The 110000-nt window shown below is 46.5% G+C and overlaps 1 protein-coding gene across 3 annotated transcripts; it reads left to right on the forward strand.

Moving 5' to 3' along the window:
* Positions 1–5843: 5843 nt before the first annotated feature.
* On the forward strand, positions 5844–71820 carry HNF1B (HNF1 homeobox B). 3 transcript variants are annotated; one of them, XM_056127766.1, is made up of 9 exons: positions 5844–6187; positions 10780–10979; positions 17163–17427; positions 19005–19240; positions 47147–47307; positions 53727–53859; positions 58034–58228; positions 61119–61237; positions 71745–71820. In XM_056127766.1, the coding sequence occupies exons 1-9, from the start codon at positions 5844–5846 to the stop codon at positions 71763–71765; spliced, it is 1674 nt and encodes a 557-aa protein (XP_055983741.1). In that variant the 3' UTR covers positions 71766–71820. The 3 variants fall into 3 exon arrangements, with proteins under 3 accessions (XP_055983741.1, XP_055983742.1, XP_055983743.1); XM_056127767.1 differs by lacking the exon at positions 61119–61237 and having other exon boundaries at positions 71745–71782; XM_056127768.1 differs by lacking the exons at positions 58034–58228; positions 61119–61237 and having other exon boundaries at positions 17241–17427; positions 71745–71782.
* The last annotated feature ends 38180 nt before the right edge of the window (positions 71821–110000 follow it).

The raw sequence follows: 110000 nt of genomic DNA on the forward strand, positions 1-110000 counted from the left end.
GAGGGACAGACATAGAAAGATTGTGTTCATCTGAGGAACATAAAGTAACAAAATAGGAGATTAACACCCAAGAATAGCTGAGATAAGTACCAGGAGGTTTACTCCATGGCTTGGAGGGCAGCAGCACACACTAGGAGTAAAGGCAGCTCAGATAGAGAAGGGAGCACCAAATAAAGGGTGTTGGGAAGATCCGCCCAGGATGGGAGATGCATGCTGAAAGTAGACTATAGATTGAACATGATTGCCACTCAATGCCTCTTTTGCAAACCACAGCACCCAAAAGGAGAGAGATAAAAAAAGGGAATGCCCTGCCACAGAGGTAGGGTAGGATGGGGGGATGGGTGTTGGGAGGGATACTGGGACCCGTGGTGGTGGAGAATGGGTACTGGTGGAGGGATGGGTACTCGATCATTGTATAACTGAAACCCAAGCACAAAAATTTGTAAGTCTACAACTATGCCTCATGGTGTTTCTCTAATAAAATTTTTTTTAAAAAAATGATCCTTCGGGGACAGAGAGGGTGGTAGGGTGCTTGCCTTGCATATTGCTGACTTGGATTCAATCCCCGGCACCCCATCTGGTCTCCTGGATCCTGAGCACAGAGTCAGGAGTAAGTTGTGAACACTTTTGAATATGTAGCCCCCAAAAAATATCCTTCAGGAGATCAGTCAGAGATGATCACATGGTCATTAATTGAACACATAAGTTGCTGTGTATCTGCTCTGGATCAGGCCTGTTTCCAGGCAATGAAGAGTAACAAGGGTGCATGCCCTTGCAGAGCTTAAAAAAACCCTAACTGCACTACACAAGGTGTGCTCTGAGCTCTTGGACCACATGCCCAAAGATCTGAGAATGGACATCTTGGTAAATTAGGGTTATTTAGAAATCTCAGGGCACAGAAAACTTAACAATCTTAGAGTCATTTAGAACAACTATTTTTCAAATGACGGATCAGATGGTATTGGTGGTTTAGTGGTAAGTACAGCTGCCTTCCAGAAATGGAATCACAGGTTCAAAGAACAGTCTTCTTCAGGTGCTGGTGAGAGGGCTCAAAGGGTTGGAGTACATGCTTTACCCCCAGGAGACCTGGGTTCAATCACTGGCACTGGATGTTCCCCTGAACACTGATGGGAATGACCTCTAGCCTGAGCTCAGGAGTTGTCCCTGAGCGCCATAAGGTGTGACCCAAACATGGATACAAAAAGAGAGGCTCTTCTAAGCTTTTGAAGAAGTGAAGTGTCATCCAGAAAGAAGTTCTATAGCCAGAAACCAGAATCTTGGGCTCATCACCCTCAGTCTAGACTGTTCTCCAGGTTGTGAGGCTGCTCTCTAACCATAAGCTCCTCCACCAACCTCCTTCAGACCGAGGTAGAGCAATACCTGGTTTTACTTTAGAGATGATTTTGTTTTTGGAGTCTTCCAGAGATTCTACCAGTCACTGGGAAAGCCTTGGAGAATGGTCTAGCAGAGGATAGAGAACTCTAGGCTCTCACTGCTATAAGCAAGGCAGGTGACCATTGGAAATAAGAGGAAGACTGTTCACAATAGCAGGAAAGAAGTAGCATCTATGTTCCAAGTAACAAGAGAAGTTCAAGTCCACAGTAACCCAATTTGACATTCTGTGAAATTTCTAAGATCCTAAAATTAAAAACCAAAACCAAAATACAACAACAGCAAAAACCCTCAGGTACAGCTTTGAGCCATCTGGTTTTTATTGATGATAGTTTTTCTTGGGAGGGGGCAGGGTCGGGTCCAGCAGTGCTCAGGAATTATTCCTGGAGGTATCCAGGGTCCCATATGCAGTGCTGGAAATATAATTGTGTTGGTCACAGGCAAGGCAAGTATCTTACTTCCTGTACTATCTCTCCAGACCAAAACAGTTGGATTTTAATTATCTTACACCAAGGACTGATTGCATTTCCCATTAAAAAAATCCTAGGTTTTGAGCTATAGAAGAACTTTATCTGGTCTCTTCCTATTCAGTAACTCTCAACAAACTGGGAATAAATAAGCCAAAGTGACCAGCTGTCTCACTTTTTTGCATGTTTTCTTGGTGTGCTTCTTATAAATATGTGTGATCTTGTCATACTTCATGAATCTGTAGTTACCAACTCACTAACTCATGTCATCCTCACAGAAACACAATAAAGAGGCGAGAGAAATAGTTTAATGGACTGAGCACATGCTTCACATGCAGGAGGCCAGGGTTCGATCCTTGGTACCTCTTGGTTTCCCTAGTGATTAAAGGAATTACCTCTGACCCTAACACAGAGCCCAGAGTAGCCCCCCAAGCACTGCCTGGTATGTCCTTTTCATCAAGGACGTACAATTCTGTTCATTTCCCAAGTAAAGAAACTGAGTCTCAGAAAGATTATGCATCACATGCTCAAAATTTCACAGCTGGTTAAGCAGGTTTTAGACCTAAATCTAAGTTTAATTCCAATGCCTATCCTTTATTCTCTGCTAAGTGTCTACCTGTCTCCCTCATTGACACCCCCCCAGTTTCCCATACCCCAAAGTAGTAAAATTTGAAGACCTTCCTCATTTATCCTAAACCTGGCCTTTCAAGTCCTGAGCCTCAGTCTCAACCTTAACTTAGCTCCAGTGGCTTCAAACTATCTCCTTAGGATGTCCTGTTCTTTTCTTTCTATTTTTTTTTTTGTGTGTATGCCTTTTAAGGGGCTGCTTTATCAGTCAGCCCATCACGACTTTATCCTAGGTAAACCATAAAGTAGCTAAGCTCTTTTCAACTGTAGTCTTGATACCTCTATTTAGGGGTAAATTTCACCAAAGGGTTTTTATAAGCTTTTGCTCATTTGGTTTTTGTCATTCACTTCTGGAAGGACTATGCTGGGATACTTACACTTATAAATTTTCCATTTGAACCTGTTCACAGCTCTCTATATAGTTAAAGATAGTCAGTGAGTGCTCCTATTTCATCTGGTGGCATAGAGAGGTGGATTTGAACAGGAGGAAGTTGGCTGATATGAATAGCCAGATTTAGCTGGAAGATACACAGAACGCTCATAGGAAGTTTCCCGTATTCTATGAATCTTTCCTATGCTTGCATAATTGACTGGGGTTGGGAAAAAGAATGGGCTTGCTGATACTTGGATTTTGAGAGCTTGAGAGCTAACTGGACACACAAGAATTGAAGCTACAAATCAAAGCTTTGTTATTGCAAGAGAAGTCGTTACTGGTGTTTTAATGGGTTTGCCTCAGCTAGACACAGAAACTGATGTTCATCAAACTGCATTCATAGAAGACTGCTTCTATCCTGATAGCAAGTGGGGGACAGAGAAAATGAGGTTGATCTTCCAGGGATATTTACTCTGAACACTTCATTACCTGGGTGAAGGGGAGCTGGGCAAGCAGAGAATGCTCTCCCACTGGGCTGAATGGTGGAGCCCAAGGAACCCTCATATGTCCCAACAAACTAGAAGTGAAAAGCAGGACCTTGTCTTCCATGCCCCTGGTACTCAGAGAAGAGGAGGCATGGGAGGTGTCTCCTTCCCCTGGGACTCCCTGCATACGCACATGGCCACCCCTTTTTTTCCGTTTTGGGTCACACCTGGTGATGCACAGGGGTTACTCCTGGACTTGTACTCAGGAATTACTCCTGGCGGTGCTCAGGGGACTATATGAGGTGCTGGGAATCGAACTCAGGTTGCCCGTGTACAAGGCAAATGTCCTACCCACTGTACTATCGCTCCAGGCCCCACCTACCCCTTCTGACTGACTCCTTAGCAGACCCTAACTTTATCCAGTATCCCATATGGTCTCCTGAGCTCCGCCAGGAGTAATTCCTGAGTGCAGAGCCAGGAGTAACCCATGTGCATCATCAGGTGTGACCCAAAAAGAAAAAGAAAAAAAGACCCTAACTTTAGAAGAGGCAGCCTGGCCCCTCCCTAGTCTCAGTTAGATGGAACAAATTTGGGGTTTCAGCGTCGGCCACCTAGACTGGACGCGGTCCCAGGCAGATGAGAACAGCTTCCCTGTGCTGACATTTCTCTTCAGGAACCTAAGGCGAACTTACTCCTACTTACACTTTCAGAGGCAGGAGCAGCAACAGAATTTGGTTATGAGTTCCTCTACAAATACCTTGCTGACCCCAAAATGTTGTCCTTAAATCTACCAGTCCCTCTACCTCATTCTAAGAATCCTAAACCTGCAGGGGCATGAGAGTTTTACTTGTGGGAACCGGGTTGGGGTTTTCCAGGGGTGAACAGCCCCAACACTGATTAGAACTCTGGGTTTTTCCTGGTGGTGTCAGTGGAGACAAACCCCTCCACTGGAGAACCCACCATGGCTAGGTGGGTATCAGTACTTCTTTTAACGCTTAGGAAACAGGTTTGGATCCCAACAGGAGAGGCCTCGTCTACTCCTGGACCTATGGTCTGGAAAGTCTGAATCCTAAAAAAATCCCCGATGCCCAATTCTCCTGCAGGCCCCTTGGTATCTGGTGTGAGGGTCCAGGGGGGCCTTCCTGGGGAAGATGCGAGGTGAGAATCCTATAGCGCTGAAAGGTTTTTCCGGCTTTCTTCCTGGCCCAGGCCAGCCCGGGTGGAAAGAAATTTTCCTTGGGCTCCACAGCTAAAGCCGCGGTGACCTCGGGTGTGCAGAGAACGAAGACCCTCGCTCCGGAGGGAACCGCTGGGTCCTGGAGCTGCAAATAAACCAGAGATCAGCTGGCGCAGGGGACACGCGGCTGCAACCGTCCACCCAGCTTCAGGCCGAACTCCGCTCTTCGGGCCGGGAAGGGCGCGGGGCAGTTCTGGGCAGGCCCGCAAGGCCAGCCGAGGCCGGGGACGTTCGGGATTGAAGCGGGAGCGAGCGCGCGGCCCTGGCGCCGTGGGGCGGCTGAGGGAGCTGGAATGGAAGGGCTGGCTGCTCCCTCGGCTGTAAATTAGTCGGCGCCTCCTGCCCTGGGCGCTCCCGGCCTCCGGATCGCTTGCCGGGGCCGGCCGTTCTGCAAATCCAAAGCGCCAGTGAGGGTTGGTGAGACTGGAAAGGCGGTGAGTGGGGTGTGCGGGGGTCTGCAGAGCCTAGGTCCGTCACCCAGGTATTACTGAATGAGGGGAGGGGAGGTCCCAGTCATCCGCACTCTCTTGTGGGGGGGGGGCAGCCTACCCCACTTCCTCCGCGCAACTTTCTCCTCGGCCCCCACTGACTCTCCACCTGCGTGATCTGGGATGCCCAAGAGAGACCCCGCTCATCGCAACCTCCTCTGTCCCCTTCTTCCCAGATGGTCCAGGCAGCCCCCCCCCCCCCGCTCTCACCTGAACCCGGCGGCGCAGTTTCTCCTTCCTCAAGACCGAAAGCCGGGCCGCGGCCGGTGCAAAAGCCCCCGGAGCCTCCGAAGCCGGCCGCAAGGTGCTTGTTTAACGAGTCCAAAGGTCGGCTCAGGTCTGGCGGATCAACTGAACCCCCTCAAGGAGGGCTACAGCTGCCCCCGCGCCACGCTGCGCTGAGCGACACGGGCCCCCGCGGCCCCGCGGCCCGCGCGGGTCGCCTGCTCCGCCGTCTGCCCCTTGGGCTCACCCTCGCCCTCGGTTTTCCCCCCTCCCCAGCCTCATTTGCATCCCGCCGAGCACCGGGCCCTCCCCGCTCATTTGCATATCTTATATGGCCTAATGGAGGCGATCATGGCAAGTTAGAAGTTTTCTGACTCCTCTCGGAGGAGGCTCCGGGACCCCTGGGAGGTAGCAGGTGTCCGGAGGCCGCAGGGTGGAGGGGCTCCTGGACTCGGGGGTGTTTGCTCGTGAAACCCCCTCCACCCTCCTCTCGCACCCACCCACCCCCACACCCCCTTCTTTTCCTTTTTCCCCCCCTGTCCTTGGAAAATGGTGTCCAAGCTCACGTCGCTGCAACAAGAACTCCTGAGCGCCCTGCTGAGCTCTGGGGTCACCAAGGAGGTGCTGGTCCAGGCCTTGGAGGAGTTACTGCCATCCCCGAATTTCGGGGTGAAGCTGGAGACGCTGCCGCTGTCCCCCGGGAACGGGGCCGAACGGGACACCAAGCCGGTCTTCCATACTCTCACCAACGGCCACGCCAAGGGCCGCTTGTCCGGGGACGAGGACTCGGAGGAAGGGGACGACTATGACACCCCTCCCATCCTCAAGGAGCTGCAGGCGCTCAACACTGAGGAGGCTGCGGAGCAGCGCGCGGAGGTGGACCGGATGCTCAGGTAGGCAGGCGCGCGGGGCCAGGTGCGGGCTGGGGTCCCCGGCCTACTGCCGCGGCGATGTTAGCTCAGACCACTCACACCGAGCCTGTTTCCCACCAGACAACTCCCCCGGGGGGCGCTCGGCTTCTCTTTCCGGGCTCCTGGACCCCTCCCGACCTGTCCGCCCGCGGAACAACGAGCGGTGGAAGTGGGTGCTGGGCAACAGGGTGGTTTCCAGGGGCTGAGGCTCGGCCCGGGTCAGCGCGCAGCGCGCAGGCCACGCATGTGTTCTCCCTGGCGCTGCCTCTCCCCTCGCTGGAACCGAGGCCGACCTGGAGCTCAGCGACTTGCTGCTCTTTGCAGAGGGACGTGCAGCCCTGGGGGTGCCCGGGTAGGCTCCCATCTGGCAGCACCCAGATCCATGCCCGGCACTCCCCCACCGCACCGCTCCAGGGTTATGCACAGTCCCTCAGGCAGGGTGAGATTTGAAAGGCGAAGATGTTGCACTTTGTGGGATTAGAGACCCGCACCGGGCAAAAGAAACCACAGAACCAAGCGGGCGAGGGGCAGAAGCTGCCAAGACCCGGTTCGTGATGAACGGAATCTCATGCTGAGAAAAGAAGGTTTTGGGGGGGCTGGCTGTGTCCCCACAGGTGCAGACAAGCTGGCTTGTCGTGCATCTCTGGTCCGCAGTCGTTTGGTGGGCCTCGGAGGCCGGCCTATGGCTTTGACAGCTGGTTACTAATTATCCAAGGAACCCAGAGGTTCCCTAAGACAGCACGTCCCTCGCGGCCACTCTGCTTTGGGATCTATCCCTGGCATGGCCTCAGACACTGATTCCAACGCCTCGGCGACTGCGTTCGTTAATTTGCCTCGGTCCCCTCGGTGAACTGCTTGTTACAGCGCCCACTGCTTGGAAGGGGCTATGACCTTGCATTTGAATTTGCTCTCTGGGAACCCGTAGCTTAGCCTCCAGCAAAGGCGATCAAGAGGGTTTCTAAACTTTCTCCCCCAAAGTATTTCACTGCAATTCGTAGGTTTGAGGTTCTTGCCCCAGTCACTGCCCAGAGCGACAGCGGTGTTTTCCCCTACCGGGGTGGGGCGTTCAGGACGGCGAGAGGGGTCGGCAGCGGAGCGGCCGGGGCGCCCGCGCGGCCTGGAGGTTGACCAGGGCCTGGCCTCTGGACTAGCCGAGCTGGCTCCTACCTCCCGCCAGGCCGGCCCGCGGGGCCTACGCCCGATCCATTGGGTCGCCGCCGCCAGCGTTTCTACTCGCGCTCAGGGAGGACTCGGGGAGCTGCAGACAATCTGGGGGCGCCCCTTCGCAGGCAGCTCCGCGCGGGGCCCGACGCCGCAGAGATGTAACATAAACTGCAGCACGTGGAGTCGGGGCGTTATTAATTTATTTCTATAAATCATCAACAGAAAGATACACAAAGGGCCGTGATTAGGTGGAAGAGAGGCGGGTTATTCATTGGTGAAGTTGTAAACGAGACTTAAGAGAGGAAAAGACCTCAAACCGCGAAGCGGGCAGCTCGCGCGCACCGTCCTGGGGGGCGCTGCTGCCGCGCCCCCGCCGCTGCCCCAGCGCCCCTGATCCCGGGACCCTCTTCCCTCCGCACAAACCACAAACCCTCCGGACTCCAACGGGACAGGAAGGGCCTCTGGGGGAGGGGGGAGACCCTCCGCGGCGTGGGGGGCACAGACGCGGTCGCCAGGTTTCTCTCCCTTTGCCTGGAGGGTGCTGCCTCTCCTCCCCTCCCCCACCCCGCCTTTAGGAGTCCTGCGATTTGATTAAAGTCATTTTTCAAGAAATTGTTAGCAGCGCCCAGGGCATTGCACAGTGGGCACTTGACTGCCCAAGACACGCAGGCACATCCCCCCTTTTTTTCCTCCCCCCACACCTCCACCTTGTTCTCCCGCTAAGGAAGGAAGCGCAGAACAAGAAAGTCGTTCCCTTTTCGGAACGACTGGACGCGCTTTCCACCCACTAGAAGGGACGCGCGGGTGGGGACCGCGCGCTCGGGGCCGGCGCCCGGGGTCTTTGCGGAAGGTTGAGCGGGTCCCGCCCGGTGGGCCCGCTCCGAGTGGGGCGTGTGGGTGTTTGCGGCGGCGCTGACGGCTCCGGGAACTCGCCGTGGAGGTTTCCGCGCGCCGTGCGTGGCGGGTTCTCTGCTCCGGGGCAGCCCGGGCGTTGTTGCGGGGACGGCGAGCCCCGGAGCCCGGGTCGGGTGTTGGCACCTGCGCACCCCGCGGCCCCGCGTCGCCTCCCGGAGCCCCGGAACCCCAGCTGTGTTTCGGAATTGGAAAAACGTCCTCGAGTCCTGCTCGCCCGCCTCTTCCCCTTAAATGCCAGTGAATTCTGGGGTCAGAGCTGTAAAGGTTTAACTACGCCATCTTACCCCCAACTCCAGTCCTTTTATGTGGGCTAAAAGGTTTCTCGTTTATAGGGGGTTCCTGGGTTTTTAAAAAACTTTCCCAATTGTTGGGTTAGTTCACTTTTTCCACGGGATCCTTGGCCCTAAGCAAATGACACCCTTTCGCACAAAATGGACACAGGTAAAGAAATTTAGAAAGAAAAGAGGGGGGAAAGTTCGTCTGCTCAAATAGTTGACTTGAATTAATTTGAATTCGAATACTTTCTTTAACTTTCAAAAACTATTGCCCATTGCTGTTGAAAATGTTTTTCCACCCTATGGAAATAGTCGCCAGAAATGTGCTTTAAAACTATCTCTGTTGTTTATAGAGAGTATATCCAAAACGTTACCTGGGTTGTTTGGTTTTTTTCTTGACTGATTCAAGGTGAAAGCCTTTGTTTGAAACAGGAAAGTATTTTTCATTTTTGGTCTTGTTACAAAGTACCAACTTGTATTATTTGGAAGTACCTGTATTGAGAAGAGCTTGAATTTAGGAATAATTTATCTGGAAAATTTGCCTTTCTCAAAAATGTCTCTGTGGAAAAATCTTAAAAATCGTCTTCTTAAGAATTTGATATTGAGGACTTGCTAAAATACTGCTACTCCGATGTTTCCAAAATATTTCCGATTCGTTGCTGAAATGTTGAATTCGTTAAAGAATTAATTTTGATTGACATACAGACACGTTTTTGAAATGCCAGGAATCAATTAGTTGTTTTATGGCAGCATTGTAGCTTAACACCTTTTCTGTTTTCTTTCACGTGTTGCTCACTTTCCCTATAGAATATTTTTATGTAGTAGGCTCATATACAGATCAACATATGGGGAAGGGATTTCTTTTACCTGAAATAGATTACTGCATTAAACAACTAGCATATGTGACTACATTGCTTCATGAGTACTTCGTTCTGCTCTGTGCAGGGTTTCCTTGATTTCTTATTTTAAATAATATCACTCACTTTAAGTTACTTGTTCAATAACAGAAATACTTTGCCAGTTAAAAAACATTTCAAATAAATAAAACTCAAAGACACTAATACATTGCTCCAAAGGAGTTTTTTGCATACCTGAGTTAATTAGAAAAATGAAAAGTGGAGCCATACTTTTATCCCCAGCTTGAAATTTAGGCAAGATTGCTTTCCAGATACTCTTACCCAATCAAAGAAGAAAGGTAAGAGAGAGGAAAACAAGGTGTTTAGCATTGTTAATATCTTACTCTGAAACCGAAAATACTCTTCTCCATTAGGTTTTATCTGGGAGGCGGAGCTGTAGAGCTTTTCCTTTGTGACTTTACTTGCCTTTCCTTAATGGAGAGAGACTTCATGACAGGGAGGAATTTCTTTGTATTTCTTTAAACTTTTCTAACGCTTTAAAATCATGTAGAGTTTGGCTTAAAGTCTTTTGAGCTTCTCAGCAGGTAGATACACCTGTTTTACCCCTATTTATAATACCAGAAGTTCAGACACCCCTTTATAACTATCATAATGAGGGGAAGGATCTGGGTGAATTCAGGAGCGGATGCCACCCCCTGCCATTGTGGGATCAGTCAATCCGGCAGCATGCCACTGGTACCCCTAACTTTCCCATGGGCCCCTTGCCCTGTATTGGACTCACATGCTAGAAAAATGAAAGAAAGCGAAGTAAAACAATAAGTCTTTCCTGTTTTCTTAAGAAGGAAAGATGCAGGGTCCAGAGAGACATGCTGGGGTTAAAGTATTTGTCTTGCATGCAGTCTGTCCATGAACCTAGTCCAAATCCCTGGTTCCATATATGGACCTAAGAATCACCAGGAATAATCCTTGAGCACAGAATCAGGAGTGACCACATGTGCACAGATCCAAGAGTAAATAAACCCTGAGCACTGCCAAGTATGACACCCACACACACACACACACCACCACCACCACCACCACCACCACCACCACCACCAGAAAAGAAAGGAAGAATGCTGGTAGTATTTTGTCTTTCCTGAACATGGGGAGTTCTCTTCATCATGGTTCTCTCGATAGAGTGTGATTCCATCTTCTCTTTTATTGAAGTGCTATGCGAGTCACCTCTCTCTAAGGCTTGGACATGGAGAGAGAGAAAGAAAGAGAAAAGATTAACGTTAAACTCAGAGTTTGGGTCAAACCTCTTGAAAGAAAATCCTTACGGACCATTCCCACCAGCATCCTAACCGCCTGCTTCTCTGTCCAGTGAGGACCCGTGGAGAGCTGCCAAAATGATCAAGGGCTACATGCAGCAACACAACATCCCCCAGAGGGAGGTGGTTGACGTCACAGGTCTGAACCAGTCCCACCTCTCCCAGCATCTCAACAAGGGCACCCCCATGAAGACCCAGAAGCGTGCCGCCCTGTACACCTGGTACGTCCGCAAGCAGCGAGAGATCCTCCGACGTAAGTGTTTCATCCCTTCTTTGCTTCAGGTTTTAATAGATGACTGTACCCTAGCACTGCCCCCTGGGGGTGCCTGTGTCCCCTTCTTTAAGAAGACCTGCCTAGCAGTGGTGATTCTAAGGAAGTTGACAGGTGTAGCTTAGAGCTGCTGCAGGATGGATTAGCTGGTACCCTGTCTTCCTTCTGGGTCCCTTGTTACCTGGCCAATGGATCTGACAAGTCCTGCAGTGTGAGCCATGCTCTGACTCTTCCATCCACACTTCCAGTGCCCTTTCCTTTTGAAAACCATACTGGGAACCTTGGCATAGCTTCTCAAATAACCCCTAAGTAGCTCACCTGAACAGATGAGCACAGAGCAGAGTTTTCAAGGAAGGCATTTCATAGCTGTCAGTAATTTTCCTCCCTCTGTCATGAGTACAAAATCAGAGGAAGTTTGGAGAGAGAAAGAGACTCAAATCTAATCCTGTTATTTGGGAGAATGGGAGGTAGAACTTAGGTCGGGAGCAATTTAAAGGACTCACATTGACCCAAATCAGATGCCTGTCTAATGAACATGCTGCTTCTGGGGGCTGGAGTGATAATACAGCAGGTAGAGTATTTGCCTTGCATGCAGCCGGTCTTGGGTTCAGTCCCTGGCACACAATATGGCCCCCTGAGCCCACCAGGAGTATCCTGGCACAAAGCCAGGAGTAAGCCCTTAGCACAGCTGGGTGTGGCCCTGAAACAAAACAAAAACAAAAAAAGAAAGAAAGAAGAAAAAAATGCTACTTCTGATGAGGGTGAGACACAAAGGTGTGTCTGCCTTCAGAACTCTGAGTCTCATCATTCCCATCCACAAACTTTGCTCTGTCCAGGATTTCTTCCCTCAGTAAGATTGAGAAGGTTGTTGGGGTTTTTTGTTTGTTTGTTTTTTGTTTGTTTTTGTTTTTGTTTTGTTTTGGTTTGGTTTATTTGTTTGCTTGTTTGTCAGCTTAGGAACTTGAGCAGTATGAATGACAGGAGCAGAAATGACATTATAATTGCTTTGCTCTGTTTTGTTTTGTTTGGGATACAAAAAGTACATTGTTACATTATACTTGAATTATTTTGCTCTGGACCTTTTCCAAGAAAGACTGGTGTTTATTCGCATTCACGGTCCTCACACACTTTTTCTGGGCCAAGGGTTTCTGTCCTTGTTAAGATGCTGAGCCAGAGCAATAGTATAGCAAATAAGGCAATTGCTTTGGACAAGGCCAACCTGGATTCAATCCCCCATGCCCCATGTAGTCCCCAAGTCTTGCCAGTGGTGAGCCCTGAATGCAGCACCAGGAGTAAGCCCTGAGTTCAGCCCGGTGTAGCCCAGCATAAAATATAACAAGATGCTGAATGTCATCAGTTAGAGTCCCAGATCCAGTTGGGTTTCCCCTTTCTCACGATGGTCTCTTTAAAAATCACTCTTGTGCACTGTCACACACTACTCTGAAGTGAGTATTTTGGTATTTATCATCTCAGAAGCTGGGAAGGCAAAAGTTTTAGGTGTTTGTAAGAAGTGAACAGAGTTTTAGGTGTTTGTCTCACTGTATGGCTCTTTGTTCTTGGTTGGAAGCATTAGGTGGCTCGAGCAGAAGCAGCAAAGCAAGAGGTTTTGCTGTTTAGGGGAAGCAGCCTCACTTAGACCGAGTTGATTCACCATTCCTAGCCGCAAAGTCATTTAGAATTTGTGTTTCTGGGGTCCTGAGATATAGTGCAGTGGGTAGAAATCTTGCCTTGCATGCTGTCAGACCTGGGTTTGATCCCCAAACCTGCCTGGAGTAATTCCTGAGTCAGAACAAAGAGTAGCCCTGAGTATTGCTGGATGTGGCCCTAAAAACAAAACAAAACAAAACAAATAAAAATAAGGAATTTGTGTTTCTAGGACAGAGTGATAGTCCAGTAGGTAGGGCATTTGCCTCACATGTGGCCAACCTGGATTCAATCCCCGATATCACATATGGTCCCTGGAGCACTGCCAGGAGTGATCCCTGTGCACAGAGCCAGGAGTAAGTTTGTAAGTCCTGAGCACTGCAAGGTGTGGCCCCCAAACCAAATAATAATAATAATAATCGATTTTTTTGCTTGAGCGGGCCCAGTTACGTCTCCATCATGAGACTTGTTGTTACTGTGTTTTGGCATATTGAATACGTCATGGGTAGCTTGCCAGGCTCTGCCGTGTGGGCGAGATACTCTCAGTAGCTTGCCGGGCTCTCCTAGAGGGGCGGAGTAATTGAACTCGGGTTGGCCATGTTGGCCGCTTGTAAGGCAAACACCCTACCACTGTGCTATCACTCCAGCCCAATAATAATAATAATAATAATAATAATAATAATAATAATAATAATATTTTAAAATGTGTTCTGACATGAAACAATTCTATAATTCCCAGAAAGTGCAATAAATTTCTAAGGAAATACAGTTTCCAAAGGCCAGACAACTTTTGGGACTTCCCCTTACCCCCATTCAAGCCTCATAAACCACCTCCAGGTAGACCCACCTCCCCATGCTCAGTGGGAATTCCCTGAGAAGGGAGAGGGAACCAGGAGCCAAACTGAAGCTTTACAAAAAATAGTCCTGGAGCCCAAGCAATGATACAGCAAGTAGGGCACTTGCCCTGCACAAGGCTGATGCAGTTTCAATCCCCGGCTTCCGTAGAATTCCTGAAGCCTGCCAGGAATGATCCCTGAGTGCAGAGCCAGGAGAAAGCCCTGAAGATTGCCGGATATAGCTTACAGCTCAAAAATCAACCTCCCTACACACACACACACACACACACACACACACACACACACACACACACAGAGTCCTTCAAAATGTCTTAGGATGTATGAGAACACACATTTCACCAAAAAATGCATGATAATTTCTGTAATAGCTTTTAAAAACAGTTGTAATTTTAAAGGCAAATAAGATAGAGCACCCCCTTCTTTCTGTAAGGATATGAATACCTATGAGATGTCTTAAATTTTGATGCTGAGCAATGGGATACACAAATTCCTTCCTCTAGGAACTTGCAATCTAAATAGGAAGATAAAAATCTTAGAGTAACTAATGGCAGGTGCTATATAAAACCTGTCATAAAGGTATACACAGGGGCCAGCTAAGGAATTGCTAGATTGCCTGGAGACATTCTGGTAGCCTTCCTAGTAGAGATGACATTTGACAGACCTCTTAAAGAATGGATATGACACACAAACATGAAGTTTTAAAATAATTAGTAAATAAGATAAATTTAAGAGGGCTACAAGTAACCTGGGTGGGTGGAAGGAACAAGAAAGGGGGAGAAATTTTAAAGACAGCTTCAAATGTTCTTGAAAATGAAGAATAATCAACAAGAATGTTCGTGGGCCCACATTTGGAATCTCTTGTCTGGGCTTTCTCCTAAGCTTGTATAGAGGCTGCTGTAGCTAACTCTTCAGGCTACTTTTTAGGGACAGTAAGTGTTTTCTGTCCCCTACCTGCAGTTCATTCATTTGAAAGGAGGTGGAAGGAAGTAGGTAGGGCTGGAGGGTGTCGGGGAGCCAGGTCTTCACTTGCTGAGAGCAGATCAGGCCATGGCCGGAAGCATGATCAAGCAGGGTGGAGGGGGTGTTACTGAACCCTCAATGCCTGTGGGCCCAGGCCTGTGCCAGGTCTGAATCCTGCCTCCTGGGAAGGCATCTGACAACAGACAGTCCCACGTTTAGTGGCTATGTGCCTGGCTCAACCCCACCAATCAAAGTTCACAGGTGGGGCTTGTGGTTCCCACCTATGTCAGATTTACAGGTTTTGTGGGTGTATTGTTGGAGTTTTGATTTTAGCAAGAGGCGATACTAAAACTGCTGGGGAAGTACCTTTGTGTCTCCAGCCTGGGTTCACATCCTGGCTTTTGCCCCAAGTCTCAGCTGTTATGGGCAAGTCACTGAACCAGTAGGAGCCTCTGTCTCTTCCTCTATAAAAAGAAGGTCACAAATCTCTCTTGGAGTATGAGAATTGGATGAAGGAATTCATTTTGAGGGTTTTGAACAACACTGTCCCATAGACATGATTCCATAAATATTTCATCTGTTCACATCCGCTGAAGAGTTAGACATTGATTCCAGGTCTTGGGATTATTCATCCTGGCTTGGTCTATTACTTATGGTGACCTCACAGAGCCAGAGGGAAGTGGGAGGACACTGAGGCAGACCCTCCTACCCCCATTAAGTGTATAGCTTCTTTCTTCCCCTCTGATCATTCCTAGAGTAACTGCTTTTTGATCACTGCAGCAGGGAACAGATAATATTGGAGGTACAGAGGTATTTTGGAATGTATAACCCCCATGGGACTTTGGCTCATCATCATCTTAACTATGGCTTGTTAAGTTCTCAAAGGTTATTTCATGCCCCATTGGGCTGGACTCAGGTCTGCAGTGGGAAATCAGAGAGAATTTGGCTGGAACCCCACATTTATCCCCTTATCTGTTCATGAGGAAGTCACTCCCCTAGACATCTAAAGGAATGACTGAGAACCCGTGTTCTCAGAGCTCTAAGTGGCCTGAGAAGCATCCAAAGTAGGTGGAGCCCTAAGCAAACATCCCAGTGACAAGTTCAGTCCTTCAAAAGTGCTCATTAGCTTGGCCAGTCAGCAATGGGTTAAAGCCCAATACACCTGCAGCTGGAGTCCAAAGTCCAGGATAGTTAGAAACCCTAGTCCCTGGGATGGACCAATGTAAATGGGAGTTTAGGATCTCCCCCAGAGATATACTTACAGATGGGAGAACCACAGGGCATTGGGATTCCAGCTGCCAGCAGCGACTTGACTTTGAACCTTGAGAATGTGGGATCCAGTTCTCTGAGATCTGTGGTAGTGACTCTAGGAGCCAAAGAAGGAACACCTCCAGGGCCAGAACCAAGGGATAAGAAGTAAGGAAATGAATCTGTTATTAGTCTTTGCTCAATTGAGTCTTTGACCTCTATGCTTAGGCACCTGTGAAAATGGAATTACTCACCTCCAGGAGCCTTGCCCTATGCAAGGGGGAGGATGAGAGCAACCCAGCTCTATTCTTCCATACGTAAATATCAAATCCCATTGAAATCACAAAAGCTAAATGTTCACCCCTGGGCCCAGCTGCCATCTTCCTTTCAATCATCCAATAAAAATATTTGGAGGAGAGTCCAGGTAAATAGCTCAAGCAGTGGAAAGACCCTGGATTTGATTTCTGGTACCACATGGCCCCCAAATATCATTGGGTGTAGCCCTGGTGACCCTAGAATCTGACAAGCCCATAATGCTGAAGGAATACTACTGGATGGGGCCCCAGTAAAAATGTTTTGAGGGTCATAATATTTTTGGATCCTGGGGACAGAACTAATAAGGAACATTTTCCCATCAATATTTATTTGGCTCCAACTTATTAAAAGCCATCACTAGAAAGGTTTCATGTTTTCAGTCTTCTGCATTTGCTATCTGTCAAATGTGTGGACAAGTTAATGAGACCTTTCCATCTTGGGCTAGTTCCACCTATAAATGAACCTCCAGCAAGTGTTCCCCTACAAACATGTGCACGCATGCACACACACACACACACACACACACACACACACACACCCCTCATCACCATCACTGTCACCTTGAAATTCCCCACTATCTGAAGATTCTTCTCATTCAATGTAAAGCTCCAGTTCTGTTTATTTCAAGGCTGTAGTGAGAAGGTTTTTGACTGGGGCTTTTCTAAGAGCATAATACAATGTGGATAGAGAGTTGGTGTATGCAGAGAAAGCTGTTTTCAGTCTCAGACTATTTCGCTTCCATATAAATCCTACATTTGAGCAGCCTCCCCCTAGACCTGAGACTTGACTGAACATACCCCCTTAAGTCATAAAACAAGACTTCAGAACTCAGAGAGTTGCTTCACGTCTGAGGCCCAGTGAGCCAGTGGAAAAATGAACTAACTGCTCTGTAAACAATGGGGAGCCACGTCTGAGCTTCTTCAAAGAAAAGAAAGGGGTGGTTTGGGTGGAGTGGATAGTGAGGCTCCTGCCAGCAGGCATTCCCTCTGGGACCCCCACCCCTTAAAAATAATAGCTGATAGTAAAGCTTAGGGGAGAGGAGCGAGGTTGTTATTGTCAGTCAGTCAGTCTGTCTGTCTGTCTGTCTGTCGGTGGAGGGATGGCTACAGACCCTATCAAATCTACTCCTTTCTCTTTTCAGAATTCAACCAGACAGTCCAGAGTTCTGGGAATATGACAGACAAAAGCAGTCAGGATCAGCTGCTGTTTCTCTTTCCAGAGTTCAGTCAACAGAGCCAGGGGCCTGGGCAGTCCGAGGATGCCTGCTCTGAGCCCACCAACAAGAAGATGCGTCGTAACCGCTTCAAATGGGGGCCCGCATCCCAGCAAATCTTGTACCAGGCCTACGACCGGCAAAAGAATCCCAGCAAGGAAGAGAGGGAGGCATTAGTGGAGGAGTGCAACAGGTAACACTGCCAGAAACCCACTCAAGCAGGAAGGCAAGCACATGAACCCCAAACCCAGCTCCTCGGTCCTTGACTAGAAAGACACTAGTGACCCAGATAAGTGTGGCTGAGCCAGGGATTCCCAAAGTGGGTTCCACAGAACCCTACCTTCTAGTTGTTCCTACATAGGTTTGAGAACTGTGATAGGCAAATAATATCTTCTGTTTAAACTTTCTTTTAGAGTTAAGGGTCTGAAAAGTCATACCAGCAAGTAATCCACTTAACTTGATTGAATTGATTGTGGGCCAGGATATCTTTTAATCCCTGGACTGCTAACTAACACCCCCATCATTCCAGAAGATACCCTGATGCATGCTGGCCTAAAGTCTGATGCCAGTGATGGGAGAATCCATGTCTTTGGCCTCTATATACATCGGAAAGAGCTGTTCCTTAGCTACAGTTGGACTCAGCCTTGGGCATTAGTTGTCTACTCTTTTGTCCAAACGGAAATGTAGCAAAGTAAGATTGTTTAGTTCTCTTGGTCCACAACTATTAGTTATTTGTGTACCTTAGTACGGCAAGTAATTGAAAAGAAAATGATAGGTATCCTTGAGATAGCTTTCTTGCTTCACTCCCACTCTCCTTGATTTCCAACACTGCCTTTCCCTTCCATTCCCTTCCATTCCATTCCATTCCATTCCATGCCGTTCCATTCCATTCCCTTCCTTTCCCTTTCCTTCCCTGTAATTCCGTCATTCCCTTTCCCTTTCTTTTCCCCCTTTCCCTTTCTATGTTCTTTTTCTAGAGGATTACTTCCAGCAGTATTGGGAGAAACATACCGTGCCAGGCTCAACCCTGGGTCCTGCATGCACTACAACTCTTGAGCTACCTCTCCAACCAACTCTGCCTTTTTTTAAATCATGCTCTGCATTGACCCAAATCTGTGGGCTCATGGTCTGGGCAGGCTAGGAGGAGGGAAGGCAGGATGACCAGCCTGCCTGCATATACCCCAGCATTCTCAGGCTGTGCTCTGGCACTGGCTATTGAGAATCCCTCCCCCACCCCCACCGCCTCCCAGTGCAGAGCTTAGGGTGGGGTTTCAAAATGAGCCAGCATCTCTGTGTCCTCCCTGGGGCCTCGGTCAGCCTGCCCTTTGGGGGTGATTCCTGCAGTGTGAATGAGAATTCTGGCTTCCCTAGCTGCTTTTCAGGGTATCCAAACCCCAAAAGACCAAAGGTTCTTTTCCTAGGAACCTCCAAAAGACCAAAAGTTCTTTCAGAGGGCCTTGAAGAGACTGACAGAGCCAGAAAAAGACTTTGCCTCTTGTAGGGTGGGAAAAACAGTTACATAGGAGGGTCTGAAGGAGTTGTCTGGACCTTCCTACCAAGTACCTCCCACCACAACCACCACACACACATTTCCCATTCTCATCAGGAGCCACACCAGAGGGCCTAAGCACCTGCGCGGTCCTTGGGTTTGCCCAAGACTCACATTGCCTGCCAGAGGAGGCGGCCTTCCCTCACACAGGCCCTCACCAGGCCTCTACCCAGACCAGCGCCGCTGCCCTCACTCTTCATCTCCCCTCCTCCCATCTCCAGGGCTGAATGTCTGCAGCGAGGCGTTTCTCCATCTAAAGCCCACGGCCTGGGCTCCAACCTGGTCACTGAAGTCCGCGTCTACAACTGGTTTGCAAACCGCAGGAAGGAGGAGGCCTTCCGGCAGAAGCTGGCCATGGATGCCTATAGCTCCAACCAGACTCACAGCCTGAACCCCCTACTTTCCCACGGCTCCCCCCACCACCAGCCCAGTGCCTCTCCTCCGAACAAGCTGTCAGGTAAGAGAGTCCCGCCTCTCAGCAGCACCCTGTCTTCTTGCTGGGGGGTCTTGTCTGGCTGTGGAAGTTTCAGAGGTAGAAACGCTTTGGAATAACCTGTGGGCTGGTAACCTGCCGCGGCTAGCAGATGCTCATGAAGAAAGTGTGTGACTAAGGTTCACCTACTCTAAGTGCCTGTCCTGCATCCAGGGATGCTTGGCCTTCCCCAGTCCTCTCTTCTCCCTGAGAGACAGTTTACTCCCTGGGGCAGTTGGGCCATGGGGATTAGACAGCTGAGACAGAAAGAGACTGAGGAAGCCCCGGGCCTCTGGGGAAGGACAGAGCTGAGACCGTGATTTTGCATCTTGGCGTCAGTTGGGTACCTGGCGTGGGCAATCGCGTGTGGCCGAGGCTGCCTTGTAGGTGGGGTGTAACTCATCAGGGCAGTTCTTTGTGTGCGATGTCAGGCAGAGCTGGGGGTGAGCGCCTCTCCTCCAGGATTGCTGAGCAACCTGCAGTGGCTTCAGTGCCCGTGCAGACGCCCACCCCTCCCCACCTCCCTCACCCTGGGTAGATCATGCCAAAGGACAGCCACAAGGACGGGCACAGAGCTGGGGGCAGGGTGCATGCTTTATGGGCACAGGGACCTGGATTCCATCCCAGGCACTCCCTGCCCCACCCCACCCTAGGTCCACTGAGTGTGGTCCCAGTGTCCCCTCCTTCCAACACTGCCAAGATAGCCCCCAGAACCACTGGATCTTAGCAACACAGCATCATCAGTCCTGAGCATCGAACCATTTGGCTCAGTTGACTGAGTGTCACAGGGCATAGCCTCCCTGAGCACTGTTTGGGAGCCCTCCCAAAATAAGTCAATTCAAAACCCTTTTTTAAATTCTGAAAGGTGAACTAAGTGTCATTGCCAAGTCAGGAGTGATTCTGAGGCCTCTCAGCAGCTGACAGCCCCCTGTGATGGGCGAGACTGAGGTCGGGGACACTGGTGTGAGAGAGACTCAGAGTTCCCCATCTCCAAGCTTTGGTTCCTCACTCTGTGCTCCCCTAGGGTTTGGGGGAGCATAGTCCTGCCAGGCATGAAATCTGGACAGAGACTGGGAGCCCATGTGGATCTCCTCCCCTGCAACCACCACACACACACAGAGCAAGTGCTCGCCATGGGGGAGAAAGTTGGGGCAGAGAAGTAGCCGGTGAATCACAGAGCTGATTGCAGAATAACCTTGTCACTTTCTGGATATTGGAAGTGGGATTCAGAGGGCAGCGGCCCAAGCCTGTGGCCTGTGCCGAGCTGGCCAGGTCCTTGCCACCCGCCAGCAGTGACCCGTGGAGAGGGAGGGGAGCCGTGGGGGCGTGGCTGTGGTGAGAGGCATTATGGAGGAGACAATGGCCATTGTGTGGGGACCTGTGATCTCCACACCAAAGTCAGGGAGCCTGCAAGCCAAACAAAGGCCCAGCAGCTTTCTGACAAGCTGGGGTTGTGGTGAGGTCACCACGGGGTCGGTGGCTGAGGCCAGTCTGTGTGCTGAGGATACCCAGGGTCGGCAGCAGGTACTGGAGAGTGGGTGGGCCCTGCAGCCCGGAGCCCCTCACTCTGTTCAGTCTGCAGGGTGGTTTCTCACCAGCACCCTGGGAATCTTGACCTTAACAACAACAAAAAAATATATAGAGAGTGTGGTTAGAAATGGGAGGGACTTTGAAGAAGAAGGAGGAGGAGGTCAGGGGGAGGGGGGAAGCCCAGAAAGAAGTCTTGAAGGGTTCAAGTTACTCAGAGGCATAGGAACAGAAGAGGAAGCAGCTTCAGAACTGGGATCCCCTCCATTTCCCTGTAGCAGAGACACATTCCTCCACATCCTCCCTGTTCCTCCAGCATAAGCTAGTGAGAGGCAAGATATACCTCTGCCCTCTGGGCCATCAACAAGCTGGGGAACCTGGGGACCAGGTTGTCTTTGGGAGCTATGTGCACCTTTCTAGGGGGAGACTACTACTTAGGAAGCGTTAATACAGACCACTGTAACATTTTGGTGACTGACTTGCCTTGCTCTTTGCCTTAATTTGTACCTCGAACTTCATCAGAATATTCTTTGCCTGGATTTTATTTCAGGCCTCGGTTTTATTTGCTTGTTTGTTTTTGGTTTGGGAGTCATTCCTGGTAGTGCTCAGGAGCTACTACCAGATCTGTGCTCAGGGATTGCTCCTGATGGTGCTCAGGAAAGCATGCAGTGCCAGGAATCAAACCTACACTTCCCACAGTCACTGTGTCCACTCCAGACACCCCTGTACTATTTCTCCAGCCCCAGAGCTGAGTTTTGAATCTCAGTTCTCATGCCCACAGCGAGGCTGATTCATTTACCTGGTCTGAGTCTGTAGTTCCTGTTTGTAAGATGAAGAAATAGTATCTGCCTCATTGGGTACACATGAGGACGAAATAATAGAATGTGTCACACTATCTTTCCCAATGAATGGAAGCTATCCCCATCATCCCATTCTTTATTACAGGGCGATAAACAAGTAGCAGTGGAATGAATGACGGGCAACAGATTTTATTTCCTTTTATATGTCACACTTAGGGGCCTTGTTCCTAAGAGCTAGTGAAATGTGTCCTGGCTCTGTAAACAGAGGCAGCTGGTGCCTGGGTGTGAATGAGGACCCTCAAAGGAGATCAGAGTGGGCAGCTACTAAGTTATGAGGTGTTCTGGAAAGACTCCTGAATCTCATCACACAGCAGACTGGAGCCCCTTCAAGGAAGGCTACTGTCTACAGAGCCTTCATGATCCCCTCCCCAACCATTATCTCTAGCCAAGCCCCAAATATCCCTGGGCTCAGGAAGAGAAAAAAGTCCACGGGAGCTGAGAAGAATGCAGCCTTGAGAATCAACCTCTGTAACCTCCAGGGATGAATTGGAAAAAAGAGCCCCCTTCCCCACAAATCCTCAGACCCCAGCATGGGAACCAGGAGGACAGCTGTACTTAGAACCAGGTTGTTCTACTGACTCACTCCTGCAGATCAGTGAGATGGGAGATGGGCCACTGAGGCAGAAATAAAAGCCATCTTTTTTTTTTTATGTAGGAGTAAACTGCTATTTATTCAGCCACTGATTAAGCTGATTGAATTGTGCATGAACTCAACCTTACTTTTTTTTTCATTTTTTATAATTTTAGTTATTGAATCACTGTTAGAGCAGTTACAAAGCTTTCGGGTTTAAGTCTCAGTCATACAATGAAACACCCGTACCCATTCACCAGTGCCCATTCTCCACCACCAAAATTTGATGAGAACTTTTTTTTTTTTTGGTGAGACACCATGAGGTACAGTAAAGGTACAGTTGTAGACCTACTGTGCTTGGGTTTCAATTATACAATGATCAATACCCATCCCTCCACCAGTGCCCATTTCCCACCATCACGGATCCCAGTATCCCTCCCACCCCCATCCCCCCATCCCACCCTGCCTCTGTGGCAGGGCATTCCCTTTTGTTCTCTCTCTCCTTTTGGGTGTTGTGGTTTGCAAAAGAGGCATTGAGTGGCAATCACTTTCAGCATGTTTCTCCCATCCTGGGAGGAGGATCCTCCCAACACCCTTTATTTGGTGCTCCTTTCTCTATCTAACTCCCTTTTCCCCTAGCATGTGTGGCTGGCCTCCAAGTCATGGAGCAAAATTCCTGGTACTGATGAGAACATTTTTATAGGAGCTAGAGAAATAGTACAGAAGGTGAGGTGCTTGCCTTGTATGCAGTCAACACTGGTTTGATCCCTGCACTGCATGTGGTTCTTCCCATTAACCACCAGTATGTGACACCGGAGCACAGAACCAGGAGTAGCCCCAGAGTAGAACCAGGTATGGCCCACCCCCACATACGCACACACAAAACCACCCGCTGCCCTTCAGGACTCCTATGGCAATCTGATAAGGTTAGAGGTGAGAAAGAAGAAAAGAATGGAGGGGGATAAAAGAAATAAAAAGAAAGAATAAAAGAAGGAAGGAAGGAATGAAGAAAGGAAGGAAGGAAGGATGGAAGGAAGGAAGGAAGGAAGGAAGGAAGGAAGGAAGGAAGGAAATTTCTCAGTAATATTTATTTTGAACTTAGTCCTATACTAAGCTCCTCCCTGACTGAAGAGTTTCTTTCCTTTCTTTTCTACTTTTCAGTAAATTTTTCTATTACACACATGCACACACACACGCACACGCACACACACATACACACACATTTATTGTAGTACCACAGTGGGAAGGAGGAAGGAAAGAAGGAAGGGAGGAAGGAGGGAAGGAAGGGAAAGGAAGGCTGGCAGGCAATCCCTAAGCACTATTTGTCGTCGTATTTGTCGTCGTCCTGCAGCAGGATCTGCTGTGTGTTAGTATGGCAACCCCCACGGGCTGGCGCACCTGCACAGGACTGTCTTCCACACAAACCTGTTCCTTGATGGCCCTTGTCTTCCTGGAGAGGAGAGCACCCCTTCACTCCCAACCACGCTCAGTGTGCTGTGGCCCACTTGCCTGTGATGACCACAGGGTGACCCTGTGCCTGGAATGTTGGGTACAATAGGAGGGGCAGGAGGAACGCTTTGCCTGTGTCAGCGGCTGATTGGTTACAAGATGCCCGACAAACCCACTGTCAGCAGAATCAGCTGTTTGCTGCGTGGCCCCTCCTGGCTTTACAATCATACGCCAGCATGCAGCCTCGGGTTGTCATGGCTTTGTCCCCCTTATGCATGCTTAATTGACAATTAAGTTGGGGCTTTGAACCAGCCTGGCTGCGGCTGATAGGCCTTCATCTTTCCAGGGAGGATCACAGGGGCACCCTTTGTGTGCTCTTCTTGGGGGCCTGGAGTTACTGTAGCAGGCTGCGGGCAGCCATTTATCTTCTTCCTGGAAGGCCTTTATCTGCACCCCCACCCCCACCCCATTCCTCCTCTCAGGCCCTGTGACAGCCCTTTCTGAGGCCATTGAGCAGGCCCGGAGTGATGGCCCCTACCTCTATTCTGGAGCAGAATCAACAGAAAGGCCCCCCGAAGGTCAGAGAGCAGGGTTGTGGCAAGGCAAGAAGCAGCCTGGAGACGGGCACTGGTACTGATTCGTGTCAGGAAGGAGGAGCAGGAAGTTGGCGCGGAAGCTGGGCGAGGCTCAGACCAAGCTGGAGGGCTCGACTGCAGGGTCTGTTGTGGCCTTGCTCACCCTGTTGTGGTCAGTACCTGCCTCCTGCCAACTCACCTGGCTGCTGCGTCACAGTCTGGGGGTGCCCTGGCCCCATCAGTCTTTAGTCACCTTCTGTCATTCCCCATTCTTGTATCACGGTTGGAGATGGAAGTGGGGACTCCTGGGGAGAAAGCCAAACCTTGAGTATCTTTCCCAAGGAGACATTTCTAGTTTGTTTTTATTTGTCTGGGGGCTGTGCCTAGTGATGCTCAGGGCTTACTTCTGGCTCTGCACTCAGGACACACTTCTGGCGATGCTCAGGGATGCCGGAGATCATATCTGGCTTGGCTGTACTATCTGCCTGCTGTACTATCTCTATATCTGTACACCCGGCCTGTTGTACTATCTCTCTGGCCCCTAAAGGACATTTCTTTTTGTAGCTGCTGACTTCTCCTTCTCTTCGAGCCCCATTCCTGCTCCTAACCCTCCAGGAGTCTTGATTATCCTAAAGGTCTCATCAGAGCTTAAAATTCAGAGTCCCCTGCCTCCTGCTGCTCCCCGTCCCCTCTCACATCTGTCTCCTCCCCTGCAGGATTCTGACTTGGGGTTTTAGACAAAGGAAACTCAGAGTCAGGAGATGTGGGCGACTGCCCCTGTCTGCCTGATGCTCAACTCCTGAGGGCCTGAGGAAAGTGGCCTGGGACAAGGTAGTGCCTAAGGGGGGAACAATCCTAACATCTCCGGTTGATACAGGGTTTCTGGGCTGGGGCTGAGTCCCTCCTGCACCCACCAGCTCCTTTCATCCTCAGCCCGCCTTGCAGAGTAAAGCCCCGCTGGAATAGCAGGCAGCCTTTATGGTCAAGAGAAGCTTGACATTTCCAATGCGGGGCATTAATTTGCTCAAGTTCATATAGTTAGTGGCAGAACCATCTATATCTCTTTGTTTTATGCAAATGGCTAAGAATTTTTCAGACTTGAGAACACACACACACATATACCCCCCCACACAGATACACACACACACACACACACACACACACACACACACACACATGCCCCTCAAGGCTCTTTGATCCTGCATCCTTTCTGCTCCCCTCTGAATGACAAAGAGACTTTGAGAGAGTGTGGCCAAGGGGGTGGGCAAAGGGTGGGGGTCTCCCAGTTTAGCTAGTTTACTGCTCCCCACAGCTGTTGCTCCCAACCTCTGGGAATCTCTGGCTGCCCAGAAGAGAAATGAAAAGCCCCCTCTTTCACGACTCCACCTCCATCTGGGTGGGATTTGAACTGCCCTTGCAGCCGGCTCTGTCTGGGGCACTAAATGCCTTAACAACTTAATGGAACTTGGGGGACTGTGCGGGCACCTCAGTCCCATCCCACCCCACCCGTGCAGCAGCAAGAGGGCACTTAGGAAAGTATTCGTTACCCCACAGCCAAGCTCCCCATAGTAAAATAAGCCTCACTTCCCCCTAGGTGGCGGATTAGCACAGTTCAGGGAAAAAAAAACAGAGCCTGTCTCAAAACATCTGTATTTTAGGAAGCTCTTTAATACTGACAGTGCTAGATCTGTGGTGGACAGCGCTCCCTGGGCGCCCCTGCTTTATCCCACTGCCATCTTATCTATTGGATTTGAAGGTCATTTTATCTCGAGGGTATCACTCCATCGACTGCCGCCAGATTGGGGAAGACAATCAGGATATTAATGAGATTAAGGGGCAGGTCTTCAAAGCATTCTGCAGCTGACCACCCCCTGATAGTGGAAGGACCCTGGTCTGCATACAAAGAACCCAGCTGGTGGGCTGGTGGGGCCCAAAGTTACTATACAAAGGGTTCCACAGATACTGAGGCCCTATCACTTAGGTAGCCCTATTGGCCAAACCTAATCCTCCTGAAGGATCCTTAGAGGATTCAAGGACTCCAAGCCACCTGGAGTTGAGTCTAAGGAGGAAGGAAGCTGTCAGCAAGCACATAACCCCAACCAGCAAGTTGGGAGCCAAGTGCCCTTGGGACCTATTTGTTGAAGGTAATTTCTTTGGAACTGAAAGGAACTTGGAGAGAATCAAGCACCACAGGAGCAGAAAGAAGCAGATACCTGTGCACCAGTCTTTAATACATATGTCTACCCATGTTCAGATGGGCTGTCTGTCTATCAGTCTGTCTCTCTGACTCTCTGTCTCTGTCTGTCTCTGTCTGTCTCTGTCTGTCTCTCTGTCTCTCTCTGTCTCTCTGTCTCTCTCTCTCTCTGTCTCTCTCTCTCTCTGTCTCTCTCTCTCTCTCTCTCTCTCACACACACACACACACACATACACACGCAGATATATACATTCACTGATCAGGAATGAGACTATAGCTTCCCAAGGAACGCCCACAGTCATGGTTATCATCCTAGCTGTTTCATGGCACTTTAGTATAGATAGGGTCAGGGATGTGGCTCAAGTGGCAAAGGATACGCCTTGCTGTGTGACGCCCTGGGTGTGGTCCTGGCCTCCACTGCACCATTGGGTGTGGCTCCCCAGAAACAAACATAAAAACTCTCTAGCTTAACCCTAAGGTGCCCGCAATGCCTCTGAAGTTTCCTCCTTTCTGTTAAGACTGAATTAGTGGAGAATTGTGGCTTTTGAGTCATCCTGAAGCAAAAGCAGTATAGACCATATGTTCACCAATGACCCTGGCTGTTTCCCACTGACACTTTATATATGAAGTCTAAATCTTGTAGAATTTCTACCTGTCATCAAATTTCCCTGGGGTGGGTTTTTTTTTCCTTTCCCACCCTCTTAAGGATGGCTGAGGAAATAGAAATCATTCTGAACTTTCCTCAGAGGCCAGACGGAAACAGAATCTACTTTGGTCTGTGTGCCACATTTTGCTCCATCCTGCTGCTTCCCAGCCCTTGTCTCATGCTAGGACAATGATTCTGGGATCTTAAGCTTTGGCACCTTTGGACAATCCACTAGGGAGTTGCTCCAAACCCCAGTGTCCCGACTGCAGCCTTTCTCGGTGTCTCAGCTGGGTGGGGCCCACCAACAGTGGTTTCTAAACTTTACAGGTGAACCCTGTGTTGGCACAAAGTTGGGAAAACAGCTCTAAAATAAACTCTCTTAGGGCTGGAGAGATAGTACAGCAGGTAGGGTGCTTGCCTTGCATGCAGTCGACCTGGGTTTGATCCCCAGCATTCCATGTAGTCCTCTGAATACTACCAGGAGTGATCCCAAAGCACAGAGCCAGGAGTAACTCCCAAACCCCCATCCCCAATAGCATAAGTAAATAAATAAATAAATGAATAGAGCATCTTGGGCTAGAGTAATAATACAGAAGGTGAGGCACTTGCTTTGCACACAGCTAACTTGGGTTCAATCCCTGGTACCCTATATGGTCCCCCAAGCCTTCCAGGTGATCCCTAAGCACAGAGCTAGGAGTAAGCCCTGAGCATTGCTGAGTATGCCCCCAAAGCAAAAAATTAAAGAAATAAAACAAGCATTAATAATGTATATGTGTATATATAAAATAATACATATATTATTGCAGAGCCTGGCAGTATATTATTGCAGAGCCTGGCAAGCTACCAGTGGTGTATTCGATATGCCAAAAACAATAACAATAACGGGTCCCATTCCCCTGATGCTGAAAGAGCCGTCAATACAGCAGTGTTAGGAAAGATGAGTAAGGAGAGGCTGCTAATCTCAGGGCTGAGACAAATGGAGATGTTACTGGTGCCCACTTGAGTAAATCGATGAACAATGGGATGACAGTGATACAGTGATAAATATATATATATATATATATATATATTTATATATCCTCTCAAATGGTTTAAGAAGTGCATTCCTCCTGGGGTTCTAACATGTTTAATAAGTTCCCAGATGCTGCCGAGGATGAGGATGAGCTCTTTTCCTAGAGAATCACCCGATTAGCAATTAATATTTCCTTTTAAACATTTGTATTATAGGCACAGTGATTTACAGTACTGTTAATGGCAGGGCTTCATTCATAACATAATCCCTTCCTACACCCTCCCACATAGCACCCTTTCCCTCTGCCATTGTACTAGTCTCCCTTCTCCTCCTAATGCTCCCATCCCTCCTCTTTTTACAGAAGTTCAGTTCTTTGTCTCTGTTGCTTTTGGGTATTTGTTATACCCTCATGATGTACCTTTAGTAGATGAAAGAGTCGGTGAGAAAGATCATTCTGTGTCTGTTCCCTCCTTCTAACTTCACTCAACACAATGCTCTCCAAATCCATTCATGTAGCAGCAAATTGCATGATTTCTTCTTTTCTTGTAGTTTAGTAGTATTCCATTGCATATTTGTACCATAATTTCTTTATCTGTTCTTGAACACATTGGGTTGTTTTCAGATTTTGGCTATTGTGAACAGTGCAGCAATGAGCATAGGAGTGCAAATGTCTTTTCTGAATAGAATTTTTTGGCTCTTGGGATAGATGCCAAGAAGCAGAAATCAATTAGTATTTCTTTATACCAACCTTCCTTTGCCCTACTATACCTAGGAGGAGACAAGGAATGAGAAAACACAAAATAGTCTTCAACCTCAGCACCAACTCCATTGAAGTTACTCTGGGAAAATGCTCTCAAATCCAGTATAGTATGAAAATTCCAGCATTGGAGACAGTCCTAATTTCCCAGTCGTCTGTTGTCGTTTATTAGCTGTGTGACCCTGGCAAAGTCTTTGGAGTCTATGAGTCCTGGTCTCTCAATATGTGAAGTGGGGATACCCACTCATGCAGTCACTAGAGGGCTTACATGAGAAGATATATGCAAAGCACCCCAGACAGAGCAGACTATTGTAGATGATGGCTAATTATATTCTTGCAGAATCATGGTGTTGTGATTTGTTTTGACTCCTCCTGTAGCTCTTGATTGCTTTCAATCCTGATTTTCTGCGTCTGGTATTTGCAGCAAATTCAGACTAGCTTCTTGTAGTGACTCGGGGGTTGGGAGGTAGAAATTTCTATCTCTTTGCAGAAAGCTTCCCTGTGACATGGACAAGACATTTCCAGTAGCATGCCCATGGCCATAGGGAACTTAGTACCATCTTCACTCAACAAGGAGAAGGGCCCGGAGAGACAGTACAGCACTTGCCTTGCACACAGCCAACCCAGGTTTGGCACCGCAGATGGTCTCCCAAACTGCCTGGAGTTATCCCTAAGCTCAGAGTCAGGAATAAGCCCTGAACACTGCTTGCTGTCCCCTCAGATCCCTCCACCAAAACAATCAAACGAACAAAAACAAATAAAAAAATGAGAGAAGGCTGTTGGAGTGTGATTAGGATGAGGGGCAAGAGATGATCAGGTTTGGATGATTATCCTGAATTCCCTGTTCCTACTAGGTCATTTTTGTCTCTCATGAAAGGATTCAGGAGTTCCCTACTTGTTGGTAATTAGCCAGTCCTTTAGAGGGGGTGGCATGGACCTTTAGAGGGGGTGGCATGCTTTCTTGGCCAAGGTCATATCCAAGAAGATTCATGGTCTTTTTTTAGAAGAGGAAACCCCCATCCCCAAACTTCAAGACTAAGAGTATAAAAAGAGGCAGATGCCTGCAACCTTTAAGAAGAGGCAGGGGGCTAGTGTAATAGTACAGCAGGTAGGGCATTTGCCTTGCATGCGGCCAAACCAGTTTCGATTCTTAGCATCTCATATGGTCCCCTGAGCATCGCCAGGAGTTATTCCTAAGTGCAAATCCAGGAGTAACCCCTGTGCATCGCTGGATGTGACCCCAAAAATAAAAGCAAGAAAAAAAAGAAGAGGCAGGAGCCCAAGAAACCCTCACAGTGCCTTTGAGCATGCTTCCGCTAAAGATTCCTTCCATTGCCCTGCACAACCTCTGGAGGAGCACACCCAGTCTCCTTTGGCTACATCAGCCAGTGAGGCCCCTGATACCTTCAGGAGTCAAGAGACAAGTTTCTCAAGACATAGGCTCTCCAAGCAGGAGGGTTACCATGAACCAGCCGGTGACCTTTAGGATTTAATGAGTCCTCAAGCAAAAGTCTACATTCTCCAAGACTAGCAGGTTGCAGGTAATCTTTTGTCAGCCCCCACTCAGAAGATGCATCTGGGTAGCTCAAGCTGGCACCCCAAACAAGTGAGGGTTTGAATTATGGTTCTGTTACTATCTGACAATAAGTAAATTCGATTCTTTGACCCTCAGTTTCTTCAATATTGCATAAGGACATAGGGATGGAGAGATAGTACAGCAGGTAGGGCATCTGCTTTGTACACAGCCAACCCTGGTTCAATCCCCGGTAACATGTGTGGTCCCCATGCCTTGTCTCCATGGAAATGATCCCTGATCATCACCATGAGTGGTCCAAATACCAAAAGAAAAATAAGATAAAAATTGATCCTCAGAACTGTTGGATGGTATAGCTATGAAACTACACGCTGTGCCCAGCACACAGCCTTACAAGGAAGATGTCTTGAGTTGATTCATTTAACTTCAGTGCTCTGAGATAGAGGAAGGACTTTGGATCTACCTGTGCTATTGATTAGAGTGTGATGTTGCATGATCTTCCCTTGTCTTTACATGAACTTCCCTTGTCATTTGAGACATCAAAAACAATTGGCAAGATCAATCTGTGCTTCTCAAATCTCTTTCCCAGGCTGCACCTAAGGAATCTGGGGGTGATCACAAGGTTATATGTTATATATTTAATATATCAGCTACTTAAGGTTATCTATAAAGTTGTCATTACTAAATGATAAATCCATGTCTTAACAAGGAAGGAAATATATCTTTGGTTCTTCTACTCACACCTTTTGGAATTAGAATTTGGGGCAGGGCGTTGGAAAAGGAAAGTTTCAACAAACACCCTGAAAGCGTTGGGCTGTCCCAGAGCAGCAGAGTTGATAACCATCCTGATGCCCCCTGGATGAACTAAGTGAGGGAACTAACAGAGGTTAAGCTTCTCCGGAGTCCTTACTCTTAGTTCAGGCTAAGGATTAAGGAGACTTGAACCTCTGTTCACTCAGGAATGACCTTGGGAAAATCACTTCTCTCAGATTCTGGCAAGTGAGGCTGTTGGACCTTTTGGTTCTGGCCTTTTGGATCAGGCAGGTTCTTATCTGGAGATTCTTGAGTTGTCCCATGGAGGGAGCCAGGACTTTGCCACTTATAGAAGGGGGAGCTGATCATTATGATTGTTTATTGTTCAACTCATCATCTGTCTCTCTTCTTCCCTCACTTGCTCCCTCTGTCCCTTGCTCCTTCCTCTCCATGTCAGAAACTGTGTCTGTTAAAAACCTCCACCTTTATGAGGGATCATTAGAGCTTTACAACTACCCACACATTGGGAGAGGCCAGTCACAATAAACAGATTTATAATGGGTATAAACAAGGCACCTAGAACTGCTGGAGGTTAACGCTTTCGGGGTCTTTGAGTGGCAGTCTGTGTGCCCTCTAGCTCCCCCACTGCAGGGTGCCTCTTTCTGACAGGCACCTGTTGAGTGGGACTGGCAATGAAGCCCGATGAGTTTGTGGTTAGTAAAGGTGGAAAACCTCCTACTGGCTTAGCATAGATTTGAAGAGTGTGCACAAAATAGGCACCTCGTTTGTTTTTGGGCGAGGGGGAATAGTGGGAAATATGCAGTGGTACTCTGGGCTTCTCTGACTCTGTGCTCTGAGAGGTGTTCCGGGGACAGTTTGTTGTGGTGGTGGGTCAACCATGTTGGCCATGTGCAAGGAAAGTACCTTAACTTCTGTGCTATCTCTCGAACCCTGCTTATCTTGCAATATTTCCCCAGAAATACAAATGAGCCATCACCTTCTTATTGAGCTTGCTTCTGCCAGATGAAGTATGGGATTTGCAGTCTCTGCTTAGGTCTCACCATGAAGAAAGAGGGCACTGTGGTCTCCAAAAATTTGACAGTTCACGTATTCTGAGTGGTAGGATTGTGAGCTGTTTTGATGCCTGGACCCTAACAAACTTTCTTTCACCACTTTGTCTCCTGACCTGGCTCGTGGAAAACATCCCATATATTTGTCCGTGAAAGATAATAGAGAGGGTTGGAGAGATAGTACAGTGGGTAAGGCTTGCTTGCAGCTGAGCTAGGTTCAATCCTTGGCATTCCACATTGGTCCTCCAAACACTGCCAGGAGTAATTCCTGAGCATTCCTGAGTATGACCCAGAAACCAGAACAAAAAAAAAAAAAAAGAGGACTTCTTGTCTAAAATCTCAATATCTAAGTCCTCTGCTGCTGTTTTAGATACTGAGCATTGAACTAGCTTCACTTTACTGAGCATTGAACTATCTTCACTTTACATCACATATAATTATTTACAGCATCTTCCCCTTTTCTAGAAATAATATCAGTAGCTTCTCCATTTATATTGCTTAACTAAAATCTACAGTTCACAACTCAACAATAGATGCTACCAGGAAGTTTTCAAAGAAAATATGATCGTTATTTCTTCCTAAAGCTCTACTAGTTGGTTTAATAGTTTACTGAATTCATTCCTTTTCTGATTTCTTACCAGCATCCCTTAGGCAAGAAAAGAACAAGATCTACAACTCCGGCTTAGATTCTAGTAAGCAAGCTCAGATCTGGAAAGGGGACCAGGTTCAGTGTACCTGGGAAGTCTGGTTCTTGGGTAGCTCCCTGAATATTTTGCTGCTTCTTTCAGTCAGTAGAGGCCAGCAATCACCCATCTTGCAAGGTCTCGGCACCCGCCACATGCTACTACCTGGAACTGGCATTCAGGAGCCAGCTGGGTGACCGGTGACTGTCCGTCATGATGCTGGTGATGCTATGGCGATGACAATGGTGATGATGATAGTGGTGTGGTGGTGATGGTGATGGCATGGTGATGGTGATGATGGAGCCTCATGGGGGTGATAGAGAGGCTGCAGTCTGGCCTCTGACACTTGCCTGGCCTCAAAGCACCTTCTCCCTGGATCTCACTTCCCAGTAGGGCCAGCTTGTGAATAGGTCACCATGGAAAGTCTCTCTTTCTAAGGCAGTTTTATTAGGCCTTTGGTGACAATGCAGATGTCTGTTTATAGGCCCCTCCTTTTGTGGGGACACCCAGTGGCTCAGTTGCCTGATGACTTTATAGCTCATCTCTGTTAAGAGCATCACTTTTCTCCTCCCATTCCTCCCATTCTCCCAGTCTGCCAAGCCCTAGGGCCTTTGTCGAGGCCATATCCCCCTTAGCCGCAAAGGCAGCCTCTCAGAAAAAAGAGACCCCAGGAGTCAGACTGCAGTGGGGCTCTGTCTGTCCCAGATCTATGGACCTAATGACAGCCACCATTAAATCTTCTAGGCTTTTTCTAGATTCTTTTGGAGGAAAAGTCACTTAAGTCACTCAGGTTGCCAAAGTAAGTCCCATTCACAGTCCTCTTTATCCCAAAACCAACCCAGTTGTCCTCAAACCAGGTTCAACTATGTTGAGTCTAAACTCAGAGTTCCTATCTGTAGCCCAAAACCTTTAGAAATGAGCAGCCTATTAAAATCTAATGGCATTTCCATTAAAGTGCTATTCTATTCCTGCTTAGAGCACCCCAGACCATGCTTAGGCCTCAGAAGTGGAGAATAGGAGCCCCACAAAGTCATCTACTGGCTATTTCTACACTCAAGAGTGTCTCCAAGATCTCATTACCCTTACTCCCTAGCTCAGACATCTCTTGTCTCAAGCATGGAATTTCCTGCATGGGTCAAGATTGCGTCCTCATTTTGATGATATTTTCTTCTTCTCTCTTCCTTTCTTCCTCCTTATAAACATATGCCTCTCCCCAGTGTCAGCAAAATTAGGTTTAGAGGATAAATGTCCATGCCCCATCTCAACCATTCTGCTCAGCTGCCCCAGGGTGAGCTAGGTGCAGAAGCCCAGGGCAGAGCTGAAGGAAAGGTCCTTGGTACATCATGGATTTGTTCCACAGATGCCCACTGAGGGCCTCACAGCTGCCAGGCTCTTATGCAGTGCCGAAGGGTCCAAGGGGGCATCAGACGTGGCCTTGCCCTCACAGGGCTTACATTCAAAGAAAACAAGAAACAAAATTATTTCAAACAATGGCTGGGTCATCATGACAAGTTATCCGGAGTCAATTTGGAGCTTTTCGGGGGCCAGGGCTAAGCCTCAGCATTTGATATCACAGATTTGCTGAGGGGCTCAGGGCAAGAGGTAGAGAAAACCACATTTTCATGCCTCTGCAGTTCCCTCTCTTTGGTGGTCATCTCTGACACTGTGAAAAGCAGAGGATTGGGTGCTCATCTGAGGGCTGGTGTGGTGGGGATCATGGGGCTGTGGTCCAGGCGATGCTCAGGGCACAGCCTCTGCTGTATGTGGGGAAAAACAGGCTCTCAGCAAAAAAGCAGGTGAGTTGGGGTGGGGAGAACTGACAAAGGTTCTGCCCTACCCACATCTGTGGCTTTCCCAGGGGCACTGGGTACCTTTGCTTCTGTTCTCAGCCCAGATGCTTTCGACGGAAGACTTTTTTTTTCCTCTCTTGGTTACATTCACTTTGATTTTTATAAGAAAACCAGTTTGTGGGCTTCCCTTAAGTATCACTCAACTTTCACTCCTTGAGTTCAAGAGTGTTTACCGTCCCTGCAGGCCTGTCTGTGTTTCTCCTCTTATGAATTGAGCTCCTAACTCAGCCACCTTCAACAGAAAAAGGATCTGGAATGGAAAGCAGCCAGTGTTTAAATTGCTTTTATCTTGCATCAACTTTTTCCTCCAAGACTTTCAGATTTTTAATCTCCTAAACTCTTTGCAAACACTAAGTTTGCACCCCGAGAGGAATGGCCATAGTCCTGGGTGACCAATGAGAAACTGAGGCAGCAATGCTAACTGCTGAGTAAGCTTCCAGCTTTAGAATTCCCGGTTTCAAGCTGGGGGAGAGCATTCACATTCTCTTGTCCCAAAGAGGACACCTTGAGAGATAATACAGGAGAAAAGGCACTTGCCTTACACACAGCTGACCTTTATTCTATCCCCAGCATCACCAGGAGTGATCCCTGACCAGAGAACCAGATCCCTGAGCACAGAGACAAATCCCTGAACCCAGAGACCTTAGTACTGCTAAGGTGCCCCCTCCTACTCCCACCACTGAAAAAAGAGGAACATCTCTGAGAAAAGGAGTAAAAGAGTATGGTTTCTTGATGATGTCATGCTGGGTCCCTTGAGACCGATTCCTCCTGGTCCATGAACCACACTCTACTTTGACTTTAGAGCAAAAACAGGCCTATTCAGGGCTAAGTGATGATCGTGGTGGTTTCCTTAGGGAAGCACTTTCCCCTGCCAGTACTCCCTCCAGAGAAAGAGGCTTTTCTCCTGCAAGAGCTCCCTCCCGAGTCTCCAGCCTGAGACTGGGTTCCCATTGCAGAGGCAGCAGGGTTGGGCTGCACTCCGCATGAGGTTAGGAACACAGCGGAAGAATGTGTGTGACAGAGCCCTGGTCAGTTGAGTAATGTTTACTCTGTTGGTGGCAGGGACACTCACTGGGGCTGGCAGAGGGCCACCAGCCAGAGGAACATTCCTGCATTATCAGGGATGGGATATCAGTTTTGAAATGTCAGAGATGAAAGCCATCCTACCACATTCTGGGAGCAGAACACAGACCCTAGGAAGGGGTCTCCCAGGTTTAGTGCCAACGGTATAGGAGGACCAGTCTGACCTTAAGAGGCCTCTGATCCCCTCTGCCCATCTCACTAAGAGCTTTCCTGTCAGACTCTGCTCTTCCGTTTACGGAGTATTTTCTCTCCCAGGAAAACCCTGGGCTTTATCTAGCATTATTTTATTCATTCATTCATCATTCTGGCTTCTGAAGAAGGGAGATCTATGTGCCAAGTCTATTTATTTATTGGGGTGGAGTTGCTCCCCCAGCAGTGCATGGGGACCAGGGGACACTCCTGGTGACACAGCCTGGTTGCGTGACCTTACAGTATTTAGGTTTAGTAGTGCTGGGGACTGTCAGGGCTACCTCAGCTATATTTGGGAGATATCCAGAGGAGTCAGAGGGGCCAGAGATTGAAATCAGGACATATATATATATATATATATATATATATATATATATATATATATATATTACAGTCCTCAGGTCAGGTTAGTCTTCTTAGCCCCAGCAGGGTCCTAGTCTCGTCATTACTTACTTTTGGATCATGACACCATTTGTCCATGATCATGCCCTCAACTTATAGTTGAGTATCGTGGCGCTTTGGCCTGGCCCATTTCGATGCCAGGGTAGTTCACAGCTTGCCCTGGTCCATTCAGTTCAGTCCCTCGTCGAGACCCTGCTTTTGGGGTGCTAGGAACTAAGGGCAACTGAGTCAAGAAAGCAGATGCCCAGGAGTAAATATTATTTGGAGTCAATCAACTCCCAAGTTACAGAGCACAATATTAACTGTCTTCCCGTGTCCATACAGAAAGGACATTGCTTTCAGGAAAACTATGCAAAGGACATAACTTACAATACAAGTTCAGTGTCCTTAGAAGGATCTGATCTTACAAGCTAACAGAATCTGATTAGGGAGAAAAGGTGGTTAACTGGCTGGGGAGGAGAGCACAGAGAAGAGTTTACAGATAAACAGAGGAATGGGAGTGATTCGGGAGCACTGTGATGGGTGTAACCCAATAAACCTGAGCTCCCTGTGGCAATGTTATTCTACACTCAAGTCTCAAGGTAAGGCATGTGCTTCCACCCTTGGAACTTTCTCCTCAGCTCTGTATGCCTTATTTTAGGGGGAAAAATGCCTAGGTTCTTGGGATTGGAGATATACTACAATGGGTAAGATATTTGCCTTTCATGCGGCCAACCCAAGTTCGATCCCCGGAATCCCATATGGTCCCCCAGCACAGCTAGGAGTGGTTCCAGAGTGCAGAGCCAGGAGTAACCCCCAAAGAGTACTGGATGTCCCCCTGCTGTCCCCCTCCCCCTCATACACACACAAAGACAAGGCTCAAACATTGATTGACCCCAAGTAATTAGCAAGTCAGGACAGAGAGAGAATACTAGTTTAAAGTGCAAGACATGGAGCTGGAGTGATAGCACAGCGGGTAGGGCATTTGCCTTGCCCTTTAAAAAATCTTTAAAAAATGGCCGACCCGGGTTCGAGTCCCAGCATCTCATATAGTCCCCTGAGCACCGCCAGGAGTAATTCCTGAGTGCAGAGCCAGGAATAACCCCTGTGCATTGCTGGGTGTGACCCAAAAAGCAAATAATAATAATAAATAAATAAAGTGCAAGACACTGGGGCAGAAGTAACAGTACATACAGCTCATAGGGTGCTTGCCTTGCTGACAGATGACCCAGGTATGATCCCCAGCACCACATATGATCCCCTGAATCCTCTCTAGGAATGATTCCTGAGTGTAGCATCAGGAGTAAAACCTAAGCATTGCCTGGTGTGGATCCCAAAACTAAATAACCAAATAAAATTCAAGACAGGACAGGTACGGTAGCTCAAGAGGGCAAATACAGACCCACTAGTGCAATGCTCCGGGTTTGATCCCAGGCACTGCTGGTGGTCCCAGACAATGAACCAGTACACAAACATTCAAGCCCACCCTCCCCACACTGGTTTCAGGCTCCACCCCACTGCCAGCCCCCAGCACTACTGTGTGTGGCCCCTATATAAAATTTCTTTGTTGATTAAAAATTGTTCTGTCTAGAAGGGCGTGGGGAACCATATGGGGTACCTGGGATTAAACTGTATTTGGTCATGTACAAGGAAAGTGCCCTACCAGTTATATTATCTCTCTCGCACTTCAAAAAAAATTTTTTAATACCAGTATCCAAATTAATCTTGTACAGGCAACAGAGTTTACAGAAGATTTTTTAAAATTATAAATATAAAAATATAAGATGGAATTATCTTACCAGTTAATTTTTTAACAGAAATAATGAGCCAATCAGTAAAAGGGAGATGACTTAATTTAAAATAATGTACCTCATATAGAAAGAAATCCATGTAGTAAAAAAATTCGTTAAAAAGTTGCTAAACTTGAGCTGGAGCAATAGCACAGCAGGTAGGGCATTTGCCTTGCACGTGGCCGACCGGGGTTTGATTCCCAGCATTTCATATGGTTCCCCGAGCACCGCCAGGAGTAATTCCTGAGTGCAGAGCCAGGAGGAACCCTTGAGCATTGCTGGGTGTGACCCAAAAAGGAAAAAAATGTTGCTAAACTTAATTTGTAAATAAGACAACCAATGTCGGGTGTATCTAAAGATGGTAATTGATAGACTCATTTGTACACTTCCTGGTAGAAGTAAATAGTTTGCTCTTACTATTTTGTTATAGTAATAGTTTGCAGTTCAGTCTAAGAATTGTCAATTTAAGTGGATAAAGCATATATAATCATAAACTTTTCTCTGTCAAATAAATACCATTATTTGTGACAGGTATGATCATTGTATTTTAAATTTTTGATTTCTACAATCTATGCATTTATCTTAAATACAGAATTTTGTTTTCCCTTCTTTATGGAATTCCAGGCGATTAGCTCCATTTACCTATGTGTGTAGATGTTACCACCTTCACAGTTAGAGAGGAGAGAGGAGGGGAGAGAGAAAGAGAGAGATGTCACTCTAACTCAAATTGGAAATAGAAAAGAAACATAGTAAGGGAACAACAGATGGTGAAAGTCATCAGAACTGAAGACTTTATCTACGGAACTTAGCTTACATGGGGTGGGGGTTGGCAGAAGGGGCCCTTGGGACACTGGTGGAGGGAAGCAAACTCTCTGGTCATAGGTGTGGTGTTGGAATTATGCATTCATAAAAATATGATTAATAGCATTGTAAATATTAGTATCTTAATAAAAATGGTTTCAAAAGTAAAAAATTAAAGTCCTGTCTAGAAACAGCAGGTGCCCTGCTGATCTCTGGAATGTGGACGTGGGGGTCTCAGCTGTTTCTTGCTGTCCTTGGGACTTGGCTGTGGCCTGAACCCCAGCAGCCTGTTTCTGAGACCCTGAGCAGTGCCTCTCCCAGCTCCTCCCGTAAGGCAGTTTGAACACAGGTGCACAGCCAGTTCTATAGGACCCAAAACACACATCATAAAAATCCAACATGCTTTGCAAAGTCCTGTAATAAAAATCACAAGGCTCATGGGAAAAAGATGGGGTTGAGGTCATAACACCCCAAAATTTCATCAGTGACACGTTTCATAAAGATAAGAATGGAATCAAAATAGGACTGGAGAGATAGTACCAGGGTTATGGCACTTGTCTTCCATGTGGCCAACCCGGGTTTAGTTCCTGGCACCACATATGATCCCCCAAACACCACCAGGAGTGATCCTTAAACAGAGAGCCAAGAGCAAGTCCTGAACATTGCTGGTGTGGCCTGAAAGATTCCCCCTCCCCAGAAAAGAACTGAATCAAAATGTAAGCAGGGTTTCACACTGGTTAAGTGGTTAGAAAATACATAAATATCTATGGCAATAAATATAGTGTTTTCATCTTGAAAAAATGTAATATTTTCCCGTGAAAATAGACCTCAGAAGGGTTGTAGCTTGCCAATTAGCGGGAAGAGGTGGATGGAGGGTAACGTGAACAAAACAGGAAGGAGAGTTGGAACTCCAGAAGTGTATGGTTAGGGCAAGTGCAGTGCACTGGGTTAGATGGTAGGTGTGTGTGTGTGTGTGTGTGTGTGTATGTGTGTGTGTGTGTCTATCTAAGTGTGTGTCTGGGTGTATGTGTTTTCCTTATGGATTTCTGTTATCTGGGTGCAAATTTCAGAATTCATGCCATGTTTCTCAAACGTGAAATTCAGATGACTCTAACATAACAATAGATGTGGAATAGATTGGTACTTTCACTACAAATATGCTTCTGAAATTGACTGTATTTTCTCTTTCTGCCAAAAATGATGTTTCCTTATTCTTGGGCAGGGATATTCAACACAGCTGAGAGCTTACTCCTTCATTCAGTAAATATTGACAGATCCTGGCACTCTGCTCGGCTGTGAGGGTGCTACAGTGAGTACACCCGAATCTTCCTTTATGATGGAGAGAAATAAATGTATCAACCGTATGTTTATAATATAGCAGTTTCTTAAATAGCATCACCTCATTCAATGGCATTTTGTCTGTAATAACATTAATGAGGGGGGAAATCACTTGCAGTCTGGGGACATTGTAGAACTTGTGCCTTCTTTCCCAGTAAGAACAAGGTTTTTTTTTTTAAATCTGTTTTTTTTTTTCTCCAATGTGTGCATGAGGTTCACTATCCTGACTCAGCTGTCCGAGTCTGATTGTGTGTGGGTATGGATGTGAGTGTGCACTGTCCAGAGTGGGCTCCTACTTTGTGTCCTGAGCTATCAGGATAGGCTTCAGCCACCTGTGGCCCTGAACTGGCCTTGAACTGGAATAAATGGGTTGTACAATCAATGAATGCATACATGTATACAAATGCTTGTTTTATTTTAGAAGCATTTGGGATCTTTATTAATTTGTTTGACTCTGTTTTTGTAACTGAAAATGTGCCAGAGGAACTTAACTTGTTTATACCAATTAGGTCAAATTGGTTTTCCTTATATATTATATAGCTTAAAGTAGTTCCAAAGAACCTTTGGTTAATGTTGAGTGATGACTTACTATCTGCATGACCCCGTTCCTCTGTGAGTCTCCACCGCAGTCAAGCCATTAGAAACTAGAAGGAATCAAGGAGAGCTTCACAGAGGAAGTGATAATCTTCTTAAAGGATGAGACATGGAGAAGGGAAAAGTTTTTCAGGCAGACCACATAAACAAAGGCACGGAGGCAAGTTCTCTGATATGATTGTATGGAAGGTGGTGAGAAATGGTGCAGATGAGGCAGATTGGCATCATCAAGACCCAATTCTGCCTTTCTTTAGTGTGAAGCCTTTTCCAGAAGGTCGGAAGGAACCAATATCAATTTCCAAGCAGAATGATAACTAGGCATGAATTTTCTTGACAAAAAAATGTCAAGTTGCAGCAGTAAAGAGTGCATTAGAGAAGGCTGTTGAGGCAGAGCATGGAGAGATTGGATTCTTGGAGCCCTAAAATTCTTTTTTTGTTTGACACCTGCCATGTTAGATGATTTAACTCTGTCACCCAATTTGTAGGGAATTCAGGAAGAGCCTGGTACCCATGATGTTGAGCCCTGGGCATGGGTATGAATAGATAATGTGGCAAGAGCCTCAGGGATGTATCTAGCATCTAGCTGGGCTGCTTTTTGCTACTGAGTCACTCAGCATGCCAGCGATGGGGAAGTGGCCTCTTCCTAACAAACCAGAAAATGATTGGTGAGTGTGTGGCTCCTTTGGCATTTCTCCTGGGGAACCCTGTCACTGGTAATCAGGCATTTTTGGCTAGTCAATATTAAACTTGAGTCTTCATTGTAAATTCACTTTTTGGAACTTGCAATGGAGGAAGAAATAAAGAAAGATGCCAATTCCAGGCCATTATGCCTATCACAGACTCCCAGGCATAGCGCCTGGTATTGGTTCTCTAAATTTTGTGAGCTTGGGCCTGGAGAGATAGTGTAGTGTGTAAAGTTTGCCTGGCAAGAAGCCAACTTGGGTTCAATCCTTGGCACTGCATATGGCCCCCAAGTCCCACCAGGAGTGATTCCTGAGTGCAGAGCAGAAGTAAGCCCTGAACATATCTGGGCATATCTCCAAAAACAAACAAACAGAAGTTTCATGAGATTATCACTATATCACTGCCATCCCATTGTTCATCAATTTTCTTGAGCAGGCACCAGTAACATCTCCATTTGTCCTAGCCCTGAGATTTTAGCAAGTGTCACATTGGAGGCTCTTTCAGGGTCAGGGGAACGAGATGCATCATTGTTATTGTGTTTTGGCATATTGAATATGCCACAGGGAGCTTGCTGGACTCTGCCAGACTCTGCCAGACTCTGCCATGCAGGCAGGATACTCTCAGTAGCCTGCCGGGTTCTCTGAAAGTGAGAACTAGGCAAATGCCCTCCCGGACCAAGGGTGTTTGGGGGGGGCGGTCCTCCCAGTGCAAATGCGCTTCCAGGAGCTTGATTTTATAATCTCTGGGTCTTGGCCGTTGATGGGATTACACGGCGCAGGAGTAGTTGGTGGGTGTAATGCCTAACTACTGGAAGACAGGGCGTCTGGGTGGAAGAAGCCCAGTCCCAATCCAAGCAGCCCCAGGTCCCGCACACCTGGGTTCCTCTGCCGGTTCCCTCAGGTGTGAGGCTCATCCGAGAGTGTAAAGAGTGGTCTTAAGCATGGCTGCGACTGGTTCCAGAGGTCTTCAGCTGCCAGGGCTCTGCTCGGGGCGGGGAGCGAAACTCAATCCACCCCTCTCCAAGGGGCCCCGGTGAGGACAGCTAGGCGCGGGGGGTTTCATGAGATTAGCCCTACTAAAAATGTCTCCTAGAGGTCAGGAGCTAATCCTGGGGTTAGAGCACATGCCTTGCATCTGGTTGATCCTGGTCCAATCCGAGCACCACATGATACCCCATCCCATCCCCGAGCATTGCTGGATAAAGAAGCTCTGGAGGTCTGGGAGCTCCACCAGGATGGCCTGTGTCATCCCCAGCATCACAGGCCGAGGCAGCACAACATCCTTGGGCCTTGGATTGAACAATCGGCTAGCAGACTAAAGAGTATCTGGGAGGGGTCCTCCTGAGCACTGCTTCGGAGCCTTCTCTTCCCACCCATAAAGTCTTCTAGACAAAGACATTACTACTTTCAATGGAAGAAGAACTCAGAAGGCCACAACTTTATATGCCTTGCATGTGTGGGTACTTTCATAGCAAGTAGCTCATTCAGTTTTCTATGATCTAAGTGAACAAGAAAGAAACAGAAGGGTTGAGAATGAAGCTCATGCCTCACACACATGAGATCTGGATTCAACCCCCAACTTGCACATGTGTGTGTGCGCACACACGCACACACACACACACACACACACACACACACACACACACACACCCCTGAAACTTGGGAAAGAAGTTCAGTGACTTCCCCAACGTCATGCAGATACCCCATAGGGGAGACAGATCTAAACTCAGGTCTCCTGGCTCCAGAGTCTGCTCTACTCCTATACTCCTTTCAAGTGCTCTTCTGAGTTTGTGAAATACACAAGGACCTCACTTCCTATAACAAGAGCAGCTATTTCTGGTCTCTCCAGCCACTGCCTTGTGATATACCCTCCACCTCCACACACCCCTTTCAAGGCAGCTGGATAGTTACAGTCACAATCTCAGGGTCCAGAGGAATTGCCCCATTTCTGGTGAGAGGACCATCAGTGGGGAAGGTTCCAGGCTGACTTGGAGTCAATGAGGTGGCCTCCTGCTGAGCTCCCACCATACTCCACAGTGATAATAACTCCTCCTCAAAGCGAGCAGTCTTCTGGCCTAGCGGTGAAAAAGCTGAGGCTCCCCCAAAACATTGATGGCAGAGCAGAGATCCAGAGTTAGGGTCCCCTAACTCCCGGTCTGAATGCTAGCCCTTACTCAGAGCTCTTTTGGATAAGTGGGTGGGAGAGTGGGAGAGGATGAACCATACCCCTGACAGTGATTCGGGACCATTTGTGGAGCCAGGGGTTCACACCTGGGTCCGCGGGATGCAAAGCAAGCACCTGAACCCTGGTACTTTCTTTCCAGCCAGAGATCTTGAAAGTAATGTGCTTCAGTGTGTGGGTCCAGTTCTAAGGAGGGAAGCCCCAACACTATTGCTCTCATGGAATGAAGTTCTGCAGTGAAGAAGGGAGGCTGGAGCTGCACACAGCCTTGAGTTTTGATGCTGGGACTCGAACAAATAATCTCTTGACTCTCTCCTACCTGGCTCCCTTGTAAAGTAGGCTTTTGTTTCCTGCAGATGTCCCAGGTTAATTATTTTTAAATAAATAATTATGTAGCCAGCGGTAGGGAAGAAGCCTCCCCATGACCTGTATTTGATCATCAGAGGGCTGGCCCTCTTCCTTCAGCCAAACTAAATAGGCTAAAACCTGCGTCTATTTGACTTGAGACTCAATCGATGGTGGGGACAGGCTGGGAGGTGGAAACACACCCGACTCCCAGCGTTATCACCACTCTCTCAGGAGCAGAGCATCTTGGGGAGGCAAATAGCTGGTCAGGGAGACAGAGAAAGCAGGAGCAAAACGGGCTGAAGTCCAGTTCCTCCGAAAAGAAAGGACAAGAGGGCAGGGGCCTGGCCTCCCTCCCGACTGACAAAGCATCAGGAGTTTCAGCTGGGGAAGATTCCTTGGAAACTGTTCTCCGTGGGAAGGTCATTACACCTAGTATTTAGAATTGACCCTGCATCATCTAGAATTCTAGAGTTCTGGGGAAAAAATACTTGGAGGTCTTCACGACTCCTGCTTTCTCCCCATCCCCATTTATTTGGCATTTCACTAGGAGTTTTGATGGGAAAGTTGCCCTTTTAAGAAAGAATTCGCTCCACGTTACAAGAGAAAAGTAAGGTTCATAGAATTGGTTGTTGTCCCAAGATTTCAGGTTCAATAAGAGTAAAGTTGAGGATGGGGCCTGATTTGGCCTCATTCCAGAGCTCATTCCAGCTTCCCAAGACCCCTATTTGTTAGAAAGGTCTTTCTTCTGTTGCCACTGCCTCCCCATCTTTTCACTAGTTCTTCCCACTGCGCTCACAAGATTGGGGTAACTCCTTTCCAACAAGAGAGAATGGCTCTCCAGAGAGATTTTGGAAGCGTCCTGATAGGAAGCCTCTTTTTGAGTGGAGAAAAAGGCCCTAATTTAATCCAATGAGATAGACTTGAAGGTACTGAAAGGAAAACCTAGGAGGAAACAGAGGAAGTGAGATTTTGTTTTGTTTTGTTTTTGGTCTTGGGCCACACCCGGCAATGCTTAGGAGTTACTCCTAGCTCTGCTGGCTGCGCACGAGAGACCATATTGGAGGCCAGGGATCAAATTATGGTTGGCCACATGCAAGGCAAACTCCCTGCCCAATGTCCTATCACTCTGGTCTGGTACAGAGAGATGTGGAAGGAAATGGACAGGACTGGTCAGGAGGTGTTGGAGATGTGGAAGTCTGTCTTCCTTTTAGTGACCTGAATCCTTTTCCCTCCAAAACTCTCCCCCAGACCAATAACCACTGAGTTTCAGTGTTGTCCCACTGCCAGCACTGTACCCCTGACCCTACAGGCCCTGAGACAAAGGATGGGGGAAATGACCAATAGAAGAAGCCCATAGAGCATGCATCAGCCCACTTCAAACAAGCTGCTCTTGAAGGTTAGAAGCCTGTTTTAGCATTTGTTTGTTTTCTGCACAGCCTCTTGAGCTCGAGGTCATACTAGACTTGGGCAATGTCCTTCAAAAGATCCAAGGAAAACTGGCTTGGTTCCCCTTTGGCAAGCCTGATCTTGGCAAATTAGAGGCCAGTGGACATGGAAGCTTGCCTGACCTCTATGGTGTGCATGTGAGGGAGTGGGGGGCATTTTTGTAGCCTTCATAGAAAGGTGGGCTGGTGTAAACACAAGGCAGAGTAAGGGGGAAAACAGACCAATAGGTTCCATATATAATATACAACGAGGGTTCATCTTGGAATGAATGGAGCAACAGGAGAAGTGCAGCTCTGTGGCATCAAGTGGGCTCTAGTAGTTCATGCCTAGGGTATTTGGCTTCTCCCCTTGTGGGCAGGAACAAATCTTCTGATCCAAGTCAAAACTCGGGGCACTCTAGGCATTGAGTTTCAGGTGCCATGGCCCAGCCTTGTCCCTTTGTTTCATGAGTCCACCAAGTGGGACTTGACCTCTGCAAACTGGTAGCAGTTCTTGGTCCTTCTGGAATTTCCTCCAGTTGTCTGGTGTCTGCCCAGGAAGATCCCTTTCCCAAGCACAGAGCTGCCTTTTGGTTCCTGAGCAAGAAGGAAGGTCAGAGCAGAAAGGCTGTAGAGATGTTAGCTGCTCTTCACCCTGCGGGCAGACTGTAGGGGGTTACTAAGCATCCATATTCTGCCTGGGTGTGCCATCTGCCCCACCTCCATCCCCATGCCCTGGAAGTCAGCCAAATAGGACCCCGTCAAAGGAATGTGTGTTATAGAGCCTCCAAACTGTAAGCCATCCTTACCCTGCTTTGCCCGTGTTCCTTGGCTATTAGTCTCAACTTAAACAAAGGTAGACAGAGACCAATGTCCTTTACTCTGGTTCTCCTTAAGGTCACTCTCTGTCAAAGGAGTTGACTTAGTTTTTGTAATCCCATATAGCCAAAAGATGCTAACGAAACATTTACAGAAGGTCTTGGGATATCTGGTGGTGCTCACAGTTTACTCCTGGCTCTGTGCTCAGGGATCTCTCCTCGAAGGGCTCAGGCAGGAAGAGAAGTCTTTAAATGAACCATGCAAAACAACACCAGTAGAATTTTTTTGCTCAATCGTTTGACAGAAGTTTACTGAGTGACTCTCATGACCCAAGGCACCAAGGATGCAGCAAGAAAGTGAAAAAAAAAAAAAAGATAAAAGCATCCTGCTTTCCTAAGGTTTACATTCAGGGCCAGAGAAATAGTACGGTGAGTAGAGTGCTTACCGTGCACTCTGCAGACCCATGTTCGATCCCTGACATCCCTTATAGTCTCCCAAGCACCACCAGGAGTAATTCCTGACTGTCTGGTGTAAGCCCTGAACATCACCCGATGTGACCCAGATAAAATCAGAAAAGACAAACATTCCAGAGGTTGGAATTGGAGAGATCACCTTTACCTAGTAAGAGACAGTCTCTATTTCTCATGGGTAGACCTCAAGTCTATCCATAAGAAGGAAACCTTATTTTCTTGTCCTCTACCCTTGAAAACAAGGGAAGCCTGGTGTTCTGGGCCCTGGGGGCACTAATGTTCCCTGCTGGGTCTGCCTTCTTTTGCAGGAGTGCGTTATAACCAGCAAGGAAACAATGAAGTCACTTCCTCCTCCACCATCAGTCACCATGGTAACAGCGCCATGGTGACCAGCCAGTCCGTTTTACAGCAAGTCTCTCCAGCCAGCCTGGACCCTGGCCACAATCTCCTCTCACCTGATGGTAAAATGGTGAGTACACCTGGGCCATTGTAGCTCTGGAGCTGATAAGATAAGAGGCAAAATAAACACAACTTCTCACAAGGCCTGCCTCAAACAATGAACCATTGTAGCCAGGTAGGGGGAAATAGAGCTGTCCGGAGTTGGGACGGAAAGGTAGGACTGGTGACCCAGCCTTTGGCGGCTGGAAGAGGTGTTCAGTTTGAACCCAGCCAATAAATCTGACAGAGCTCTGCTCTCATTTTATTGATTGAATGCCTCATAAAGAAGCAAGCCGGGTGGGACACTGTTTGTCTTGGGGCTGCCAATGACATTTGTGTTGATAAAATGTTCATTCATCCCACCACCCGCCCTCCCCCCCCACCCAAGGCCATCAGCCAGTTTTTAACCCAGAGAACCCGTCACTGTGAAACAAGTCTCCTCTTTCTCTTGACCACCCCACTGGCAAGGAGAGTAATGAAGTGAGTGGCCAGGGCAGGGGAGAGGTGTGGGATTTTGAAGGACACTGGATGGCCATGCCAAGGAAGATCACAGTGCAAAATGCCAGGCATGGGCGGGGTGATGCTGAGAGGGTGAGTGAGAAGGGGCCACTTTGAAGTTCCGATGGCCCAGGTTCAGATCCCAGCTCTAACATTTTATCTAGCCTTGGGCAGGCTTCTGAACTGCCCTAGATCTCTCTTTCCTAGAAAATGGTGGTGAATGATCACAGGGTTATCATTAGAGGGAACAGATGTGCTAGCACTGGGAATACTCAGCACAGTGTTGGGTCAGGAAATCTTTGTTTTGATTTTGTTTCAGTGGGTCTTACTCAGCGGTGCTCAGGGCTGACTCCTGGCTCTGTGCTCAGAGGATCATATAGGGTTTGGGGTATTGAACCCGGTTCAGCTGTGTGCAAGGCAAACACCCTACCTGTACTCTGGCCCATCTCAGAAAATATGTCACAGAAAAGCATAGCGGTGTGAGGTCCCAGTGTGAGTTTCTTGAAGAGATCTTTTCCATCCATAGCCATATGCAAGTCCACACCCAGTGGGAAGGGCAGCTTCATGGTGAGGAACTGACTGTGAGGGTTTGAGTTTTCAGGATTCAAACCCTTCAGCAACGCAAGAGCAGGGGAGAGCAGCCGCGGAGCAGAGCACAGAAGCATTACGACAATAGGGAGGGTGGGAAATGGAAAACTTGATTCTTTGGGTCATGCTCTGTTTCAGGGAAGGGAGGAGCGGCAAGTTGGTGGAGCCATGCACATTCCCTCAAGGCTTCTGACCCCAGGAAGGTGGAGGCCGGCCCTGGGGGAGGGGGACAGATGCCACTTTAGACCTTGACGTGTGCGCTGTGTAGGCAACAGAGGAATGGTGGTGAGTCACAGGTGATTGAGTCCCCTGCTCTCAGGAGAAAAAACAACGTGTCTTTTCCGAAGGGAGCTCTGGCCCGGCTAATGCTAGTTTCAGGGGCCCTGGGCTGCTCGCCCCGTGTGGTCTCAGGCCTGGCAGTGGTCAACTCTTCTGTGGGAGTCATTCGAATGCTCCCTTCTGGCCCTCTCCTCCTCCATTCCGTGGCTTCTTCATGAAGAACTGTGAGTGTCAGACACGTGAGTCCTCGGGCTGCTTTGAGACCCACACTAGTGAGGGGAGAGGATGGACTTCCCCGGAGAAGACCTCTTGACATCTCAGCAGAGCAAACCTTCGCTTCTCTGGCCACTGGCCCTTGGAGCCCTCCGCTTCTTCCTCATAGAGGCAAAGAGTCCTCACTCAGGCTGGGCTGCTGGTCCTCGGTCACACTTTCTTCCCCCAGTTCTGGCTGGAAGTGCTCTACTGGGCAGTGTATCATTAGATTGATGATTGACCAAGACAGCACACCTCAACGTTATCAGACACCTGGAAGCTTGTTTGCAAGATCCAGCTACTCACTTGTCTCCGACACCCTGGCTCATATGTTATGTCACTATCACTGGATGTCCAAATTCAAGAGTCTATTTTCTGTTAATATATAACAAGTCCATCCCAGATCTTAGTTCTGCAAGGCAAGAGGAGAGTATGGTTAAAAATAATGCAGGCAAGGAGACCAGGGTGTCCTGGGCCTGGGCTCTATTATTTATCAGCCATTGACTGGACATTGCTTAACATCAACGTTTTTGTCTGTAAAATGGGCATAATAACAGCTGTCTCATTGGGCTGGTATGCAGATTGCCTATAGCCTGCTGTTCTTGGGCTAAGCCTTATCTAAGGCATGACTCTCTCAGTGCGTTCAATTCCAGTAGGCCATGCGTTTGAAATCCTGTAGGATATGCATTTGAAATCTCCCAAGGACTGGTTTTGGAAATAATACTCCTTGTTTGAGTTTTTAGTAGCACTGACTGCACTCTTTCCAATGGCGTGCATTAATGCATTGGCAAAGAACAAATCAGACATGGGGCTGTAGTCTGCACCTGTTTTTGCTGGTGTTTTTTGCATCTCTCCACTCCCCACACACACATCAAAAAAAAACCCTGTTTTTTTGTTGTAGTTGTTTTTAAAAGCACATCCTGAGAGCCAAGGAGATAATACAGTGCTTGCCTTGCATGAGACCAACCCTGGCTTATTTCCCAACACCAGCAGGAGTGATCCCTGGGCACAGAGTCAGGAGTTAGCCTTCAGTATCACTGGGTATGCCCCCCCCCAAACAAAAACAGAGGATGTTTTGGGAACCAAGGTGATATCCCAAAGCACTGAAGCACATGCCTCGAATACTCAAGGCCCGGAGTTTAAATCGTGGGACCTCATGGCACCCCAAGCATCTCTGGGTGTGGCCTTGATGGCCCCCAATATTGCAATGCAAGGTTCTTGTACTGAATGGTCAGACCTGCACCACTAATCACTCAGTACGTACTGGCCACTATCACAGCCCCACAGCCCTGTGAACTCAGAAAATCTGGGGCCTTACAGCCAGCCTTCCAGGCCACCGCTACCAGTTGGACACATTTCTTAACTTTCTTAAACTTGTTTCCTTGTTTGCGAATTGGGAATAGTAATGTTGATCGTACAGGTGAGAGGCACAGAAAGGGAAAACTCAGCAGAAGAAGGGTCATGGCAGAATGAGTTTAATCCCAGCTCTCCAAATTCATGTGGAAAGACCACACCTAATCTTGTTGACCAATCTGACTCCATCAGTCCCAGAACCAAATACACGTTCTGGTTTCATTTTTAGGGTGGGGAGGAATTTTTTCCTTCCTTCCTTCCTTCCTTCCTTCCTTCCTTCCTTCCTTCCTTATTTTCTCTTTTTTTTTTTTTGAGGCAGGGTTGGAGACAGGGGATATTACACCCAGCAGTACTTACTCCTGACTCTGTACTCAGGGATCACTCCTGGCAGGGCTCAGAGGACAATATGGGATTTGGGGATCGAACAGGGTTGGCCGCATGCAAGGCAAACACCACACTCACAGTACTGTCTTTCTAGTCCCTAGGCAGGAAAGAATTCAATGGAGATAAGCTAAACATACTGAATGGATGGGATAGAGTCAAGGAAAACTGGGCTCAAATTCTAACTTTCTTACTCTTCTAATGACATCCATCTAGGCTTCACTCTGTTTAAAGTCAGTTTCTTCATCTGTAACATAGGGGCAATACTACTACTACTACTACTACTACTACTACTACTATTACTACTACTACTGCTAATAATAATAATAATAATAATTCCTTCCCTTTTTGTTTTTTGACCCCTATGGTACAGTCAGCTAAAACATTTTATAAACTCAAAAGCCTACACATGTCTTTTGTTTTTAGCATGATCGTTGTCTTTTTCTTTCACACAAAACCACGTGTTGAAATGGTGGGAATTCCCATCCCTCCACTGACTTTCTCCAAAGGACTACCTTACCCAGGTTACTGAATTTTTTTTTAAATGACTCGAACATTTTGAAAAACAAGTCCAGCAAACAGGCTGGTTCTCTCTTGTTTGATGTGGTCAGAATTCCTTCTTGGTCACATGACCCCTAAGTCTTTTTTTTTGATGCTCATTTAAAAAACACAAACAGACTTGTTTGGGTTTTTCTTTTTCTTTTTTTCAAATTAACCTTGGAAACTATGGGGTTGACCAGGGCAGGGTAGGAGTTAGTGCCTTACCTGTTGTGAGACTTAAATAGAAAAGCCCTGGGTAATTAGCGATAGAAAAAAGAGAAAATTAATATCTCATGCCTATGTATATATCTTAATCCTTGAAGTTCTTTACGACATTAAGAATGTTGGGGTTGGGGTGGGGTGGGGGGCATGTGAGCAGAGATATAGTGTAACAGGTAGGTGTTTGCCTTGTACATGGAAGACCCAAGCACCCCATATGGTCCTCTGAGAACAGCCCCAAACCCAAAAACCAAAAAAGAAAGGAATGTCTGGGTTTGGGAGTATGTGGTTCAGTAATAACAATAAGAGCATATGGTTTGTATGCATGAGTTCCTGAGTTCCTGAACATACACACACACACACACACACACACACACACACATTACACAAATACTATCTATCTGTATTTAATGTCTGTTCAGGGGTCAGGGAGATAACTCAAGTAATAGAAGTAGTAGAGCATATGCCTGACATGGGTCAGGCCATGAGTTTGATCTCTGATCCCTCATGGTTCCCTGAGCATTAGTGAACATGGCCCTGATAGCCTCTTAGTATGTATCCTTGGGCCCACTGGGCACCACTTGGGGTAGTCCCTATTAGAAAAAAGAAGATTGCCTGGATTAGTTGAAAACAAGGGAGGCAGGGAGAGTCCTTTCTCAAGAGTTTTAAAACTTTTTTTCTTTTAAAACTGTAAATGGTAAATAAATTTATCATGAAAAACCTGGTGCTAGTATGTGTGTTCAATTGATACATCCCTTGTAATTAATGGGAAAATATTGGGATTCTTTCTGAAAGCATCAGAATTGAAACAAGCACATCCATTATAGATATTATTGCTTATCACTATTCAGAAAGTTTTAACTAGTGCAATAAGACATGTAAGCATGTTATTATGAGTGAAGAAGAGACCCTAAAAGCTTTTGATGCCTTTATAGACTTGGAAAAACAAAGAAATTGAGAAGGAAAAGACAGGAATAAGTAAAAGATTTCAATCCTCTAAAAAAAAAATCCAAAGTGGCCATAACTAAGGTAAACACACATTTACTTACTAGTCTGTCAGAAATTCTCATGGTAAAGCACAGTGGCAGGGCCTGGAACTCATGGATTGTCTACTAATTTTGTCATTAGCAAATTTGTTAAGACTATCAGATCTTTGGCATATATTTTTCTAAGTGGATAGTAGAGATTTTGAAAAAAGGAGAGAAAGCCCAACAGTTAGTTGGTTAGTCTCCTTAACCCTTGATGATAATTGCTAGATTCAGGGGAAGTTTTCTGTAAAAGGTTAAGAATTGAGTTCTTGAGTCAGTTAGAAGGGGGTTTGAATATCAAATGTACCACTTACCAGAGCTAGGATTTTAGGCAACCTACAAGTCTACTCGAAGTTTTAGTTCATCCTTAGTAAAATAGGAATGACACAAATGGGAATGACACAAAATAATCTCATGGGATTGTAGTGAGGTTGGCAGGTTAACCTATGAGTAGTGCTCAGCAGAGCCAGTTTCTCTGTATTTTAGACTTGTCCCTAGTTTGTTCTCACTGGGGAATTCCAGTGAATTTCTTAAAAGACCATTCTTAGCAAGCCTTGGTCTTCAGCACCCATAGATAGGAGACATTGAATAGAATTGAGGAGATATCCAGTGTGAGCAAGTGTGACATCAGAGAGCAAGCTCAAAGGGAAGGAGCACAGGAATGAGGACCCAAGTTTGATCCCTGAGACCACATACTCTCCCCTCCCCCCAAGCAACACTGGCTGTGGCTCTGGTACACCTGGCCTGTGAGGTTAAGGTCCACTGGAAAGCCCCTCATCCCTCAGAAAAAGATGAAACAGAATAAACAGATAAAATTTAAAAAAATACACCTGAATGAGGAATTTATTTATTTATTTATTATATATTTTGGTTTGGGGGCCACACCTGGCGGCACTCAGGGCTTTCTCCTGGCTCTGTATTCAGAGATCACTTCTGGTGGGCTCGAGGGACCATATAGGGGTTCAGGGATAAAACCTGGGCTGGCCTCATGCAAGGCAAGTGCCTTTCTCACTAGACAATCTCTCTGATCCATCCCCCAGAAAAATTTCCAAGGAGGGTTAGTCAATTCAATAGTGGGCACAAGTAGATGTGCCACCAGACAGGGGTTGTTGTCTGTTTCACTTTCTACTCTATCCTCAGCATCTAAAAGTGTCTGTCCCACAGTAAGGCTTAATAACAGTTATGGAATGAATGAACAGATGAATGAATCTGTGACCTGGCCGTGCTGAGGCATTGCTGTACCATGTCACTTCAGATGATGCTTTTGGGGAACACAGTTCCACTTACATTGCTGTTTTTTTCTCTTCGGCAGATCTCAGTCTCAGGAGGAGGTTTGCCGCCTGTCAGCACCTTGACGAATATCCACAGCCTGTCCCACCATAATCCCCAACAATCTCAAAACCTCATCATGACCCCCCTCTCTGGAGTCATGGCCATTGCACAAAGTAAGCTCTGTCCTTGGTCACAAAACTTGGGTTGGGGGGGGAGCAAGAATGGGCAAGGAGCCAAGTTAATGATAAAGAAATCAAGAAGATTCTCTTCAAATGCAGTTACAAGTTATAGATTAGAATTCACTTGTTTGGGTTCCTTATCTGCATCACAATATTTGGATTGTGTAGCCTAAAACAGGAGAAGAGGATGGAATGGTATGGGACCTTCTGGGTCACAACACACCAGCTATGTACATTCAGTTAAATCACTGAACCTTCAAGAGGTTCAGTTTGCTCATCTGTGAAATGGGTGAGGAGATCAAATAGCAACAGATATTGACATGCTTGTAGATTATTTAGGGTTGGTGTATACTTCACATGTATAAGACCTAGAGTCCAATCCCAGCACTACATGAACTCTCACCCTCAACCCAACCACTACTGGATAGATCCCTAGTGGCCCCCAGCATCATTGGCCTATGCAGCGTCTTGCCACTGGGCCCAAGCACTGAACCACACATCCAGGCCAACTGCTGTGAGGAGTGGTCCCCAGGTAACCCTGAGCACTGCTTGGGTGCCCCCTCCACCACCAGTACATAGGAAAGCATGCTATAAGTCATGAGATTCTTACAGCATCCACTTTCATGATGTTCATTCCTGTCCCTAGGTATGTGGTAACTTCACTAGGGAATTGTGCTGGTGTCAATATTAGTAAAGATAAAGCAGGATGCACTGGGCTTGCTTTTTTTTTCTTTTTGGGTCACACCCGGCGATGCACAGGGGTTACTCCTGGCTCTGCACTCAGGAGTTAACTCCTGGTGGTGCTCAGGGGACCATATGGGATGCTGAGATTCGAACCCAGGTCGGCCGCGTGCAAGGCAAACGCCCTACCCGCTGTGCTTTCTCTCCAGCCCCTGGGCTTGCTTTTAAACGGGAATTTTGTGTGGTTACCCAGTACCTCTTTGAACAGTGGGGGAAATGCACTAAGCAGGAACTCAGGGGGAAACTGTCACCACTTTTCTGAATTTATAATGTTCTAGGAGAAGCAGGTTGTCACAGCCATGGCTGGAAATAAGGAAATGGATGTGTTCCTTCCAGCTCTAAAAGACTCATGGGGCCACAGTGAGTTATCTCCCATACAGACGGGCATTTCCAGGGTGCAGGAGGGACTGTAGCTGTGGCCACCTTGCTGAGGGTTCCACATTGTTCTGAAGACAGTGGAGTTTTTACTGAAAATCTGTAATTCTCAGGTAAAATCACTGATTCTCTGAACAGTCACTGGGCAGTACTCCAGGGCACATGGCTCCCCTTTCTCTCAGGACTATAGCCCTGAGGTCCTCCTGACTGCCCTTGGGCCTCATGCACACACACAGTAACTGCTTCTTTGTTCATTCCTGTCCTTTTCTTTCCTACTCTCCCTCTGTCTTAGCGCCAGCCTGGAGCAGGAACTCTGACCATTTGGAACTGAATACTAGATGGTCCTAGAGGGCAACTTGGGGAGGCAAGCAAGGTGCCTTTAGGAGGCCCCCAAATGTAGCAAATGTGACTCTGTGTTAGTCTGGCTCTGTCCTTGGCTGCTCAGAAATGGACACTCTCTGCACTTATTTCTGCAGAGGGAAATGGGGACAGAGAAGCTTTAGGGGACTCATAGAAGATAAATATTATTCTAAACTCCCTGATGTTGCCCTCACTGGACCCTCTCTAGGACTGTGGTATCTGTGGCACAGCCAGATTTGGACAGAGAGTGAGGTACAGTTCTTAGGACGGCCGTGTTTGCCTTCTAGAAGAGCTGATGAAAAGGCCCTTGGAAGAAGTTTCTCAGCTTTCTTTTCTCTGCCACTAAATGATGCATAGAACATCCCACTTACCTCACTCTTCTCATGTTCAGCTATGGGGGACACACAGTGGTGTATTTCCTGAGGAACTACCTGAAGTAAAACCTTTTGTGGCACAATTTCTCATGCTTCCATTTTGTCCCCTCTCATCCTCTCTACCCACACTTCTCTATATATCACACAACCCCCTACTACAACACCAGTGTGTACCCCAGAAGGGTGTGTGCCTGGTGCATGTGTGGTATGCGTGTGTGAGTATATGTGGTGTGTGGGGGTTCATGTGAATGTGTGGGAGGTGTGTCAGTGTGTGAGAGTGTGTGGGTGTGTGATGTGCTTGTGGGTATCAGTGTGTAAATGGTGTGTGTGTGCGTATGTGTGTGCATTGTGAAGCATGGTAAGGCACACCAGAACCTGTGCTGAGAGACAGTGTCCTGCCCCCTCTGGATGTCAAGTGAAGCACTGGCTGCAGGATCCCCACCAGCTGACACCCTATTGAGTCCATGGGCCCTGCCTCAGCCCTGTGAGGCCTGAAGAGAGTGTGGTGAGAAATTACTGGGCTGTGCCAACTCCTTGCTCTCCCCTTACCTGCTGGGCAGCATAACATGCTTCTTAAGCAGGAACCAGTGGCCACAAAACAGATGCAAAGGCCAAGAGTCACACTCCATGGGAGCTGTGATGACATCAGTGGCTCTCAATCCTGGAACTGAGGCACAACAGGATAACAGGCTGTGTTGAAAATAAGATTCCTGAGCCTCACCTCTAAAGGTTCTGACTCATGGAGTCCTGGGTGGGGCCTAGGAATGTATATTTCTTAAAGCTTCCCCCCCACCCCCAGATGAATCCAAAGCGCAGTCCAGTTGCGGAACCATAGTGGTTAATGTCATCCACCCGAGACAGGTGCATGTGTGGTTCCGGACAGATTTCCTTAGGAGGACAGAGGCTCTGGGATCCTGGGAAAGCCACAACCCCATGGGGCTTCCTCAGGGATGGAGACCCTAAGGAAGAGGTAGCGTAGGGAGATGGGGAAATCTGGGAAATCCAGAGCCTGCTGGGGAATGAGAATTTGGATTATTCTGAGGGCCATCAATGGTGAGAGGATTTAGTCCCCCTGCACTGCTACTGATGCCAGAGGTCTTGTTTTCGAGATTTCTTTTTCTTTTTGGGTCACACCTGGCAATGCACATGGGTTACTCCTGGCTCTGCACTCAGGAATTACCCCTGGCTGTGCTCAGGGGACCATATGGGATGCTGGGAATCAAACCCGGGTCGGCCATGTTCAAGGCAAACGCCCTACCCACTGTGCTATTGCTCCAGCCCCATCATTTTCAAGATTTCCAACCAGTCTTGACGGAAGCTTGGAGTGGGCCACTGTTGAGGTCTCTGTACTTATTCATGCAGGATTTCCCATAAACAGGTTTCTGGAACCCCCTCTTTCTCTGCACTCACCTCATAAAGAAAGCTTTTGTTTTAGATTTTCTTCTCCACCCTAGGCTTTCCCTCACTTCCTAGAAAGCAACGGGCTATTGGTGGCTCAGGGAGCGGTCAGGGTCTCCCCGGATTCTGTCCTCACTCCCACCCATTCGGCTCTTCCTCAAAGGCCTGGAAGGGAGCTCACAGAGGGTGGAACCGGGGGCTCCATCTTTGAAGCACCGGCCCCAGTAGTCTAGGGGTCTCAGGATCTCTCACAGACAGACCCACAGAGGCTCTCCTGCCCCGGGCAGAAAGCTGACCAGAACTACCTGGCCCCTCCTACCTGTCTCTGGGCCTCATGTTGCCACAAGCCCTGCACTGCTCAATAGTTTGGGACCCTTCAGAGACCGTCAGAGGGCCTGGTTCTTCCCCCTCTCTACTACCTGGAAGAGAACGGGGTATCTGATCCCTCCTTGGGTCTTTGCCCAGCTGCTTCCCCAGCATCTCTGCCACTACAGTCCAGACTATGGAGGTAGTTTGGTTGTGTTTGGCCTCTGCACACTCCTGCCCTCTTCTGGACAGACAGAGCCAGACACCAGTTTCCACCACAGGTGGGAACATTGAGCCCTGCCCCGAGGGCCCCAGGGCCAGGCAATCTGAGGCCAGCTTGGTAGTCGGGTGTGGGCAGGCCTCTGCTGGGGTCTTGGTAATCACCAGAAAGCTAAGTCTGAGTGACAGAGACTCCTGCCTCAGGCCATCTCTGTCTATCATCCCCCATGGAATGACCACAGGTGACTTGATCGCCCCAGACTCAATTTCTTTTCTGTAAAGCGAGGCAGGAAGGCTGATCCCAGAACATAGCAAGGGCTCCTGAACAGCCACTGACATCCGGCACCCTCCTGGCCCCTGAAGCCAGTGCTGATCTTGCTCTCTTGCTCCTGCAGGTCTCAACACGTCACAGGCACAGAGCGTCCCTGTCATCAACAGCGTGGCCGGCAGCCTGGCAGCCCTGCAGCCTGTTCAGTTCTCGCAGCAGCTGCACAGTCCGCACCAGCAGCCCCTCATGCAGCAGAGCCCCGGCAGCCACATGGCCCAGCCGCCCTTCATGGCCACGGTGACGCAGCTGCAGAACTCCCACAGTAAGGCCGCGACGTTCCCCACCCCCACCCCCACCCCCACACTCCCCAACCCCACCCCCGTGTCTCCACTTCCTCCGGAGTTTCGTAATCTGGCCACTCTCCCCCTGACTTGGCCCCCGCCAGAACTAACTCTCCCCAGGGACTCTGGGGCCATGCTGGGCCTTTCCCAGACTCTTCACTACTGGTGAGATTCCCAGGGGAAGGTCTGAGGTGGTGGTGGTGGGGGAGGTTTGTGTGGGAAGGAAAGAGGCAGAAAGGAAGCCGGACTAGTGTAGGGGGCACCTGTCCCCATCTGGCCCATGAAGCGCTCTCTAGTCAACCGCATTTCCCCCCTGAGCCCCAATGTAGCCTGTGGCATATTATTTGTCCCCTATTTGCCTCTCCTGAGATGGCAGACTCTCTGAGAATCTCTAAGCCTTCCCATTCATACACTCCAAACATCTCTAATCCATACTCCTGAATATTGGGATAAAAATACACCTGGGTGCCCTCCTGAACTTAGAATTACTAGGTTGCCTCAGCGCACCCAGAAAGGATGTGTTCCCTGTTCGGGATTCTGCATCAGTCCCTGTATCTCTGTCCCTCCTGATTCCTAGCACCAGGCCAGTCCACTGGCTATATTGCCCACAGCCCCTGGTCCTTGAGTTTGGGTAGAACTCATAGAAGGGTTTCCCTCTTTTAGGCATAGTCCAGAAGGGGCATCTATCTGGGATAGAAGGTTAGTCTCAGATTCAGATGAAGATTTCACCTTGGGAGACCGACCTACTGTGTAGCCACTGGGAAGTGACTGATTTCCTGTACCTCAGTCTCTGTGTCCAGAAAGTGGAAATCAGCATGGAGAGGGACTGTAGAAGAAAGATAAAAACAAGGTGAAGTGCAAGCACGTAGTTAAAGGAATGCCCGCAATTATTTAGTAAGGGATTGCTTCAGAGGAGGAGGCAGGAATGGGGAAGAGGATTTTTGTTTCTTCCCTGGCTGCCCCAGGCAGAGCTGTGGATCAAAGGGAGAACAACCAAGTTCGGCCTTCTAACCCCCCACTCCCCCCACCCCCAGGCCTGTGGAGCTGGTTTCTAAGCACCATCTCACATTCCAATCACATTTTCCTGGCATCTGAAAAATCTGCCACAGCCTGTAGCAGCCTGGAACCACATGTGCCCTATTTCCCTTCCTCCCAGAGCCTGATGGGATGCCCCTTCTTGGCCCTTTACCCTTCCCTACACACCCTTCCTCTGGGGCCAGACCTCGATGGGACCCTCAGAGGGTGGTGACCTGTCATCTGTGCTGGTCGGGGGCGAGGGGGTGCAGAGCAGGGGAGAAGCAGCCTCCCTGCCTGGAGGTAAGGTGAGACAGGGACTGTCATCCCCACTCATTTCTGGCTCAAGAACACCGAGATGGAACCATTTGTTCTTCCCTCACAGCTAAGCCCCCAAGTGCTTTCATTAGCCATCCTGGTGACTAGGAGCTTATGTGAATCATATAGATAATTCACATGTGTCAAAAGGTTTTAGATGTGAGGATTGAGACTACAGTTCAGTGGAAAGGCTCATGCCTTGTAGGCACAAGACCTGGGCTCAATCCTTGGCACAGCATAAACAAAGTTCCTGACTGCATGAATTAGAACTACAAAGGCAAAAAACTGAGCCACACGATCCAGAGCTTTCATTTGATTCTAGTGTCCCTTTGTTTAGCATCTGTATTTCTATGATGTCATACAACTATGATGTCATGTCAGTGCTAATGACGCAGCAAGAATGATACAATTATCCCCGTGTGTGTTGGCAATGATGAATCAGCCACCTGGTGCTCGATACCTGGCAGAAATGGTTAGCATGTGCAGATCAGCTCCTTCATGGTTGCAAGCAATTTATGTTTATTTTGTTTTGTTTTTAAAACTTAAAATCTCAAGGAGCACAGGGGCCGGAGCAGTAGCACAGAGTAGAGCACTTGCTTTGTATGCAGCTGACTTGGGTTCGATCCCCAGCACCTCATATGATCCCATGATCCCCAAGCACTGCCAGGAGTGATCCCTGAGTGCAGAACCAGGAGAAACCTCTGAACATCCTCAGGTGTGGCCCCCCCCCAAAACAAGAAACAAAGCAAAAAACCTCAGCAGCATCATATATGCCTAAAGCTCACTTCTGATACTAAAAAGCATCTCACACATTACTGAAAACCAGAGGGCAGGGGTCAGAGAGATAGTACAGAGGTAAAGCCTTTTGCCTTGCATACAGATTCAGCTGAGACAATAGTTGGATTCCCATCACCATATACGGTACCTTAAGTACCACCAGGTGTGATCCCTGAAGACAGAGCCAGGGGTGGCGCCCCTGAGTACTGGCAGTTGTTCCACACCCACCTTCCCCCCCCCCAAAAAAAAACCCGCAGGAGGCAGAAATGTTTCCATCACAGAAGTGCTATCCACCCCTGTGCAATGTCTTCTATAATTCTACAAAAGTATCATTCTCATTGTACAGGTGAGGAAAACTAAAATTAAGTACCTTGATTTCAACAAATAGCCATTTGGTATTCAAAAGTCATTACCAAACCGTAGGAGGAAGGTGGTGGGGAAAATGTTAATGGGATCTGAGGTGACTGAGGGATAATGGTGGGGTAGGGGGCTCTTGGGTACTTTGATGGGGGTAAGCGGTAACCTCAGTCCCATAAACTTAACACTAGGGGAACCATATTACCTGAATTATACACTTTTAAAGTTTAATAGCTAAAAACCAGTAATCACATAGCCATGCCTTCTCCCACATCTGCCTGCCTTCCCAAACACCGCTACCGGCCCATTCTGTCCCCTGGACCCCAGGGAAGCAGGCCGTGGGGGCTGCAGCTGTGCATGCACCTGTGTAACCTGACCTTGGTTTCGTCTCTGCTGTTTCCCCAGTGTACACACACAAGCAGGAGCCCCCCCAGTATTCCCACACCTCCCGGTTTCCCTCCGCGATGGTGGTCACAGATACCAGCAGCATCAGCACGCTCACCAACATGTCCTCCAGCAAACAGGTAAGGCCGGCCAGCCTCAAGCCTGCTCTTCCTGGGGGCTCCCTGCTGTTTGTTAAAGGGATCCCCCAGGTCACAGGTAAAGCCAGGCTGCTGGGTAAAGGGTCTTATCGGCACCCAACTTCCCTGTGGAAATGCTAAATGAGACCCGAGAAGTGATTGGCCCCTGAAGCCTGGACTACGCAGAGCCCTGAGTATGGAGGATAAGTGGGCCTGACTGACTGACTGCTGACCCATGGAAAAGGCCTTCCCCAAGGAAGGTTCGGGAAGCCAGGCACTTAGGAGTTTCTCCCTATGCAGAAAAGATTCCTAAACATTTTTTCAACCCACAGTGCAAGTAAGTAGTGGTTGAGGAGTCCGATGCTGGACCCCTCACCCACCCCCATCCTGGGTCTGTGATAGCCTGGAATGCCAGAGAGTGACCTCGCTGAAGGTACCCAGTAGACAGCTTTGTCCTTCCTGGGGCCTGCATTCACCCCATGTTGCCTGGCGATGCTTTGACTTAAATGACTCAAATTTTGGGGGGACCTGATGGATGGAGAAGTGGATTGATCTTGTCATCTCTCCTTGGTTTACTGATCCCCACCCCCAGTGAGGTGACACAGTGGGACGCTGGATCCCAGACTGTGACAGCCCTGCTGAGAGTTAGAAAACAGGACTGGGTGTCTGCACGTGGAGGGCCATTCCTGGGGACACAATAGGACCTTTCAGTCGCTGGGGTCCCTGCAGTGTGGGAACTGTTTGGCCCGCATTGATTACTAGATAAGCTGGAGACAACCTTGAACTTCACATCAGAAACGCACAATCCAGCTCAGTCTTGTTGTGGTCTTTCGTCCCTCTGCGCTGGGTAACTTGCACTTCCTCTGGTTCTTTCATGGGCTGGGGCTTCTCTGCTTTTCCCTTTCTCCCCACCACCCCCTACAGTGGCAGAGCAGGTGACCTCTGCTCTGTGACCTTGACTCCCCCACCCCACCCCATCTTCATTTCCTCATCTTTAAATTGGAGAGCTAGACTTGTTCTCAGGATTTGACGAGGTCAGGTGGCATCAGTCCCCAGTCCAACTTGTGCTCAAATAGGTCCCACCGACCCAGCAGCTCACCTCTGGAGATGGAGAGGGTAAGGGAGACGTGTGTGAGACCAGCGTTGCCACTCTTCTCTCACCCAATGGAAGATGAAAGGCCCCCCTCGGCCCCCCATTGCCCTGCCCTCCGACTCCCGTGCGAGTTCCCACTCTTTGTAGTGAGCAGAGAAAACATTTCTCTGGGCTCACAAATCTCCATCAGGGGCAGCCAGGCGCAGCAGCCCTCCTTGGGAATACCTTCCCCTTTGAAAGGTTTATCAATCCATCTGCCGCTTGGTCAGCCCGAGACAGGGCTGTGATTAATTATTCCTGTCTTTCCCAAGCAGACTTTGATGCTTGCTTGTTGAAACAAGTCCTTCAAATGCAGGAAATAGTCTCTTAATAAAAAATACTTTAAGATGCTCTTCGAGACACTGCCCCGGCCTCCACATGGCTTCTCCCCTCCACGGTCCCAGTGGTCAGCTGACCTGGAAGCTGCAGGAGCAACTCTCAAGTGGCTTCGATGTTGCTTCCGTGTCCCAGATGCTGAGCACCTGAAGGATGTGGGGGATGGTTATACTCAGCAGGGACAAAGTCCTGCATTAGCACTTTCTATTTTATTCTGCTCACTTTCTTTTCATTGAAACCTCCTAAGCAGTACAAAGAATGAATGGAGGCTCATAGATGGAGAGTGATGGGCCCAACATCACCTAGATGATACATTTTAGAGATAAACCTCCAGACTGGTTCAAATTGGAGACTCCTCTGATATCTATTTTGAAGGTACCCATTTCAGGGCCGGGGATGAGAGCTTCAATGCTAGATATGTGCTAAGACTTGAGTTCTTTCCCCAACACTGTGCCCCCCCACCCCCCCCCCAGCACCCTCAGGGGTGCCTCCTGGACCCTGGGGCAATATTGGATGTTGTCCCATAGAAAAGTAAAATACCCATGGCAATTGCTGCTCTTATGATCTTTAACAGTCAAGAATAAGAGTTAACAATTTAATGGGCCAGATAGATAGTACTAGGGATAAGGTATCTTGCATGTGGCCAACCCCAGTTCAGTTCCCAGCACTGCTTGTGTTCCCTGGAGCACCTCTAGGAGTGACTCTTAGAGCACTACAAAGCACTACTGAGGTCTGCATCACAATCTTGGGTCTTCATATTGAACCACAACCTAACTGACAAATGCCTTCGAGCACTGCTTGGGAGACCCTCCCTCAAAGCCAAAGAGAGAGAGAGAGAGAGAGAGAGAGAGAGAGAGAGAGAGAGAGAGAGAGAGAAAGATTAAAAACGAAGTCCTCACATAGCTTTATCTGCAAACTATTGGGACATGTAACAAGTCACTACAGCTTCAGTATTTTCCAAACAGCCCTTGAGGAGGGCAGAAACGGTGAGCGTGGGCATAGGTGCCACATAAGCCCCATCCCTCAGGTCAACAATTCTAGTGAGTGTCACAACAGACCTGATGGGAATTGTGCTTTGTCTTGGTTTTAAAGTATTTTCTGGGAGCCAGAGAGATAGTACAGTGGAGACGGTGCTTGCCTTGCACACATTCAGCCTGATTCAATCCCTGGTACCCTATACGGTCCCCCAAGCCCACTGGAAGTGATACCTGAGCATGGAGCCAGGAGTAAGCACTGAACACAGCCAGGTGAGGCCCCAAAACCAAAACCAAACAAGATAAAGTGTTCTTTTCCAAACAAAACTAGCAAGACCATCAACTGGGGTCCAGGGAGCCCAGGTGTCAAGGAGAATCCCTCTGCTATCTATGATTGAAGAGTTCGGTACCACCAACTTATTTTTTTACATTTACTATTTTTTAATTAAATCTCCATGAGATACACAGTTACAAACTTGTTCATGATTGGGTTAGTCATATAATGTTCCAACACCCACCCCTCCTCCTCCTTCTCCCCCTTCTTCTCTCTTCCACTCTCTTCCCTCTCGCCCTCTCTCCTTCTCTGCACCCCCCTCTTTTCTCTCTCTTTCTGTCTTTGTCTCTCCACCCAAACTTTTTTTGTAGGATATGCCTGGTGGTGCTCAGGTCTTACTCCTGGTTCTACATACCAGGATCACTTCTGGCGGGCTTGGGAGACCATATGAGATGCCAGGGATCAAACCCAGGTTGGACAGATGCATGACAAACACCCTACCCCTGTCATCCAGCCCCAGGACTATACACTCTTCCCTGCTTATGGTAGCAATAACCAGGCCATGGGGAACACCCATGTCAGTGTCAGCTTCCCAGGACAACCTCCTGGCCAAGAAGATGCCTTCAAGAAGCCAGATCTGGGTTCATCTGCGTTTTCTCGCTTTTGGGCTGTAAATTTACTGAGACTTTGTTGCTTTATTTATATGTGGGGGCTTGGGGGCCAGCATGCTCACCTCATCAGCCTAAAGAGTCAGGTAATGACATTGTCAGGAAATGGTAACCATCTCCCTCTTCCTGCTCCTTAACACATCTTTTCCATCCACTCCTTCCATTCTTAACTCATTTATCGACCTACATGTGGTCACAGGAGGTTGACAATCCAGTTTCCTAGGAGCAGAATGTGTTTTTTTTCTCTGGAGGCGGACTCTGGATCCCCTCAACCTTCTCCTACAGGCACAAATACACTATCTCACCTATCGCTTGGGGAGATGAAAAAGCAAGTACTTTGGAGACCTTTCAAAGTACCCATATTCTTTGTGCTTAACCTGGCTGATAGTTGATGCTGAGCTCATACAGTTATTAATTTATTCATATCTTGGATGATTTTAGTGCTTCCCAGAGAGCTGGCAGTGCTGGGGGAGGGTGGTTTTTCCATTTCACCTTTCCCAGTGAACCATCCCATTCATCCTGCAAAAATGATATTTTTATGTCTGGTTTTTAGAGCCAAAAATTGAGATTCCCAGGTGGGACAGGTAGTGGCCAAGTTTTTGTAAGTAATAAATCTGGAGTTAGGCTTCCAGACTTGATCTTCTCATTGGAAATGCTTGAAACAACTCTCACTTTCCAATAGCCATTCTTTTTTGTTCTGTTTTTGTTTTTAAACATTTTTTTGTTTTTTATTTTATTTTTCAAGTTGTTCACAATGATTGATTACCTTCAATATTTCAACACCAATCCCACCACCAATTACACCTTCCCACCACCATTATTTCGAAGTTTCCCGCCACCACTCAAGCCTGCCCCACAGGCACACTGTCCTCCCGTTGTTGCTCGAGCGGGCCCAGTAACATCTCCATCATGAGACTTGTTGTTACTGTGTTTGGCATATCAAATATGTCACGGGGAGCTTGCCAGGCTCTGCCGTGCGGGCGAGATACTCTTGGTAGCTTGCCGGCTCTCTGAGAGGGGCGGAGGAATTGAACCCGGCTTGGCTGGGCTGGCTGCGCGCAAGGCAAACACCCTACCGCTGTGCTATCGCTCCAGCCCACAGGCAGATGCTAGATAATTTATTTTGTATTGCTTGTTATGAATAGCATGAGATGTTGTGTGGCTGCTTTTGTGCCACATGCTCCTGGAATTCTAAAATTTTAAATTTAGAATTTAATAACAAATCTATAAAATTTATTAAATAAAATTTAATAAAATTTAAATTTAGAATGGGGTCTGGAGACATCTCTGCAGCAAGCTGATCAGTTCTGAGATTCTTTGTGCGTCTCTGGATCATGGCCATTAATGCACTTAAGTGGCACCTGGAGGCAGTTCATGGGTGTGACAGCCAGGACCCCGAAAGGGAGATGGGAAGGAGAGACAATCCTCAATCCCTTAAGGCCTGGAGTTTTCAGTCATTGGTCCCATGTACCTGGGTTTTTCATTGGGTTCTGGAGATTTGCGGCTGCCAGGATTCATATGGGGCAGGTGGAGAGATGACGCCCAATAGCCATTCTTAAGCTCTCCTACTAATGACCCAAGGTTATACAAATATAAGGCTAATGGCAGCATCTGAATTTGATCGAGTCTTTCCAGTTGTGGATCAGGTTTCAGGAACCTCTGGCTGAGACTTCCTTGCCAGAACTTTCTACAGTTGCTGCCATCCATCCTGTCCAGAGCTTCTGCTCTGCAACCTCCTTCTCTACCCTAGGGTGCTGATGAGTTAGGTTACTCTTTGAATGGGTATGTGCCCAAGCTTCTGCAAAACAATGCCCCACGGGTCTGGAGACAAGACCGCAACAAGTACTGACCTCAGAACAAGTGTGGGCAGGCTGTGAGCCAACTCCTGTTTCCACAACCCTCAGCCCAATGCGCCACTTCCTTGTTTATGGAGAGGTCAGGAGAAGGGCCCAGAGCAGTGCCTGATCAGGGGTGCCTTGTCGTTAATCTCCAGCTGCTTGCAGTGCTGAGCAGTAGGGTCTGATAAGCAAGAGCACCTGGGAGTGAGAGGACTCTGGCTTTCTCCTGTGCGACCTCGGTGACAGGTCTTAGCCTGGCCAAGCTCCCGTTTCCTCACTCATGGTACAATAACAATGATTCTTCTTTTCTGGCACCCTAGGAAAGACAAGATGAAGTAAGAATCCCAGGATACTTAGTTCAGTGTTTGTTCCAAAGGAAACATCCAGTCCCTGGCTGCTGGATTAAACTTGGCCTCCCCATGTGGCAATCCTGAAGTGTCTTAAGACACTAGAGCAGAAAAGCATTTTAATAGACAGAGGGTATTTAAGTCCATTGATGCCCCTCAGGAGATGGAAGGGAGTGATTTTCTGTTGGTCCCTAGACCATTTCTTTATTTCCTTAGCATCTCTCTAGGCCTCAGTTCCTCCTCTGTAAAACTGAATTATAATTACTCCTTTTAATTAATGGAACTATAATCTCACTCAAATTAAAAACAGTGGAAGAGAATTGCTATACTCCCTCTCAACTCCAGCTGACTCTGACTCCATCACACTCCACTTAAAGCACTCTAGTTAGGCTCACTAATACTTCCATACCTGTTATTCAATCTTCTCTCTCTCTCTCTCTCTCTCTCTCTCTCTCTCTCTCTCTCTCTCTCTCTCTGCGTGTGTGTGTCTCTATCTCTCCCCTTCTTCTTGCCCCCTGCCCACGCTAGAGTTTGAGATATATCTGGTTATGTTCAGGGGTTATTCCTGGCTCTTTGTTCAGGATTTATCCCTGGCAGTGCTCTGGGGACTATATGTGTTGCAAGTGATAGAACAGGGTCGGTTGTGTGGAGTAAGCACCTTATCTTCTATCTTATCTCTCATGTCCAAGAGTCTCTGTCTCTGACACAGCCTGGTATTCCATCTTTTTTCATTCGACTATTAGGACAACACTCATCCCCAGTTCTTCCCTCTCAGGTTTCTGACCTCTCCTCATTTGCCCAACTGGCAGTTCATCCTCCTAACATCTATTGCTGGAGGGCCCCGAAGTTCACTCTTCAACTTCTTCTCTTGCATGCTCACTCTCACAGAATCTCCTCTACTGCACTGGCTTTGAATCAAGTGTTCTGATGTTGCCTGTCCTCTGTCCCCTCTAAATGGACTAAAAAATCCAGTGCATCTTTGGCATATACCCCATATATGCCTCGTGTATCTGATAAGCCTCTCAAATTGAATATGTCTAACATAGAACCTCACCGCACCTCTTTCCCCCAGTCAGATTGCTTCTTCCTTGAGTTTCTCCACTTCCAAAACAATGGTAGAAGTTCAGGTGAAGTACCTGCAAGTACTCTGAATTTTCTCCATTTCCAGCCCATCCACAAATGCTGATAGGGAGTCTTTTACATGCACCCCAAATCTGGCTACCTCTCATGACCCCTTCCTTCTAGTCCTTCTGTGTCTCTTTGATCACTGACACTGCCCCTTACTCCCCAGTCCCTCCTCCACTCTTGTTTCTATGCAGCTGCCAAAATAATCTCTTAAAAAATGATGTCGATCATTTCACCAGCTATGCTCCGGTCAAAACTCTCCAACAACTTCTCACGGCAACCCAGCTGAAATGGAGATGTCCAGAGATCTATGTGGTCAAACCTCTGTCCAGCCTTCTTCCTCTCCTCCCTCTGTCTCTCCTCCTGAGTCAGTCCAGAGCTGAAGTAACCCTGCTTTTTGGAGCATTTTTGGAGCATTTGTGGTCTCTGCAGCTGGAAATACCCTTGAATGCTCCTTTTCATATGTTTGCTCCTCCATTCCATTCAGCCCACACTCACCTCATTGGGAAGTGACACACTTGCGGGTGTCACCTCCTGATCCTCTTCCTCAAAATATTCCCCTTTCCAAGTCCCCCTAACTTCTTGCTGTGCAGACATTTTTAGCACAGGGCTTATTAACACTACACTCACAACCCCCTTTTGGCCCTACGAATTTTTGCTTTTTATTTGAAGCGCTATGACTTACAATACTGCCAATGTCAGGGATTTGTGCATACAACGGTCCAACCCTCCACCCTCCACCAGTGTGTCTGCTTCCCTCCACTATTGTCCCTGTGCCCTCACCTCCCTCCATCCCAGTCCTCACTTCCCCATTCCCTGCCCCCTGCTATAGTATGCTCAGTTCTGTAGACTAATTCTCATGTTTGTCCTAGAAATGTTTATATGACCCAGGGTCTATAGGTATACTTACTGGTAATACAACTTGAATTTATTTCAAAACAATATTTTTTAAGTTAGATGACCCCATATAGGTCTGCGCCCCACAGTGTCAGATGCCCTTGTTCTTGATCTCTTTCTGACTCTGGCTCTTTCCCTGTCCTTTCAGTGGGTCCCCCAGTCTCCTGCCATGGCCTCCATTTATGCAGTTTTCACCTGTGGCTCCCTTGGAATATCCTGGGGGCACAGTGGGGTTGTATGGCCAACTTAGACTGAAAAACACTGATCTAGAGGGCTCATCCATCTCTACCTACAAACGTATGTTTGCACCTATACACAATGTGTGTGCATGCCTGTTCTTATTGCTCAGAACACTTGCTGGATTGTAAATTCTCTGAGGATGTGCACAAGTTCTACTCAGCAAACACTGGCAATAAAACTTAAAGATGGTGTTGACAGCTGTATTCCCAGCACCTAGAAAAGAGTGCAGCATGTGAACCACTCAAGAATGTGCTGAATGAACCAACACCTACAAGCCTCCAAGGGCTGGGGTCAGAATCTTACTGAGGGCCTTACTGAGCCTGGGAAGTGGGCACATGAGGCCCCTGATAAGTGTTAACTGTTCAACAGCCTTAGGACAAAAATCCTCTTAAAAGGAGAATGTCCTGAACAGCTCCCTCTCTCAGTCCAGGGGCTCCTTGGCAGCCAGAGCCCTCTGGGGAAGGGTCTCAGGCACTCAGGACCCACAGCACCCTCCTTATCAGATGTTTGTGTTTAGACTCTGAAGGGGGCAAATAGCTCTAGTTCCTTGGACAACATTTAGGGCTCTGCCACCATTTTATTATGTGAGCAAACATGTGATAGCCGGGAAGCCCCGTCCTAATGACAGGTCGTAGAATCTTGCTGGCGTCTCCTTATCGGCCCTTCTTGTTTGCTCTCCTATTGAAACCTGCAAGGTCACAAGCAGTTTTCTCTCTCCTCCTCCTGAAATCTGAAAATTGTAGGGAGGTGGGGAGGGGGGCGGGAGGGAGGAAGACTGATAGTGGGAAGCAAAGAGGTTTGAGAGAGGGGGTTGGGAGTGTGAGGGAGGAAGAGGAGGCAAAGGGTATCTGAAGCTCCCAAACAGGGTCGCAAGAATACTAAAGAGTTAGACCCTGCATCCGCATACAAGGCCCGGTCTAGTCCCACTGGGAAGACTAGTAGAGAGTAATCTAGCATGGGGTCTCTGCCGAACACAGGACTGCAAAGAGTAGCCCCAAACATTATTCTGGGGACTTCAGTCCCTTGAGTGACTCCATGACCAACTGTTGACTGCAGCTGAGGATAGGAGACAGGCTTGTGACCCAGAGTTTAAGCAAGTAGGCATCTCCTGACCTCAGAGTACCAGAGAAGGGACCAAGGCAGGGAGGGAGCCAGGCACCGTCAGGTCTGAGACCTTGGCCAGTTCACCGGTTCACCTGGAACCTTACTTTGCCAATCTGTAAGACAAACAGAATGACGACATCATCTAATGTTATAACTGGGAACATAAGAGTCAGAGTCAAGAGAATTTAGTTGCAAAGCTAAAAGATAGATCCTTTCTCCAAAAAAGGGAAAGGGAAGAATGAAATAGAAGGACTCCAAAAGAAACTCCCCAGAATGCAGAGGTGGCTCAAAGTGCTGCCTTGCATATAGAGGCCCCAAATCTCATTCCTGGCACCACATGGTTACCCCAGCACCACTAGGCCTGAACAGCAATGAAACTTAAAGATCTTGTTGACAGTCTGAATGCCCAGCTGGGCAGCTGAGTACCCCCAGGACTTCCTCCCTGCGATGGGTCCCCTTGATCACTGGTTGGAGAGTTCCCTCTCTCCCCAAGTAAAGGGACTCCCTCAAATACAAAAGAAGTGGAATGATGCTCCATGACAGGTGAAATGAATGAGGTTTTCACAAGGGGAGGCTGCCCGAGGTGGGTGGGGTATTGACTTTCCAGGGCGCTCTCCTTCTGTTCTTGGGACTCCAGAGCCTGGCATCATAGGCCTTTAATCACTGGAGCCTTTCTCAGGTCCTGAGTTTCTTGGCCTAAGAGTAAGAAACTGGATGAAATGCTTTGCCATTTTTTGTTCTTATTTTTTCATTGAGTGAGTGGCAATTTTCTGACCTTTGCAAACCTTTTGGCTCAAAGTAGATCAGCAACACATAACCTTATGTGTGATTGATTATGTGTGCGGATACCGAGCTCATCCTCGGCCTCTGAGTCAGTATCTACTTGTTTACCAGATCTCTGGCACTTGTCATAGAAATTCAAGCAATGATGGTCTAGCTCCCAGCTAACAGGTAGCAATTCCATAAGTTATATAACCAAATGGAGGAGGGGTTGCAGAAGAATTGGCAACTGTGGAAAGTTTCTGAGCATACATCAATCAAAACTTAGATCAAAATCAACCACATAATAAATCCAAGGCTTTTCTAGCAGTATTTGTCTACATTGCATTTCTCAGGTTTAAAAAAATGGGGAGAGTTCGGGGTGTGGGGGCAGTCGGCGTCTCAAGTGGGAAAGTTTAAGAAGTTCAGAGTCTGAGAACCTTATTTTGAGAGGGCTCAGGATGAGACAAGACCTTCCCACCAGCCACCAATGCAACCTCATTTTGCACATCCTAGTACCAATGTCACTGGCCAGCGAGCCCAAATTCAGGATAAAGATCATGATTATGGCCCTAAGTGCTGCAGTGAATTTCTCTGAAGTGACCGGAAAAGGCAGGATCCAGATTTTCTTAGAATGTGTGGTTTGGGCCCAGCAATGCAAAGCCAGGCCTGCAGGAGGGCCCTGCCCTCACCCCTCTGCCTCTGGCTCTTTGCTGCTTGAACTGGGCCTCACGTTCCCTGGCAAAGCCACACCACTGATCCACACTGCTCAGCCTGGTGCACCCCCCTGAGTTGTCTCTGCCCCTCTCTCTGCAGTGTCCTCTCCAAGCCTGGTGATGTCCACACACCACTGACTCTGTGTCCGGCAACCAGAAGACTGTTTTCCACACCATCATCCTCTGGGCAGTGACCACAGAAAAGCTCGGTGACGCGACGAGCATCAGCCAGAGTCCCTGCTTCCCGGACATCCTGCCGGCACCGCAGACAATCCGCTCCCGGGAGCCACCGCCTGAAGCCCAGCTTCCCTTCTATGCAGTATTGTCACGATGCCTCTCCCAAGAAGATGACATGCTCTCCCACCTGTCCTCCACATGAAAGACTGGAAACCACGGAAAAGGGAGAGAGGAAAAAATCGTAGTGTCGACATGATGCTCCTTCTTTGAACAAACTGATGTGAAAACTTGAATCTGTTACTGAGTTCACGAGGAAAGGAGGACGCATGTGCCTTGAACTGAGCCAGATACACTGTAAATATCAGCAGCTCCCTCCCCAGGCCCCTCCTTAATGATTCTGAGATTTCTTTTAAAGAAGTAAATTTGTCCAATGGGTGTAAACTATAAACTACTGTAATTAAGTGCAATTTCCCTTCCACCTCCTCTCCCCTTGGCCCTGTATATAATACCAAAGTGCCTGTTTTCTTCGTAAAGACCAGAGTGGAATTTTCCATGTGATTTGTCCCCTTCTTCCCGTGGGGAAATATCCCAAGTCACCAGAATTCCCTGTAACCTTCCTCAGGCCTTGACATGCCCAGGGACTATATATTTTGGACTGCCTTCACTAATGCCAGCCTCCTAATGCTAAGACATGCCTCTGGGTCCCTTAGAAGAGCTGAATTTTTGTGTCAGAACAATGTCTTAGTTGTTATAGTGGGGCCAGGGATTCAGTGAGTGTACCCTTAAGAAACCTCTAGTCAGGAAAAGTGACTGTTGAATAGCACAAGATACAAAATTGCCCTTTTAGAAAGTCTCCCATTAAAGCAACTTATTTTCTCACTGCCCAGAGTCTCCTAGGTCTGTCTCTGACAGTTGTCCCCATCCAATTCAAGAAAACTTGGCCCCCAGTCTCCTGGGAATGTTCTACCTATTCCATCGAACCTGTGACCATCTCATCCCATGTCTTTTTGCTGGTCTTGCCACTGCGGTAGGAATTATCTATTCTTCCAGACACACTCCACACCTTCCTCCGAGGACATCTGGTCAAAACAGGAGCAAACGCCATCTCCTTCCCTGCCATGCACCAGGACTGACGTTCTCAAACCACCTCTTGGTGCCTGCACAGATCAGAAGTAGGGAGAATGGGAACACTGGGAGTCATTTTTCCAACCTCATTTTAGGCCTTAATTTTATCTTTTTCTCCCACCGTCTCTCTCTTCAGTAGGTTGTAGAGTCACTAGAACTCTAGGCTATCTGATAGTGCCTCCTCCACTGTATTTTGTTTGGATAGGGATGTGAATACAAGTAAAGCAAAAGCCAAAGCCAAAGATCTGGACGCCCCTGGCAGGGTCTTTGCCACAAACAATCCCATATGACTGCAGGAAGGAGGCTGAACCTGCCCTCATTATTGTCGCATTAAAAAAAAAAAAAACTAGTACAGTGAGTAGAGCTCTTGCCTGGTATGTGCCCAACCCAGGTTCAATCCCGTACACCCCATGTAGTCCCCTGATCGCCACTAAGAGTGATCCATGAGTACAGAGCAAGAAGTACGCCCTGAACACTGCTGAGTGTAGTCCCCAAACTAAAAATAAATAGGTACACATAGTATATTCATTTCAAATTTGCAGCATGATTTGATATTTGTGAATACAGTAATACGATCACAGTGTCACAATAAGTTCACTTCCATCCCCATACATAGTTGTAGTTTTGTTCTGTCATGATGAAAATTTTTAAGGTCTTCTCTCCTTGAAACTTTCAACTATCTGGCATAGTATTATTAACAAAAGTTGTCACGTGCACACCCCCAGAACTTAGTCATGCCCCAGAGGAGTTGATTCTTTAAGCCCCTTTCTTCCATTTCACTCACCTCCTGTTCTCTTCCCTTTTGTGCAACATAGATCTGTCAGAATGTGAGGTTTTGCTTCTAAACAAGTGTTAGCTGAGGAATTATGCTGACCAGGCCTCAAGTAACAAGTGCTTCCAAACCCTCATGTTGCAGAAGATGTGCTTCTCAAGGCGGGGGAAGTTTCCTGAGTGCCTGCCACGTTCCCCAGGCAGTGCCGGATGGGCATGGAAATGTTTACCTTCTTCTTGGGTTCCTTGCCCTCCTAGACAATGTCATCTGGGCTGAAATAGTCAAGAGAAAATGCTGAGTGGGCTTGAGAAAGTCTGGGACCAAAGCTGATCACTATGTGTTGGGAGAGGCCGAAATCCCCTCCTGCTGATGAGATGTTTTATTGGTCAGCCCCTGGGAGTTATAGGAAGGGCCTAGAGGCATCGGATCTAGCTTAAACAGGAAGTCTATATGTGGACTTATAGTGTTTATAGCCTATGAGTGTTTCCTCTGGAACACTCATAGCCTACAGTGTATCCCCTGAAACAGTAAGTACCTGCATTTGATATTCTGATCTTGTAACATGATTATTATTGTAACAGAGGTGGGGTGAAGAAGCACTGGTGGATAAGAGAAGTCTCTAGGGACATTTCCTACCCAAGCCCTCTTTTGTGAAGCCTCCCAAGCCATGCATGCTCAGGGACCACTCCTAGCAGGCCTAATTAACAAGGCTGAACAGCTCAAGCAAGGACCTGAGAATATAGAGCTCCTCAGGCCCATCAGCGGTGCTAGGGAGACCATGTGGTTCCAGGATTCAGACTCAGGGTCCCATGGTATGCAAAACATACACCCATGACTCCTGAGCTCTCTCCCCAATACAAGCACCTCCTTTTTAAACCAAGCAGCACCCTACCTCCACTGGCTGCAAGAAAAAAGAGACCACTGTGTTTGAGTTTAGGCAGAAAATGAATTCAAAGATCTATTTGCAACTAATACTTTCCACCCCTCTGGACCACCATTCATGAAGACTTCTCCTTGTACCCTGAGTCCAGGCTAAGAGAGGTGCCATTTTTACCATTATCTGCTGAGATCTTCTAGGGTGGGCTCTGGGCGAAGCTCTGAGGATCAGAAATAAAATATCTCCCAACCCCCAAGCATACAGGTAACTGGAGTGTTAGCTGTTGCATTCAGGTGGATAAGAATACAATGCACAGTGAGGGGGAATCAGAATCTTGGCCCACAGCCAGGGGCCAGGTCTCTGATATCTCCTTTAGAACCAGAATGCCCTGATTAGAATCTCCAAACCCACCCCTAACCCTGTCATTGTCCTACATAAAATCAGGGTGATGATAAAGGAAAAAAAAGTTCCAGCTATGTCAGATGATTTAGGGAGTCAATGAGTTAATCCGTGTGAAGGGGTTAGGAGTGTGGCACATGGGGAGGGCTGTGTGGTGCTCTTCTCTCTGTCAGGGGCTCCTGTGCCCAGTCTTCTGGGCTTTGTAGCTATTTCCAGGCAACATCACGACTTTGATGCTTGGTGGAGAAAATTTCAGTGGTCAGATCATTGATTGGGTTTATTTCTGTGTACTGGAACGGTACACAGAAATAAAGCGCTGGAGTGATAGCACAGGGGCTAGGGCATTTGCCTTGCACACAACTGACCTGGGTTCGATTCCTCTGTCCCTTTCGGAGAGCCCGGCAAGCTACCGAGAGTATCCTGCCCATACAGCAGGGCCTAGCAAGCTCCCTGTGGCATATTCAATATGCCAAAAACTGTAACAAAAAATCTCACAATGGAGACATTACTGGTGCCCGCCCTAGCAAATCGATGAACAATGGGAGGACAGTGCTACAGTGCTACTGGAATGATACTGGAACTAGTGAGCCAAGAGGAAGGGAGGGAATTGAGAAAGAGCTGACAAAGGGGTGATAAAGGCTTGACTACAGAGAGTCTTAGCCCCCTAAGGAAAAGAAGAGAATAAACTGTGGTGAAGTGGTGAGGTGGGTGAAGGCCGTGGAGAGCCAAGAGGCCTGGTGCTTCTGATGGAGGGTGGGAAGAGCTCAGAGAGCACAGAACAGTGGGGTCCACCGGAAACAGATGTCTTCTCCCAAGGAGATATCAGGGCTGATGTAGGAATTCATGTGCTCTCAAAACATGAGCTTGCCATGAGTGGACCACACAGTGCTATCCAACATGTCTTCAAACACCCAACATATCCCAGTCCTTTCGAACAGAATAGTTCAGTGACACCATACAGACTCAAGCCAACCAAACACCACCCCAACTCCGCTCTCGCGGAATCATCCCTAGGACTGAGCGAATACTGGAATCTCAACCAAGGTCTACATCATGGCTGCGTTCTATCCCTCAGTCTCTGGGATGTACGGGACTTGATACCCTCCTGCATGTCCACTTCTTTCCCGGGTGTAGGTGTCATAGTACTTGCAAGTAGAGAGAGGAAAGGCCTTCTCAGGAAAAAGGCACAGAGCAGGTGGAGGAGGGCAACATCCAAAACAGGAGTCTATATCTGTCCACGGTTCAAAAGCACACAATACCAGCTGCTGCCCCAGTTACCACCAGCTCCACTGTCTCCACAAACACAGGTTGTAACTGGGCCACACACTTGCCCCTTCCCTGCACTTCATCCTAATAAACCAATCACCTTGAGTTCCTCTCAAAAAAGAAAGGAGGGGTAAAAAGATAAAGCTTTAATTGGGATTTTTTTTTTTTTGAGATCATACCCAACAGTGTGCTCACAATTTATTCCTGGCTCTGTACTCAGGGATCATTCCTGGCAGGCTTAGGGACATATGGGGTGCCGGGGATAGAACCCACATTGGCTATGTGCAAGGCAAGTCCCTTACCTACTAGACTATCACTCTGGCCATGGATTTTTTTCTTTTAGGCAATAGTGGGGCTCAAATTCAAAACTTTACAGCCCAAATCTCTACTGTTGAGCCATCCTGGCCCCAAAAAACTTTATTTATTTATTTATTTATTCATGCATTCATTCATTCATTTATTTTTTGGTGAGGGAGCCTCCCAAGCAGTGCTCAGGAAACCTAGTGCCCCACCAGTAATTTCCAGGTAACTGGTGATTCAATGCCTGGGTCCAAGGGTGCCTGGTTCCCCAGGTTCTTCAGTGCCAGGAATGATGGGCAGACCTGAGAAGTGCTGGAAGTATTCAGGGCTGCAATCAATGATGCCCAGGGAACATGCTAGGAATCTTACCAGGTTAGGTACATTCTAACTGCAATACTATCTTCCAGTCCCAAAGATTTATCTCTTAAGACAAAGATTAATCCCAGTCTGAAGGGAGAAGAGATTGACACATCATACATCTAACAAGTGGTTGGTATCCAAAATTGTATATTTCGAATTCACACAACAGAGGAATAATGACCCCAATCAAAAAGTGGGTAAAAGACCAACATGGACACTTCTCCAAAGAAGACATCAAACGGCCACAGACATGTGGGGGAAAAAAAATCACTAATTAGAGAATTGTAAATCAGAACTAAATGAAGGCTAGGGATGAGGCTGAATGGCATGGGTTTGATCCCCAGCACTTCCAAAAGTACCAAAAAAGCAAGCAAGCAAACAAAACTAATCACCACAAAAATAAAGATAATGAGGCTCACCTCACACAAGAATGGCCTATGGTTGATGTTCCCCAACTTATTTGATCTATCTCCCCCTTTTCAGAAAAAAAAAGGAATCACTCAGATCCCTCTGACCCAATCTGTCCTCTTTAAGCAAATAAACAGAAAGTAACACACACACACACACACACACACACACACCACACCAACAATTACACTTGTGGATAATAGTACCTCCTAGGTCATTCCAGCACCCCATAGTGGGGTGGTATTGCCAACTTTGGAAAACATTTTGACTGTAGCAAAAAAAAAATATATATATATATAGTGTGTGTGTATATATACATATATGTATATATACATATATACATATATGTGTGTGTATATATATATATATATATACAGAGCCACCCCAGGGATGGCTCCGTTGTCAAAGCATGAGTTTGATCCCCAGTGCTGCCCACATGCACCAAGTGTAGGCCCACCAACTCTGTTCTTTGGGCTGCCCCAACACCATGGCAAAGTATGTGATGTTTGGCACACAGCCAGGTGTGTAAAGTGTGGGAGCCCTGGCACACACCAGATAAAGATGTCTGAGCACTTGCATATGTTCAACACCGTGGAGACTCCCAGAAAGCACCATGGTGACAGAGTGTGGCCCTTGCAGACACACTCAGAGTCAAGTGCCACAGCTAAACACACCCAAGGGAAAATAAGCACCAAGTGTATGAGCAGCCCCCCACTTCACCCACCACCCCAGTCATTGCAGCAACAACAAAAGGAAGGGGAAACCATGTCTGAAAACAATGATTCCAAGATCTGGAGCATGAACAAAGTATGAAATCGACATTGACGTTGTAGAAAATAAAAAATCCTGGGGCCAGAGAGATAACAGAGGGATTAAGGTGTTTGCGCACAACTGGCCGGGCATTGATCCCCTGAACCATATATAGTCCCCTGAACCATATATAGTCCCCTGAACATAGCCAGGAGTGATCCCTGAGCACAGAGTCAGGAGTTAAATCCCGAGAACCACTGGAGATGGCCCCCAATAAAACAAAAAAGCAAAAAACAATAAAATTTAAAACACTGTAACCTAAGCATGGTCTCTACCTCAGGCCGTTTTTACTTTTTGTATGTGTGTATGGTGCTGGGGATTGAACCCAGGGTCTCACCCATGCCAGGCATACACTCTACCACTAAGTCATGTCCCTGGCCCTCAGCTATTTTTATTGATTTATTTATTTTGCTTTTTGGGTCACACCTGGCGATGCACAGGTGTTACTCCTGGTTCTGCACTCAAGAATCACGCCTGGCTGTGCTCAGGGGACCATATGGGATGCTGGGAATCGAACCCGGTTCAGCCAAATGCAAGGCAAACGCCCTACCCACTGTGCTATTGCTCCAGCCCCATAGTCAGCTATTTTTAAAAAGCCCTTTAGAAAGCATCCTGGTAGGAGGCCATGCGATGTCTGCTGCTGTTTTCCTGGTGTGATGTCAGGCCTCTGCAGGTGGCTGTAACATGGCATTCTTTCAATCATTCATCCAAACAGTGTCCATCGAGTTGTACTCTGTGCTCCATGCTCCTCTAGGCATGGACAGAAAAGCAGATCTCACTGATGAGGGGTCAGAGAGATAATACAGCAGGAAGGGCACTCACCTCGCACACAGCTGACCTAAGTTTAATCCCCAGCATCTCATGTGGTCCCCAAGCCTTACCAGGAGTGATCCCTGAACACCAAGCCAGAGAGTCAACCCTGAGAACCACCACTGGGTGTTAGCCTAAAACATCAACAATAAAAATCTCACTTATGAGCTGGGTATGTGGCTCAGCAGCATAGCATTGCCTTGCATGTATGAGACCCTGGGTACAACACACACAAACACATGCACAGAGTCACCTTTTTAGGGCCCAGGGAGATGGTTCAAGAGGTAGAGCTCAAGCTTAGCATATCCAAGACAGCATTCCATCCCAGTGGCAACATAGATCCCAGAGCAGCTCTGGGTACTGCCCTGAGCCCTAATGGCCCATGCCACGCTGAGCACTGCCAGGAGTGGCCCCTGTTTTTAAAAATGTCTTTCCCCCCTATTGGGCTTATATTAACCTGGGAGGCAAGAACCAAGAACCACCAAGCAAGTATGCCAAGTTGCCAGGTACTGATCAATACTAGAATGGAAAGGAAAACAGAGAGGAGGCATAAGGGTAGGGAAGTGAGTTTTTTGTTGGAGGTCTGTAGATCCTTAATTCCCAAAGCAGCTTTCTTTGAGAAATTCTGCCTAAAAGGAATGTGTGGGGCCGGGGAGATGACTCAAAGGACTAGAGCACTTGTTTTGCATTCGAAAGCCCCAATTATGTTGAGGAAGGTCCCCTCTATACCCATTTTGGCTAGGGTTTTCATCATAAAGGGGTGCTGGATCTTATCAAATGCTTTCTCTGCATCTATTGATATGATCATATGCTTTTTATCTTTTCTTTTGATTCCTGGCACTCAAAGTTCTCTAAACACTGCCAGTAGTGTCTCCTGAGTACCACTGGGTGTGCTCCTCCTTCCCACAAAAGATACAGTAATGTATATTCCCAGAGTCATCTGCATCAGTGTGTAAAGACTTATTCATTGCTGCCTCCTCCAGAATCCAGTTTCTTAAATTATGGATAGCACTCCCAAGTGGGGTTGTATAGCTGAACATGTGGGGGGGGGGGCAGGAGGGGGTCACAAGAACATTAACAACAAGATAAAGGTTTCTGAACACACAACAACCCAAAATAAATTCAAAATCAACCGTATTGTGAATCCATAGCGTACCTGGCAGTGTTTGGCCACTTGGCACCTCTCAGGCACAAAGGACTCACCAGTGGGAAAAGATGAAGAAATATTGCTGTAGAAGAACAATATTTACTTTGAGCAGCTGCTGAAGCCAGTTGCTACTCATTTTGGTGCCTTGAAACACACAAAACTGAAGTCAGAAAAACAACACAGCGTGTATAATTTTGCCTTGTATACAGTTGATCCAGTTCAATCCCAGCACCGTGTCTGGTCGGCTGGACAACTCCAGGAGTGATCCCTGTGCACAGAGAGAGAAGTGACCCAACCCCAACACCCCCCCCCCAAGAAAAAAAATACCACAAATATTATCTGTCACAGCTCTGGAAACTAAAGTTCAAGCTCAGTATCCCTGGGGAAAAACACGATGTGGGCAGTGCCACGCTCCTCTGTAGATTTGGGGGAGAATCTGTCCATTGCTTCTTCCAACTTTTAATGGTTGCCAAGTTCCTTGGATTGTGGTCCATCAGTCCAGTGCCCGACCCTGAGATCTCATGGCCTTCCGTATCCCAGCTCGTCTTCCTTCTACTCGTAGGATATGTTTCCAGTCAACGGAGCTATCTAGGACAATCTTTAATCACAAGCACAGACATGTTTTCCTCTTTGGATAATGTTTGCACATTCCAGAGATTTCAATTTAAATCTCTGTGGGTGGAGATGGCCATTATACAGATGAATGTACTTCGTTGTATCCCACTCTTTCTATGACACTTCATTATTTCTGAAAAAGCAGTTGCCTCGCTCAAGAAACATGTAGGGGAAGGCGAAAGATGGTTGTTTCTTAATCTTTTTTGAAACTTACAGTGGACCAAAGTCATACTTTGAAAAGTTTAAACCAATATGTAAATGAAAATCATAAACATGCTGCTCATGTTTATAGGAGAGAAGCAAAACAAGAAGGTGCCACTGTAATTAAGGTTAACCATTCATCCACCTATTTGTTCAGTTAGTAAATATTTACTGCTTCCATCTAGAGTTGTGGGGAATAGCTCAAGTCAGGAGTTCCAGGTCACTCACTCATTCTGGGTTCAAATACTGTCTTGACCATTGACTAGCTGTGTGACTATGGGAAAGCCGCTGAACCTCTCTGAGTCTATTGTTTTCTTTTCTGCCCTGGGTTCTCTTTATTGACTTCAGAGAACCTTTTAGATAATGTGTTTTTTTTTTGTTTTTTTTCTTTTTTGGGTCACACCCGGCAATGCTCAGGGGTTATTCCTGGCTCTGAACTCAGGAATCACTCCTGGCAGTGCTCAGGAGACCATCTGGGATGCTGAGAATCGAACACGGGTCAGCCGAGTGCAAGGCAAATGCCCTACCCGCTGTGCTATCGCTCCAGCCCCTAGATAAAGTTTTCTTTTTTATGGAAAAAAAAAAACCTTTGAAATTTGAAAGAACCAGAACCTGGACCCAGGCTAGGGCTTCCTGATTATAGAGGAATTCTCCAGTCTCAGTGAATTTATACCCAATGCCAGGTCATGCTGCTCATTACTAGCCTAATTCAGGTCTTCATTCCTTTTATATAGGTGTTGTATATTTTCACTAAGCAAAAACACCTTAGCATGGTGTGGTGGCACTTACCTAATAAGAACTATTCAGGGACTGGAGAGCTAATACACTCGATAAGACACCTGCCTTGGATGTAGCTGACCTTGGTTCCATTCCCGGCACAACATATAGTCCACTGAGCACAGTCAGGAGTGATCCCTGATCACAGAACCAGAATAAACCCTGAACACTGCTGGCCCCAAGACAATAGGAAAAAGGAAAAAGTAGGTTATGATTCAATTCATACATTCAGACTTTTCTAGACTGACTCTAAACCAGATACCAGGGGGAATGGCTGGACTCCCAAGATGTCCTTAGAGGGATTTCCAGTCTGGCTGGGGAACCAGAAAATTTAACAAGGCAGAGTATTGATGTTAGAAGGCAGAGAGGTGGATTAAAACAAATTTTACTTGTGTATAATAGAGAAGTTTCTTTGGAGGATACTTGAACTGTGTCATGAAGAATGAGCAACCATTTCTAAGGTTGAGTGTGTAGTGGGGGATGGGAGATGAGTTTCCCCGTTGAAGGACCACAAAATGCAAAGTGAAAATCAAACTAATGAGCTCCAGGATTATCTCAGTCCACGTCTCCTGACTTCTGGATGGCTGGGGGCCCCTACCTGAACTTCTCTCGCCCAGGCTCTGTAAATCTCAGTGACACATGAAATATGTTCTCCAGGCTGTGGGGTCCTGAGGTCAAGGTAATGGGTCGTTAGCCAGCCAGAGCCTCTGAGAAGTGAACCGGAGCCTGAGAATCACATCTGGGGGACACACACATTGGTGGAGCAGAGGTAAGGTGAGGGGGAAGGCACATGATGTTTACGTTCAGAAACTGCAGTGCCAAAAGCCACAAACTCAGAGTCCTTACGTCTGCAGGTGGAGGCAATTCTCCTGTTGCTCAAGGACTCCCAGTTGGGCCTCTGATTGGTTTCTGGGGAATTGTTTTATGACCCAGAGCCAGGCAGTGATAGATAGGAGATGTGGTTTGCTGGGCAGAAGTTTACAAGGCAGGAAATTGCTTCACTGGGCACAACCATTCATAAGAAATACCTCTGGGAAAAAAGGAAACCAAGCTCCTGGCAGGCCTGCCCCTGGCCATTTGTTTACATCAGCAACACCCCGTGTTCCTGGTTACACAATGTGGCAGCGTCACTTTGAGTGGGGAATCTTTGCCCCTTGGAAGAATAAACACATTCCTCCCTGGCCACCGAGTTAGCAAACTCAGAAATTTTGATGACTCCTAGAGGCTTAATGTCAGGGAAAGGAGACTCTGAACAGGGGTCTACATATGAACTTTCCAAATTCCCTGGGATTTTCCTTTAAGTAATAGTCCAGGCTTACTAGACTATGGAGACACTCAGGAGGGGACAAAAGTGGAAAAGAGTGACAAGCCTTTTTTGGTGCTTGCCAAAAGCAATCCAGGCGTGGGTACTGACCAGTTTCTCGGGAGGAGGGAACAGCACGGTGAGGTTGTTTGGATACATTCCAAAGCCCTCATTTCCATTGTCCCACCAGCTCCTTGCTGAGTTCTAGAGTCCAGAGTTGTTAGTAGGACCCGCCCTCATCTCTGCACACCGCCTGGGGAGGGATGATAAGGGGCAGTGGCCAGTGTCTCCAGAACCGTGGGGGTCTGTCTGACGAACCTGGAGGCCTCCCCCCCCCCCCCCCCCCCGTGCTGTTGAGCAGAATCGAGAGCCATGCCCTGGGCCCGCTCCCCTCCCCATCTCCTTTGGAATCTCCACCTCAATCCCAGCCCAGCCTGGGCGAGCCTCCTCCCACTTGGGTGAGCCCCCAGGCAGCTCCTCCTCTCAGATATCCCAGCCCCACAACTGCTCTAACAGGAAGGTTCAATAAAAATCATGCACCTGTGAACACCATCCAGTGTGTGTGCTTTCTTGGGGTTTGGGGTATCATCTCGGAAAGTTGAGCAGGTGAGGGCTTCGGAGGGGAAGTTCATTTGATGGTTTTGTAGCTTCCTGTGAGATGTTGCAGACTCCTGCCTGTATCCAGGACTTACTGTTTGTCGAGTTGTGCCAATGGACAAAGCATCCAAAGACAAGAGCGAATGGCAGCAGAAGACCCTGGGCTTGCCCGAGTTAGATTTGTCTCCTGTGCTTCAAGTGGCAACCATTGATTTTCTGGATTTTTCCCTTTTGAGACACACCCAGATGTGTTCAGGGCTTACTCCTGGTTCTACACTTGAGAACCATGTGCTATCCAGGATTAAACCTAGGTTGACCACATGCAAAGCAATTGCCCAACCCTCTCTACATACTGTTTGTCCCCTAGAAACCATTGGTTTAATTCTGTCTCCCACTCACAAATTCCAGGCATGTCCCTCTACCTCAAGTATGTCACACTGTGCCTGGTACATGCTAGGTTCTCTGTAAACTTTAGGTGAATTGGATAATTAGGCCAATTCACGAGTGTGGAAAGGAAGAAATGAATGGGTTGCACCTCTATTAAAATGTGAAAACCTTTGACAAAGTGAACCCATAACAAACCTACTATGGGCTGCAAGTCCCCTATCCAGGCAGTAGGGAGCCCTGGTTCTTAGTTCCCTGCAGGGTGGGGTAAGGTAATCTAACCCCGTTTTTCTCAACCATTTTCTGACCATGACCCACTTCCAACTTTGTTTCCTTTGTATGCCACCCCATACTATTGGTTGGTCTCCTAATCTCATGCCAGTGTTCCTCACCAACCTCCATTTACAAGATTTTCATCTGAGATTCCCTTTGAAGTATTCTTGAGGCTCACAGGGGACCATATAGAACCCCAGTTGATAAACACTACTCTAGCCTACTAGGGCAGCTGCCAGCTTCATCTTTGACCCTTTAGATAATTTGTTGATTACAAATCTACTTGAGTAGCTGTTTTCAATCCCCTTCAGGGTCTCATGCTCGCTGCTACCCCTAGTCTGTTCATTCTCTATGAAGGACACTGCAGTAACATCCAGAGCTACTGCACTCAGACTTCTGGGGAGTGAGGTGATTGACTTCATTGTCTTCAAATCCTGCTTGACTGAACAGGAAAAGTCCAGAGGTAGATGTAGAAGCATGTGGGGCAGCCTGGAGGAGTATGTGGCTAGGCAGAATATAACAGAAGAGCCCTGAGGTCAGAGCAATAGTAAGCAGTTAGGGCGCTTCCCTCACATGCAGCCGACCCAGGTTCAATCTCCAGCACCTCATATGGACCCCTGAGCACTGCCAGGAGTGATTCCTGAGTACAGAGCCAGGAGTAACCCCTGAGTATTGCCAGGTGTGGCCTCCCTCCCCACCACCCCAGAATTTTAAAAAAAAATGGAAGAGTGCTTCCAAGAAAATGTTCCCCCAACATGGTGTCCCTGAAGGGCTCCTCGATTGGCCCCTGACCTTGGTCCAGTGGCCACCCCATCGCATTGGATGGTTCCTGTGCCCAGAGTCCAGCGTGCTTCCCTCCTCCCCGGTTCTTGGAAGTGAGAGAGCCCGAGGCCAGAGGACTGTTCCACCCCCACTAATATTTTTTCTACAGCCAGCACAGATGTGGCATTCAGTGGACACTAGCTGGGACTTTCTGAGCACCAGATGCTCCCCTCTCTTCTCCTCACCCGCTGAATCCAGTGCAGCTCTGGCCTCTAGTCCATGGGAGCCCAGTGAATCAGGCGCACCCAGCCAGAACAGCTGGATCACCGCCCCCGTGGGGCACTTCCTTTGTTTCTAGGGCCAAGGGATTAAGAACTTCTTTCCAAATAGAGACACCATTGGTAACTTTTATTAGTATCTGTGTGTTGGGCCTCACCCTGACTTCTCCTGGCTCAGTGCTCAGAGGACCATGTAGTACTAGAAATTAAACCTAGGCCTCCTGATGCAAAGCATGCGCATTAATCCATTGAATGATCTCCCCAGCCCCTTTTATGAAAATTTAAAATTTAAATTTGTTTTGTTTGTGCTCAGGGCCCATTCTTGGCAGGACTTGGGGGACCACATGTGGTGCTAGGAATCAAATCAAGGTTGGCCACATGCAAGACAAAGACAAATGCCTTACCTGTACTTTCTCTCCAACCCTATTCTGCACATTTTTAAGATGAGGACCCAGAGACCTCACACAAGGAAAAGCCAATGGTGAGGCTCGTGGGTGATTGAGAAGTTCCACTTTGAAATCTGCTGGTCTCCATGGTGAATATGGGGGTCTGGGGGTGCTGTTCAGGGGAAATTTCTTTGGAAAATTCTGATTACCAAAGCAGATTCTCTGGGGACTGGAGCAATAGTACAGCGGGTAGGGTGTTTGCCTTGCACGCAGCCAACCCGGGTTCGATTCTCAGCATCCCATATGGTCCCTCAAGCGCCGCCAGGAATGATTCCTGAGTGCATGAGCCAGGAGTAACCCCTGTGAATCGCTGAGTTGACCCAAAAAGAAAAAAATAAAAGCAGATTCTCTGGGGGTGTCCCTGCTACAACCCCCTGATCTGAGTTTTCGGCAAAGAACTGGGCTGGGTCTCCCTCTCTCCAGCATAAGAAGGGTTGGCATCCGCTTCCTCACTGTGTCCCTCGATCGTTTAGTCACATCACTGCTCATCAGACTCCATCAGTAGGTGCATAATGCTGAGAAAGAGGACTGCGGCTGCCAGTGTTCTTTACCCAGAACCACACTCTGTGCAGTCTGCAGACCATAGGGGCCTGGGGGGTGGGAGGGAGTTTGATGCCATCTCTTCCCTCATCTCTACCTTGTACAAGGCCCTCGAGTGTGGGAGGGGGTCCACAGGGGAGACGGGAGCCGAATGAGGCAGCAGATTCCACTTGTTCTCCAGTGGGTGGGCTCAGGAACTTGTCAAGCCCATCAAGGTGGGCGCAGTCTCACCCAGGTCCTGCCGTGGTCCCCAAGGGAGGTTCCCCTTTGAAGGTGGGTGTGCACAATCACAGGAATGCCCAGAGTGGGTGGGCCGGAGGGTGACCTCCCCCTCACCCTGGAGGAAAGTGAGGCCCCGCTCACACCTGCTGAGACAGGTAACTCCCCTTTGCCCATTGTCTGCTGTTTGCAGAGGAGGATCAGGGAACTCCAGGAGTCAGAGGGGCTGGGTCACCACCAGGTGAGCCTCTCCACGCGGCACCACCAGCATTAGCGCAAGATAGGGGCCATCCTGGCAGGATTTATAACTCCAGACTTCAAGGTCTTGTCGTAAACAAGCTCTTTCTCAACCACAGCATGCCAGGAGGTAGGGGTGGGGGGAGCAGTTGGGGACAGACCGGAAAGCAGTGTTGCGGGAAGAGGTGGTGAGAATCCAAGGGAATTGTGGTCTTAGCACAGAGGAGTTTAGAAGTGGGGGAGAGGGGAGAAGGAAGCAGAGCTGACCCAGGTTTATCTAATATGGGACTCCCTTTTCTTAAAATTTTAAAATTTTTATTGTTTTGGTTTGGTTTTTCTGGGTTACACCAGCAATGCTATACTGGCTAATGGAAGTGCACAGGGGACCATATGGGGTGCTGGGAATGGAACCTGGGTCAGTCATGTGCAAGCAAATACTCTAACCACTTAATCTCTATAGCCCCTGTGATATAGGAATCCAAACTGGTAAAAAGAAAGACATGCAGGCTTGGAGAGTGTTTCCAGTTGGGGTGTCACAGGCTATGCATGTGAAAAGCCCTGGTCTCCATCCATATGGTCTCCCCAAGCACTACCAAGAGGAACCACCACGTTCTGATCCAGGAGTGCTCCTGAGCACCACTGGGTGTGGCCCAAACACAGAAAATGTCCTCTTCTCTCCCATTGCCCACAGCTCCAGCCTGCAAGGTGATGATCAGGAATCTGAGACTCTGAAACAAGTCTAGAGAACCAGTAGTGTGGAAACACAGGAGGGCCCAGGCTTCTGCTCTCTAGAAGTTTCTCCTGTACACCCAAAACTCATTACCAGGGTATTTAACTGCTTAGGCATGGGGGTGGGCAGTGTCTCTGGCATACCAGAGTCAGGAAAAGAACAGTGGAAGTTCCTGGGAAAAGGCAAGTTGCCCGTCCACCACTGCCTAGGGGTGGAGTGGGGTGGACTCAGGAAAGTAACTCGGGGGTGGGGGGAGGCACTGAGGGGAAAAAAACTCAGTGGACACCTCTAGGTGAGGACCTAAAGGCTCCAGGGCTGCCTCAGTCTCCCTCTGCGTTTTTCATGGACACTGATTCTCTTTTCTTGTGGGTTTTTTTTTTGGGGGGGGGAGGCAGGCCTGGCCATGCTCAGGAAGGAACTACTTCCGGTTCTCCACTTGGGGCTTGCTCCCAGCATTGCTGGGGGATCATGAGGTGCCCAGGGGTCTACCCCAGGGGTCCTGCATGAAAAGCCTGTGCTCCAGCCCTTGCAATCATGCCCCTGGTCATTGATGTTCACTCTTCCCCTACACTTCTGAATGAAAAGTAGGGGCTAGAGGGAAGGAGCTCCTCTGGATGGCTCCCCTACAGGTCAACCTGGAAAGGGGGGCACTCAGTGTCCCCCTTCACTGCCCAGTGCTGCTTCTTTGGACTAAGCTTGTACTGCTTTCAGTTGCTCAGGAGCCAGCAGGCCTGGCAGGTCCCCCACCTTCTGCTCCCCAGAGACATCAAACACAGAAGTGGTGGTGGGGGGGTTGGTCCAGCCTGAGCAAACCCTCCTTGGGACTTCAAAGCCAGCTGCTTGTTTGCCTGGCCACGGGGCAGCAACAATGCTTTCCCTTTTGACCTGAGCAAGCAGCCCTGGCATTGTGGAGGAGGACCGTAGGGCCGGGACTGCCAGGATCCCAGGGACTTGGGGGCTGCTCACAGAATAAGGTTCACATTCCTGCCAGCTTGCCCTTCCAGTGCAAGACCAGACCTGTGTCCCCCACTGCAGGATGTCCCTTTGGAAAGACGGGGGGAACTGGGCTCAGGACAGAGAGAGCAGGACACACCTCCCTCAGGCAGGGGGTGTCTGGCCAGGGCCCTGCGCTAGAGATGGAGAGCCCAACCCCAGGCACTTGCCAACCCCATGAAGGAGCCCTGGGGTCCATAGACTTCTTGTCAACTCTACGCAAAGCGGTCAGCGTGCTCAGCTGTGCCAGTCTGTGCTCACACACACATACCTGTGCACACAGGGACGTGTGGGGTTTGGCGAACCCAGACCATCCATCCCTCCTTAGGAGCTATGCCCTTAGCTCACCTTTCGAAAATATATTTTTTCAATTGAAGAAACATTAGTTTATAAGATTATATAGGTTTCAGGTGTACAGACTCACATACCAACATCAGAGTACACTGTACTGTGCTCATCACCAAAAGACTAGTTTTCATTCATGAACATCCATTCAAGTCTTCTATTCCATTTACCCATTCTCTCTGCCTCTTCCCTTCCAGCAACCACTATTTTGTTCTTTTTTTGAAGGATGTGGCTTGGGGCCACTCTCTGCATTGCTCAGGGGTTACCTCCAGCTTTGTGCTTCAGGGGGTCACTCCTAGCAGTGCTTAGGAGACCATGCAGTGCCAGGAGGTTGAACCAGGATTGGCCACAGGTAAGGCAACACCTTAATCCCTACACTATCTCTCTGGCTCTATCTTGTTCTTGCATTCTAGGATTTTGCTTTTGTTCTGTTTTGTTTGTTCATTTGTTTTGTCCTTTATCTACCACTAGTGACTGAAGTCAGGCTGAATTTGTCTTTCTCCCTCTCCCTGATTTCACTTAGCATACTATCCACTAGGTTAATTCACTTTGTTGCAAATTAAAAGATTATATAAGATTATATAAGATTTCATCTTATAGCGCAGTCTTCTGCCCCCGGCCCTTGGAGGGGAGCGGGTTGAGCTTTCCTCCCCACCCTGGCCAGGGCCCCGGCAGCCGAAGACCTCCAGGACCAGCCACCACCATGCTGAGACCACTCTCCACACACCTGAAGGTACCGGCAGAGGGACAAAGCCACGTGGGTTCCGGGGCCGAGATCTCCAAGCCTATATCCTGAGACTATAAAAACCAGCTCCCGGAACCGCGCGGCCACATTCGCGGCCGCGCAACATCTTATTATGACATCTCATTCCTACTTTGACAAACTGGCAGGCTACCGAATGTAGCCTGCCCACATGACAGAGTCTGGCAAACTCCCCGTGGCGTACCCAATATGCCAAATACCAGTAACAATGATGGGTCTCATTCTCCTAAAGAGCCTTGAATATAATCTCAGGGCTAGGATGAAGGAGACGTTACTGGGGCCTGCTCGAGGCAATCGACGAATAACAGGATGATCTGTGATCTGTGATCTGTGATCATCTTATAGCTGAGAACTATTCTGGTGTGTACATGTACTTCTGTGAATAGAGTACCCCACTTTTAAATATGAGTGGGCATCCACGACCATCATACTTTTTGGGAAGACCTCAAACTTGAAGAACAAAAGATCAAAACAGACAGAAAAACACAACCCGAGAACATAGTCTATATAGAAAAAGAAAGTGAAAACCAAATTTTAAAAAAATCTAAACAGCCAGAACGATAGTACAATGGGTAGAGCATTTGCCTAGCACGTGGCTGACCTGGGTTCAATCCCCAGCATCCTATATGGTCCCCTGAGCACCAGCTGAAGTAATTACTGTGTGTAGAGCCAGGAGTAAACCCTGAGTACAGCCATATATGCCCCCCCACACAAAATCTAAACAAAAGTTAGAGATTGATTATTATAATTTTATTATTTTGGAATAAAACTCTTCAGTGCCACCCTCGAGAACATCATACGATGACTGGAATAGGAAGAAATGGGAGTGAAGATAGATGGTCGGCAACTACAGCACCTCCGCTTTGCTGATGACATCGTTCTAATAACACCAAACATCAGCCAACTGGCACAAATGCTGACCAACTTCGACCATGAGTGTGGAAAGGTCAGACTACAGCTGAATCTTATGAAGACAATGTTTATGAGAAACAGCCTTGTTCCTGACGATCCATTCGCTCTCAACGGAACCACCATCTCAGAATGCAACAGTTATATATACCTAGGTAGAGAAATCAACATGATAAATGACCTGGCACCTGAGTTACACAGGAGGAAGAGAGCAGCTTGGAATGCCTTCTAGAGCGTTGAAGAAATAACTAAGAGGACAAAGAACCTCCAGCTACGAGCACATCTCTTCGATTCGACTGTTCTTCCTGCATTAACATATGCCTCAGAGACCTGGGCCCTATGAAAACAGGATGAGAACACTATTCGGGTCTCTCAAAGAGGAATCGAAAGAGCTATGCTTGGAATATCATGCTTCACTCAAATGAGAGATAGAATCCGGAGTTCTGATCTCCGTCAGTGCTCAAGAATCAGGGACACTGTCTCATTTGCCAAGGCATCAAAAATCAGATGGGCTGGACACGTAATGAGGTTTACAGACAACCGCTGGACTAGAGCCATTACTGACTGGATTCCACAGGACATCAAAAGATCGTGTGGCCGCCCACCTATAAGATGGTCAGACTTCTTCGTCAAGACCCTGAATGATCGGTTTGAGACTCTGCATGTTCCTAGAACGAACAGATGCCATTGGGCTATGCTAGCACGCAACAGGGATGAATGGAGACGTTACTTGCACCCGCTCAAGTAAATTGATGAATAACGGGGGAATCAAGTGATCAAGTGATTCTTTTGGAGGTAAGATGGCCTACTACATCCATAAAACAAGAGTTAAAAGCATAAAATTGCAGTAAGGTCATTTTTAAAAAGAGATAAGAAATTTAACATATATATAGCATTTATGTTTTATTTAACATATATATAACATTTAACATTTAACATTTAACATATATATAGTCTTTTGTTTGTTTGGGTTGGTTTTGGAGGGCAGTGGGCCACATCCAGCAGTGTTCAGGGCTTATTCCTGACTCTGTGCTCAGAGATCACTTCTCCTGGGACTTGGGGGTTCACATGGGGTGCCAGGGATCAAACCTGGGTTGGCTGCGTACAAGGCAAACACCATACTCATGTACTATCCCTCCAGTTCTAGATTTTTTTTCTTTTTGGGTCACATTAGGCACTGCACTCAGGAATTATTCCTGGTGGTGCTCAGAGGATCATATGGCATGCTGGGGACTTGCAAGGCAAATGCCCTGCACACTGCACTGTCACTCCAACTCCTAAAATTGTATTTTTAAAAAATGAATAGACTAGTTATACATGCAATAATGTTAGTGAATCTCAGAAATATATTTAACAAAAGGAGACAAATGCAAAAGTATATGGATACAACAACAGGGGGGAAATTTTTGTGAGTAGGTAGAAAGAAGAAAAAAAATGTAGTTTACATGAGTACACACAATTATCAAAATTTATTGATCCAAAGACTTATGATCTCTCATTTTATTGTGTGTAAACTACAGAAATAATGAATGAATGGTGAACATATGAAAAAGCAAAGGTGACAAAAGAGAACTTAAAAATTAAATTTTGGGGAGAAGTTCACAGTCTCTGCTCCATATCCCTAGAGTGTTCTTAACATAAAGCCTCATTGCGGGTAAAAAAATCAATGTTCATAGATGGTCTATGTCTTTTATATTTTCATCTTTCCATCGCCTCCAGAGTCAATCCATAGCAGTACGAGGGTGAATATCTATTTCAGATCTGTTTAGAGGTGAGCTGGTTCTCTTAAACCACACAACTATCAGAAAACCCAGAGCTTAGATCTTAGTTTCTTCCATGGAATCCTTCTGGTAGCAACAAACTTTTACAGAATGCCCTGTACTCAGAACTGTTCTAAGCCTTTTAAATATCTTGACGCCTCTTAAGTTAGCTCATTCGAAATTGGGACAGCTCTGTCTACAGCAAGTTCTGACAGGACTCCAAATTTTCCCTGAGAACCTAACAAGCATATTAACTGAGGAGCTAAAATCCTTGGCAGGATCTTCATCTTGGAACGAAGTTTCCTTGGAGAGGTTAGAAGGAAGACAGTATTGGTGTTCATTGCATTGCATGTTTATCATCATAAGGACAATCTATAAAACAGTGGGAATATTGGGGGCTGGAGCAATAGCACAGTGGGTAAGGCGTTTGCTTTGCACGCAGCCAACATGGCCGACACAGGTTCGATTCCCAGCATCCCATATGGTCCCCCGAGCACCGCCAGGAGCAATTCCTGAGTGCATGAGCCAGGAGTAACCCCTGAGCATCACCGGGTGTGAACCAAAAAGCAAAAAAACAAAAAACAAAACAGTGGGAATAGAACATGGTTAATGTTTACTGAAACATATGCTTGTTTTTACATGCACCTACCCCACTTAATCTACATAACTGTAGAAATTTACAGATTAGCAAACTGATGCTTTGGGTACAGTAGGCTGTGTACCTCCAGATATGGGGAGATAGCTCAACCCCTTTATAAAGCCATAGTTAAGGCTCTACTGTCTTACGGTCATAAAGCTAGTTAGTAGGCACACTCAAGCCCAGACTGTCTGACCCAGAACCTGAGTGCTAACCAGACCTATCTACACAAGTTTTCCAAGTCAGTATTCAGAGAAGAGGGTAAAAGAAAAATTTCTAAACTGAGATGAGAAGATCCAAATTTGTACCCTCTATCGTACTTCTTTGTGAGGTTGAGCCAATTGCTTTCCTCATTTTCTTAAGTGTAGACCAAGAGAACAGGCCGGGATGAACCCTAAAGCCCATGACTGATTATGTTTCTTTATGTTACAAATTAAAGGTGTCAATAAATTTTCCCATCTGGGAATATGGCTAGCGTAATATTTTGCAACTAACTGTATATGAAGAAGAAGATGATGATGATTATGATGATAATGATGGTGATAATGATGGTGATGGTGGTGATGATGATGATGAATTGTATGCATGCATAAATGAATGAATGAAGTGGAAACTCTGGCATTTTCTTTTTGCAAAAGTTGCTTTGGTCAGAGGTTTCTTGAGAAAGAAAGAAGGTTCTCCATTCTTCAGTTCAGATTTTCACTGGTTGGCCACAAGTCTCAGACATAAATAAATAAAGCAAGCTTCAATCCCAGGGCTTTCTCTGGAGGCCCAGCTGTAGGCTAGGAGCAGAAAGTGAATATGCAGAGAGTGGCCAATTAGTTCACTGAGTGCCCTCATGACCTCTGACCCCTGCTGGGCCACCCCATCCATTAGCTGTCTTCTCCCCCCTCCACCCTCTTCTCTCTCAGTAATCGGTGTCCTGCCATTCTCTTTCAGCAAAGAAACAAGCTCAGGCATTCGGCCAGCTGCTTCCACTTTCTGTTCTTTTGTCTCCTCCCTCTGTTGCCTTGTTGCTAACCTGGTCACCACTCCTTGACCCTAGGCCAGGCTCTTGCCCCCCCTGGGGGTGGGGAGGGGCAGTATTCCAAGGCAGGGCTCACTGGGAGGAGAGAACAAGCTCTTCCTTTTCCTTTCTGCTCGGGTTGGATTTCACAAACTGGAGTTTTGATTCCACTCCTCACTGCAGGAAAGTTCTTGAAATGTTTTCTCTGGGATGACAATTTCTTTGAATTTCTTTCAAAGGCGAGTGGGTTTTTTCATTTTTGTTTTTAAAGTCTTGGTGGGAGAAGGCACCAATATATTTCCTTGAGATGTTGACTCTCCAGTGGGGCTGGGCAAGTTACATAGTCTATTGATTAGGAGGGGAAAGGCTCCTTAGAGCTTAAGGTATGTGAGCATATATTTGAAACAAATACACACACATGCATATGTATACATGTATATATGTACTATATATAAATATACATATAAAGTAATTGTTAAAAGAGGAAAATAAAAGCATTTTCTTGAACTTGAAAGAATTCCAAATGTTGATTGTATCTGTTAACTCTTTAGAATTCCAGCTCAGAGAATAAAGTTGCTGGTGGTAAATCCAACAGTAAAGAACAACAAACAGGGCACTTGCCTTGTACGCAGCTGGGCTGATCTGGGTTCAATCCCCAGCATCCCCATTACTCCACCAGGAGTAATTCCTGAGTCCAGAGCCAGAAGTAACTCTTGAGCACAGACAAGTGTGGCCCCAAAACCAAAATAAATAAAGGCTAAGAGAAATTATTTGCTCAGGATTATATTTATAGAAAACAACAGAAAAGGAAGATGAATGAGGTACCTATGACTCCACAGTTCTTAAATGCCATCTTTCAAACTTCCTCCAGGTTATGGTATACCTAAGTTTTCTCAACTTTATAAACTTGAGTTTCTTCACTTGTAAAATCATCTATAAAACACCTGATCATAATGACTAGGGGCTGGAGCGATAGCACAGCGGGTAGGGCGTTTGCCTTACAAGCGGCCAACATGGCCGACCCGAGTTCGATTCCTCCGCCCCTCTCGGAGAGCCCGGCAAGCTACCGAGAGTATTCGATATGCCAGACACAGTAACAACAAAGTCTCCAATGGAGACGTTACTGGGCCCGCTCGAGCAAATCGACGATCAACGGGAGGGCCTTTACCTTTACCTTTACCATAATGACTAACAACTCTGAAATTGCTTATGGTCTCTCAGACACTTTCCTAAATAATGATAATCATTATTTCATTTTATCTTCACACAACTTCAACAAAGAGGGAACTCTTGAACTCTTTTATTCCCATTCCACGGATGGATCAAGAAACTAAGCCTGATCACACACAACTTGAAGTGGTGGAGCCAGGGTTCTAACGGGAGCTTATGCCACGTGCTTTTCACCTTTCAATCCTTGACAGCTGCTGCACAAAGACCTGTGAAGATGCTATAATCAGACAGAAAGGGCCACAGGAATGGAGGGAAGAAGGGAACTAATTCAAACAGAGGGTCACAGGTGGCCTTGTGGAGAAGAGGAGGTTCACTTGCTGGAAATTCACTTTAATACTGGAAAGGTTCAGCAATACCTATGCTTTATAAAGTAAAGAACCTCCTTATTACGTACTAGTGTTCATACTGAAGAAGTAGACTAAGTTCATGTTATGAACTGTCGAAGAGATAGTTAGGCGGTTGCTGTCTCTTACTCATCTTGGTTTTGTGCCCCTCCTCTCTTCCCCTTTATCTCCTAAAGCACTTAGATTGCTTTGCAAATAGTAGGTACTTGCTTGATAGACATTTTCTAAATGAATGAGTGAGTGATTTGATGGGGTAAATTCCCTTGCTGGTTTGCAGAGGGGTCAGGCAACGCTTTGGCTCTCTAGCTGGAAGATTTTATTCCCTCTCCTTTCTCCCTGCAGCTCTTAGGACAAGCCCACAGGCTGTGATAGGGAGCCCACTGTATCAGAGATGATTTATGGTTCTTTGTTATACAAATTCTTTCACATTCCACCCCCTTCCCATTTTTGCAGCCAATTCATCATGATATTCAAATGAACCTTTGGATAGTAAACTATGGCTCACAGCCTTGAAAACAATTGCTCTGACCACCAGAACAATAGATGTGGTATCCAGGTCCCTGAAAAGACCCCTTCTCCATCAAGATTATTTTAGATTCCCTTGCCTTTCCCAAGAAATCAGGGAAACGCCTTTCTTTCTACCTTAGAGAATCCCAGGTACTCAGTTGATCTGAACAGTGAAACGAAAGGGAGTGACACACATTTAACTGACACACATTTAAAGAAAAGAAATGCTTTGTGATTTTTTTTTCATAATTAAAATAGCAACAGGGCAGAGTCTGGCAAACTCCCTCTGGTGTACCAAATATGCCAAATACCAGTAACAATGATGGGTTTCATTCTCCTAAAGAGCCTTGAATATAATCTCAGGGCTAGGATGAAAGAGACGTTACTGGGGCCTGCTCGAGGCAATCGACGAATAACAGGATGATGAAATGAAAATGAAAAAATGAAAAAATGAAATGAAAAAAATAGCAGAGGTCTCCAGGATGATAAGACTGCAATATTTCAATCTATGTTGTAGAATACTTTTGTAAAGATGCTTCTTTACATATACTATGTTGTAGAATACTTTTGTAAAGATGCTTCAGGGGTGTTTTACTCAATCATCTATAGGTTCCAGGTTTGTTTGTTCCATTGATCATCAGGATGATGATGCAAAGTGAAGTGAAACTTCCTTGGTTTTTCATAGTATTAATATAAGTGGGAGTTGCTCTAGTCAAAGTAAACCCTTCATCACAGCTATAGAAATCAACTAGGTCTAAATATTCCCTTTCATTTATCAGTAAGCCTACTTCAATCACTGATGGAAAGGCCCTCGCCAAATATTATGAGACAAAGAGCACAAGTTAATCAACAGAGCTTGAGACTCAGTTGTAAACCAAGTCTAATAGTAGTACCTACCATATAGACTTATAGCAAGATTAGGTGGGTTGATCACTAAACAAGACGTAGAACAGAATCTTGCAAGATGTTGAGGCAATGTCACCGCATTACCTAGTACAGTTCTTTTCAACAATGTTACACTTATTTCTCCGTGTTTGGAAAACATTTTTTAAGAATATGTCTCTGCATTAATAATATCAAAAAATTACATGGCTGTTATACTTAGAGGTTTTTGTTTAATTTACTGCCCAGGAAGAGAACAAAAATGACTTCCTTTACTTTTTTTCTCCTGTCTTTTATTTTTAGTACTGAGATTGAAATCTTCATCCAATTTTTTTAATAAGCAAACAAGCTGTAACATAATAGGAAGTTCTTAAAAATTGCTATAAAAACTTTCTTAACAGGTTTACATCTTTTCAAAATATTTGAAATTTTTGTTCAAGGAAATATCTAGTAAAGTCTTATCCTCCTCTCACACCCCCTTCTCCCCAAATATAACTTTCTGTGAATTGTCCCACTAAGGAGGCAGAATTAAATTTGCAATAGATCAGAGCTTTTGCCTTGTTGTAGCTTAGAAAACTTGAAAGTACTTCAGTTACTGTTTTTTTTTAATGTCTCTCTCTCTTCCATTAATTTCTAGCTGTGCTCAAGGATCATATATGGTGATCATATGCAGTGCCAGGAATTGAATGGGGGTCAGCCATGTATAAGGCAAACAACTCTGTAGCCCTTACCAATTTATTTTACTTTTAAATTTAATTTCACACTTACAGAAATATGTAAAATTAGTATTTTTGTTGATCTGTCTTCTAATAATTCCATTTGCCATTTTTTAAAGTTGTGTTGGAGCAAGTAATATGAAATAAATTTGTTATATGCCTGCTAATAGGGCAGGCTGGGGGATGGCAGGGATCCTAGGAAAACTGGTGGTAGGATAAGTGTTACAACAGCATATGCCTGAAATATCTATCATGAACAACTTTGTAAATCACGGTGTCTTAATTAAAAATAAATTAAAAGGAAATGTTTCCTTTTAATAAAGAAATCATGGTGTCTTAATTTAAAAAATAATAAAAAGGGAAAACTTCCTTTTTAAAAAGGAAATAATGCCTAAACTTCCAACTGAATGATAAGCAGGAATTAGGTAGGCTGAGTGGGAAAAAAATGGTAAAAAAAATCCTGTATTTAAAAAAAAGTCTTGTATAGCCCACACTGAGATCTTCAGATGTGACGTTTTACCATGTTTGTCTTATCACTTAACTTTGAACATTTGTTAGCCTGGTGTCTGTCAGGTTTTTCCACTATAAGTTTACTGTTTTCCCTTTAGCAGTGAACAAACATCTCGCGAGGGCATACTTTGTGACTATGTAAATATGCTGATTCTCATCCATTCAAATTTTACTCATTAGTTTTACCATCCACTGATGATTCTATTGTCGCCATAATAGTTATCAAATAGTGTTTTTCTTTTATTTTCCTTTGCCTTTTTTTTTAAGGGGAGGGGTGTTGAATCATACCCTTTAGTATTCAGGGGTTATTCCTGACTCTGTGCTCAGCAGGGAACTCTTGCAATACTCAGGGAACTAGGTACAGTGCTGGGAATTGAGCCAGTGTTAGCTGCATCAATGGCTAACATCTTACCTCCTGTACTCTCTCTTTCTCTCTCTGTTCTAATAGTGATTTTTAATTCCATCATTCCATATCATTTGTTGGTTGACATTCATCTGAAAGGACTTTCTCCCACACTTATTTACTTACTTTTATGTGAATGTATTCTAATTTTATTCAGTGAGTTGTAACACATCATCTTCATTATTTTTATGCTTAATAGTCGTGGATTTGACTAAAATAGTATATTCAAGCTAGTTCTTTGTCATTTTGACATGTCCTATCATTCTCTGAGTACTCTCTACCATACTACTGACTTAAGAAGATGTTTCAATGTTCTAATAGTTTCCCAACCCCAGCACTAAAATTAACCAATTCTTCTGATTCCTTCTAATAGCAGACAATTCAGAAACCAAGATCTGGGTGAGAAGTGTGATCATCATCCCTGGGTCTCATTGCTTCTGGACTTTTTTCCCCCCAGTGGAAAGATCTAGGAAATATACTCACACACAGATGCACACTGATATCTATATTATGTGAAAAAACATGAGTTTATACTGTCATTTCTAATCCAACACAACAGAATTCATTCTTTTCTCTTTCAGTGATAATATTGAATCTCATTATCTATAATATTTTTATTTATATTTTTAGCCCTAGAATATGCAGAATATGACTTTTGAATTGTTTTAGTAGCAATCTACTACTGGGGAAAAAAGTTTAATACTCATCAGCAGTTCATTTTTTCTTAAGTCTAAAAGTATGTAAAGAAATAATTATACTTGGGTTGGGTTAGTCATACACATCTAGTGTCCAGTGAGATGATTTCATTTGAAATATTATGTTTATTTGTTTGTATTCCATTTTTAGAATATTCCCTCATTTGTGCATGTGGGATTTTTTAAAGTATGAGAATCATTAACATGACTCCAAAAGACACAACCATACAAAATGGGATATTTGAAAAAACTGTCATCCTCTCTCTTTTCTTCTGCACCTATTACTGCTTTTTGCCTCATTTCCAACCTCCACCAGTGAGAAAACAATCTTACTTTTGTTGTTGTTTTGCTTAGGGGAAGAGAAGAGAAGCTCTGGCTCTAGGATGCAGCCCCATTTTTTTTTTTAATTTTTATTAGTGAAACACCATGAGGTACAGTTGTAGACTTACAAATTTTTGTGCTTGGGTTTCAATTATACAATGATAAATACCCATCCCTCCACCAATGCCCATTTTCCACAATCACAGGTCCCAGTATCCTTCCCACCCCCCTTATTCCCCATCCCACCCTGCCTCTGTGGCAGGGTATTCCCTTTTGTTCTCTCTCTCCTTTGGGTGTTGTGGTTTGCAAAAGAGGCATTGAGTGGCAATCATGTTTGGTCTATAGTCTACTTTCAGCATGCTTCTCCCATCCTGGGAGGATCCTCCCAACACCCTTTCTTTGGTGCTCCCTTCTCTATCTGAGCTCCCTTTTCCCCTAGCATGTGTGGCTGGCCTCCAAGCCATGGAGCAAACCTCCTGGTACTAATCTTGGCCACTTTTGGGTGTTAGTCTCCTATTTTGTTACTTTATGTTCCCCAGATGAATGCAATCTTTCTATATCTATCCCTCTCTTTTTGACTCATTTCCCTTAGCATGATACTTTCCATGTAGTACCACTTGTATGTAAATTTCATGACTTCATCTTTTCTAACAGCTACACAGTACTCCATTGTGTAAATGTACCAAACTTTCTTTAACCAGTCATCTGTTCTCAGGCACTCAGGTTTTTTCCAGATTCTGGCTATTGTAAAGAGTGCTGCAATGAACAAACAAGTGCAGACGTCACTTCGACTATACTTTTTTTGCCTCTCTGGGATATATTCCCAGGAGTGGTATTGCTGGGTCAAATGGGAGCTCAATTTCTAATTTTTTGAGAATCGTCCATACTATTTTCCAAAAGGGCTGAACCAGTCAGCATTCCCACCAGCAGGGAAGGAGGGTCCCTTTCTCGCCACATTCATGCCAGCACCGGTTGCTTTTGTTCTTTTGAATGTGGCAGCCCCATTCTTAAAGAAAACATTTCTCTGTGGACTTTTCCTAGTTGATGCCTTAAAGTCTGGGCTGGAGTGATAGCACAGCGGGTAGGGCGTTTGCCTTACATGTGGCCGACCCGGGTTTGATTCCTCTGTCCCTCTTGGAGAGCCTGGCAAGCTACTGAGAGTATCCTGCCCACCCCCGGCAGAGCCTGGCAAGCTCCCTGTGGTGTATTCGATGTGCCAAAAATAGTAACAAGTCTTACAATGGAGATGTTACTGGTGCCCACTCGAGCAAATCAATGAACAACGGGAGGACAATGCTACAGTGCGGTGCTCTGTTTAGGGGGGTCATACCTTCTGGTGCTCAGCACTTACTCCTGACTCTGTCCTCAAGGATCACTCCTGGCATGGTTCAGGGGACCATATGGGGTGCCAGAGATTTAACCTGGATCAGTCACGTTCAAACCACTGAGCTATCTCTACAGTCCTAAACTATCTTAGTTTCTGATTTATCTTTCTTGTTTCCCTCTTAACCAAAATTAGATTCACAAATTTTTTCACTTCCCCTTTTTTCGTATACAAAATATACCAAAGGTAATCTACCCTTTTTTCCCCCACTAAATAATAGATCCCAGCAATTGTTATCACTTTATAGGCATTGTCCTCTTTCTTTTATGCAAGGTGTAGTGTTCTGTTATTCAACCACTCTCGTCTCTATGGGCATTTAGGTTGATTCTAACATTTTACAAATGTAAATAATAATCTTGTTATAGCCATAACCTTGGATTTATAAATGGTCATCTGTGTGTGAGGGGTGTATATTTGGGGTAGAATCTTAGAAGTAGGATTACTTGGCTCAAAGTAACACATTTGAAGGTTTTTCCTTAACATTTGAAGTTTTTAATATAGATAATAAGACTTTATTTGGAGGAGTAGGGTAGGTATGGGGCCACACCTGGCAGTGCTTGATGGCTACTCGTAGCTCTATGCTGGGAGGTCTGGTGGAAGGTCCCTCTCAGCAGTGCTTAGTGGACCATGCAGTGCTGAGGATCAGACCAGAGTCAGCCACATATACGGCAAACATCATACATCTTAAACCCTATATGTATCTCTGGCTCATATAAGGTTTTACTATAGAGATTTGGGAAGGTTGAGGGCCACATCCAGCTGAGGGCCTAGTCCAGATGTAGGTCTTAGAAGTTGCTCCCAACCATGCTCAGGGGACCATGCAGTGCCAGGGATCAAACTCGGAATTCTCTGCATGTACGTATGCACTCAGACCTATGCGCTGTCTCCATGGCTTAGGTTTTACTATGGATATGGATACTAGGTCATTTTAGGCAGTTATGTTCATTTAATGTTTGTCTACATGAAGGGGGTTTTTTTGGGTATTTTTTTAGTTACCAGACTATGTGTTTTTCTTGTCTCCATCACCCACTGACTGTATGTTTTTAAATAGCACAATAATATAGTCAGTAAGTATTCTATTCTAAGCAATTGTATTACAATAGTCTTTCTAAATAATGTAATATATGGGATTGGTGCTAGAAATTCTATGTCTAAAACTCAGTTATCAATGACTTTGTAAATTACAGTTCTTTAATAACAAAAAAAGTATTTAGGTTTGGCTATGTACAAAGTTGGAAAAAAAGTGTTATATTTCATATGCATTGAATTAATTCAATTTTAGCCCAAAGAATAAATGACACAAAAATAGTTGAGGGGAAAAACAATCCCTTAGATCCAAATATCACATAAGAATTGATCACATTCTGCCTGTGGGAATGATCAGACATAATATTTTTACATCTCTAAGGAGGAGGCATTTCCTCCCAGCTGCGTTGGTCTGAAGCCACTGGAAACATGATGAATGGCAAAAGGAGCATGTTTGCTGGTGCTGCAGAGCTGGTTAATTATACTGTAAATCATGCAAACACTGACATGTTGAATAAAAAGCTCCTCTCAAACATCTTCTCACGAAGAGAACAATTCTTTAAAGAACAAGCAGAGGAGTCATTTGTAATCATTTTATACTGAAACTACATGTTGGCCTAGATGAGCAGAGCATCTTTGAGATCTGTAAGGCATTTTAAGAACCGCTCTACAAATGTAATTGGGCATTCAGGTATTCTAGGAGTCAGGGAAACCAAATCCCACCCCTTTGTTCTTTGCTCAGAGTTGTATTATTATTCTGGAGTTGTATTATGTGTCTTTCATCGGGGAGGTTTTCTTTTTATAGTTTCTGAGACTCACCAATGATTCTCTACCACTTAGAAAGGTCAGTGTTTCATTTGGGAACCTTTATGGGATTTCACTGGTGGTGATCAAAGATAGAAAATAGTCCTATGTTCATTTCTGACAATAATGTCAACAAATTTTCCCTTGTCCTTTTGTCTCTTCTGTATCAGATGAAAAAACTTAGTCCATGGCACAAGTAGTGATATTTTACTGCATGTTCTTGATTATTGCTCTAATCTGGTATCTGTGCAGCTCCTCCCCTGGAAAATTACTGGGTTTTCTCTTTGCAATTAATACATATTTTATGGGACATACTTCATAGTTATGTAAATATCCTGCTTCTTATATGTGGTGAAGAGCTAATGTAGAAGTCTCAAACTTAGACTGGGGCTCCTCATAATATCTTCTTAAACATTATTATTTAAAACTACATGTCTAATAGTCTATTAAAGTAAACCACGTTTTCTTTTTCTTTTATTTCATATTTGTTTGGAGAATACAATCAATGGTGTCCAGGGCTTCTCCTGGCTCTGCACTCAGGTATGACTCCTGGAGGGCTTGGGGGACCATATGGGTGCCAGAGATCGAACCTAGATCTACTATAGTAAAATAAATGCTCTACCCACTATTCTATCTCTCTGGCCTTTTATCACATTTCCTTTGTCACTGCTTCAATCCTGACATCAAAAATATGAAGCAGTGTAGTCTTACTTTAAGAACTCAAGTTTCTGAATCTCACAGAGTGGGTTTCAAATACAGCATGAGTCCTAACTACTCACTGTATTTGAGAGACAGATTTTAAATATATTTCAGTCTCAGCTTCTTCCTCAGAAAACTGAAAATAGTAGGGTTGAGGAGGTGGCTCAAAGAACTATAGCGCATTCCTAGCATGGGGAAGCCCTGGTTCAACCTCTGATACCACAAGGCTACCCAAGCATTGCCAGATGTGGTCCAAATGGTCCCCTGCATTAGTGTGTAAAAGGGGGGTAGTCCTAGGAGCCTTCTTAGAATTTCTGGGGTCAGAGAAGCATCATATCACTGGCATGAGCACCAATCCCCTGGTGTAGAAGTATACGATTGCATTGAGAGTCACTAGGAATATCCCCAGGGGTCCCTGAGACACTGCCTGGGAACTCCTCCTCCCCCAATGAAAATCATCTGAATCTCAAGGGTTATTTGTGAGTATTCAATTATGTCACATAACATGGAAAAAAAGTGTATTGGCACATGGTACACATCAGTAACTGTAATTATTCATAAAAAATGAGGATATTATTTTGGTTAATCTTGAACCCTGATGAAATATTTTACATGGAGACATTCTGCTATATTATGCACCTTGTTTTTGATCCACCTTTAGTTCAGAGTTATTTAAAATAGTTAAGCATATCTTGTGTACAGGGCTGGAGCGATAACACAGTGGATAGGGCATTCGCCTTGCATGTGGCCAACCCGGGTTCGATTCATCTGTCCCTCTCGGAGAGCTTGGCAAGCTACTGAGAGTATCCCGCCCGCATGGCAGATCCAGGTAAGCTTCCCGTGGCATATTCAATATGCCAAAAACAGTAACAACAAGTCTCACAATGGAGACATTACTGGTGCCCACTCGAGCAAATCGATGATCAATGGGAGGACAGTGCTACAGTGCATCTTGTGTCCAGAGAGATAGTACAGGGGTTAAGGTATTTGCCTTGTACATTGCCAGGCCATACAGTTGGCACAGCATACAGTCCCACTGAGCACCACCAGGAGTGATCACTAAGAATAGAGCCAGGAGTAAATCCTGAGCATTACCAGGTGTAGTACAAATATCAAACAAAAAAAGAAAAGCATATCTTTCCTCTATACATGCTCCCCAGGAAGTTTAACCAGGAGGTCTATGGACCTAGAGTTTATGCTAACACTTTATTTCAAAGTAGACTCTCACTAGAGATTAGTTCAAGTGATTCCAGAGTCCTTCATTCTGACAAGATTGGAGTGCCACCATGAGGTCAGTGCTGTTCCTGGTGGTGTTTGCTTGAATTCCACCCTGACCATTGGAATGGTAACATTTATACTGCATTGTACAATGAAGTCTAAAAAGTATAATCTGTTGACCAAAAATATAATATGCAAAAGCTTAAGAATCTGGATTTTTAGACACTTATTTTTATATTTTCTAGAGTCGGGATGAATCTTGAGAATTTGAGATTGAAAGCCTAACCCAAGGTAAAGTGAAATTATTTTCCCAAGTTTTTTTTTTTATGACTGCTGGATTTTTCTTGTATAGGCAAGCACTCTCCCCTCAACTTATGCTTTAAGACTCTGAAACTGGGGTCTAGAACTTTCTAGATCCTCTGGCAAATAGGTAAAGGTAAAGGCCCTCCCGTTGATCGTCGATTTGCTCGAGCGGGCCAGTAACGTCTCCATTGGAGACTTTGTTGTTACTGTGTCTGGCATATCGAATACTCTCGGTAGCTTGCCGGGCTCTCCAAATAATGATTTATATTTCCAAATGATCAACAGAAACTCCACTCAGGTCTCCCAGAGTCATCTCAAACTCAACCTGTTAGGATGCAAACTTGGAGCCAGAGAGACAGCTCAAGGGGCTGAGCACATGCTCTGCATGCAGGAGAGCCACACATGGGTCTTCCAGCACTGCACGACTGGGAGTGAGCCCTGGTACTGTTAGATGTGGCCTACAGTCCCATCCCCAAATTAAACTTATAGGCGGGGAGATGATTCAAAGAGGTAGGACATGGGCTTGGGATGTGTAAGTTCAGCCCCCGATATTACCGGGACCCCTGAGCATCTCTAGGTATTGTCCTGGTGACCACTGAGTACCACCAAGGAAGCCCTATTGGCCTCTAGCAACACCAGAACCAACCTTGGATACCTGGGAGCAGTCTCTTGCTCCAGCCCCAGCACTACTGACTGTGACCGATATAAAAAAATTAAACTTATGGGGCTAGAACAATAGCACAGAGGGTAGGGCGTTTGCCTTGCACGCAGTTGACCTGGGTTCAATTCCCAGCATCCCATATGGTCCCCCGGGCACTGCCAGGAGTAGTTCCTGAGTGCATGAACCAGGAGTAACCCCTGTGCAATGCTGGGTGTGACCTAAAAAGCAAAAAAAAAAAAAAATTAAACTTATTCTATTGATCTCATGCACATCTAGCCCTCTAGTATTCCCCATTTCGGTGAATGAGGCCACTTACCCAGTCACCTAAGTTGAGACCTGAAAATCATTTTGGGTTTCCTAACTTCCTAGACCCAATTCCTAAAGAAGGCCCATGACCCTTATCTCCTTAGAGTCATTTCAATGGCATTGCCTTCCTCCCCACTATACTACTGTGACACTACTCTTGTAGTCTCTTTGATTTCAGACATACCTATAGATACCAGAATGATCTTTAAAAATTAAAACACTATTTCTATGATTGGCTAAATATTCTTCAGTGATTTTCTATGTCTGTAAGACAAAGTCCAAATTCTTTGTCCCTAAAGCATAATGGAGTTAGTCCTTGATCACCTGTCCAGTTTTATACCTTGCTGCATCATCTGCTTCCCACTTGGATGAAATATTAGATTCCTAAAACAATAAGCTGCTCACATTTGTGGCGACTTTTCCCTTTACTTAGAATATCTTTTATCTGTTGGCTGAAGCAATAGTATAGTAGGTAGGGTACTTGCCTTGCATGCAGCCAACCCGGATTTGCTCCCTTGTACTACATATGGTTCCCTGAGCCCTGCCAGGAATGATCCCTGAGTGAAGAGCTAGGAGTAAGTCCTGAGCACAGCCAGGTGTGGTCTAAAAACAAAGATAAAAGAAAGAAAAACTCCAAGGATTAGAGAGATAGTACAGTGGGAAGGGCACTTGCTTTGTACATGACTGACCTGGGTTGGAATTACAGCATTCTATATGGTTCCCTGAGCACTGCCAGCAGTGATTCCTGAGTGCAGAGTCAGAAGAAACCCTGGAGAATTAGTGTGACCCCCCAAACAAAAACAGAACAAAAAATATCTTTACCTTTCTTATTTGTCAACATCTTATTTCTAGAAGCTATGTAAACTTTATGTGATCTGAAGAGCGGCAGGGCGTTTGTCTTGCAAGCTGCCGGCCCAGCTGAACCGGGTTCAATTCCTCCACCCCTCTCGGAGAGCCCAGCAAGCTACTGAGAGTATTTCGCCTGCACGGTAAAGCCTGGCAAGCTACCTGTGATGTATTCGATATGCCAAAGACAGTAACAACAAGTCTCATGATGGAGACGTTACTGGGCCTGCTTGAGCAAATTGATAAACAATGGGAGGACAGTGCTATACAGTGCTATGTAAACTTTATCTCCTCTATTAATCTTTTCTAACTTTCCACAAAAATGCTTTCCATTTGCCACCCCAGAGTGAGGATTCCCTTAGAATTTATAATTTATTCTACAGTGCCTGGAAGATTTTCTTGAGCTGTTTCAAAAGAGTTAACCAACTAGAGGCTACTTGAGAGTAAAGATTATTTCTCACCCATTTCTGCATCACTATGCCCAGCTTATTCTGAGCATGCTGTTTTAACAACAACAACAACAAAAAAAAGGCAAAAACCAGAAATTGGCTGAATAACAAAACAAAGAACAGAGAATAAAAAAGATTTTTAAAAACATATTCATAGATATGGAGTGATCAGTCTGTTCATAACCAATGATATCCTGAGTAGCTTCCACTGTAGCCTATTCTAAGCATTGTGTTCTCACTTGCTACTGTTGAGAAACCATGTGTGTCTACCAGGCAGACCAAACTGTTTTTTGGAGAAATTCCAGTTGTACTAAACTATGGTTCAATTTCCGTACTACTGTATTGACAAGACCTTTAAATTTGTCTTGTTTTTCCAAGAGAAACTGAACATTGTCAAGGTAATAAGTAGAATAAACCCAAAGTTTTCATTTGACTTAATTTATGCATTCACTCAAAATTTATTACATAGTACTAAGCAAAAGGCATAGGTCCTTCCTAATTCTACAAGGATGGCAGTTTTAGGGATCTTTGTCTTTGACTTCATTTTATTAACTCTAGATTTATTGACCACTTATTATGAAACAGGCTCCAGGGTAGACAAACATAATATGAAGATAAATGGGATGTAAACTAAGCCATCAAAGAGCTGGAAGTCTGATGTGGGGCACACATAGGAACATTCCAGCACAACAGGTCAAGAGCTAAAATAGAGACATTTACAAAGCGGCATGAATACTCAATGATGTCAAGAAGAGGATAGAAAAGGGCATATCAGCTGAAGTTTGAAGAACAGAAGGAATTTTCCAGGAGGTAAAAGAGAACATTCCAAAAGAAATAAAAGATAAGTGCAAGAATTTGTAAAGAAAAAAAAAGCCGTGTTGAAAAGATGAAACTAAAGCTTAAAGAGGACAAGTAACTTGCACACAGTCACTCAATATTAGTAATAAGGCTGGAAGATATATAATCCACTCCTTAAATTCTTTAAATGAGTGGATCATATATCTGAGAGTGTTGAGAACTGTTACCAAGGTCTGGCATACAAACTACAGGGAATTAGACTACATGTGGAGACATTGGGAAATCATGAGAGGCTTATAGAGAGAGAAGCAACATGATACATTTGGGCCTTAGAAAGACAATTCTGACAATGATTTTTAATTATGGTTGCAATTAGAATCAATTGAAAACTTCCAAATTTGCAAATCATGACACTACTTCAAAGTAATTAAAGAGTATTTCTGGGAGTGAAATCCAATTTTTATTTGCTTTTCAAGTTTCTCAAGGGGTTCTAAAGTGTTATTGTCAAGGTAATAAGTAGAATAAGTAGAATAAACCCATCAAAGAGCTGGAGAAAAAATATAGCAGTCAGGGAACTTTTATAGCAAGAAAAAAAAATATAGTAGACAGGGAACTTTCCTTGCACACAGCCAACCCAGATTTGATGCTTGACACCATAAATGGTTCCCAAAGCCTCACCAGGAGTGATCACTCCTATACTTCTTTCTAGGAGTACAGTCAATGTGGCCCAACCCCCTCCCTCACCAAAAAAGCACCTATTGATATAAGTCAGTGATGTAGCTCAGTGGTATAGCACTTGACTTGCATTATGTGAAGCCATGGGATAGACCTCTGGCATTGCAAAAGAAAACCTTCAACCCTGTCATATTTTATAAGGGTAGCCCACTTAGGGAGAGAGGGAGAGAGTGAGGGAAAGAGAAAAGAGGAAGTGCTATTGCAAACAAATGGGCAAAAAGATGTATAAAAAGTAGATTATGCACCTACTATGTTAAGATTTTTCAAATTTTTCACACAGTAACACTTCCAATATTACACAATAATTTGTATGCATTTTTTTTGTATGCATTAACCCATTTATTTTCCAGCCCATTCTTCTGGCAGCTCTAGTGCAAGATGGGAGCTAACTCTGCACAAGACACTCTGTCTTCCCCCTTTCCCTCTTGCTTATTCAGACAGGGACAACTGAGGCATGCCAGTGAACCCACATACACATCTGTGGAATGCAGGCAGATTCTGGAAAAAACCCATGTGGGCAATGGGTTTTGGCAGTGGTCCTAACTTAAAACATACTTTCCTTTTAAATTATATTGAATGAAATGGTTGTAGCACTGTAGCACTGTTCTCCCGTTGTTCATCGATTTGCTCGAGTGGTCACCAGTAACATCTCCATCGTGAGACTTGTTGTTACTGTTTTTGGCATAACGAATGCGCTACGGGGGAGCTTGCCAGGATCTGCCATGCAGGTGGGATACTCTCCGTAGCTTGCCGGGCTCTCTGAGAGGGATGGAAGAATCAAACCCGGGTTGGCCGCGTGCAAGGCACACGCCCTACCTGCTGTGCTATCGCTCCAGCCCCAAATGAAATGGTTATTTGCAGTAATGAATAAAAGGTATATGATTCCTAAACTTCAAGGGAGATATTATAATCCCATAATTTGTTTTATCAGTGAGGGATGGAAAGATGAGTATTAAATAATACTAGATTCAAATGATAAGCCTCTTTGACACCCCAAATCTAGGCTTTTGCCTATATACATACATCACTAAGTGCCTAGTGTGATCCTCAGAACAAACATGAAAGCTAACCTTGTCAAATGAATCTTTCTAGAACAGATTTATTTGGCAAAGTCTTATTTGGGAGTGGTTGGGAGAGATTTATCCTTAACAGCCACCCTCAGGCTATAGCGTCTTCTTAGCTCAAAAATCAGATCATCAAAATAAGCCTAAAAAGCCTGAAAGCAGTTTCCCTGCCTTCTCCATCAATTACATTTTAAAATTTTCCTCTTGAAAATTATAAGCAATGTATCTG

The sequence above is a fragment of the Sorex fumeus genome, unplaced genomic scaffold (assembly GCF_029834395.1).
Source record: "Sorex fumeus unplaced genomic scaffold, SorFum_2.1 ptg000063l, whole genome shotgun sequence".
In the NCBI taxonomy this organism is placed as follows: domain Eukaryota; kingdom Metazoa; phylum Chordata; class Mammalia; order Eulipotyphla; family Soricidae; genus Sorex; species Sorex fumeus.

Coding starts and splice junctions, on each gene's coding strand:
- HNF1B (XM_056127766.1), top strand. CDS start 5,844: ATGGTGTCCAAGCTCACGTCGCTGCAACAAGAACTCCTGAGCGCCCTG. Junction 17,428..19,004: donor TTAGTGGAGGAGTGCAACAG/GTAACACTGCCA, acceptor TCCCATCTCCAG/GGCTGAATGTCTGCAGCGAG. Junction 19,241..47,146: donor TCCTCCGAACAAGCTGTCAG/GTAAGAGAGTCC, acceptor CTTCTTTTGCAG/GAGTGCGTTATAACCAGCAA.